At 53.6% G+C, this 109,089-nt stretch overlaps 1 protein-coding gene across 3 annotated transcripts; it reads right to left on the bottom strand.

Moving 5' to 3' along the window:
* Positions 1–39,854: 39,854 nt before the first annotated feature.
* On the bottom strand, positions 39,855–108,681 carry CRISPLD2 (cysteine rich secretory protein LCCL domain containing 2). Of its 3 annotated transcripts, XR_005032429.2 has the most exons (16): positions 108,539–108,681; positions 95,400–95,713; positions 90,643–90,761; positions 88,022–88,154; positions 87,462–87,577; positions 83,623–83,723; positions 78,269–78,412; positions 76,598–76,658; positions 73,830–73,896; positions 73,249–73,379; positions 71,483–71,526; positions 69,605–69,677; positions 58,968–59,043; positions 52,813–52,946; positions 40,792–42,345; positions 39,855–40,700 (listed from the first exon to the last, which is right to left on the bottom strand). XR_005032429.2 is itself a non-coding variant. In XM_036924150.2 (15 exons), exons 2-15 carry the CDS (start codon positions 95,637–95,639, stop codon positions 42,291–42,293), a joined length of 1,494 nt encoding a protein of 497 aa, XP_036780045.2. In that variant the 5' UTR covers positions 95,640–95,713; positions 108,539–108,681; the 3' UTR covers positions 39,855–42,290. The 3 variants fall into 3 exon arrangements, 2 of the variants coding, with proteins under 2 accessions (XP_036780045.2, XP_036780043.2); XM_036924150.2 differs by having other exon boundaries at positions 39,855–42,345; XM_036924148.2 differs by lacking the exons at positions 39,855–40,700; positions 40,792–42,345 and adding an exon at positions 42,381–44,418.
* Positions 108,682–109,089: the final 408 nt, after the last annotated feature.

The raw sequence follows: 109,089 nt of genomic DNA, 5'->3' as shown, positions 1-109,089 counted from the left end.
ACTGTGCCTGTCTTAGGTTGTTCCTCCCTTGAGGAATCTTACCCGTCTCTGGCTAACCAGTCATCTTCCGGGGCCATACAGGGAAATGTGAAGTTAGTAAGTGAGAGGGAAGCCTTATTGTTTGAAAAGGTTAGCTTTTTACTTCTTTGCATATTTATGCCCTGTGGCTTCTATGCCCAGCATTTGTCTTGAGGTATCTTTACCACTTGGAAGAATTATGATACTCGGTAAATTCGATATGAGGCACAAATTCTATTTAAGGGTTGTAATTAGGAAGGAAGAAGAAAGGCTATAGAGGTAGCAGGCGGCAGAAAACATGGGAAGATTGGTTATTTCTTTGACATATCTTCTTGTAGAGTAACTTCAGCATGTATAGGTTTTAAACTACTAATTAAATTGCGCACACACATTAACGTAATAGGAGTATAGTTACATAACCAAAGCATATCTGTAATTACCAGCCATCTCCAGTGAAACCAAGAAAACCAGTTAGGCACCCTAAGCATTTGTGAAAACTTATCTATGATATGGTGGATATTGTCTAACTGAATTTGAATAGCTTGAGAAAAATCAGACAATTTAAAACAACCCATTCCTGGGGACTGTTCACATCCCATATGTTCTTTTAACAGTAGACAGTCTGTAGTTGTAAGATTTTGGAGCACTGCAACTTGCACTTCTCCTAATTCTTGGTTGAGTTCCAACAGTATAGATCCAGTCAAATTTGTTATTTCACTGTATGGGGAATATTTTGTTTTTGTCCACTCGGTTTCCTCCACCACCCCTCTACTGCTTTCCAAACAGAGTTCTGCTTTTCCCAGATGGTTCCACATTTTAGGCAGAACTGGGGACTAGGTAGCAGGAAACAGGACTTAGAGAGTCAGGAGAACTCAGGTGAGGATCCTCCCTTTATGAGGGAACCTAGGTCTTAGAGGCGGCTGCCGAAAAGCAAAACCGGTGGGGACGCTCCGCACTAAAGTGTGGCTGAGGCACGCGGAGGAGGCGAGTTGCAAAAACGAGAGCTGGGTTTGGAGACAAGGTCTGGGGCAAATGCGGGCCTGGAGTCACTGCCGGAGGGGTGAGAAAAGCAGAGAGGAGAGGAGGCAGGATTTTGTGGACTCCTTTCAATGTTTCAAAAAAATGCAAGTCAAAACCCAAATTCCTTCCTATGCCTTTTGGTAGCCTGACTATCCTTTGCGATGCCTGCTCAACAGGGCTGTCTGGAGCCCTGGCTCATGTTAGGGTTACATCCACAAAGCCCAACTCACAAGGAGGAAACAAAACTTCATCCCAGCCTGGAGAGATGGGGGCTGTCATTATACCACGTCAGAGATGCAGAGAGGGAGGCACCAAGAGGTCATGAGAGTTTCCCAAGGTCAGAGAGCCAGCAAGGGGCCAAACCAGGACAAACGCGTGTTCCCCTGACTCCAAATCCCAACCTCTTTTCTCTGCCCAGCTCTGCCCCTGGGGAAAGATCCTATGACACTGAATCGTCCCTTTTTCGAGTTTAATATTTCAGGCCAAATCTGAACCAGACTGACCTCGGTACCACTGGCATGGTTATTGGCAAGAGTCCGTCGTGGGCGGTGATGGGCTAGTGGGCAGGCTGCTCTGGACACAATTCAATGTAAATTCAGGTAACTCAGTAAAACTCTTATTTACCTTTGTGGCCAAAACACACAGGACAATTTAAAGATGTCAGATATGATCATGTTCAGTGTTGGCATGGGTGGGGGACCGGGCACCTCTGGTCTGTTAATGTAAGTTTAAATCTGTACAGCCTTCTGGAGAGCAGCCGGCACTGGTGAGTCAAATGTCTTAAAAATGCAAAGTCTTTGATTCAGCGACTCCACTTCTAGGAACATGGCCCGAGAAGATAATCCTGCGCAATCCAATTATTCTCATTCACACTTTGATGGACTTCAAATCGACGCTCCTCCGTGGTCAGCGGTGCTCACATCTGATTAACTACAGCCGTTGTTCTTCCCTGGACTGATTTTGCTGCCCTCACAATGGAAGAGTGTTTTGGCTATTTAAAAAAATAGCGACTAAGCCTTTTTTATTTCATGGCTTGGCTTCCAGTTCCAAAAGCCACAGATTTTCAATCTTAAGGGGACCTTAGGGATTTCTTCATCCAATGTTTCCCAAAGTGTGTCCCATTGGAAGTTAAAGGGTAGGTGGGAATGAATGCTTTCATGGCTGCACAAGCTTGGGAGAACGGAGCCTGCTTCTCCCTGCAGGACTTCCCAGACCCTTTGCTGTATGGCGTGCATCAGCATCTCTCCCCTGGCACCCAGAGAAGCAAGCAGTGTTTCTGCACATGTTGGGTCACAGTATTCATTTTCTGGGGCCGCTGTAACAAGTACCAAAATCTGGGGGTGTGAGATAGCAGACACCTGTTCTCACAGCTCCGGAGGCCAGAGGTCCGAAGGCCAGGCAGCAAGGGCCAGGCTCCCTCTGAAGGCTCTGGTGGGGGTCTGGGGGGAATTCTTCCCGTCCCTCCTGGCTCCTGGTGGCCCCCAGGTCCCGTGGCTGTGGCTGCATCCCATCTCTGCCTCTGCCTCATGTTTGTCCCCTTGTGTATTTTGCACTGGGTCCAAACTCCCCTCTAACCAGTCACAGGACTGGGGCCACTATCCTCTAGTCTGACCTCATTTAACTTGACCACATCTGTCAAGTCCCTATTTCCCAGAAAGGTCCCATTCACAGGTTCCAGATGGACTCCCAGAACAGTCCCTGTGCCCGAGACACGTCCCACACTCGGCTCGAGGGCCCCACACTCCACCCACACCCCAGCTTTCTGCTCCCCACTGCACACCCTGCAGGACACACCTGCCTCCCTGGCAACATGGGAGTCTGTGACCCTCGGGACTGGCAGCGAGCCGCTCCTCGGCACCCTCTCTGACACATGGGGCTCCTGGGCGCCCTCTGGAGACACGAGACTGCCCCACGCGTGGTCCCACGGGCCTTCGGGCAGCTGGCTGTGCCTGGGTGCTCTACAGAGACACGGGGACGGATGTGCCCGGCCTGACCCCTTCCTGGGACGGGGCTCTGCTGGGGCTGCACAGGGCAAGGGAGGTCACTTGGGTGGGGAGATGCCGGAGGCCCGCGGTGGCTGCGCGTCTCAGGCTGGGCTGACCAGATGGCCTCAGAGAGTCTTGTGGCCACGACCTCAGGCCGGGAGCCGCCTGTCCTGGGCAGACTGTGTTCAGGAGACACAGGCGAGCTGCCCGGGCCTGAGGCACTTGCCGCCCCTACACCGTAGCGGTTACAGAAGCAGGTTACAGAACCACTGCCAACTGTCCTAATTGGAGCTCTGAAGTTTCTGTGGACCTCTCCCTTTTGCCGGGAATTCAAAGGACTTGATCCAACATCTGGGCAAAAAGGAGGCCGGCCTGCTTCCATGGAGTGGCTAGCTGGAATGGCAGCAGCCAGGGCTGCCAATTGCTCAGGAACTGCTTGGGAAGGGTGTAGACTTCAGAGCCTCGGTGTCCCCATCTGTAAAATGGGATGTCACCGACCACACCGCCTCATAGATGGACAGCTTGACCCCAGCAGAGCCCGAAGGGCCTAAGCTGTGAACAAAGGCCGGTCTTAAATCTGGATATGCTCAGTGTTCAGCGCGGAGGGACAGCCGCTGACTTTCTCATTTTCCTCAAAGCGCTGACTTCTGGGAAACGGGGGCCAGCAGGCGGTGGGCTTGTGAGGTCCCAGGGCAGGGCGCCCCCTCTGAGGGTTCCAGGGGAGGGCCCTCTCCTGCCACCCAGCGCCTGGTGTTGCCCGCGACCTTTCGTGTCCTCGGTTGTCGACACGGCTCCAACCTCTGCCTCCATCAACGTGCGGCCTTCTCCCTGTGTGTCTGTGTCCAAATTCTCCTCTTCTTATAAGAACCTCCTGTCTCTGGAATCAGGGCCACCCCACTCCAGCATGACCTCATTTAGCTTGATCACACCTACTAAGACCCTGTTTCCAAATAAGGCCCCATTCACAGGCTTGGGGGTTAGGAGTTGAACATATCCTCTAAAGGAACACAATTCAAGCAGGTAGACAGGGCCGGCATTACGGGGCACCCCCACCCCGCCACATCCTTCCCATGCTGACGGCAAGTGTGAAAGGCCCAGCTTTTTGCTGGGGGGTGGGGGAGACTGCCAGGGACAGCCGGGGACCTCTGGGCTACCCCACCTTCCCTCACAGCTTAGCTTCTGCATATTTCACTTCCAAAGAGCAGCAGCCCAGAGGTCAGCCTGCGGCCCACTGGCAAAGCCAGGCCAGAACACGGAGTTTCAGTGCCAGGCCAGGGCCGGGTCGTGACCTAGGAAGAGCTCACGGTCCCAGTTCCCATCCAGGAAACAGGCCCAGTGGGGAGGGGCCGCGGGAGCAGGACTTCAAGGCGGAGTGAAATCTGCACCTTGCCTCTGGACGGCAGGAGGGCTTGACCTTGATGTGGGCCCCATGTGACCTCCAAGCCACAGGTACAGACGCTGCACCGCCACTAGCCCGGCTAGTCCTCTGCACGTTGGCTCACCAGCTCCCTGGAGGCTGGCGCTGCAGGGGCACTTGAGTGTGGCCAACCCAAACAACACACTGCCAGAGAGGTGCAGCCACCATCCTGAGGTCACACAGCAGTCAGCGGGCTGACAGAGGCCAGGGGCCCTGCCACCCAGTTCTGCCAGTGGGAGCCTCATAGCCCTTTGCCCTGCAAGGTGGCACCTATTGGGAGGATTTTGTCCACATGACCCAGGGTTTTTATAATGACTTTATAGTGGAGTCGGGAGAGAATATCACCCACTTAGCAGCCAGACCTGCTATGCCCGACATCTGGGGAAAGTGCTGAGCCAAGTGACAGTGACCGAACATGGACCACATGCTTCCGCACACACCCACAGGCAGGCCTCACTGCGTGCCCGGGCCGGTCACGTGCCTGTCTTACCTGAGCAGCCAGAGGCTCAGGGCGGCCTGGAGTCAGCCGAGGCCCACTGGGCCTCAGTTTTCTCATCTGTAAACTGGGGTCACAGTGGCCGTGAGGATTAGGGATCCCATCCCAGGGACAGGCACATAGTAAGTGCTTAAGAAAGGCGATGTTTTGATTATCTGATTATCCGACTTCTGCCATAACAAATTCCCACAAACTTAGCAGCTGAAATGGCACACGTGTATCTTCAGTCTAGAGCTCAGAGTTCAGTGTGGGTCTCACTGGGCTAAATCAATGTGCCGGCAGGGCTTGTTCTTTCTGGAGGTGTGGGGGCTGGCCTCCTCCTTGCCCTTTCAGTCTCGCAGTGGCCCCTAGTCTCGCTCGGCCCCTTCCTCTGCTCCGGAGCCACAGCATGGCCCCTCTCCGATCCCTGTGATGAATGGGGCCACCTGCATGACCCAGGATAACCCCCTGCATGTCAAGGTCCTTAGTCACATCTGCAAAGCCCCTTTTGCCACATAAGGTCCCATACAGGCTCTAGGAATTAGGGCAAGGACATCGTTAGGGGGTGTTGTTCTGCTGACCACAGGTAAGCTGAGTCGGATTCCGTAAAGCAAAGGATGCCTGGGCTGGTCCTTGGCAGTTCTGTTTGGAAGAAGAGGATTCCACCAAAACCAGCCCGTTCAGGGACCATTCCCAGCCCTCAGCTGTTTTTGACTCTCTTCAAAGAGGCACTGTCTCGCCAAGGAGACTGGGTCGGGGCTGCCAAACCTTTGCTTCAAAATAAACCCTACTAGAAAATTTCCACGGGACCAGGCCCTTTTCTTCCCCCACCACCGAGACCTGCTTGGAATCCCACGCCAGGCAGAGCCTCTTGTGGAAAGGCCGGCAGCCTTCAAGTTCTCCCAAGGATGGGGTTTTTGCTGTTGTTTGGGTGTTTATTTTTCCCCGTCAGACTAAATAGCACCGGGTGAACTGTTAACGTAGGCAAAGCGAACCTGCTTCAGGACATCGACACCAACTTTGGAAAGGGTATAGTCCTTGTCCCCCAAAGGGCCAAATCTGTTAGACCTTCAGGGGATCCTCCCCACCACTCTGCACACTGACAGGGAGCATGTTTTATGCTGACACTGAGGCAGACACATAAAGCCCGTGTCCTAACACCCGGCGTCTTTGGGCTTTGCTTTGCCTGGAATGTCACTGTTCACAAATAGACTCAGTGTCAGGCGCTTCACACGAAGATTTCAAACAGGTTGACAAGGACAGATGCCATCTTGTGATTCTCCGTTCATGCTGGCCTTCCCACCTCCCTGATGAGGAAGCAGGGGGGCCAGGGGAGGGCACTCGGTCCCCAGCACTCAGCCCAGAAGGGACCCATAAGCCTGAGTTCTGTGAGCCATTATAGCAAATCACTGAACTGAGGGGGTGGTGGGATCCCCCCACTGACAGCCGAGTCACACAAAAGCGTGGGTAACCTGCGGAGCCTCTACTTGTGACTGGCATGTCAAGTGGGGGCGCTCTAGTGGGACTGAGCCCTTAGCCTGTGGCATCTGCTCTAACTCTGGGTAGTTAGAGTCAGAACTGGGATAAACTGGGATGCCCAGAGAACTGGAGAACTGGTTGGCGTAGAAAACTGACTGATTTGGTATCAGAGGAGTTGTGAGTACAAACACCAGATCTTCGCACTATCTGCATTTGCTGATGCATTGATTTGATCGATGTTTAGGAAGTTCATTAAGTCACCTTCGTGCTGGTACCAAAGTGGTGGAGAAAGGCTCTCTGCCTGCCCTTCCCGGAGGTACTGAGGAGGGACGTACGCCCTCCAGGTCGGTGGCTCTCAGGCTGTCACACACAAGGCTCACCGGGAACGTACCGACCAAACAGCAGAGATGCTGGTTCAGCTGGGGTGGGGTGGGGCCATCACGCTGCTCATGGAAGCATGATCTTTCTAACTGAGGTACGCAGCCGGCTGCACAATGGCCCCCAGAGATCACATCCTCATCCCTGGAACCTACAGATGTTACCTGATGTGGCAAAGACTTGTGCACATGTGACTAAGGGCCTTGGGATGAGCAGATGATCCTGGATTATCCGGTGACCCTCCGTGCAATCGCATGTATCCTTGTAAGGGAGGCAGAGGAAAAGGCAGTGTGACCACAGAGGCAGAGGTTGGAGCTATGGGGCCACAAACCAAGGAATGCTAGCAGCCACCAGAGCTGGTAGAGATAAGCAAGCCTCCTTCTGCAGAGCTCCAATCGGAGCCTGGCCTGGCTGACACCTTGACTTCCACTTCTGGGCTCCAGAGCTGAGGGAGAATCAATTTCTGTTCTTTTAGACCACTGAGTTTATGGTCATTTCTCATAGTGGTCCCAGGAAGCTAACACAGGAAATGACTACGTAGTTATACACACACATCTTAGGCACATAGCTTGATGGATTGTTATATACGCATTCACCCATACACACCCTGTAGATGGAGACAGAACATTCCCAGCACGTCAGAAGCTTGCTAGTCAACACCCTCCCCCAGAGATAAGCACTCTCCGGTCTCCTCACGACAGATTAGCTGTGCCTGGTGTAGAGCATCACATCCATGGAATCACACAGCACGTGCTCTCAGGGGGCTTCTTTTGCACAATATCAGTGAGATTCATGTGTGCTGTTGGATTTTTCTTATTGAAGAATATTCAGTTTATCTATTCTCCTGTTGATGGACATCTGAGCTGTTTCCCGGTTACCAGCTATTGTTAATGAAGCTGATAGGATCACTGCCCTACAGTCCTCTGTGGACACACGAGCTCACTTTTGTTAGGCACATACCTGGGAGGGACTTTCAGGGTCTGGACTGGTAATTTTCTGTAGCTTCCCGGGTGATTCAAATGTGTACTCAGGTGTGAGACCCATTTCTCTGAGCCAGTGGTTCTCCATGGTGGGCGATCTGCCCTCCACTCCCACCTCACCCCCAGGGACATTTGGCAAAACCTGGAGACATTTTTAATGATCACAACTCAGAGCAGGGGTTGCTAGTGCTATCGAAAGGATTGGGGTCGGGGCACTGCTAACATCCTACATCGCGCGCCCCCCACCCCACACTTGGGGAAATTACCCAGTCCCAACAGCCAGAAGGCCTGAGGCTGAGAAACTGCGGAAATGCACCACCACACGTGTGGTGACCCACCTGCACGTCAGCTGCAGCTCCAATTGCTGGGCAGCCCCTGCTTGGGCTGGGCGGGCGTGAGGGTCAGGGGCTCGGCCACTCTCCAAGGGCTCTGGAGAGAATGTGAGCCCCTCCTCCGGCTGACCTCGGCTCTGAAGCAGCCTCCTGCTTCGCTGGTGCACAGGCAGGGCTCCTGGCGCTACCCCATGGCGAGCGGTTCCCTCCTCCTGGGTCTGCTGGCTCCAGGCACACAGAAAGCCCCCAGAGCATGGGAACCGCATCTGAGCTGTCGCTGCGGACGTTGCCCAAAGAATGGACGGTCGGGCTTCAAAGCCAGTCCTCCTGTTTGGGGGGCACTTCCAGGCAGTGCTGGAGGGAGACGGGCACTGTGGCTCCAGGGGCTTCCAGCCAGCCCCATCGCGTGGGTCCGCGTGGCTGAGATGAGCTGGCTGCTCCCTGCGCTCCTTTCCTCTTCCCCCTGGGCACGTATTTCCCAAACCCCTTGCAGCTGGATGTGGCCACGTGACTGAATTCTGGCCAATGGGGTGTGGGTGGGAGTCACGTACTCCTCATAAAATCCTCCCCCACCTGTTCCTGCCTGATCTGCCTGCCCCCGGCTGGAGGCAGTGGGCTCCTGGGGGTGGGCCCTAAATTACCTGGTGGAAAAACCAACCACCTGACACCGGCTTTGCACAATTGGGTAGAAAATACTTCAATTGCTTTGTCAGGGAAACGTGGAGATTGCTTGTTACAGCAGCTAGCACAGCCTTAAGGGGCGCACCATGCTTCTGTACACTGGGAATCAGGTTTCAATCTCCCCAGAAGGACTTAAATTGCAGGATGAGCAAGACGGTGCTGGGTGTGCGGCAAATAAACACGCAGCTGCCCAGGAGGCCACGGAACAACCTGTGACTCGGCGCGCAAACGCCGTGGCCTCAGGCAGGCATTTCTCAAGCTGTGTCAGGGCATTGGCGAAATTTGCAACTCTGATGTGCAAAAATGAGAGAATCATTCTTTGCTCTTGTTTTAAAAAAATTATATTTAATACATTAATTCACACACACATGTTTAATATCATATTAGATATTTGGGAATATGGCTGTTCTACTCTCACGCTTCGTGAAACCGCCCATGCACGTCAGGGCTCAGCCATCCTTAGGGTGTGGTGGCAAACTGTCCCTTACGTCGCAGTACTTGCGTGGTGGACTCTGAATCCAGGTATGCACTGATCCCTCCCCAGCTTGGCCTCTGTGATCCTCCGCCAGGGTCACTTGCCCCTTACAGGGGTGACCCTGTACCTACGGGCACGCCAGCCCGCCCCTCAACCATACTCCCCATTCCCCAGTGGGGCCCTCAGAACTTCTCCAGCCCAGCATGTCACGCACGCTGTGGGACTCAGGGCTGTTCTCTCAGGCCTCCTCCTGGGGTGATGGCTGTGGGCTCCGGGCCTCTTGGCCTCCCCATCCGCTCTCGGCACCATAGGGTCCCCCCCCCAGCCGCGTTTCCCTGGTGCCTGGGGGGGGCCGGGGGAGCGCTGGAGGAGAAGCCTGGTGCTCCCTCACCCCTGCCTGCCACATCCCCCTGCTCCTGAGCCGTGTCCCTTCATTCCGGATCGGAGGCAGCTTCCCGCTGAGCCCGGAGTCACTTCCCAAGCCCCGCCTGGCTTCTTGGCTGTCCTCTCCCTGCAGAACCAATTTCCAGCATCCAGTTCCCCCGTGAAGGTCTCGGGGGTGTCCGTTCCCCATAGCGGTGTGGGCCCACGGGGGCTTTTCCGCCACGGAGGAGGCAGGCAAGGCCGTCATGCCGCACCGGGCGGCCCGGCCCTCTGCCGGTTCTTCCTCTCCGTGCGCTCATCCTCCCGCTGCGCCGTCCCCTCTCTGCTTCCTGCCGGGCAGTTCGCCATGACAGGACTCCCTGCCCTGGGAACTCCAGGAACGCAGATCCACGCCGGATAGCCGGGCTTTGAGGACCACCTGGAAAAAAGCCTCAACAAAGTAATTCTGATGCTCAAAGCTGAGTGTCGACCCCTCTCTATTCACTCTCCTCCCCCAAGACAAGAAGCTGCATTTGTGGCCTGGTTGTGACAGCAGCAGGGGTGCCAAGGGGGGGCTCCCCAAAAGACGACTACCTAGCAGTTTCCCTCTCCCTCCCCAAAAGAGGTGAAGTCAGTAGGCCAGCGAGGAACAGAGCATGCTCATGGGAGCACAGTTTCTGCAGACACTGGGGGTTGCTGCTTGGGAAGGAGAGAGACACTGGTAATTGGGCAGGGAAATGGGGACTCGGGGGTGGGAGGGAGACTCGAGGCCCTGGTCCCCCCACTGGCACATACTGGGCACGGAGATTGCTTCCCAAAAATGAAAGAAGAAAACCTCTCCCTTTCCAAAAAGGTCAGTTGGCTCAACTCATCCTGTCTGAAATGAAGAAGAAATTAAGATGACAAAACAGCTGATAAAAGTCTTGCTTGAGGCCACACTCGGTACCCAGGCCATGACTCGCTGAGATCTGTGACAAGCATTTGTAGTTTCAAGCAGGAAGTGGCCACAGGCATGCTAAGAGAGGTCCCAGAGGCAGTCGCCAGACCCCTTCTTCTGCTGGTTGGGGTGTACCTGCCTTACTAATGAGGAGGATTTGAGCTGCAGACATTCCATCCCTGCTCGTTGGCTGGCTGGCTGGCTGGTTGGCTCAATGCTCATGTGCACACATTTAATGTCTGAGACTGAAGGTCCCTCCAGGATGGGTAAGGGAAGGCACCCGGACCCCTCCCCTCCATGCTCAGCATCAAAAGTCAGACACGAATTAAGTGCCCGGTGGAGAAAACACAGGCGGGCCAGACCTTTGGCTGTCTGGGTCTGCTCCCCGCAGCGTTGCCCTGTCCGTCTGTGTCTCCTGGAGAGTGTGGCTTGGTGGCATGCCATCCGGGAGGCTGGCCCCTCTGGGCTGTCCACCGGCAGAGTGGGCTGGAGAGTCTCGGAAGGACTCCACAACCACACGCTGCAAGGACGGCTGAGAACCGAGCCCCAGGGGTCTGCAGGCTGGCGCCGCCCGCGGGCACAGAGGGTGCCGTTCCGCGCACAGCCACCAGAGGGCGCTGCCCAGCACAGCCGCCACTGCCCTTCCTAAGCCTGCAGTGGCTCCCCAGGGCTCAGGATAAAGGCCAGATTCCTGAACCAGCTGTGAGGCTCTGAGTGAGCAGGCCGCTGACCTTCCCAGCCCCGTCTCACTCCCCATACTCTCTGCTCCAGCAAGGACGGCTTTCTCACAGTTCCTGGAAGAGAGACTTCCTGTGGCCACAGGGCTTTGCAAGCGCTCTGCCCGCTTCTCAGAAAGCGGTTGTACACACCCTCCAGCCGGACAACTCCTAGTCATCCTTTGGTGTCATTTCTCCGTCAGCCCAGCCCCAGAGGGGGCCCTCCGAGGCTGCCTGCGTCCTGCACTTCTCTGGCGTCAGACTCTTCCCAGGGGGTGGGGGCTGGTGGGCAGCTGGACTCGGCACAAAGTCCCACTGTTCTGGAGGGTTCCTTAGCCAAACCTCACCAGCTTGTGCCCAGCGTTCTGACACCCACACAGCTTTGGGCAGCCCCTGTCCTGAAGCAGCCGGTCCTGGGGGACAACCTGAGGACATGGTCCCCCTGGGCTCACCTTGTATCAGCCCCCTGAAGGTGAGGAAAGTGGGTCAGGTCCCATCACTTACAGCACATGCGACCCGTCACCTGCTCCTCACATAGAAACACGTCAAGCACATGTGCACAGACACGAACAGACACACAGGCACACGTGCATGGACATTCCAGCGCCCAGCATAGTGCCTGGCACACGGTCTGTACTCAGCAAATATCTATTTCGTAAATGAATAAATCATTAAATGAATAAGTTACTAAATCAGTCATGTTCTCACTGTGCCAGGTGCTGGTGCAAAACCCCAAAACATGCAGTGTCTTAGGTCAGAGCCTGCAAAAGCCCAGCCCTGAGGTGAGGGTTCGTGGGCAACAATACGGAGGTGCTCCCGGGAAAGCAGGCCTGGGAGGGGGAGGCAGGGCAGGGGGTGTGCCAGCCAGGGTATGATTTCAGGCCCCACCCCAGCCTCAGCCTGTCCAACACTTTCTGTCATGTGCATGATGACTATGTGACAGTGGCATATGCAAAAATGCTTTGGGAGGAAAAAGCATCTTAACTTTGCCCTGAGTATGGAAGGTGAAGGGAGAGGGGGTTACCTGGCTGCCTCTGCTGGCATCAGGCAAGAGCCCTAGAGCCTCAGGTTCCCTCTCTATCCATAAGTGGTGACCCAGAGGCCTGGGGTGCACCCCAAGGGGACGAGAGTGAGCATGAACCGCCACACCTTATCATCAGTCTGCACCTGGCACCTGAGGCTGCCATGGTCCGCAGCTGTTTTCTGCGTGGTTTGGGGCCTGTCCCCAGTGTGAAATTAACCACATTCCTTTCTGACCAAGGTGAGGTGGCATTAACGTATGACTGAGACTGAGTGCCAGGCTCTGGCCAAGCCCATGGGCTAAGCCCAGATCTGCTGGTCCCACCTGGGAGCCGCCCTGCACCTCGGCTGCTCCACTTCTAGTTAATGAGAGGTGAGCCGCGGGGCTCCGGCAGGAAGTGGCTGACAGATGGCAGGTGGGCCAAAGACAGTCAAAAATGGGTCAGAGCAGGGGGTCATTTAAACACGCTTCAGGATGGACGCCAGAGCTGGCCCAGCCCCACCACAGCCGAGCAAGCACTAGGCAGGAAGCCTGCACTGGGCTTTTCTGGGCTGGACAATGTCTTTTTAAGTGGAAATGTCGATCGGCTTTGAGAAGAAGACTCCGTCCTTGGAGAGAGGCCCAGTCCTTCCCTGGCCTGCAGCCTGGGGCTGAGCCCGGACTGACCAAAAATGGAGACGGGCTCAGACGTGGCAGAGAGACGGGGGGAGGGGGCCTTGAGGAGCCCCCAGGGGCGGAGGAGCTGCGGCCTAGGAGGGCGGGACATTCGAGATTCCTTCCTTCCTTCCTCCCCCCACTTCCCTCTCTTCCTGTTTTTTTTTCTTTTGCCAAATATTTACTAAATGCCTACTATGTCCTAGATATTCTGCTAGACGCTGGGGATCTGGCAGTGAATAAAAAGAACAAAAAATTCCTGCCTTTGCAGAGCTCACATTTTAGATGGAGGGATGGACAATACAACAAATAAGTAAGAATGAGTTTTCAGAAAGTTGTATAGGGGACCAAAAAGGAAAAGCAGCATGTGAGGCGAGCGGTGGGGCTGCGGAACTCTTAGCCAGAGTAGCCAGGGGAAGGCGGGCGTTCCAGGCAGAGGGCACAGCAGGTGCAAAGGCCCTGGGGCAGCAGTGTGCCTGGGCTGTTTGAGGAACAGTCAGAAGGCTCAAGCTTGCCCAATTCCAGTCTCTGTTCGGGCACAGACACCTCCTCTTTGTCCCACTTACTTCCAGCCTGGCTCGCTCTCCGGTCTGAGGCCGGGTCCCCAACACCCATGTCACGTGTGGGGTCTGCCCTTGCAGGTCACAGCCTAGTCCAGACGCTGAACCTAGTGGCTCGTGGGCTCCCTGGGACCAGATAGCTTGTCTGGTGCAGCCAGCACTGAATGTTTTTTTTAATTTTAATTGGTAACTTTCAACTTGGATAAATTTCAAATTCACAGAAAAGTTGCTAGAATAGTACCTGGACCTCCCATATATTCTTTATGCAGACTCACCAGCTGTTTAGATTGGGCCCTGTTTGCTTCATCCTTCCTGCTCTCTATGTCAAAATGTATGGGTGTATCCACCCTGAGCCATTTGAGGGTAAGTCACAGCCATCAGACCCTTTGACACATAAACACCTTGATTGCTAGGGAAACACCCCAAATGTCCATCGGACAGATGAATGGATAGAGAAGATGTACAGACACACAGTGGAATATTGCTCAGCCTTAAAGAAGACGGAAATCCTGCATTTGCTGCGGCCTTGATGAACATCATGCTAAGGGAAATAAGCCAGACACTGCGTGATCCCACTTAGACGATGACTCCGGAACAGTCAAACCCACAGAAGCAGAAAACAGCGAAAGGGTGCATAGCTTCAGTCACGCGAGACGCGGACGTTCCAGAGAGGGACTGCCGAGCCTGAGGACGTTAGTGGTTTTTTTTTGTAAACGAATTAAAAAGCTCATTAGCCCTAGAACAAAACTGATTCCTCAGAATCGATTCTGGTGAAGTTCCCTTCTAACAGTAAGCTTACAGAAAATTTCTCTCACGAGCAGAAAATCACTATGCTTCCGGGCCAAGATGTGTTGGATTTCTTCCGTCTGCTGATCACAGACAGATGAATGTAGCTGAATCTGGATGAATGGATGAATGAGCATATTTGCCCCGAATGTGCGACATAAATACAGAAATAATAACCGCAGACTCTCCCAATGCGGGAAAAGGGCCACCTTGGAGCCTAGACCAGTCCTCCGGGTAGAATCGCGGCGTCCCGCACACCTGCTGAGGTCCTGCGCCTCAGCTCCCCGTCCCACGGCTGGCTTTCTCCCCTGCCCCGGGTGGGCCCGCGGTGCCGGGAGGGCCCTCTGGGGAGGCCGTGTTGGGCCGCCAGGGCTCAGACCACACATGCTGGAGGGTGGCAGGGTCCAAAGTGGACGACTGGAAGTTTGGAAGTTGTTCGTGTTCAGCCTGATCACCTGGTTGAGCTCATGTCTGCTGTTTTCTCCAATGGAACTCTATTCTTCTCCCCTTAGTAAATAATAAATAATTTGTGGGGAAGTATTTTGAGACTATAAATAATCTGTTCCTCCAGCAATCACCCCTGGCAAGTTTTCAGCATCCACTGATGATCTAACTTTATCATTCTTAATACATTTGTTAGTTGGCAGATGCAGAGTTGGCAAAGAGGAGCTGCTTTCTGGGCGCCCTCTCTTGTCCTTCACTTGTTTATTTATTCTTTCCTTTCTTTCTCTCAGTATGGTGCGGCTGTTCCCTCCATAAAAGGACCATTCTAGCGGCTGTGGGGAGAAGGGACGGGGGGTGTATCAGTCAGCTATTGCTGTGTAATGAGTCACTCCAGCACATGTTTGTAAGTATTTATTATCTCTCATGTGGACCAGGTATTTGGGGACAGCTCAGCAGGGTGGTTCTGGTTTGGGGGTTCAGGATGCGGCCCCTGTTTGGTCATGAGAGGGAAGGAAAAGCGCTGACACATGCTACAACGTGGATGGACCTTGAGAGACTCGGGCCAAGTGAAAGAAGCCGGATATAAGAGGCACATTTGTGACCCCATTACTATGAAATGCCCAGAATAGAAAAATCCACAGAGGCAGAAAGTAGGTGGCGGTTGCCAGGAGCCGGGAGCAGATGGAAATAGGGACCAGCTGCATAATGGGTCTGGGGTGACAGACATGTTCTGGAACCAGAGGTGATGGTCACAAACAAGGCCAGTGTGCTGAACACCATGCCAAGCTGGGGAGACCAGATGGAGCTGTGCAGGGGACAGAGAATGGGCATGGGGGGCCGGACAGCAGTGGTACCCCTACATGGTGGGGGACAGGGGGCGAGGAGAGCAGAGAGAGGCCCCAGTCTTTGGAGGATGGGTGGGGTGGACAGTGGGGCTCCAGGGCATTGGGAGCCCAAGGTGTCTGGAGGAAGAGCGATGCGCTGTCTCTGTGTGGGGTTTATGGGGCCTGGGGGGCCCCAGTGGGGTTGCCCACATGAGCATCTTCCACCAAGTGAGTCAGAGGGAGGAGGTGCTGAACGTCTATCTGGAAACACACGAGCCATCCATGCCGTCATCTGAAACCAGCCCTCCAGCCCCTTCCGTGCGGCCGGTGCCTTAGCTGAGCCTGGGGGCAGACCAGTGAAGGTGTCTGCGCAGGATGGGGCCGCGCGGGACCTGGGGCTCTCATGGGTCTCAGAGGGGCTGCGTTCATGTCAAAGGCATGCCCTGGGGTCCTCTGCGCTTGGTCAGACCGCAGGGCAACCTCCCTCGAGTTTACCTCTGTCCACTGCTCTTTGGGGCAGAATCCAGCCTCTGGGGCATTGGACAGGGACCAGTCCTCACCCTGCACAGGGGACAGAGATGGCCCGGAAGACGCCCAGGAGTCAGAGCACTGGGGATCCAGCTGGGTGACATTTTAGTCAACGCTGAGCCCCTGGGGTGTCACCAGCAGGAGCAATACTCACACCGTATGAACCCGAGCCTGCAGTGAGGAAGGCAGGCACGTGGACAATGGCACCACTGCACGTCTGGGTTTTGTCACAGGGCGATGAACTTGGGCTCAGCTCAGAAGGACTGGGAGACAGGCTGGCTGTGCCACTCACCAGCAGTTCAACTTGGCATCCGGTTGCCTGACCTGTCAGCGCCTTGATTCCCCTCTGCGCGGTGGAATAGCAGCGCCCACCTGCCAGCGCCATGATGGTGCGGGTCGTCGATGATTAATGATACCGTCTCCCGTTAGTGCCCGGGACCCTGGCCGAGCTTTGTCTGCGGCTCCTCCCGAAATCGTGTGAGGGAATGGCAATTCTCTCCATTTTATCAGGGGAAGAAATGGTCCAGTTCAGGGGTAATTAGAGGTGGGTCACATCGACCAGATTTCAAAACTCTTTTGCTTTTCTTTATTTTGTGCGTGCGTCGCTTCTCAGCTACCTAGGTAACTGCCTTCCAGAGATAGGTTTTAGAAGGGTCCCTTCTTGAAGCAGGCACGGGCTGGGACGTCAGAGCGAAGCCCCAGCTGCAAGGCCCCTCACTGCACGGAGCAGCGGGTTTGGGTCCTGGGGTGGAGCCGGTGGTCACGGGCTAAGACCTCCCTGCTCGGCTCCAGCATCTCGTCAGGGTCACAGGAAAGACACCAAGGAGGAAAGGGGGCTGGCAGAGCGGGTTGCCGAGGGAGAGCGGAGTGCCTGCGTGCCAGCCGGGCAGGGATAGGACACCCAGCAGCCAGCTCCTGGGTTGGCAAGGGCCGCGGGTGAGTGTGTCAGGGAGCCAGGGCGGTCTGTGTCCGGGGGCCAGACTGTCATGGAGGGACTGGCCAGTCCCTGAGACGCACTGGGATGGAATGGGGGTGGTCAATACCCAGGTCTTCCATCCTGGCTTTCGCTGGGCCTTCCTCCAGCCAAACCCAACTGGGCCAAGTGGACAGCTGGTCCCCACAGGTGGCCCAGGGTGCCAAGGGCAGGGGCAGATCTGGATGGACAAGCCCCGCATCCTCAAAGGCCAGCAGCACCTGAGGGCCCCAAAGGAAGGGCCTCGTCAGGAGCCATGGGGACGGCCGCGTGGACAGCAGGGTGGGCGCTCCCTGGCCTCCTCATGTGCACAACCTCACAAGGGGAGGCGGGGAACCTCACCCTGCTGTTTATAAACCTCAGAAAGCCAAACAAACAGTCCCTCTTAGAGGCCAGGCCCGGATTTGCCATGGACATCTGGAAAATGTTACCCTATTTCCCAATCTCTGCTGGCTGCCCTCGGCGGACACAGGGTGACGGGGGGGCTCTGAGCATGTGGACGACTTCCCTGCAGGCCGAGCTGACCGGGGCTGGGACACCTTCGGAATGTCACATCGGATGGTCAGAGGGACAGCTGAGCGGCAGCTCTCACTTGGTTCCTGTCTGTGAGGCCAGACACAAGGAGCGCAGGCAGTGTGTTCTGGAACCTTCAGCGTGGCCCACGAGGCCTCATCCCAGGCGTCCTCACCACACCCCAGCTTGCTTCAGTTCCTAACACGCCCCAAGCCCCTTCCCACCGAGAGGCCGTCCCTGGGGGCACCGCCTTTATCTGGAATGCTCGTCCAGCCCCCGGCCCCTCAAGCCCCCCTCAAGGCCCAGAGCCCCCGCCTCTTTCAGATCTCATAGAAACATTCCTGTCTTCTCAAACTGGGTCTGAGTCCCTGATCGAATACCTAGTCACGGGGTCTGTCCCTGCCGTCAGCCCGCGGTGGGCAGGGCCAGGCCTGTGGCCGACCTCTGTGCCTTGTGCGCAGCAGCAGCTCAGGCAAGAACTTGCCGCCTAAATGCACGGATCGTTGCCAACTCCTAATAAAGTGTTTTTCTCGGCTGCTTGTGTCTTCCCTGTTATCAATGCGCTCAGAATTCCTAACTTTTCTTCAAAGAAGGACATTTTTTTGGATGTTTTGAAGGAAAAGAAGGTAGAAACAGGTGGATGCTCCTGTCCAAGCAACTGTGAATGTCGCCGTGGAACATTGTTCTCAGCTCTTCAGCCGCTCTTAGGGCTTCAGGGGTGCGCGCGCTGGGGTGGGCGTGGGCCGGGCCGGGGGTGCTGGAGTCCTGCATCATTCCGAGAACTCCTAGGTGAACGAACCTCAGCTGAGGCCCCGGGTTCCTGGCCGCGTCCTGGGAACTGCGGCACAGGATTCCGTCTGCCTAAGTTTTTTTTTCTTCAAGACAGCAGGGGATTGAAAGTGACACATGCACCTAAATGCAGATTCCCGGGCACAGCCCATTCAGGAGGTCTGGGTGGGGACCCCCAACAGAGGGGCTTGGAGAAGCTCAGGCTGAAGGGATGGCCTGTGACCACTCTATGAGGGGGCCCCCAAATCTGGAGCCCTGGGGAGGGAAACCCCAACAAACTGCCACACATACGACAACACGCCTCCCCTTGGTGACTGTGCCTGGATGAAGATGATTGGGAGTCGGGGTGGCCCTGTAACATTTAGGTGAGCGGGAGGCTTTGACTCAGCCTCTTGGGAAATCAAGTCTGGGAAATCTGAGCAAGGAAAGAGAAGCTGAGACAAACAAACATGGAATAAAGAGGGAAAACATGTTCTTCAAAAGGCTGGAACCAATTTGGGGGTAAACAAGGCTGCCCGCAGAGATTCATGACAGCTTTTCAAGTGTTATTCTATATAATTTATTTCTTGCAAACACATTTGACAGCTATTGCGTAAATGGTTCCCAGTTATTCTGGAAAGGCATCTTCTGCATTTTGGGGAGGTCCTACCAGAACCCAACTAAATCAAAAACAGCAACTGGTTTTGATTTGGGAAAACAAAACCCACAAGAAGACAGAAGAGTTAAATAAATGCTGATTTCAAATCTTCTACACTCCGCAGTGAGTCAGCCTGGGCACCTGTGTCCCTTGGAGACATGCTGTGTGTCCTTGGGCAAATCACTTAACCTTTCTGAGTCCCTTTTTCTCATCTATAAACCGGGGACAGTAGTTGGACCACCTGACAGGGAGGTAGTGGACAGAAACTGGGATTGGGTGTGGCGCATCGTAAACACTTACAAATGGAAGCAGGTACTATTCTCCTGAAAGAGAAACATTAAAGCGTAAAGGACCCTTCCCCCGTGCTCTGTGTTCATCCTGCAGGGGCTCCAAAGAGAACTGATAATCCCCCAAATCGAGTTTTTGACATGGAAGCGACTCACTTCAGAGGAAACAAGTGAGGTTGAGAAAAGATAAGAGATTCGTCGGTCTCAGGGCTCACAGTCCACTAAAGGCAAAGTTGTCTTTTGAATCAAGAAGCTTCTTTTCATCTGAAAGAAAATGGGACTCTCCTTTAGGAAAGAGTGGTTTGCAAACCTCACAATCAAGTCTTTCTTCAACGGCCATGACAAAAAACAATCTTCATTGAGCCACTTCTGTGAAGCTCGTTGGAGACAACCAGAACTTTCCATGGGCTGATGTTTAGGTGGATTAGAGGCAGGTGTTGGGAAAGGGGTTTCTGGGGAGCTTGACAGAGTTAGGGTGGAGCGGTTCTCCCTGCAGCGGCCGGTGCGCAGGGCCTAGGCCGCTTGGAGCAAGGCTTAGGTTCTGCCCTGAGTGTGGGGAGGCAGCGGCCGTGGGCAGGGCCGCTCTCGGCCTCCGGGGGCCCATTTACGCTGCTGAGGGCAGCTGTGCTCCAGCAGCCGCCATTCTGCAGGAGGGCCCCTGGCCTTGGCCTGGGGTAGCCGGGTCCACCAGGCTGGCCTGTCCGCCGGCTTGGCAAAGGCCCCTGCAGGTTGGAGCGCAGGAAGGCCGCTTCCCTGGTAAGTCCATCAGCATGTCTGGGCACCCCTGGCGATAGGATGAGAGCGTGCCGGGCCTGGAGGCCAAGAAAGCGAGTTGAGGTCAGCGTCAGGAGAGCCGAGGGAAGGAGAGAAGGAACAAGGGCGGGCGGGCAGCAGGCCCGGGTCAGCCCCTGGGCCCCACACCAAGCCCGGCCGGGCAGGCAGGCCCGAGGCAGCACAGGGACCCTGACCGGGCCTCGGGGAGCCTGGCCTGGGCAGGGAGCTGCCTCCTGGCGGTGACCCAGGCTGCTGCCTGAGGACACAGGCCACCCAGCCCAGCTCTGAGCTTGGCCGCCTCCTGCTGGGGAGGGGCAGATGAAAGGCTAGAGGTGGGGGGCAGCCATGGCAGAGCAGGTGGCGAGACCTAAGTGTCCAGGGGGGGCATCACGTGGCTCCGGCTTCTTAGCTGTGACTCATGCTCTGACTTAAGGCCAGGCTCAGCACAGGCCCACAGGGACCTCAAGACAGGGGCACCCCCAAATTCCAGGGAAGTTCCCCACAAAACGAGGGCAGCTCAAAGGGAAGGCTTAGTCACCCCACAATATTCATGAGCCCCTCTACCTTTTGTTTTAGGTTGGATCCTCCAGACACAGAGCCTAAGACAAGGATTTGGTTGGAGTAGTTTGTGGAGGAAGCGCTCAGGAGGCAGGAGGGAGTAGGGAGGGGAGGCGGGGCGGGAGAGCAGGGGTGGCCTGTGGAGGACGGTGGAGGCCTTTGGGGTCACCAGCACTGTGAGGACCGGGGCAGCCTCTCAGACACAGGTGTCTACGTGTCTGGTCAGCGTACTCCAAGCTGCTATGACCAAGTGGCCCCCGAAGGCACCGGCTTAAACGAGATACACATTGTTTCTCTCTCTGTCCAGAGGAAGGGGGTCTGGAGCTCTAGGGGGGCTCCGCCAGCTCCAGCACGTGGTTTTCATCTCTGGACCCAAACCGATTGCTGCGGCTCCTGCCATCATGTCGACGTGCCAAACAGTGGAAAGGAGGCAAAGGCAAAAGGAGCCCGTGCTCAATCTTTTCAAGGGCACAGTCCAGCCACCGCACATACCACCTCTGCTCACACGCCGGTCTCCCCAGTTACGTGGTCGTTCCTAGCTGGGAAGGACACTGGTGACCCCTATAGGAAATTATTATATGAAAACACTTAAGTCAAAATTATATGAATAATGTTCCAACACTTTTAGGCAGGGGCTGCCCACCCCAATAATACAAGTACAGAGTGGGTGGCAGGTGGGATAATGGCCCCCAAAGCGTCCATGTTCCGATCCCCAGATCCCGTGGGCATGTAGCCTTAGATGACGGACGTGAGAGGCGATTACATTAAGGGCCTCGAGGTGGGAGATTATTTCAGATAATCCCATCGGCCCGAAGTGGTCACTTGTCCTTATGAGAGGGGGGCAGGGGGTCAAGAAGGAGATGTGAGAGCGGAAGCAGAGGTCAGATGGTGCACAACGAGGATGTGGCTTCTAGAAATGGAGAAAGCAGAGGAAACGGGCCCCCCAGGGCCTCTAGAAAGAACACAGCCCCGCCCACACCTTGATTTAGCCTGTGAGATGCTCTCTGGGCCTTATAATATGTTTATGCATCTTTAAGCTGTGAAGTGTGTGACCATCTGCTACAGCAGCCGCAGGACGCTGATACACTGTGCTGAGGAATAAAAAACCCCATTTGGCCAGCCGGGTCCTTCTACTATGACGGCCAGTTCCCCGTGCCCTGGGCTCTTTGGTGCTCCCGCAGGCCCCACTCTGCCTTCAGTGATCTTAAAAAACCCCCTTTCAGAGCCACCTCCGCCCGGTAGGGCCTTGGCCCCCTGCGGTCAGCTGCTGCCAGCCGCGTGCCACCTGGGTGAGTTCTGCGGCCCCACGGCACTTAGCACGGTGCAGTCCTCAGAGAGACATACTCACTCTTTGCCTCGCAAGCAGCAAGGAGCTTCAGAGGGCGTGGAGAGGCCCTAGCCCGTCAGCCATCACAGCAGTGCTCCACACACCCTTTCCTCTTCCCTCTGCTCTCTGACCAGATGGTCTCAGCTGTGTCAGAGCAGCCTGGACCCCCACAGCCACCGCCCTCCATGCCAGGCTCCATCCCGCTCTCCCAACGTCCCCCAGCTCTCCCAGCTGCAGGGCCCCCTGCTCTCATCCTGGCCACCACATCCGAGAGCCCCCAGCCCCCAGTCCCACCCACAGCTCCTCCCCCATCACAGACGGACGCTCGGTACTCACATCTCCAAAAATGCAGTTTTCTCGCTCTCTGACTCTTCCTTGAGGATCTCTAATGCATTTTGCAAATAAACAACCTTTTTACAAATAAGTACCATTAATCGAGGACCCCTTACGTGTCAGGCACTGTGCCCACCAGGTACCAATCCACATGACCTTTGGACACCACAACTGTCCTGCCTCCTCATAGTGTTATTATGCACCCCCTCTCCTGTCTTGGGGGAGAAAGTGTGTGGGGTTTCCCAAGGTCACCTTGCCAGGGGACAGAGGAGCCAGGGCTTGAACCCGTTCCGGCAGCAGTTTCTAGATAGTTCCATTGCCTGTTGTGGGCTGTCGCAGGAGCTGGCTGCCAAGAGCCACGTCCTCTCGCTGGCCTGAACAGCTTGTCCACATTTGCTTCCAGAAGGGTGGTCCTCTGGGTCTCCTAGGTCCACATCCCTCTTTCCCTGGTGGGGGAGAGAGACGGCGCTGGCGCGGTGGGTCTGAGGCTGGGCGGGGACGCCAGGGGCTCCTCTCACCCTGGCCACTGCCGGCTCCAGGGCCAGGAGTGCTGGCTCAGCCTGAGCCCGTGGGACAGGCTCTTCTCGGCCTAAGGGCACCGGACCTCTCGCCCTGGTCAGGCCTGAGTGCTCGGCATCCTTTCAAGGAGCTGCGCTATCCCAGGGAGGGGCTGTGGACAGCACTGCGTCTCAGCTGGCGGCTCTCTCCCCCAGTCTTGGAAACCCCGGGAGGAGAAAGGGGAGCAGCTGGCCTTCAGCCAGGGTCCTCTGAGCCTCAGCTTCTCATCTATAAAATGCAGCAATAGTCTTTCCTGCCTCTGGTGCCCGGTGAAGACCAAATGAAATAATGGGAGAGAAAGAATTTTGGAAATGCACTCCCTCCATTAAACGCCTATGTAGAGAGCTGGCAACACGGCAGGTGTAGGGGTGCACGGGCGGGCGTGTAGAGGGGATCTCAAGGCAAACACGGCCCTTAGGGAGCTGTCGGTGTGGCCTAGAAGCAAACAGGCCACCAGACTGTCAAACGTGAGCCCAGGAGCCCTAGAGTGCCTGGGCATTCTGGAAGGTTCTTGGGCCAGGGCAGAGGGGAGCTGCAGCCGGAAGAACGAGAGGGCAGTTAGCTGACTGCGGAGAGGGAGCAGTTGTGGGCCGGGAGGTGATGCCGGCTCGTCCCTGAGCCTGACTCTCACCTGGGCACGCTTTCTCACTGGGCTCTTCACACTCCCAATGGGGGTCCGCGGCCCTGGAGGAGTGGCCTGCCCCTGGGCGCACGGCCGGACCTGCTGGGGTCCATGCGAGGGCCCCAGGGTGCAGAGGAGCTGGAGAAGTGGCTGGCTGACGACGAGTCTGTACAAGTGGGCAGGGCACAGGCTGTGGGACTTGAGGGCCACCCCGGGCCTGAAGGCCATGGGATACGACAGGGAGTCGCGGAGGGTCTGAGCAGGGGGCACAGAACCCTTTGGCCCCGTGGGAACCCCGCATGCCAGGCGCCCCTCCGACCCCCCCGTGACTCTCCTGCCCCGGGGGCAGACGGGGGGCTTTCTCTGGCGGGCTGTGGGGCTGCCTCCCAGCCGTGACCGCCGGCGCCGCTCCTGCACAAACATCTGGGGCAGGGCGGGGGCGTTTCCTCCCGGAGATAAGGCCTGGGCGGGCCTCCCTGGCGGCAGCCTTCGAGAGCAGCTGTGGCCTGGAAGCTCGGCTCCCTGGGCCTGGAGATGCTGGAATTTTCCTGATGATAAGTTAGCCTCCAGCCCCTGAAAATCCTCGGGGCTTTAGCCCACCTCAGCGTCTGCTTTGCTTACAGACAAAATCCAACTAGGATGCCTGCAGCTTCTAAAAAATACGCACAGAGCCTTCTCAATTGACAGTGGATTGAACTCAATACCTTTTCCAGCCTTTTTTCTTGGGCACCAATTGGGGAAAATTTTAAATGTTCATAGGTTGCCCTGTTTCCCCCCCCCCATTAACAATAAAAATAGCTTTAGGGCATCTCATGGGGAAAACAGGACTATTTTTTTAACAGCTCTTTTGGGGTCTGATTCACGCACCACGCGATTCACCAGTCTGAAGAGTCTGAAGTGTGTGCAACTCAATGGCATTTCGGGTCTTCCAGGTCATGCTGCCTCCAACACTACCATCCATCTTAGAACGTATCTTCATCCCTCAAGAAACCCTGTACCCTTAGGCATCAACACCGCCCGGCAACCACGGACACACTTCTTGTCCCTGTGGGTCTGCCTGTTCTGACATGTCATTTCTGTGGAATTACACGCTCTGGGGCTCCCTCCCTCAGCATAATGCTCTCCAGGCTCATCCGCGTTGCAGCTGGTGTCGGTACCCCGCTCCTTTCTCTCTCCCGGGTACCATTCCTTTGTACGGATGGACCACAGTTTGCTCATCTGTCCATCATTTGATGGACATTTGGGTGGTGCCCATTTTTGGCGACGGTAGATCCTGCTGTGTGAGCCTCCAGGGCCAGGTTTTGGTGAGCACCGGCTCCGGTTCCCTGGCGGTGCCGGTACAGGTAGACCTGCTGGGTCATACGGTGACTCTGTTCAACCTTCTGAGGAACAGTCAGACCAAGACAGATTTTTACCACTTACAGGACCCGTGAATTCAGAAAATTCGCGAACACTGGCTGAGTGTTTACTCTGGGCCGGGAATGATCTCATTTCACCCCCACGACCAGTTTGTCTGCTCGGTGCTATTATTGTCCCCACTGTGCAGGGCAGGAAGCTGTCCTTAGAAGGGTGGCCCAGATCCTAAGTGTGGAGCAGGGATTTGAATCCAGGCAGTGGGTTCCCCTCCTTTCTGATGCCTCCAGATGGGCAGCCTCTATTCTAGCATCTGGAAAAGGTCCTGGGGCTTCTTTTTAGTCACAGAAGTGCTCATTTTGGAGAAATGGTAACCCTACGAGCACTTTCTAATTCCTCCTCCTGGAAATCAGTTTGGGCTGGGTCACGACACTGTGTGACCATGTGCTCACCCATCTGCACCCTCCCCACCTACCTGCCTGCACAGGGAGAGGCTCACAGTACTGGCCCCTGCCCCAGACCCACCGCCCTCTAGCACACCGCACCGCACGGCACCACGCTGTTCCTCCCTTTCTTCCTCAGAGCACCGTGGACACGTGTCTGTGAAGAAATTGGTGTCCCCATCTTGCCTGATTCACTGAGAGCAGTGGCTCTGGGAGCTCAGCTGCACAGGAATCCGTGGAGGGTTTGGGAAAACCTGAATTGCCAGGCCCTCCGCCAGGGATCCAGAGGCTGTCAGTCTGGGATGGGGCAGGAGAACTGCCTTTCCAAGAAAGTCGCAGGTAAGCGAGGGGACCCCACTTTGAGGCATCAAGAAGTCTGCAGTTTTGGGGCTGGTCCCTAGGATCCTCTCTGGGTAACGTGGAAAGCGCTTCAGTCCCCTTGCGCAAAACTGGGTCTGAGCAACTGGGTCCCCGCCTCGCTTGGTCCTCACCGGGAGCCGCCTGGCGGTCCACGGAGACCGCGCGGAGGGAGCGCGCATGCAGGTGGAGGGAGGAAGAGGGGCTCCTAGACGGGGTGCGGAGGGCTTCTACACCTTACCCAGAGATGAACTCAGACCCCTCAATTAGTATTTATGAATTGATCCCTGGTGCTCTGCTGCCCCCTGGTGGTGGGCAATTCGGCGGCACCACCACCTATGGGAGGGGCCCCTTGATTGCTGACCTGACCGGAAACGGAGGCCAGGCTCCTTGCACACGCTCTTTCTTGGGAAATGACCTGCTGTCGGTCATTTGTACCTTAGTAAAAGTAAGTTCAAGTTCTTGATTCTCTTCTCCACGGGAGATTTTCACTTGAATCCCGAAGCTCCCTGCTGAAGCGCAGGAAAGTTGTGGCCTTGGCTTTAAATTTCATGCACCGAGGAGGAAGAGGGGTGGGTTCTTCCGAGACCTTGGGGAGTGATCGCCTCCCCTGAGCTTGGAATGTGGGAGAAACTGGCTGGAGCCTGCTGCCCGGCCCTGGGCTCCCCTGCCTGCCTGCCTGTACGTCCGCTTGGCATCTGCCCTGTGAGACGCGGACCTTGCCTCTGAGCGCCCACCCTGTGCCCGGCTTCACTGCCATATCCCCCTGTGCGTGAGCAGCAGCCCTCCAAGTCCACGGACCGCTGTCCGCTTGGTCCGCTGCCTTCCCGGCTGTAGCGCAAGCCCACCCGCTTAGAAGAGGGGCCAGGGCCACAGCCTGAAGCTCCGTCCTCGGGGCGGAGTGGGGCTCAGCTCCCTCCCCTGTCTCTTTGCTTAGAGGCCAGTTCACGAGAGTGTGTGAATATCAAATATGTAGTGGACTGAATGTGGCCGTAAAAAGATGATGTCCAGGTCCTAATACCTGACGCTGTGCACGTGGCCCGGTTTGGAAATAGGGTCTTTGTAGATGTGATTAAGTTAAGGACCTCAAGATGGCATCACGGTAGGTCATCTGGGCGGCCTCTGAATCCAAGGACATGGGTCCTGTAAGAGACAGAGGAGGAGGGGACGCACGCGGAGGGAGAGGCCGTGCGAAGACAGGCAGAGGCAGAGGGAAGCAGCCGCAAGCCAAGGAATGCAGGAGCCCTCTGGGGCTGGCAGAGGCAGGAAGGAGCCTCCCCTAGAGCCCTTAGAGGCCGCTGGCCTCCGGACGGTAGGAGAACGTGCTTCTATTGTTTTAAGCCAGGCAGTTGGTGGTTATTTGTTACGGCAGCCACAGGAAACTAACATGTATCACTACATCTATATATCTATCTGTACGTATACAGAGATAAAACAGATATCCTCCCTTGGGTGTATTGCATTTGCCATATAAAATAAGACTATACCATCTGTCTCAATGTTTCTCAAAGTTTGGTCTGAGGAATAGCTGCCTGGGACTTTGTCGGAAATAAGGATCCAGGGCCCACTGCCAGACCTACGGGATTGTGGCCCCGAGTGGGCACCCTAACAGCCTCCCAGGTGATCGTGATGGGCTTGGAGGTCTGGGAAGCCGGGGGTCCCTGGACATGCCTGGAGGATGACTTGAGGGCAGGTGGGGGGGGATTCATGCCATGGGAGGGGCCGGGACCGTGTCCAGGCAGAACAGGAGGGACGGAGCAGGCTGCTCGGGCTGGGAGGGGGGTGCCAACGTGCCTTCCTCGAGGCCGGTTTGTGCTGAGGGCCCAGATGTTTGGGGTCACGGGGACCCAGCCCCGCCCCTGGGTGCAGCTGTTCTCGGGAAGAGCCAGGAGCACAAAGACTGTTGTTGGCTGACTCAGCGCCCTTGGCCTTCCCTGTGCTTCAGCAGCTGCTCCGTGTCGGCCGCCCCGGGAATTCCAGGCCCCAGGAATGCAGCGTGGCCAGGGCTCACATCCTGGGAGCAGCTGGTGGGCTGGGCCACAGGGCCATCTGGAAGTGGCCGGGCCTCAAGGAACACTTATGTAACTGGGTCGGGGGGAAGTTGGACGATGGATTAGCTCGGACGCCGAGGACAAACAGTGTTCCACACTCTGGGGTGGGGTGGGGGTGGGGTGGCACCTCCAGGCCAGGACTGACTACAAGGACCTTTTATTCCTTAAGCCCCTCATCCCCGGGCGCTCTACATTGTCAGGGACAGAGGAGCAGGGGAGGGGAGTTTGAGCTCTGTGAGGGCTCAGCATAGGCCTCAGCACACAGATACTTGTTGAATGAATGCGTGCTGTCACTACTAATTACTGTTACTGCTCTGATCACTGTTCTATTATCACTACCCCACAGCACCACCGTCATTACTGCTGCTGTTCCTGCAGCTGGCCCTTGAACAGCATAGGTCTGAACTGTGCAGGTCCGCCTAAATGCAGATTTCCAATAAGTATATTGGAAAATTTGGGGGAGATTTGCAACAATTTGAAAAACTCACAGATGAGCCATGTAGCCTAGAAATATTGAAAATATTAAGAAAAGTTAGGTATGTCATGAATGCATAAAATGTAAGTAGATACTAATCTAGTTGATCATTTACTACCATAAAATCAACAGTAGGTTATAAGTAGTGAAGTTTTGGGGAATCAAAAGTTATACATGGATTTTCAACTACACAGGGGTTGGCACCCCTGACTCCCAAGTTGTTCAAGGGTCAACTGTACTGTTAGAATAACCCTATCACTGCCACTACTATTATTATTTTGTCCGGGCAGAAGTTTGTCCTTCAGGTTTCTTCCAGGAAGGACAATCACCTGTCATGCCTGCTGGCTGAGTTCTGGGCTACTGGAACGAGAACTCAGTGAAGAGTCCTACGCTTTGCAGACCAGGACCCCAAAGGGGTCAGAGTCTTCCGCACCCCCAGTCCTGCTGAACCCGCTGAGGTAGAGGGAGGCCCTTCAGAATTTATTGTCTAGAGGCTGCAGAGGCCCCGTGCGCCATCCCCTCCCAATGTTTTGGGAGTGGCGTGGTTTTGCTCGCTGGTATGTGGCTGTGTTTTTCCCTAGATGCTTCCCAAATGTCAGGGTACCAGTGCATCATGCCCAGCCTCACAGGCTCACGTGTTAAAAGGATCCTAGCCAATCTTTTGTCCTTCCCAAGCAAACAGACAGGATTTATGGTGGAGGTTTCTTCAAAGTGGTTCTCCCTGCCCACGTGCTATCCTCTCGGGGCCAGAAATGGAGTAACACAGAGCATCTCTCCTGGCTTTTGGAGCTAGGGAAGGGAGCACCCCCTATTTTTTGAAAGCCTAAGGGCTGCAGGAAAATGTCAGCCACATCAAGCTGTGGCTGGCTTTGCACATTTCTTTGGGAGAACGGGAGGACATGTAACATTTAAGCTAAAAAAATGAATTTATGATGAACTTTTAGAATTCAGAGCATACTCTGCAAGCTCGGATTTAATAACTGGAACGAAGCTCTTCCCCAGAGAGGCTCCCAGGGGCGAGGCTGCGTCTGGCTGGCAAATCCTAGTGGAAATGGGCGAGGCTGACACCGAGGGCCGTCGAGTCCCAGCGCCTGGAGCTCCCTCTCCCTGCTCTGACCAGCCAGAGTTATTCCCTGGAAAACACTGAAAAACTACCTCCATTAGAGGCATGGATTTGATCAGACATACGTATGTATTCATGTGTGATTTTCCCTAACTGTAGCGTCAGTGCATGTTCATTAATGAAATTTGGGAAATAGAGAAAAGTAAAAAGAAGAAAATCCCCTGTTCAGTGAGAACCTCTTTTCATCTTCAGTGAATTTTCTTTCAGTCTTTTATCTGTACAGTTTAAAGGAAAATAATGTTGTATTGTAGGTGACATTTTGTACTTTATTAATTTGCAATAACATAGATTTTTTTCTTTATCCCGCCGTCCCCAGCCTAGCGTTGCCTGGAGTGACAGTCAGCACCATTGGCCAGTTTCATGGAGCCACACATTCCACAGGAGGCTCTGACCCTGCCTGCACCCGCTCCACAAAGCCTGTGCACCCCCACGTCCTATCCATGTAGCTGCCTTAGTAGTTCTCAATTCCCCCACTTCTCTCCATCCCCATATCCACCACCCCAAGCTGCCTCTGGCTCAGGGCAGAGGGAAGTGCTTGGGAAATAATTAGCTGGAGGCCTCTCATAAGGCTGGGCGATGACCTCCAACCTGGCTTCCATTTTCCACCCTGTCACCAGAATACTCTTTCAAAATGCCAGTCTGATCACATCATCCCCAGATGACAGTTTCAATGGCTGTAGCCCATTGCTCCTCGGATAAAGACCAGATTCCTCCTCCAGGAAGCCTTCCTGGCCGCACACTCGAAAGCCCCACTTCATGGCACCACACGCCTCTGACTGCCGTTCTCGCAGGTGATTGTGGGCCCACCGTCTGCCTGCCCGGAATCACGGCGCCTCCGGGAACCACTCTATCCCTGCACTCCACCAAGAGTGACAACACATCTGTGGGCGGAATGAACGAGTACACTCTCGTGGCCGTGCAAAGCCAGTGTCAGAGCAGCGTCACAGCCCGGCTGCGGAGCATCGCTGTTCCTGATCCTCGCCTCCCTGTCGGGATTCAGGCACCTCCACGCACCCACCGCACGAAGGCGTCGGTCATCCTGAGTGCTGAGGATGGCGTGACCCCTCCGGTTCTGTTATCAGGGAGATAGACATGGTTCATAGTCTAAAGAATTCCTGGGGAAATAGCTCAGCAGACAGCAGCGGTCCCCTGGGAATGCTGCCGGGCTGTCTGCACTCCTTGCCCGCAGCTGTCACGTGACCACACCGTTACCACCGCCACCGTCAGGGAGTAAGCCTCCTGGGGCCGTTTTGCAGGCAGCCATTCCAGGTAAGCTGAGGCCCCCGGGCCAGGCCAAACGAAGAAGAAGACACCGCTGGGACTACCCCGGGGCCAGCCTTGAAACTCCCTCCCCTTGACAATATTTTGGGGTTGGGTCGCCAGGCCCCCGAAGCCCACGCAGGGATCACAGAGGCAGAGGCCACCAGGACATGTGCAGAGTCTAAGGACACTGAAGGCCGGGACGCACGGGCTTTCCTGCTGCAACCTGTGTCCTTTTGGTTATAATAACAATCCTCCTCTTACTAAGTGGCAGGTGGTGGGGTTTGTTACTCTTGCTTTGGCGAAGCAACAAGAGGAAAAACAAACCCACATAGTCTGGGAGGAAAGGAGTTGGCCAAATAGTGAGCCTTGGGCCTAGTTCCTTAGCATCTGGGCTGCAAATGGGGAGAATGATGATGTATTTTAGCTCGCAGTGACTGCCACTCTGATTAGCATTGCCATGGTCATTACAACGCTCGTCAAGCCTCGAGCCAAAGCTTTGGGCACCACTAATATCTGTTTCAGAGACAAGAAGATGGAGGTTTAAGACTCAAGATCACAGGGCTTAAAAGTGGCAGAGTTGGGCCTGACTCCTGCCCAGATTCCTTACCTGCAGGTTAACACCTGTGTGCCCCCACGCTCCCCAGGGCATCCAAGCAGCTCAGGAACACAGAGACGCTCAGAGGGCAGGTTTAGGGGTGACCCTTGGCCCGGTTTCCCCATAGGCACTAGGGGGTTCCTGTCTCTTTGGACATGTCACCCCTCTTCCTGATGGAAGCGGTGGCAACATCCCAGTGTGGACCCCAGGGTCGCCATCCTAGCCACAGACAACAGGGCAGCTTAATTATCCACCTGGGGCCTCAATTCCCGCCCACAAAATTGGCCAATAGTATTTAACTCACAGGTTTGCTGAAAAACAGTTTGCCCCCTTCTGAGCTTTTCTTCTCCTCCTTCAGGTCTTGTCATAAACTATTTCCACCTGGAGGCCTTCCCGACGCCCACCCACCCCAGGCCGCCAGGCTCCCTTAGGCCCTCCTCACCCTCAGAACGCCCTGTCCTGTGTCTGAGAGCGGGGCCGGGTCTGCCTCTAGGACGAGGAACCAACCACCTCGTCAGCCCCGTGCCTCCTGTTGTGGGCGCTTCGTCATGACTGGAGCCAGGAGGAGGAGGCCAGGCCGTCTGGGGCACCCATGGTCTCTGAGCAGTGGGCCGCCCACCTGAGCAGGATGACCTGCGGCAGGCAGACTGAGAGGACACAGGTGTGTCTCACGGCTGGGGAACGTCCACAGCCTGAGACGTGCCGGGCTGCACATGCAATGTCACGGTTTGGGGCTACTTGCACGTACCGTGCACCCTCCACCCACATTCACTGGCCCTTTGCTTTATCATTTGCCCCATTTGCTTTATTGTGTGAGTGTGTGTGCCGTCTGGGAGTCAACTGCGGACGTCAGTCTCTTTATTCCCAAATACTTCGGTGTATTTCCTAAGAAGAGGACTGTCTCTGATTTAACTCCAGTGCCACGATGGGAGTCAGGAAGTAACCATCTCATGGGGACATGCCAGGTTGGAGCACGAGACACGGGTAGCAGACTGCCATGCGTCACCCGCCACCCGCTGGCCCACAGCCCATTCCAACCTGCTGGGTCATCCCGGCCGTGTGCCCTCTAGACACTCTGGCTCCCTGGGCCCAGGACTCAGGCACGTGCGGCCAGTCCACTCCCTCCTGTCCCCTCCAATTTGTAAATTAATCAATTAGCCCCAGCCTGTCCTTATCTTTCTTGACTTGCTGTTTTTGAAGAGTGTGCTTCTGGTTTCAACCCATGTGCTGGGGAAGTGATGCTGAGCCCTGTTTGGAGAATTTATGTTATGAAACTGATGCTCCCACGCCCAGTCAGTGCATCCTGTCACATGGTCCTGATACGTGGCTGAGACACACTCCAGGTCAGGGGCTCCTGTACAGGAGGCAGGCCTAGCGGCTCAGAGTGTGCACTCTGACCCTACCACAGGCTCGAACCCTGGTTCTGTTCCTTCCAGGCTGTGTGACCTTGGGCAAGTCTCTTACCCTCTCTGTGCCTTAGTTTCCATCTCTGTGAAATGGAGCTAATAATGGCACCCACCACATGAGGATTAATGAGTTAATATTTGTAAAGAGCTGAGAACAGCAGTGCACCTAACCCAGGACATTTGGGGACTCTGGTAGCTATCTGTTTTCAACCCCACGGCCTCAGAGGTACAGCTTGCTTCACACTAATTCTGGGCATAGCAGCTCCGTTGCATGAGACATATTCATACTTCTCATCCCCTCCCTTTCCCCTGGGCTCTCGAGTTACTCCTATGCACACACATGCACAGGCACACACACACACCCCAGACCACAGGACCACGTTCATGCACACGTTCATCCAGGGTTAGTCAGGCAACCTTGTGTTTATTTATTCATACATTCATCAAAGTACATTGGTATTAGCACACATCCTTGCTCAGCTATTTTTATGACTATTCACGTCCTATTGCGATATTAGCAAACACATTTGCAAGCCTTTGTTATAATCCGTTAGCATTAGTAAACAGTCCACATGCTGTTTCAAGCGCCTTACACACACAGTACCTCATCAAATCTTCGTAACCACTATGAAACACGTGCTGTTCTTGTCCCCTTGTACTGATAAAGAAAGGAAAGCACAGCTCAGAGAGGTTAAGAAACTTGCCCGAGGTCACACAGCCAGAAGGGATGCACTGGGGCTCTAACCTGTGGGCTCCTGACTTGTCAGTCATTCTCCGGTCTGGTGGTGCTGGGGATAAAAATGGCCCTGGGCACAGGGAGGGCTGAGGACACAGCATGAGGACCTGGGGGGTGACGTCCTTGGAAGACAGCAGTGCAGAGATTTCTGTGGCCACACTTCTGGGGTGAAGCCCAGCTCAGCTCCGAGACAGGGGCTCAGAGACGGAGCTCTACCCACTGACTGCACCCGGCAGGTCGGGGTGGGGCCGGCACACGGCGCAGGCTTTCAGTTCTGGCCGTGCAGGCAGCGGCTGTGTGTCCCTGGGGAGCCCCACGTTCACAAAGGGCAGCTGCGTCTAGGGGAGGCCTTGGCCACATGACCTTGGCCAAGTGAGTTGACTCAAGCCTCAGTTTCCTCATCTGACAAGTGGGCTTCATTGTCCTTTATGGGTGGTTGTGAAGACAAGAACTGATGTCCCAGCAGGCTCAGCTCCATGAAGAGAAGCAGACAGGCCTGGGTTTGGACATCACATATGTCGGTTGCCTCCCCAAAGTGAGCAGGGGGCAGCCCTGGGAAAGAACAGAGGGTGGAGGTGGTATGGTTCGAATTAAGCTGTTTATGTGGTCCCTGTCCAGTGACCAATGGAGAAGTGGCAGGCAAGTGTGGTTTCAACTTTCCACCTGGGATCAGACATCCCGTGGCTCTGCCAGCCTCCCCTGGGAGGGGCAGGTCGTCCCAGTGGCCTCGGGAGCCCGGGAAGGTGGTTCTTGACCGTCATGCCTGCTCCAGGCCTGGCCTGCTCGGGTCAGCTGGGGGAAGAGGAGGTGCTCACAGACCCAGCCTAGGGCCTCTCTGCGACAGTCCCCCCGCCCTTGCATACTTGCACCCAAGCACCCCTGTGTGACAAGGCCATGTCTGTGTCCATCAGCAAATGCTTCCGCCTCAGACACCCGTTTGGCCAGAGCAGACTGTTTCCAGGCCAACCCCAGCGGGGAGGCAGATGGAAGGGCCGGCCGGCTTCTGGTCTCGACTCTCAGAGCCCCACAGAATGCACAGGCAGGCCAGTGATAGCTCCAGCAGGAGGGAGGCCCAGCCGGGGGGCAGCTGAGGGGCCAGGCTGGCTGGCGGTGGGACCCACAGCCAGGGACCTGGGCAGGTGCTCAGCCACCCTGGGCCTGTTTCCGCATCAGTGGGGAGGCCACCCCTGCCTCGGGGGCCTGTGGTGAGGAGCAGCATGAGAATGGGCGGCCCCACGCACTGCCAGGCCACACGCCCAGGTGTGCAAGATAAGGTGCAGCTTCATTTTTTCTATGATGAACCTTGACCTCAGTTCTCGAGCTTGGTACAATAAAACTGGTCAATCAGGTTTCCTTGTTGCTTCAAATTCGAATCAGTTCCTTCACGGGGCCCTCCATCCCCCCTTCTCCTTTGAGAATGGAGGGCAGAGTCCCCCTTTCCTTGACTGGGACCCTCCCCAGGCTCCAGCTTCCCTGAGTGGAAGCTTGGGTCCCTCCCCGGCCTGGCGCTGTCCGCCCTGCCCACCAGCTCTCTGCCCGCAGGGCAGCTCCCTGGGCCTGCAGCCCCTCCTTCTCCTCCTGGCGCCCCCCCGGGCTGGGCCCCTCCCTTCTCAGCAGCCTGGGCGCCCTGCGCCCTCCGCTGGCTCTCCTTCCTCTGATGCCGCCTGGCTCCTCCCTCACGCTCTGCAGACATCACCCCCTAGGGCACCTCACCTCACCTCCCCGGCCACCCCGCATAGAAGGCCAAGGACCCCGTGTCTGGCGGCCGCTGCCCTCCCCTGGCATCCTTTTCGTGTGAGCCCCTCTCACCGCCTGGCCCACCGTGTGTGTGCCTGGCCTTAGGCTTCTGCCCTCCCCGCAGCAGGTGAGGCTGGGCGGAGTGGGGGGCCCACCACTCTACCCACTTCTGCTATGTCTTCGTGAGATTTGTCTTTGGAGACATGAGCATCCCATCCTTCGACCTATTTTCTCTGGCAGAGAGTTTTATGTCTATTTAGATACTATCTCCACTAAAAGGGCTCCTTGGAGAAATGGTATTTCCAGGACCTCAGCTAGGAAGGTACAAGATGAGCCGGGAACATCCGGTGCCAGAACGCGGTGCCAGAACGCGGTGCCAGAACCGGGGCTGTGTCCCGAGCACAGGGAAGCCAGCTGGAAGGGGCTCCCACGGCCGAATCTGGGACGGCTTGGGCACCAAAGTAAAATAAAACAAAGGACAGCAAGACGAATATGATAAATAGAAAAATGATAGAAAAGCCCTGTAATCCACAGCATACCAGAACTACTGAGCCTGGACCAATATGTGTGTGTGTGTATATATGTAATATATATAAGTAATATAAAATATATAAAGTATGCATAAATATATAACATTTATAAAATATAAAATATAACGTGTGTATATGTGAGTAAACAAGTGAACAGGGACAAAGGGGAACCTTTTCCTTATAATCAATAAACGTGGAAGGCATAGTGTAGTTTAAAAGTGCCCATTTGCCAGTCATCATAAAATACTTAACTCAGACAAGAATCATCAATAGAGGCTGAAACGAGTGAGTGAAGGTTTTACAGGGACTAGGATATTTGCTTAGTCTCAACATCTCTCTCCACAAGAGAATGATTTAGTACAAGAAAACACAGGAACTTCCTCGTGGGGAAAGCTGGCGGACACCACCTGAACCAAGTGATCGAAGTCACATCGGCCACAGGGCAAACAGCTGTGTTCCCCCTGCTACAGTGCACAGAGGACACAGCGTCACTTCCGTCAGACCCCCGCCCCAAATATGTAACCCGAATCTCATATGAAGAAACGCTGGACAAACTCAATGTGAGGGACAGTCTACGACAGATTGGGCCGGTAATCTTTAAAGAATGCTAACATCGTAAAAGAAAAAGCGAGGAATTTGTCCAGACACAAGGGCCTTAAAGCGACTGTCTGCGGAATCTGAGCGAAGGGCCCGCAGAAGCTCTTGTGACCAGCCTTGCAACTTTTCCGCAAGTCTGAAATTATGTTTAAAAACAAACAAAAAAGTCTGTCTAGAAACTCAAGAACTAAAAATGACCCCTTCCCTGAGGTAGAAGTCAGAGCAGCAGGGAGACCAGGAGGCCCAGGGCAGGGTTTTAGAGAGAAAAAAATCCTCGGAATGCACGATACGTTTATTAAAATAATGACATTAGCAGCAGAAACAACTGACACCCATACGGCCTGTGTAATGTGCCAGGTTCCCAAATGCTTTCAAAAAACGATGTTAACTTGTCTGAGCCTCATAACAGCTGTGCAAAGTGCTGCTGTCGTAGTCCCCATTTTATGCATGAGGGCCCGAGGCACATTTCAAGGTCTCCCAGATCATCCATGGCAGGGGCTGGATTTGAACCCAGACCCGCTGGCTACGGGTCCTGCCCCTCGGAAGTTCATATATGAAGATTTCAAAGCTTCAAAACATGAGGGACTAAAAAGGAAAAATGGGAAAGTACACAGACTAGCAACAGAAGTCACACCGCTCACCAATTCCCAGAGCACCACCCCATGGAGAAGAGCTGTGAAGGGCTTGAGCAGAGACCCCGGAGGGTGCACGGCAATGGATCCCCAAGCCCCGCGCCCAGGCGGGTAAGGGGTCATGTGGACCATCAGCCGCCAGGCTGGGCCTGCAGGACAGGCGTCAACCTGAGGGACTGGGTGGAACAGCACCCCTCCCCCCGCCAGATTCAAGTCCTCCTGGAACCTCGGAACGGGGCTTTGTTTTGAACTAGGGTCTTGACAAATACAAAATAAATTAAAAAGTGAGAAATTTCACTGGGAATTAGAATATTGGAAAAAGACATTTGGACATCCTAGAATTGAAAAATACAATATCCGAAATTAAAGGGCCAGAGTCAGCTTGCAACTGGGCTTCCGCCCTTCCCCGCTGTCCCTCGTCCTTCCCAGGATGGTCAAGCGGTCACCTTTCAGCCACTCGGACAGATGCCACAAGGAGGATGGCAGAGCGGGAAGTGGGAAGGACCCGGGCACTGGGATTCTGTGGGGTGGGGGTGTGGATCGAATGAGGTCGCGCTGGAGGTGTGCGTAGCGTCCGGGGCACACACAGCCCCACGGACGGCTGCTCCACGGCCTGGCAACAGAGAGCGAATGCCAGTGGGTGCAGGTCCCCGGCAGACAGATTTCCACCCAGGACCAGGCGGACGTTAAGGCCCGATTCGGGCTCCCAGCGGAGGCCTGCCTCTCCCTCTCTGCCCCGCCCAAAGGGCCCTGGGGATGCAGGGAAAGGGGGACACGGGGCAAAGGATTCCTGGGTCCTCAGCGCGTGGCAACTCCATTCTGAAAAAGAAAAATAACTGACCTCGGCAGCTACGTCAGCGGCCCTGACATCAGCACATTTTGGTTGGTTGATTTTGTGTGGCTGGTTATCCACCTTCCTTCCGATTTTTCACACCAAACCAAAACTTGCCCTACTGGGGCTTAACAAATCTTTTAGACCCTTAAAACACAGCAAATGATGTGCCAAAGGCGAACTGCGCGAAGACCTCGTGGCATTTGTTTGGCCCTTTCATCCTGGCAGAACTGGAAGCCTTCCTCCGAGAACCTCCCGGAACCTCCCGGATGGCACTCAGGTGGCACCTGACTTCTCTGGGACAAGCCCTCACCAGTTCCCCCCGTCAGTGCCTGGCCTGGCTCTGAGGTGGGCCAGAGGCCTCCCGATGTGCCCCGGCTGTCCCCGCGCTGGGCAGGAACAGGCCGCTGGTCAGCGAGGAGGCTCCCAGCTCACCTGCTGTCTCCCCCTTTCACCAAGAGCGGCCATGGTCCCCAGGGTGTCTCCTTTCCCCACAACAGTCACCAGCCTAGGCCCACCGGCCCTCCTGCCCGACTCAAGAAGATGGCAAAGGGATTCGCCTGAGCCGAGTGCCTCCTCTGCGCTGGGGACCGGCCGGGCACCAAGCTGATGTCACCTCCTTTAGGAAGCACACACCTCTTACAAGGACTTGTTAACTCAGTCACACTTGTCAAATATAATTCAGGTGCTCTCTGAGTTTTTGCCCAAGTGTCCGTTAGGAATGCCTTTGGCTTCATGTAACAGGGGCCCGACCACAGTGGTAGGTAGGAGTCCCGGGATAAGTGCTTGAGAAGTCCCCTCAACATGCGGGGATGGCGAGAGGCCTGGTGGCTGTCCTGACCGCAGGCGGGGGGTGAGGGGTTTGCAGTGATGTCACCAGGGGTTCTGACATCACCGAGCCGCTGCCTGGAGTCACTCGCCTCCAGCTGCTCACCTGAGATACCCGGATGTCTTTAGGGTGGTGATACTCCAATGGGGACAAGCCCCGGAATCACCCAGAGGGCTTGTGGACACACAGGTGCTGGCCCTGCCCAGGAGGTTCCGACTCAGCAGGTCTGGGCTGAATTATTAATGCATCGCAGGGCCATTAGGTGGGGCATCTGTTATCTGCAGCCAAAATATATCCCAACCAGTGCAGTGGCTACCACTACTTGAGCCCTCCCTGTGAGCACTTTTGAGCTCACTGGATTCAGTCTTCACCCTGCTGCGTGGCTGTTGTGATAAATTTCCACCTCATAAATGAGCAGCCTGAGGCCCAGAGAGGCAGAGTGACTTGTCTGAGGTCCCAGAGCTGGGGAGAGGAGGAGGCAGTCTGGGGACTCCAGGGTCCACACTCTCTGCCCCTGCACCTGCTTGTCAAAGGGTCTGTCCAAGGGTCTCACTGCTGGGCTCCACCTGCAAATCTGTGCCCATCACCAGCTCCTGCAGATCTGTGCCTTGACTCGGATGAATTCTGCAGGAGCAGCGCAGGCTCTCCCTTCCTGCCACCCCAACTCCCACTGCCACAACTTTTACACGTTTGGGGACGAGGGGTTGGGGCACATGACTGTGGAGTCCTGGGATATAAGACGGTCCTGATGCAAGAGGAAGAGGGGTGCCGAGGCAGGCTGCTGATTCTGAGGGAGGAGGGCTGGGAGGGGAGGCCCCCCAAGACCCTGGGGGAGCTGCTGCTGGGGGCACATCTATGGACTCCACAGTGCATTTGTCAGAAACCAGTGCCTTGTGACCACCGGTCATCATGTCCAAGCCCCGTGATTTTTGCAACCCAGCTGCACAATTCCTTACATACTCTTCTTATATCAACGTTTTAAAAGCTGAAATATATTTACTAACCAGAAAAGCTATCCCTGCCATCAAGGAAAAAACAAGCTCTTGTTGTGTAGGGGGGCTGAGGAAGCAGAGATAAACATCAGCCAAGCACATTGGAACCCACGGAACACGCCTGCAATGTGACACAAAGGGGCTGGTGCCTGGGAAGGTCACTGTCATGGGCTGGATTCTGTCCCCCTCCCCAGATTCCTGTGTTGAAGTGCTAACTTCCGCACTGACTGTATTTGGAGATGGGGCCTTTAAGGAGGTAACTAAGATGAACCGAGGTCCTAGGGGTGGATGGTGCTTACAAGACGAGGAAGAGACACTGGGGACACAGCAATTTCCAGCCGATGTGCACTGATCCTGGTAGAAGTGGCATAAACAAAAGAGCTAAGAGCCAGGAGGTTCTAAATGTTCCATTTTACAAGCTGTTAGGATTTGTCTGTAAAATGATACATTGCAGAAACGTTTTAGAAATCAAACCGGTTTTATTGAAACAATAGCAACGTGGTCCCTGTTGATGCAAAGCACACACACAAAATTTACAATAAACTTTTGTACACGGGAAGTAGTAAAATACAACATTTTTCATAGAAAAAAGCACACACGTAAGCTGCGGGCTGAGTGAGCCTACAGACAATATGAAAAATCAGAACACGGTGGGGCAAAGGTCTGAAGGAAACAGAAACGTGTCATTTTGGGGGCAGGAGGCCCAGGAACACTGTTGGCCTGATGTGTCATGTTTTTCTGGGTTAAGGACCAATGACACAACCACCCCTTGAACACACACAATTAGAGGTGGTCTCCCACTGAGGGCTTTTTATACTTCGCAACCTTGGTTCCATTTTCGGAAGAAAAAACTGTTCCAGTTTCAAAATGTTTTTGAGGATAAAAAAGACAGCAAGCTCTGGTTCTGAGTGAGGACTTTCTGTCCCATTAGACGGGCCGGTTAATGAGGGATTCAGGAACCTGGCTTCTTTATTTTAAAAAGATGGAACGGACACAAACTGGCAGTTCCAGATTCTCCCTCAAGGGACAATTCAAAAGGAAACCCACCGGGCTACCCCTGGACTGTCACTGATCCTAAAACCTAAATGTGCTGTTTCCCTGGAACCACAGCCTCCAAGGCTGGCGACACAGCAAAAGTCCCATGAAACCCAGGTCCGGCAGCACGACACCTCGAGTCCAGAGGTTTCCAAGTCTGCAGATCTGGCTGTAACCAGACACGACACCCGACAGGCTGACCAAATCCTTTCGCTCTGTCATTTGGGGTTGAAGAGTCAGAGCCTACGAATCACGGCGAGCTCACCCCACCTGAGGAAACAGGGCAGGCGGCTCCTTGCAGCTCCATCAGGCTGGCGTTTCCTCACTTTTACAAACCCTCGAAGGCAGGGCAGCGATTTACCTTCGGCTTCTGCATTAATTAGAGGGTCTCAGCAACAGGCTGCCACCTGATTCCCCAGGTAGAGGACCTCGTCCAGACTTACTTTCTTTCTTCCTTTTTTTTTTTTACTTTCTCCTGGTTCCTCTGCCTCCAGAACATTCTGATGGAGAGGGAAATCGAATGCGAAATGGGCATTCACAAAAGTGACCTATGGGCCAGCCTGGTGGTGGAGGGGTGGGATTTTACTTTCTGCACAGAAATGCTATTTACAAAAGGGTATTTCATTTCACTGTGGGTGTTTGGCCTGGGCTGACGATGAGCTTTTATAAAGCGATGGAAGCCAGAGAGCACCGTGCTCCTCGGAGCCCACGGAACATTTGGCAAGAAATGTTCATTAAAACAGGAAGAGAAATCCTGCCTGAACATTGCCGTCTCTTGTTATCACGCCGCAGGACGGTTTCATGACCACACATGGTTCCTCTTGCCATCAGCTGCCAACGTAGGCAAGGAATGTCCTAAGGAATCCATTCCTCTCATTGCTAGAAAATAGGTCACCCGATGGAGGGTGAGCCTACGCATTTGTCATTTGAAAAAGCAGCAAGAAAACAGCCCTTCTTGGCCGTCCTTAGGCATCTCAGAGGAGCCGAAAGAGACTAGGAGTTAAAAAAAAAAAAAAAGTGGGCTTCAAACAGAATCGCCTGCAAAACAAAGCCTCTGGTGCGAGATGGGGTGCAGGAATAAGTCCGGGCTGGGCCGTGAGCCACAGTGGGGAGCCGGTAAAGAAAGGGTCCTGGTTCATTCGTCCTCAACGAGACCAAAGGTCATGGCAGCACACAGACAGGCCACGTGGATGCAGGGAGGGACAAAGACAAGATAAATCTCTGGAGTTCCTGCTGAACTCGGAATAAACCAGCACTGCTGTGAAGAGAGCCAGCCTGCATGTGGCAGGTGCCAGCAGGGGCAGGTGCCAGGGCAGAGCCCAGGTCTCACACCTCCCACCCCCTTGTTCCGGCCCATTTGTCTGACCAGCAAACATTAAACCTATGTTTCTTCACTGATAGGGACGGACTGCGTTTTTTAAAACTTTTAAATAACTACCTTCTTCTCCATTCCTGAAACTCACCCTTTGCGTGCTCAAGTGCCCCTCCCCTTGCCCCCGAATGGCTCCTGGCGTGAGCTCCCAGCCCCTGCTCTCTGCAGGTTTGGAATCCTCTCTCCACCCACAGAAGAGCGCACGGCAAGGGACATCTCAGGACGCTGTGCAAGGAGAGTGCCCGGAAGGAGACCCGCCAGGTGTCAGCAGGATGGGCCACCAGCTGTCCGGCCAGGATCCTGAGGATGCTGCTTCTCCGTGGTGCGGAGATGAGACCGAGGCAGGAAGGGTGGGACACTGAACACCATTCAAAGGAAGTTTCCTGCCTCTCCATATCCCCCGCCCACCCCCCAAATGATAAAATAAAAATAAAAAGCAAAACCCAAAGCCCTCTTGAAGATGCCCCCTTCTGCCTGGCGCTGGACATTCACTGCCTGACGGCAAAGATCCGGAAGGCCTTTCCATCTCGAGGGGTCCTCAAGCTGAAAGAGAAGGGAGAGGACATGTTACAGAAAGATCTGGAGGGCCTTCTACAGGGACTCGTGCTGAGAAGGGAGAGCCGAGCGCCCCCCCGTGTCCCACGGGCTGGGGGACATTTCCCTGAAGCTGATGCAAACAGAGCCAGCCCCAGCCACGAACAGCTGGCAAATTCCACTCTCCCTGCAAAGGGGCCTGGTTCTGAATCTAGGTCAGGGGTGTTATTTTCTTTTAACTCCAGGATTTACTGGCCCCAGTCTGTCTGAATTGATCTCATCCTCCAAGACTTCTGCCTGGTTTCTGCAACCACCTGTCAAACCAAATGCCAGCCGTCTGTCCGACTGATGAACAGGATGACATTATAACTATAATGCATGTGCCACTGTCACTACAATGGGGTGGATTTTGTGCCCAGCACTGTGTGAAGCACCTTGCATACGCCTTTTTAACCTCCTTCCTCGGGAAGTGCAATAGTATCCCTATTTTGCAGGTCAGGAAATGAGGGCAACAAGAAGTTAACTGACTTACCCATGGCCATACAGCTAGTAAAAACTACCCTCTTAAGATAGGAGTTAAATCCTTAAGCTGACTAAAAGCTTTTCAGAACAGCTTTAGGGAGGCATAACATGCCATAAAATTCACCCTTTTTAAGTGTACAATTCAGTGATTTTTATAGGGTTTTGCAATCATGTCCACAGCCCAGTTTTAGATCATCACATCACCCCAAAAGATCTTTCAGGTCCATTTATAATAAATTCCCCCTGCTTTCTGCCACGCCCTGGCAACTTCTGTCTCTACAGATTTGTCTCTTCTGGACATTTTTGTCTCAGTGGGATCATATAATATTTGGCCTTTGGGATTGGCTTCTTTCACTGAGTGTCAGGCTCTCAAGGTTCATTCATGCTGGAGTATGAATCAGTACTTCTTTCCTTTTTATTGCCAAACAAAATTCCATTATAGGGACAGCCTGCATTTTATTTATCCATTCCTCAGCTGATGGACACTGAATTCTTTCCACTCGGGGCTGTTGTGAATAATGCTGCTATGAGCATTGTGTACAAGTGTCTGTGTGGACACACACAGATTCTTGTGGGTACAGGCCTGGGAGCAGAACTGCCAGGTTGAATGTTCAATGTATGTTCAGCTTTTTAAAAAAACTGCCAAGCTGTTTTCCTCAGTGGCTGCACCACTGTACGTTCCCACCAGCAGTGCCCCAGGGGCTTCTGGTTTTTCCACCTCCTCGTGGACACTCGTGATTGTCTTAAACAGCTTTCTGTGCATAACGGGCCTCCTCATTGCTTTTCATTCAACTGCACACTATTCCATTGGGTTAACTGGGTCCCTGTTCTTTGATATTCAGTGAATTCAAATCCTTTGCTTTTGCAAGCAATGGTATGGAGAGCAACCTTGTCTTCCAAGGAGTGGAATCTGGGAGCCAAGGAAACACACATTTGTGATTTGGACAGCGTATCAAATTGCCCTTCCGAGAGCCTGTGCCAACGGACGACGCCATCGACAGTGCACGAGGCAGTCCGTTGAACACGTGTGCTTGCCAGTAGAGCAGTATTCTGGCTTTTGGTTCTCAGCCAATCAAAAGTAAGGAACGGCATCCAGTTACAGTTTTAATTTGCATTTACTTATTATGGATGAGTCTGAGCACAAGATTAACAGCCCAGCCATGAGTTAGGCACGATTTCCTGTAAAGTGCCGCTGCAGACAAGAGGGCCCCAGACTAGAAATCGTGGAACTAGGTGAATGGCCCTCACCCTCTCAGACCGCTGAGGGTCAGCAACCCCAGGAGGCAGGCTGCATGGGATTCCTGCTCACCACCTTCCCCCGCAGCAGCTCCATGCTTTTGGCTACCCTGGGATTGAACCTCTGAGATGTGTATCAGATGGGAGTGCTTAGCGACATGGAGCTGTGATGAGAAGCCGGGTCCAGACGCAGCAAAATGCCAGCCGCTGGCGGCCTCCCCACAGGGCCATGGGGCGGGGAGCCTGGCTCTGCAGGGCCTGGGGCTGACCCAGCTGCCCTCCTGGTCTCTGGGAAGCTCATGTTCCAGGGCTCTCCTCAGGCTTCTGGGAGAAGATGCAAGATTTCTCTGGATTCTCTGCCCAAATAAATAGTCTCGGAGAACTGCCCTGAGCCACAGGGCTATTCCATGGGGTGGGCAAACCATGCTGGGGAAAAATACCAGGGTTTTTGTCTCTGACTTATTACTGGAAATTCTATGGGGCAGCAGGTTCTCCCAGTCAGGGGGCCCCAAGCAACTCAGGGACCAGGGGCCTGTTCGGGCTTTCATCCAGGCAGGAACCCCAAGGATGGCTTGCCCTGGAGGCAACCCCTGGGTGGCTCACCCAGACTTACCATCACCCCCATCGAGCAGCCCAGCCACCTGGGAGGCGTGAGCGCACCCGCTGAGTGGGGTGTGTATTTCCTAACACATCAAGCGGTGCACTGAGGACATCAGGGGTGCCGTTGCGACACCCAGTGTTGACCCCGTCCACTGCCCCAGGCAGACAATTCCTCTCGGTTGGGGTGCCCAAAAAAGCCTTTGGGGAGGGCCCCATTTGTTCATGCCTCAAACATTTTCTACGCTCTAGTTCTGCTAAGATGACAGCAGTGCACATCTGATGAAAAACGAGTGTGATTTGACCGATTATAAAATAACCCTTCTGCCCTTCTTTTCTAAATCTTGTCCTCTGGTTTTCTTTTTGGATTAGTTTGTAATTCACACACAAACATGAAGAGAGTGTAAACTGGCACAGCATTTCTGAGCATTTTTCATAAAAGGTAGTGAACAGTTTTCATAACAATTATTTAAAGACTCCTCAACCAGTTCTGAATAAATTCCTGAGCTCAGCAACGGGCCTGTCATTCAAACCGTGCTTGCTGAGCACCTACAACGTGCCGGGTGGGCACTGGGTTTGGTGCTGGGGACATGGGGTCAACGAAACTGATGGGGTTCTTGCCTTTGTGGAGCTTACCTTCTGGGTGTGGGAGATAAACACTGACTGTGCCTAAGAAATAACTTCAGAGAGAGATGGCCTGGGAGGAAGACCGCCAGGGCTGACGGGGTTGGGCGGGATCGGGGAGGAGGAGCGCGGCTGTGAGGCAATGGCAGGGGAGTGCGTCCTCAGGGGGGTGGCGGTGTGTGCAGGCCTGAATGACAGGGGGACCCAGCCACAGGAGAAGATAGGAGCCGGGGGTTCCAGGTCAGAGAGCAGCAGGGACAAAAGCCCAGAGGTGAGAATGGCCTTGCTGTGTTTGAGGAACAGAGGGCCAGCGCGAGGTGCCGTGCTGAGGGGCAGGGTGCCAGGAGGGCGGAGGAGCAGGTGGGGTCACAGGTCACATCAGGGTGACCTCGCGTGGTAAGGGGAACGGAGTTTATTCTTATCGCAGTGGGAAGCCATTGGGGGCAGCATTTAAACAGGAGAGAGACACACTGAGCGTTACAGGAGATCGAATGTGGCCGTTCTGCTAAAAGGAAGTGACCCAAAGCAGCGGTCAGGAAAGGCCCACGGGCTTGTGCAAAGATGTTCTTTGCCATGTTGCTTATTACAGTAAGAAAAAAAGGAAGCAAACCGGATGTCCGCCAGCAGGGTAAAGAAACAGCAGTGTGTCTGCACAGTGGCATCGTGTGTAGACATTGAAATGATACAGACAGGCTGATGCTTTTTTGGTAAAAGACAAAAACAGACCACCAAGAAATCAGGTGTTTGTGTGTAAACAGAAAAAAATCTGGAAGGAAACATACCAGAATGTTTACACTGGTTGTTTCTGGACAGGGGATTTTCAATGATAGCACTTTCTTAAGATTATTTTCAGAATTTCATGAAGTTTCTGTAATCTTATTTTAAAGGAGAAAAAGGGAGGGAAGGAGCAAGGCAGAGAGAGAAAGAAAGAGAGAGAGACAAAAGTCAAGACAAAAATATTCCTCTAGAACTGGGAAAGAACCTGAACTGGCCCAGGAAGCTTCTGGAAGTTCCCTTCCGCTGACTCAGCTCCTGAGGAACGCTCATCTGTTGGAGCTGAGCTGTGACGGTCCTCTGAGAAACGCCCAGTGGAGTGTCACCAACTCAGCCCTGGACGCTGATTCCTGGCCCTCCGGCGGCCGCTCCCCCGCCCTGGGCGCTACCTCTCACCTCTGTGCAGCGGCTCAGCCCAACACGCGCGCCCCACGCGACAGGGGCTGCCCATGTCCTTTATGTCATCCACCCTGCCCACTCCTCGCAGCCGCCCCATGAGCCCTTCAGGCTCTTCTCGCTCACAGAAGGGCACTAGGACCCTCAGGGGTGACGCGATCTGCCTAAATCCAACACCTGTTCCAGGTGCAGCGGGGATGTGGACCCAGGTCTGTTGAGGCTCCGGGACCCTTTCCTAACCATTCTCTTGAACAGACGGGCTGGGGCTCCGCCATCCCTGAGGATGACACTGGCCAGCCCCAGATGCCGGAGCCCCTGGGGAGGCAGGAGGTGGACGTCCAGGGGGCTGTGCCCTGCAGGACTGCCCCTGCCGGTGAAGATTACTCAGGGGCGTGGAATGCCATCTGGTACCACACGACACAGACTGGAGTCAAGACAGAGGACAGCTGGCAGTTCTAGAAGCAGGGTGACCTGGCCTGGGAGGAACCGAGGACCTGCCCACAAGTTGGCAGCTCACCCCCCGGGGTCATGGAACCCAGTGCTAAAAGGACAGCAGAAGAGGAACACTTGTGTTCTGCTGGCTTTTGAAATACACAACTTTTTAATTAAGAAAAATCATTTATCTGTATGCACGTACATGTTTGTGTATATGTATGTATGTGCTATATGCATGTGTGTGTGTGTTTTTTTTTAGGATTTTCAGTTTTTTTAGGATTCCAAACCCTGTTCTCCCAGAGTCTCACCCATCTACTGATCTTTCAGGAAAATTCAAGAGTCAGACAGACACAGCTTCAGGTCTTGTCTGCAGCACCTTGGGCTGGTTAATCCACTTCCCAAGGCGTCAGTTTTCCACATCTGTAAAACAGGGTTCATAGAAGTGCCCACTCCACAGGGACATTGTAAAAAGCAGCTGTGCGCATCCAGGGGACGCCTCGGCTCAGGGCCGTGCGCCCACGGGGTGAACTCCGTCATTCCTCCTGGGCTTAGACCTCATCCCCCTTCGGGAAGACGCGGGTGTGTCTGGCACACACCGGGTGCACACGCAGTGATGATAGAATTACTCCCACGAAAGGAGTAATTCATGAAATACACATCACTGCATCATAGTTCATGAAATATAAAATATTTTTTAGGGGAAAAAGTTTCAGTATAGTGTGTATAGGACGATCTCCATTTTTATTTTTATATATCGGGGGAAAGGTCTGGAAAAGCTTTAAATAAGCAATGAGCAGAGTAAGGGGGTGCCTATGGGGGACTCTTGCTTTCTGCTCCCTAGACTTACTATTTAAATATTAAGTTATATATTTCTTCTCTAACAAATATTTTTAAAGTTAGAAACAAGTGTCCCTTAGCACTGTAAGGCTCACCCAGCGCCTTCTGGGAAGGGCCTGTACCCCAAGCGCAGTGACTTGTCTGAAATAAGGAGTCAACAGGGTGGATGCTGGGTTCAAGTCCCAGCTCTGCTCCTTGTTAGCTGGGTGGCTTTGGGCAAGTCACTTAACCTCTCTGTGCCTCCTTAGCCTTACTGGTAAAATGGGGGTAACTGCTGCCCCCGCCTCATGTTGCTGTCGAGAGATTAGATGAGCTAACATGCGTTCAGATCTGAGAACACTGGGCAATGGGTGGAGGGAGGGAAAGCCACTCGTCTGCGCTGCAAAGGGAGCCCAGCACATGGCCAGCCTCGGTGCGGCCCGGCTTGGGGGAGAGTGCAGAGCTCATTAGACCCAGAGGTACTAGCTCAGCACCTTCTGCGTCCTAGAGTTTCTCGACACATGGAGAGATTTTCAGACCCCCGGCCCTGGGGACGCCCACGGCTGGGCTGTCCAGTGTGCCTGCAGTGTGGCTCATCCAAACTGAGATGGGCTTTATGTGTAAAATACACACCGAGATCTTATGGAGAAAAAAAAGGAATGCAAATTTTTTATCAATAATTTTCCTATTGATACTTATTTGATGTACTGGGTTAAACAAAAATTTATTTAAAATTTTCCCTTCTGTTTCTTTTTCCTGTGGCTATGAGAAACTTTAAAATCCTCTATGTGTCTGCTGGACATGCCACAGTGGACGGGAGCCCCAGAGCCCAGGAAGACTTGTCTCTTCTGTCCCTGCTGTGGCCCCAGCCCCCTGGGGCAGTGCCCAGCACACAGCCGCTGTCCCATAAGTGCTTATTGACTCAATCTGCTATTCTGATGGAAGTCCACCCACATATATACCATCTACCTCTAGATATAGGTTATGTTTGTTAAAACCAAGTGGCAAGAATGTTACCTATCATTACTCCAATCTCCTTGTGAAATCTGTCCCAAAAAATGGTCGTGGTCTAAGGAAAAAGCCTGAATCAATATTTCTTCAGATGCCCAGCTGCTTCCTGAGAATATGTGGACAAACCCCAGTTCCCAACATCACAAGTTGCTCTGGACACCGTCTCCTTCCTCTGCCAGCCTTCAGGGGCACGTGGCTGAGAGAGAAGGCACCTGTCCTCTTACGTTACCCCAGTTCTGCCCTGTCATCTTCCAAAACTTTCAGGAAATCCTCTTCTAAAACAAGACCACTGCCAAACCAAAGCCACTTTGAAGCGGAACCAACTTCTGGCCCGAGTGCTGAGAATTCTGTTCAGGAGGATTTTGTTTGTTTGATTGAAGGATTTCCTAAATTTAGAGGAGTGTGCTGTGAATGGATCACGATATGTCCAGCCACTTCTCCCTGGGGACCGACTGTGACCACTCTAGGGTCCCAGCAGCCACTGGAGACAGAGCTACCCTCCAGCCCCAGGCTTGGTTCCCACAGTCCCTAATGGGAACAGGCTCCAGAGAGGTTTCCCAGCCCCAGTCTCTGTGAATCGGGCTGCTGAGGTCCCACCTAACCAAGGAGAGGATGGGGGTATGGCTGCGCCTCGTCTCTGCTGGAGCCACGTCACTGAGGAGGCGCCTCCAGACAGTTAGATGGGGTCCTGCCTGTTGGGCTGAGCTCCTGCACCTATTTTCGTACAGGGTCGCCCTGTGCCCTGCTACTGAAGTTTTTCTGCATCGTCTGCCCCCCACTGGACGACGGGTCCGTGAGGGCACAGATGTGGCTGTTCCCTGGGGGGTCTGTGCTGAGGGTCTCACTGAGGGTGTAACTCTGATGGGTAAGTGCATGTTGGAAGGATGGGTGTGAGGATGCCAGAACAATTCCTGTACGATGCCCTCTCCCTCGTCCTGCAGACGGTCTTCCCAGGCTGCTGCTTAGGGCTGAGCCACCTGACCCCATGTGAAAAGAACCACAGTGTCTCGGGGTTTGCAACACACCTTAGAACTTACGTCATAGAAACGAGGGCCACCAGGTTTACAGGCCACTTGCTATGAACTGCAGGTTAAGAGCTCTGCAGGAGGGACCATGGCTTGGGGAGACCGCCTGCCCAAGGACACCCAGCTGGCAAACCATGGAACAGGGTCCCTAACGCCAGTGGACCCAAGTGCTGCCTGGCCTGGCCTCTTCCCTCTGTACGTGCAAGTGGACTCCCTCCTCTCAGTGCCTGCGGTGCCCAGCACCGGTCCTGGCAGGCTGCCAATGTGTTCTAAATGAGTGACCGTCACCAAGTATCAGGATCATGCACGGCGCTGACTGTGGGTGCCAGGACACGGTCACCGCCACCCCACCCTCACAGTAACAGCTGTCGCCCTCTGCGTGCACCAGGACCCCGCAGGGCATGTGCCCACAGACTGCCGAGCCCAGTCCCAGAGTGTCTCAGTCAGCAGGCTGGGGGTGGGCCCGAGAACTTGCTCTCCTAGCCAGCTCCGGGTGTGTCTGCACACTGCTGGGCCGGGGGGACCCACTGAGACCCACTCCTGCCTAGCAGCCCCCCAGGGGGTCGGTGCTGTCATTCCCCCTTTACAGGCTGGGAAACTGAGTCACAGAACTTTGAGGAACTCATTCAAGTATCCTCCCAGATTCCATGCCTGCAGGCCTGGGAGAAAGAATCCAGGAAGGAAGGGAAGCAGGGTCTGAACCCTGCAGGGGCTGTGGAAACTGAAGCTCTCTGCACAGTGCAGTGGGCGTCAGCCACTCTCAGGCCAGGGAGAGGATGCCTGGGAGGCACTTATAATGACAGCAGCAACTCGGGTGGGTCCCTCTGGACCAGAGAAAGGACGATGGGCCTGGCCTCCCCAGCACATGCGGGTGGGGGCTGATAGTAGGGAAAAAAGCCACCTTGGGGACCCCCTCTGGTTCCCTGGCCCACCTGTGGGGGCCGCCCAATCAGTCCCTGTCATAGCCCTCAGGGAGCTGCTGAAACGCTCCCAGGGAGAGACAGGCAGAGAGCCAAGCCGGCTACTGCACTTCTCACAAAACCGTTTGCTCTTGAAGGGGTACGAAGTGCTCAGCAGATGGGTGTCCTGGGATTTCTTTCCCGCCTGGCCAGGAAATTCCACCTAATCAAGCTGCTTCATTTCCCTCCCATTAGATCAGTGGAATTTCCCTTCATTAAGCTTTTCCCACACAAAGGCTGCACACGTGGAAGGAGAAACTGCAGAACTTATTAACCCCAGCGGCCCGGGCTGGTGGCAGTGTTACCGCGCAGAGCCCCTGGGAAGTCGGGCACGGGACTCCGGGTCACCTGACAGTACACATCTTCAGGACAGCACCATGAGGCTCCAAAGGTCCCCCAGGAGGATGCGAGGGCCGGGCTGGAGGCCAAGCCCAAGAAGTCGTGAAAACTTAAGCTTCAAGGGGCCCGGGACACGTTACAATCCTGACTTACACCCCTTGTCTAAAGAGGACCCCAAACGCAGCATTCCCCTCTGTTATGGGCTCAGCTGGGTCCTCCTCCACGGCCCTATGTTGAAGTCCTAACCCTCAGCCCCTCAGAATGCAACTGTGCAAGGCGGGGGGGGCCTTGAAGGAGGTGATTCGGTCCACATGAGGTCATTAGGGTGGGGCCTGCTCCTGTCACTGGGGTCCTTCCGAGGGGAGGTCAGGACACAGACCCGTACAGAGGGATGACCATGAGGACACGGGAGAGGGCGGCATCCACACGCCACGGAGAGAGGCTGGGGGGGAGCCAGGCCCGTCAACACCTCGGCCTCGGACTTGAGGCCCCCAGGGCTGTGAGAGGGCGCCTGGTTTAAGCCCCAAGCCTGTGGCACTTTGTGACAACAGCCCCAGAAAGGACTACATGCCCCAAGTGGGATCTGCCCTGGAATGTGTGATGATCGTTCCCATTTCACAGATAAAAGAACTGAGGCCTGGGAAGGGCTGGTGCTTTGTTTGAGCTCAGAGCGCTCAAGAGGAACCCCCAGGCCTGGGTCTCTGGGCTCCAGGGCCTGCGACTTGCTTCCATGGACAATAGAGACGCAGGGGAGGGTGAGCAGCATGTGCCAGAACCTGGACTGGCACCCTGAAACAGCGCTGCGCCCTTTCTAAAGAACATTCTGGAGAGGCGTACCCACAGCATTAGAAGCCTGCACAGTCTTTGACCCAGAAATGCCTCTTCCAGGGGTTTAAGGATACAATCGTGACACGTGCAGACGTGCCCTAGTAAGGCTGTTCCTCACGGCGACAGCCGCCCCCAAGGTGCAAAGAGCTTAAATGACCAAGTGGGACGGGAGGTGTGCTGCGCTCATCGGGGCGCCCTAGGCAGCAGGGACACGTGGGAGTAGATTCTAGGAGCCACCTCTAAGATCTAGTAAGTGAAAGTACAGAGTATTACATATAACCCTCACTTCCTGAGCGCTTATTTCTGTCAGGCACTAGACAGGCATTGCGATGAATCCCCCCAACAGCTCTTCGAGGGAGAGGTCATTATTTTTCCCATGTCACAGATGAGAAAAATGAGGTCCAAGGAAATGGGGTGGCTTGCTCAGGGCCACAAAGCTGGTAAGCAGCAGAGCCTAGTCTGTAGGCCTCTAGATTCTTTGCTGTTTCATGAGCAACAAAATGGAACTATATGACGATGTAGCTACACATAACCATTACGTAACCATAATTTGAACCCATTTGTTTCGTGGGGGAGAAAACGCAGGCTCACACACACAGGAAAAGGCCAGAGGGAGTCACACCAGAAATCTAACAGCAACGCCCCCAGCTAACGCCTTACGGATGATTGCTTTTCTCTGGGCTTATCTGGTGTTTCTAAATTTTCTACAAAAACATGCAGTCATAGAAAACGTTCTCACTTTGAAAAAAGAAAGGAATAGAGAACAACAGGCTTGTCTTCTGTGTTCTGGTAGGAATTGATGCAAGCTTCCCCGGGTTTTATTTCATAGGGCCACGTCTTTGGCTCTCCTCCCAGGCCCCCCAGGGTCCGCCCTTGGCTGCATGGGCGTCAAGAGTCAGAGGTCACATCCCTACCTTTCAGATTGAACTCCGTTCCTGAGTGAGCCCACATAGGTCTTCTTTTTCTCGACGGGCATCACGTCCACGTAGCCCCCACTCTCGCTCCTGAGGACGCCTGCGTGCACGGCTGTCTTGCAGATGCTGGACGTCTGAAAGCACAGGAGGGACCATGGTCAGTGGCAAGGCAGTCGGGCTGCCAGGTGAAGTAAAGGGCTGGCCATCGGTGGCCTAGTGGGTGGGGTGCCGGCCCCCCTGCCCTTAGGAAATAACCACTGTGATTCCTCTGTGGTCTCTCCAGAAGGACCTGGCATCCATCATCCATTTATTTTGTTCAGTTGTTCAGCAATATTTTCTGAGCGCCAGGCACTGTACTAGATGCAGGGGAGTTCAGCGGGGAGCAGGGCACTGCCTTCATGGAGTCGAGGGAGGCAGACCAGTAAATAAATACACAAACAACTGCAGCTAAGAATATAAAAACAGGTCATGAGACAAAATGACCAGCTAGCGGGGGCTCTTTCAGAACAGTTAACCAGGGAAGATGGCTAATGATGTAACATTTGAGCTTGGATCTAAATGACAAAAAGAACCAGCCAGAGCTGTGGGAATATCTGTGAACAGGGCATCCCAGGCAGGGGGCAGCGCATGCAAAGGCCCTGGGGTAGGAGGGAACTCTTTGTGTCCAAGGAGCAGAAAGAGGGCCAGGGTGGCTGGGACATGGTGAGTCAGGCGGGGTGTGGCGGGGGAGGCCGGACCAGGCTGTGGAGACCACAGTGGGCATCAGGTTTCTGCTAGGGCTCAGGGAGCTGCTGGGTTTCAAGCAGGGTCAGGATGTGCTGTCTTCTAGAGCTGTCAAGAAGTACAGTTCCTGGGTCATAAAGCCCTCAAATTACATTTTCATTAGGTTCTTATCTAGTAGAAAAATGGTCTTCAGGATGGAGTGTCTGAGAGTAATTAGCATTTCTTAAAATTGGGGGAATTCATTCAAAGGTGGGGGTGCCAGACCTTGCTAAGGCTACAGGCTCCTGGCCTCCCCCTGACCTGCCGATTCCGGGTCTTCCAGAGAAGGGCCAGGCGATTCTGATGCACGCTCCGGGTTAAGCACTGGGTAGGTGACATTCCTGCCACCTCTATAACCCTGTCATCTGGTCTGTGCCAGAATCCAACACTGGCCTTGACAGTGGGTCTCAATCAGTCTGCAACTCAGAGCCCCCTGCAGCATCGGGACATGAGGACTGTGCCCAGGGCCCCCTCGCCTCCCAGCCCCACCAGATTCGGCTCTTCTGAGGTGAAGCCAAGACTTGGCATTTTAAACATGTGTCCGGTGACTCTCGGGTGCAGCCAGGCCTGTAGTCACAGCTGACCTAATCCGTCCGTGGGATGAATGGCGTCCTTCACAGTAAGCAGAGCGGACATTCACTCGGGGCTGATTCAATGCCAGGCCCTGGGCTGACTGCCTCTTGCGTGTTATCTGATCCCATCTTCCGAGACAGGTAACTAGTGGGACTCCCATTTCGCAGGCCAGCAATCCTGGGTTTAAGCTCAGCAAGACCCAGTAACTTCGCCAAGGCCATGCGGACAGTGAAGGGCTTAGCAGAGATTCCGAGTGAGGTCTGGCTGAGTGTATTGTCTGTACTTCTGTGGCCAGGAGAATAAGGCCACAAAGATGTCCACGTCCTGATCCCCAGAACCTGTGAATCTGTGACCTCACATGGCCAGAGGACTCTGCAGAGGTGACGCGATGACGGACTTCAGGAGGGGAGATGGTTCCGGATGATCCAGGGGGCCCAGTGATGGGGCAAAGGGGAGAGCACTTTCCGGGTCAAGCAGGGCACCTGTGAGAGCGGGCGGCACAGCCCGTGACTCCCCTTGCTGCCCCGTCCTCTACGCTGTCCCTGGCCGTCTCTGTCTGGAAGATGCACCCTGAGCTGCCCTCTGAATGGGACAAACAACGCATCCAACAGGTTCCTGACACCAGACATGAGCGCATGGATTAAAGAGTGCTCTGAAAACACCGACGTGGACTATCAGCTGGAGCGGGCGAGGGCCACCCTGCACCCACAGTGCGTCAGAGACAGCACCTTCCTTCTCAAGCGGTCGGCCCTGCATACCAGGCCCTTGCAGAGAAGGGCTGGTTTTGCCTAAGAAGAAAAACACCTTACAGCAGAAGCCCCTGGCCCGCCCGCTGCCTGGGAGGTTAACCTCGCTGATATAAAGGTGGGGCGGCTCAGAGCCGCAGCGGACATTCACAGCGAAGACCTGAGAACTGGGTTTCTTGCTTTCCGGGTCTGCTTTACTTAGTAACTGAAGGCTGGCTGCTTTAATCCTGCACTAACGCCTCTTGCCTTCTTCACGAAGCGCCCAGAGGACGGCAGCGCCGCTCAGCCCCAAGTGAGCTCTGGGGTCCGTCAGGCCCCAAAGTTGCGGGCAGAACTCTGGGAGCCTCGAGGGCTGGCGAGGACTTTCCTGGTGTTGGCCCTGAACGCAGGAAAGCCCTCAGTCCCAGGCAAACGGGGACAGACGGTCACCCTGTCTAGACAAGGAAGACTTTCTTTTTTCCTGAAGAAAGGATCCACAGCTTTCCAGGTCTCAAAAGGGTTTGTGTCCCAAAGATTAAGAAGCAATCGATCTGCAGCCATCTCAGAGAAGCAGGGAGACTTTTGCACTGAAATGATCTTTTCACAGTCCCTCTAAATTCCGGTAATGGGGTGAGCTTTGCGAGCACAAACATGCTTATTGTTCTCACAGGCGGGCAGAACTGGCATTTTTCTGCCCCTCCAGGCATCGCTCACTCTGCTGGCGGCGTCACCAGGAGGGAGGCCCCGGGGCTGCTTCCCGCGCGAGTGCCCACAGGGACCCAATCCCTCTGGTGTCCCAAACCCGCCGCCCCCACAGGCCTGACTAAGCGCTGCTAAGAGGCTCTGCGCTTTGCTTCTGCGCCCAGTGACGTCCTCCGCCTCCCGTCCCCGAGGAATCCCTGATACCAGGGGCACATTAGCTTTCCGTGACGACATCAAGCTGTGAGCCAGATCTTTCTCAAGCCGTAGTTGCAGCTGGCATCTGTTATCAAGACACACACCTTCAGGCGCTGATTCCGGCAGACCCTCCCTTCCCTCTCTCCCCTGCGGCTCCTCACACCTCTCCCACCAGCTCCCGGTTCCCTTCCAGCAGCGACACAAGTATCTGAAGATGCGTTAACAACGGCTGTCAGCAGAGATCTGGCCTGAGAGGGGCTGGAGCCCAGTCCCGCCTCCGCCCCTTGTGGGCTGGGTGGCCTCGGATGACCTGTTGTAACTCCCAGAGGCTCTGTTTTCTCAGTATAAGGTGGGGATCACCATAGTAGCTTTGGGAGGCATTTACCAAGGCAGGCCCTGTTCTGAGTGTATATTATATATATTATAATATTTATATATCTAATACTACGTATTGTATAATATGTGTATTATAGTAGTAACATCCTGAGTTGATACGATAATCTCCCAGTGACCCTACAAGCTGTATTCTTCTTCTTCTTATCCCCTCTTAACAGAGGGGCAGGCCGATTCAGGGAGATTAAATGACTTGCCCCAAATCACTGGGCTGCAAACAGCAGAGCCAGGACTGCCACCCAGAGCCAGCAAGCTGCACCCTATTCTACATGGGACAATACGAGCCTGGAAGGGCGAGCGTGACGATTACACAAGGTCAAGGGATGGGCGCAGGCTGGCAACCGGAGCTGCTCAACAGATGCCAGTTACGAAGACAGACAGCATGACTGTCATAACCTGTCACTGTGGAGAAGCTCAGGGGACTGTCATCTCTAACTCAGCGGTCCTCAAAGTGCTGCTCCAGACCAGCAGCTTCAGCAAATACAGATTCTCTGGCTCCACCCCAGACCCACTGAGTCAGAAATGCTGGGGACGGAGCCCAGAAGCCTGCTTGAACAAGCCCTTCGGAGGATTCTGATGTGTGTACAAGTGTGAGAATTCATCCAACCACCCAGGGAGACGGGGAGGGGGACAGATAGCAGACAGAGGTTCAAGTGGGGAGAAGGCCTGCCCACCACCCCATAACTGGGGCTTAAACTCCCACCCTCTGACCCAGACTTTGCTCTTCGGGCCACACCCTGATGCTTCTCCTGCCCTCAGCTCGCCGCAAGGCGAGGGGGCTGCCAAGTAATGCGCTCCGGGTGAGCAGGCAGGAACTGTGGAGCCGTTGGGCCCTCTGAAGATGTGGAGACACCTCTCCCAAAATAAATCTCTTAGCTAAACAGACATTTTCCAAAAGGCATCATCATTTCCCAGAACACAGAGTGACCTAGAAACCGAGGCCAGAAAAGAACCTCTGAAATGTGGAGAGCTTCCCTCCTTACTGCTTACCTCTTCCCTCCCTGTCTCCTCCTCACTTTTTCACTTTCTTCCTTCCTCCTTTTGTTTCCCAAGTAGCTGTTTAAGCATTGACAACCATAGTATTTTCATTTATTTATCCTTTCAACATTCATAGAACAATTATTGTGTATTAAGCCCTGTCATGAGCACTGTGGTTCTAAAAGCTCGAAACCCTAGAGAACAAGGTAGCTGAAGACTAGGTACAGGTTTGCACCCACATGCCTGCTCACATCAGTGTAATTGTGAGCACAGGTACATTCAAGAAAGGCAGAACAGAGTAGGGAAAAAACATAGTCTAAGCGAGACACACCCTCATGGCATCTCACCTTTGCCATGTACCACTGTGTGATTTGGGGCAGGTTATTCTGAGCCTCAATTTCCTTCTCTGTAAGATGGGGATAACAATACCTAGAGATGGTGTTTTTTAAAGAACCTAAAACATAATCAAAGGTAGCTTTATGTTATTACTAAATTTTCATCAAGTTCTCCTTGTATTTCTAACCTTTTTGTTTTTACTTTATATGTTTAGCGGCTGTGTTGTTTGGTGCATACAGATTTGATTTTCATATCTTCATAAAGAGTACCTTTTGAGCCATTGCATAATGAATTACATTGTATATTTACCACTCTGAATATTTAGCTTTAAATTCTACTTTATCAGACAGCAATATTGCCACTCCTGCTTTATTTGTTTTTTTGCATTTGGTTGGAATCACTTGGCCCCTTTATTTTTAAATCATTTTAAAATCAAAATCTTTGTCTTTTAATAGCAGACTCTGGCTCAAACATTTTAGTGTAATAATTGATATACATTATTTTACTCCATCATTAAACTTTTAGAACTCAATTTTGGCTGAACAGCTTTTGAGAAGAAAAGACTCCTTTAAAGAAGAAAGAATAAACATGGGGAAAAAAGATCAGCCATGAAGGTTGCTTAGATTTTGCACAACTCAGGAATCTAGAACAAATGACTGTAGACGGAGGCAAGGGTGGGGGTGGGTTGGGGGAGAACCATAAAAATGAAGATGAGAAAAGGCTGAGTAAAAATATTAGCAGACTTAAACATGGAGGGATGCCGCTCTAAACATGGAAGTTTAGATCTAGAAGTTTTCCCAGACTAGAATATCTCAGCTGGCTCATTTTACAGAGGGGTAAGCGACTTAGCAAGAAGGTCACACAGCCTGTTGGGCAGAGTTGTGACCACATTCACATCTTCTGGGTCACCATGCACTTAACTGGAGGGAAGAGATTATGTTTGGGGGATTCACTTTTTAAAAATCAGGCTAATGCTTCCCTGCTAAAGTTAGGGGGGAGATATGAAGAACAGACTCCAGTATAATAAGACTGGTTATTAACAAGCAGTACATCTGTGTAACTTGTGTTTTCTTCTGTGTGCTTTTAGCTAAGTGAGCACATAGCCAAGGAGTACAGTGAGTAGAGAGAACCAGCATCTATAGGCGCATCAGCAGAGCTGGAAGATCATTAAGTCCCTGGGGAGTCTAGACCCTGAAAGCCTTCACATTCAGCATGCATGTCAATGGAGCAGCAGAAGCCAATGAACCAAACCATGACAATGTTTGTGTGAGAGGAGGTGCACCTGCATCTGTGTTCATAAGCATATTAGGTGGACTAATATCTCTGTAAATTGGGAAACTAGGGCAATGGTGACAGAAGTGGGTGTTCTAAATTTAGCTAGAGGCACAGGAATGAGAGATCCTGGGTTTCTGGTGTCCAGACCTTGGAACGTGGTTTCTGAGGTCTTAACATGCTTTGAGAGGTGGTCACTGAAAATTCCAGCATACTCACGTCTGCATAGATGTTGGTTCCAAACACCGGAGCCCAGTAGGATGGCTCATCTTTGCAGTGCGCTGGACAATGAACTCTGGAGAACAAGAAGCATTTGTGTGATGGTCACAATCAGCAGAAACCAAAACTTCCTGAGAAGCAGTGGCCCTCTATCTGAAGTTCAGATTTTAAGTTCTTAGGTGGAAGGAAACTACCATACCATTTACTCTCTAAGAAAAAATTACACCACACCCACCCTAGCAGTGGTAAAGGTACTTTTTCTCCTCTTAAACAGTGCATATAGAATTAAAATACTCCATCTAAAAAGACACACACAAACTAGGTTTAAAGGGAGTAAATATCTAGGAGAGGTGAGTATAGGATTGTAAGAGGTCACACCTCCCATTCTTGGGTGTTGGCCGGTTCATACTGTGGGTACATTATGGAGATTATAATCAATAGGCTTTTTAAAGGCCACTTCCCTGTGTGGGGGGGAGGAAAGGGTGGAGGGCCCTCATTTCAGTGAATCACAGAATATTCCAGGGAGGGGGTGCTGATAACCTGAGGCGGAAGGGGCTAGATCACCGTTGACAGTCACCACATCCTAGTCTTTGGCATGGGGGATAAGGAAAGAGCCTCAAACTGGAAGTGGGTGGGCCCTAGGGGGGTTAAGAGATCCGCACCAGCAAAAAGTGCGAGCTTTACTTAAGAAAAGGTCTTTCGTTTTTATCTGGAACAGCTCACTTGGCCTGCAGCCCAGGGACCAAGAAACCCAAATGGTGCCAGCAGCAGCCTGGCCCCAAGACAGGCAGGACTCTGAGAGGGAGGAACGCTAGGCAGGCGGACATGGGAGGTGAAACTCTTGTGGGGAGAGGTGCAGGGCAGGACGGAGAGAAAGGGGACGTGGGGTGAGATGTGAAAGAGTTTGGGTAAGAACATTCTTCCTGACTTCTAGAATGGTGGCTCAGAAACCTGTACTTTGGATATTTACACCAGGTCGAGTTTCTCTTTCTTGCTTGTATTTTCTGAAATTAACTCCCTTTTGCTTCTCTTTAATGTTTGGGTTGTTATCTTCCCTTGACGCACGGGAAAGTGGGTCAGTGCGCGGGGGTGGCGGCAGTGGGGAAGCCCCCGGGAATGTGGGCAGCAAAGGGCAGGAGTCAGGGACCCCAGCCAGGCTCTCCCTCGCCACACCCAGCCGGGGCTCGTCCCTGCCCACACCTCAGGGGCTCCACCTATTCGGTTTAAGGTCAGTCTTTCCCTTCGAGAAGCCAGAGGCCTTTAGGCCCAGGCTAAGAGTCCACAGGACGCTACACCGCCTTGCTTCCGAGAGGACCTAAAAGGTACTGCAGAGACAAAGGCTTGCTTTATGCTGTGATGCACCATCCTTCAAAACATCAGCCAATTAAGGTTTAGGCAGACACACGTAAAACCTGCTCCTTAGACACAAACCGTGGCACGTCCACAGCCTGGAAGGCCACACAGCGACACGGAAGAATAAACCACCCATACGCCCAACAGCAATGAATCTCAAAAGCACTATCTATGCACAGTGAAAGAAACCAGGCACAAAAGTCTCCTTTGACATGAAATTCTAGAAAAGGCGAAAGTACAGCGACAGAAAGGAGACTGGTGGTTGGCAGGGCCGCGGAGGGAGGCAGAAGGGGGGCTGACTACAGGAACCTCCTCGGGGGTGGAAACGCCCCTTATCTTGACTGCGGTGGTGGCCGCGTGACTGTGCACATCCGCCAAAACACATCGAATTGTCCACTTTACAGCGGGTGGGTTTTATTGTGTGCAAACTAGGCCTCAAAAAAGCTGGGCTTTAATGAGCTAGTTCTAAAGTGATCCGTAGGAAATACAGCAGATGAAGTAAAAGAATCAATGAGAGCTTCCGGGGAAGATGGCGGCGTGAGTAGAGCAGCGGAAATCTCCTCCCAAAACAACATATATCTATGAAAATATAACAAAGACAACCCTTCCTAGAATAAAGACCAGAGGACACAGGACAATATCCAGACCACATCCGGACCTGAGAGAACCCAGCGCCTCGCGAAGGGGGTAAGATACAAGCCCCGGCCCCGCGGGAGCCGAGCGCCCCTCCCCCCAGCTCCCGGCGGGAGAAGAGCAGGCAGAGCGGGAGGGAGACGGAGCCCAGGACTGCCGAGCACCCAGCCCCCGCCATCCGGGACAGAGTGCAGGGCCCTCGATACTGGGAAAACAGGGCAGCAAGAACAGTGAGCAGGCACTGGAGGCTGGGCGACAGAGGACATAAGAAAAGCGTGCGACCATTTTTTTTTTTTTTGCTTTTTTGCTGCTTTGTTTTGGCGAGCGCTTTTTGGAAGTCTTAAAGGGACAGGGACCCCAATATTAGGGAAACAGGGCAGAAAGACCGGTGAGCAGAGGCCTGAGGCTGGCACCGGAGAATAAAGAAAAACGAACGACCACCTTTTTTTTTTTTTTAATTAAAATTTTTTTTTTTTTTTTTATTAAAATTTTTTTTTCTTGTTTTTTTTTGTGGTCGTTGTTTTGTTTTGGCGGGTGCTTTTTGGAAGTCTTAAAGGGGCAGGGCGGGTCACTTAATCCAGAGGTAGGGAATCCGGGATCTCTGGGCACCCTAACCCCTGGGCTGCAGGGAGCAGGGAGGCCCCTTACGGAGATAAATAGCCTCCCAGCAGCTCCTGCTCCAACGCGACTCCACCATTTTGGAGTAGCTGCCCGAGCCAGGCCACGCCCACAGCAACAGCGGAGATTAACTCCATAGCAGCCGGGCAGGAAGCAGAAACCCTGTCTGCGCGCAGCTGCGCAGCACAAGCCACTAGAGGCCGCTGTTCTCCCAGGAGAGGAGGGCCACAAACCAACAAGAAAGGAAGTCCTTCCAGCCGTCACTCGTCCCAGTTCTGCAGACTATTCCTATCACCATGAAAAGGCAAAGCTACAGGCAGACAAAGATCACAGAGACAACACCAGAGAAGGAGACAGACCTAACCAGTCTTCCTGACAAAGAATTCAAAATAAGAATCATAAACATGCTGACAGAGATGCAGAGAAACACACAAGAAAAATGGGATGAAGTCCGGAAAGAGATCACAGATGCCAGAAAGGAGATCGCAGAAATGAAACAAACTCTGGAAGGGTTTATAAGCAGAATGGATAGAATGCAAGAGGCCATTGATGGAATTGAAATCAGAGAACAGGAACGCATAGAAGCTGACATAGAGAGAGACAAAAGGATCTCCAGGAATGAAACAATATTAAGAGAACTGTGTGACCAATCTAAAAGGAGCAATATCCGTATTATAGGGGTCCCAGAAGAAGAAGAGAGAGGCAAAGAGATGGAAAGTATCTTAGAAGAAATAATTGCTGAAAACTTCCCCACACTGGGGGAGGAAGTAATCAAACAGACCACGGAAATACACAGAACCCCCAACAGAAAGGATCCAAGAAGGGCAACACCAAGACACATAATAATTAAAATGGCAAAGATCAAGGACAAGGAAAGAGTGTTAAAGGCAGCTAGAGAGAAAAAGGTCACCTATAAAGGGAAACCCATCAGGCTAACGTCAGATTTCTCAACAGAAACCCTACAGGCCAGAAGAGAATGGCATGATATATTTAATACAATGAAACAGAAGGGCCTTGAACCAAGGATACTGTATCCAGCACGACTATCATTCAAATATGACGGTGGGATTAAACAATTCCCAGACAAACAAAAGCTGAGGGAATTTGCTTTCCACAAACCACCTCTACAGAACATCTTACAGGGACTGCTCTAGATGGGAGCACTCCTAGAAAGAGCACAGCACAAAACACCCAACATATGAAGAATCGAGGAGGAGGAACAAGAAGGGAGAGAAGAAAAGAATCTCCAGACAGTGTATATAACAGCTCAATAAGCGAGCTAAGTTAGGCAGTAAGATACTAAAGAGGCTAACCTTGAACCTTTGGTAACCACGAATTTAAAGCCTGCAATGGCAATAAGTACATATCTTTCAATAGTCACCCTAAATGTTAATGGGTTGAATGCACCAATCAAAAGACACAGAGTAACAGAATGGATAAAAAAGCAAGACCCATCTATATGCTGCTTACAAGAAACTCACCTCAAACCCAAAGACATGTACAGACTAAAAGTCAAGGGATGGAAAAACATATTTCAAGCAAACAACAGTGAGAAGAAAGCAGGGGTTGCAGTACTAATATCAGACAAAATAGACTTCAAAACAAAGAAAGTAACAAGAGATAAAGAAGGACACTACATAATGATAAAGGGCTCAGTCAAACAAGAGGATATAACCATTCTAAATATATATGCACCCAACACAGGAGCACCAGCATATGTGAAACAAATACTAACAGAACTAAAGGGGGATATAGACTGCAATGCATTCATTCTAGGAGACTTCAACACACCACTCACCCCAAAGGATAGATCCACCGGGCAGAAAATAAGTAAGGACACGGAAGCACTGAACAACACAGTAGAGCAGATGGACCTAATAGACATCTATAGAACTCTACATCCAAAAGCAGCGGGATATACATTCTTCTCAAGTGCACATGGAACATTCTCCAGAATAGACCACATACTAGGCCACAAAAAGAGCCTCAGAAAATTCCAAAAGATTGAAATCCTACCAACCAACTTTTCAGACCACAAAGGCATAAAACTAGAAATAAACTGTACAAAGAAAGGAAAGAGGCTCACGAACACATGGAGGCTTAACAACACACTCCTAAATAATCAATGGATCAATGACCAAATCAAAATGGAGATCCAGCAATATATGGAAACAAATGACAACAACAACACTAAGCCCCAACTTCTGTGGGACACAGCAAAAGCAGTCTTAAGAGGAAAGTATATAGCAATCCAAGCATATTTAAAAAAGGAAGAGCAATCCCAAATGAATGGTCTAATGTCACAATTATCGAAATTGGAAAAAGAAGAACAGATGAGGCCTAAGGTCAGCAGAAGGAGGGACATAATAAAGATCAGAGAAGAAATAAATGAAATTGAGAAGAATAAAACAATAGCAAAAATCAATGAAACCAAGAGCTGGTTCTTCGAGAAAATAAACAAAATAGATAAGCCTCTAGCCAGACTTATTAAGAAGAAAAGAGAGTCAACACAAATCAACAGTATCAGAAACGAGAAAGGAAAAATCACGACGGACCCCACAGAAATGCAAAGAATTATTGGAGAATACTATGAAAACCTATATGCTAACAAGCTGGGAAACCTAGGAGAAATGGACAACTTCCTAGAAAAATATAACCTTCCAAGATTGACCCAGGAAGAAACAGAAAATCTAAACAGACCAATTACCAGCAACGAAATTGAAGAGGTAATCAAAAAACTACCAAAGAACAAAACCTCCGGGCCAGATGGATTTACCTCGGAATTTTATGAGACATACAGGGAAGACATAATACCCATTCTCCTTAAAGTTTTCCAAAAAATAGAGGAGGAGGGTATACTCCCAAACTCATTCTATGAAGCTAACATCACCCTAATACCAAAACCAGGCAAAGACCCCACCAAAAAAGAAAACTACAGACCAATATCCCTGATGAACGTAGATGCAAAAATACTCAACAAAATATTAGCAAACCGAATTCAAAAATACATCAAAAGGATCATACACCATGACCAAGTGGGATTCATTCCAGGGATGCAAGGATGGTACAACATTCGAAAGTCCATCAACATCATCCACCACATCAACAAAAAGAAAGACAAAAACCACATGATCATCTCCATAGATGCTGAAAAAGCATTTGACAAAGTTCAACATCCATTCATGTTAAAAACTCTCAGCAAAATGGGAATAGAGGGCAAGTACCTCAACATAATAAAGGCCATCTATGATAAACCCACAGCCAACATTATATTGAACAGCGAGAAGCTGAAAGCATTTCCTCTGAGATCGGGAACTAGACAGGGATGCCCACTCTCTCCACTGTTATTTAACATAGTACTGGAGGTCCTAGCCACGGCAATCAGACAAAATAAAGAAATACAAGGAATCCAGATTGGTAAAGAAGAAGTTAAACTGTCACTATTTGCAGATGACATGATACTGTACATAAAAAACCCTAAAGACTCCACCCCAAAACTACTAGAACTGATATCGGAATACAGCAAAGTTGCAGGATACAAAATCAACACACAGAAATCTGTGGCTTTCCTATATACTAACAATGAACCAACAGAAAGAGAAATCAGGAAAACAACTCCATTCACAATTGCATCAAAAAAAATAAAATACCTAGGAATAAACCTAACCAAAGAAGTGAAAGACTTATACTCTGAAAACTACAAGTCACTCTTAAGAGAAATTAAAGGGGACACTAACAGATGGAATCTCATCCCATGCTCGTGGCTAGGAAGAATTAATATTGTTAAAATGGCCATCCTGCCCAAAGCAATATACAGATTTGATGCAATCCCTATGAAACTACCAGCAACATTCTTCAATGAACTGGAACAAATAATTCAAAAATTCATATGGAAACACCAAAGACCTCGAATAGCCAAAGCAATCCTGAGAAAGAAGAATAAAGTAGGGGGGATCTCACTCCCCAATTTCAAGCTCTACTATAAAGCCATAGTAATCAAGACAATTTGGTACTGGCACAAGAACAGAGCCACAGACCAATGGAACAGACTAGAGAATCCAGACATTAACCCAGACATATATGGTCAATTAATATTTGATAAAGGAGCCATGGACATACAATGGCGAAATGACAGTCTCTTCAACAGGTGGTGCTGGCAAAACTGGACAGCTACATGTAGGAGAATGAAACTGGACCATTGTCTAACCCCATATACAAAAGTAAACTCAAAATGGATCAAAGACCTGAATGTAAGCCATGAAACCATTAAACTCTTGGAAGAAAACATAGGCGAAAACCTCTTAGACATAAACATGAGTGACCTCTTCTTGAACATATCTCCCCGGGCAAGGAAAACAACAGCAAAAATGAGTAAGTGGGACTATATTAAGCTGAAAAGCTTCTGTACAGCAAAAGACACCATCAATAGAACAAGAAGGATCCCTACAGTATGGGAGAATATATTTGAAAATGACACATCCGATAAAGGCTTGACGTCCAGAATATATAAGGAGCTCTCACGCCTCAACAAACAAAAAACAAATAACCCAATTAAAAAATGGGCAGAGGAACTGAACAGACAGTTCTCCAAAAAAGAAATACAGATGGCCAACAGACACATGAAAAGATGCTCCACATCGCTAATTATCAGAGAAATGCAAATTAAAACTACAATGAGGTATCACCTCACACCAGTAAGGATGGCTGCCATCCAAAAGACAAACAACAACAAATGTTGGCGAGGCTGTGGAGAAAGGGGAACCCTCCTACACTGCTGGTGGGAATGTAAGTTAGTTCAACCATTGTGGAAAGCAGTATGGAGGTACATCAAAATGCTCAAAACAGACTTACCATTTGACCCAGGAATTCCACTCCTAGGAATTTACCCTAAGAATGCAGCAATCAAGTTTGAGAAAGACAGATGCACCCCTATGTTTATTGCAGCACTATTTACAATAGCCAAGAATTGGAAGCAACCTAAATGTCCATCAATAGATGAATGGATAAAGAAGATGTGGTACATATACACAATGGAATACTACTCAGCTATAAGAAAAGGGCAAATCCAATCATTTGCAGCAACATGGATGGAGCTGGAGGGTATTATGCTCAGTGAAACAAGCCAAGCGGAGAAAGAGAAATACCAAATGATTTCACTTATCTGTGGAATATAAGAACAAAGGAAAAACTGAAGGAACAAAACAGCAGCAGAATCACAGAACTCAAGAATGGACTAACAGGTACCAAAGGGAAAGGGACTGGGGAGGATGGGTGGGTAGGGAGGGATAAGGGGGGGAGAAGTAGGGGGGTATTAAGATTAACATGCATGGGGGGGTAGGAGAAAAGGGAGGGCTGTACAACACAGAGAAGGCAAGTAGTGATTCTACAACATTTTGCTATGCTGATGGACAGTGACTGTAAAGGGGTTTATAGGGGAGACCTGGTATAGGGGAGAGCCTAGTAAACATAATATTCGTCATGTAAGTGTAGATTAGTGATAGCAAAAAAAAAAAAAAAAAGGGCAGTTCCTGTGTGGTAACCTCCAACGAGTTCTACACAAGGGTATAAAGGGCATATAAAAGTGTAGGCAAAGGGTCTGTTTGTGTTTATACAGAGGATCAAAGCCTAATTGGGCTACCCCGAAAATGAACTAAGATACGATATGAAAAAGAACTTCCAACATCTGCACTCTCTGGAAGACTCATGCCAGAAGATGATCATCAAAAAACCCCAACAAAGATCCACGCACTGCTACAGCTGTAGATGCACTCATCCCACCAGTTCCTGGACCTGCCATGGGAATGAGGAAGGAGATATCTAAGCTGGCCTGTGCATACAGTAAAACAACAAAATTGGACTGGATCTATACTGTTGGAACTCAACCAAGAATTTGGAGAAGTGCAAATTGTAGCGCTCCAAAGTCTTACAACTACAAACTATTTATTGTTAAAAGAACATATGGCATGTGAACAGTCCCCAGGAATGGGTTGTTTTAATTTGTCTGATTTCTCTCAGACTGTTCAAGTTCATTTGGACAATATCCACCATATCATAGATAAGTTTTCACAAATGCCTAAGGTGCCTAACTGGTTTTCTTGGTTTCACTGCAGATGGCTGGTAATTACAGATATGCTTTGGTTATGTAACTATACTCCTATTATGTTAATGTGTGTGTGCAATTTAAGTAGTAGCTTAAAACCTATACATGCTGAAGTTACTCTACAAGAAGATATATCAAAGAAATAATCAATCTTCCCATGTTTTCTTCCGCCTGCTACTTCTATAGCTTTTCTTCTTCCTTCCTAATTACAACCCTTAAATAGAATTCGTGCCTCATATCAAATTTACCGAGTATCATAATTCTTCCAAGTGGTAAAGATACCTCAAGACAAATGCTGGGCATAGAAGCCACAGGGCATAAATATGCAAAGAAGTAAAAAGCTAACTTTTTCAAACAATAAGGCTTCTCTCTCACTTACCAACTTCACATTTCCCTGTATGGCCCCGGAAGATGACTGGTTAGCCAGAGACGGGTAAGATTCCTCAAGGGAGGAACAACCTAAGACAGGCACAGTCGCAGGGGGGCCATCAGGTGAGAAATTGGGGATCAACAGAGGTGAGGCTTAGAACCTCACCCCCCCGTTCTGAGAGAAATCTTCTGCATACGTGGATGTTTTATTGCCCTGGCCTAGCTTGGATTAACACATAGTCTACAGGCACACACCTGATCATCTACATGTGCTCTCTTACAACACTAAACTATGTTTTCTACCTTTATCTTGTATCTACCTACCACTTCAGCAATTTATTAAAAATAATAATAATAAAGAGAGAAATGTGGTATCCACATATAAATCAAGTATAAAAACCAAATGAGTATTCATATTTGAACTGACTGTTTAGAGTTCATAATGCATGAGCAAAACCGAAAGTTTCTGTGATGACTGCCCTTGTACTGTTCACTATGTAACTTATTCATTATGTAAGAATTTGTTCTACATGTAAAAACTTGTTTGTTATGCCTCAGAAGATTGGAGACTGACAAAAATTAGGCTTGGGGTGGAATAATGATTGTGCATTGAGCATTGACTCCCCTATACAGAATTTTATTGTCGTTAACAACCATTTGATCAATAAATATGAGAGATGCCCTCACAAAAAAAAAAAAAAAAAGGACAGACTTCCAATGGTAAAATAAATTAGTAACCGGGATGTAAGGTATAGCATAAGGAATATAGTCAAGATATTGTAACAGCCTGGTAGGGTGATAGCTGGAACCTAGAATTATGTATATAAATGTTCTACCACTGTGTTGTACACTTGAAACTCATGTAATGTAATACTGTGTGTCAACTACCCTTCAATAAAAAATAATAATTAAAAAAAAAAAAAAATAAATAAATAAATAAATAAAAGACATTAAAATATAAAAAAAAAAAAAAAAAAAAAAAGAATCAATGAGCTGATTTGCAGGGGACACGTGCACCCAGCGGCCAGAGTTCCAGGCTGACCTACGGGACCAAGGACGACGAATCTACAGGTGTTTCTGAGGGCGCTCGGAAGGGCTTCGTGGCCAACGAAGCCATTTCTGCAAGGGTGTTGTACCCTCTCCAGGGATTGGAGGCAACACCAAGTGGGGCTATCATCTGCTCAGTTAAGTTCCCAGAGCAGGGGTCCCGGGCCCAGCTACACACTGGGCTCACCCAGAAGCTTCTAAAGATGATGAAACCTTGCTGGGCCCCTCCTACAGATTCAGATTTGGGGGGTCTGGGCAGGGGCCAACAATTTGCTCTTCTGAATGCTGCTCCCATAACGCCTGTGTGAAGCAGAGCTGAGAACCAGTGGTCTTGGGAAAGGTCTAGTGGGTTCCCGACTTTGAGCAGGAAGTGCCCCTGTCCTGGGTGTACACACACAGGGGCCAAGGTGAGGACTCGGGTGTGTTTCGCTGCCATGAGCTAAGCTGACCCCCAGCCCACAGGGTGCCTTCTTCTCTCAGAACTCCTGTTTGCAAAGCAGGTGCTGGAGAGCCTTACCTCGGGCAGTGGGTCCCCGGCTTCTCAAACGGACAGAGCTGTGCCACGGTGGTGTAGCAGTCCAGGTCCTGTACTGGAAGCAGGACACGAGGGGAGAGTGTCAGCTGTGGGCGAGCCTGGGCCTCACTCTACTGCCTGTGAAGTGGGCTGCTGGACACCCAAGTCCCGGGGCCTCACTGGGCCCGGGGGCAGAGCTGGGATGGGCACCCAGCAGGTGCCGAGTCCTGGGGATCCTGGCACCTCACCGAGGGCCACTCAGGAGGTGAGACAAGATCCACTGCCTGAGTATGTTTACGCTCCAGGGCGTTATCACCCTCAGACGTTTCCCTAGGGCCAGTGATACTTTCTGCTTCCTGAGGCTTTTTGACTTTGAAGCCTTTCTCCCATTTTATCACGTGGGAGCCTCAAGCACAGCAGGTACAAATGAGGAAACTGATGTCCAGGAGAGTTGAGAGACCCCCTGAGGCCACACAGGCCGCAGAGGGAGCCCAGGTTTCTGGCTTGCAGGCTAGAATTCTTCTTCAGGTCACATTGGTTTAAAGAGCAAATGTAAGAAAATGGCTCTAAACCTGGCCACCTGCAGTCTCTGACGGCATGTCCTCTGCTAGCCCAGGGCTCAGCAGACTCTTAAAGGGCCAGAGGGTAAATATTTCTGGCTTTGTGGGCCCCATGGTCTACATCGTAACCAGTCAACTGTGCAGTTGTAGCATAAACCAGCCACAGATGATGGGTAAGTGAGCGCACAGCTCTGCCAATAAAACAGAGAGCAGGCAGGATTTGGCCCCGAGGACGGCGGTACACTAATCCCGGGTTCAGCCTATCATCTGGAGGGCCAAACACCTATGCAGCAGTACAGCGAAGGGGATTGGTTTAGTGTATCAAGGGACTGATACACAATGGGATGCCAGGGACATTGTTAAAATCAGGTTGGAGGACTACTTAAAGGCACAGAAGTATCTTCCCCATACCTTACTATTTGAAAAAGAATTAGGTTTCCGGACTTACAGAATTCCATTTGAATTTTTTAAAGTATACACATGTATATGTTACCAAGGTATGCACTCTTAATCATAGAGACAATAAACTGCAAAGGTGTCCACCCAAATGTTCATGGTGGTTATCTCTGACTGGTGGCATTTAGGTCAAGTCTTTGTTTTAATGCTTCTCTGTATTTTTAAATTATCTGGAATAAACAGGCATTAATTTTGTAATAAGGAAAAAAAGCTGCTATGAGTTTTTATAAAGATACCTAGTCAGATATTCTTGCATCCAGGGCAAATGGCAATGATAGGTTTCCCTAAGGAAAGGAGGGGTCAGCAGGCAGGTTCTGGGGAGGGCACTGGGCGGGTGCCCTTGAGTCCCTCCTGAGCCTACCCCCAGTTGGACGACTATACCCCATCTCTCCAACTGTGGTCACAGCGTGCTCCCCCATGGATGCATAGTGAGCACACCTAGCAGCACAGAAGGCCGGGCCAGAGATGGCAAATGTGGGCCATGCGCTTCCCCATGTTCCCCTCTCTTGTCCATGGCAGTCATTCCTCATCTACCAAGCCCTGTTTTCTGCTGAGCTGAGAATGAGATCTCGGAATCCTTCTCAATGAAATGCTCCAGGTAGCATCGATCACTCAGTAGAAACTGACACTCCCTATGTAACCTATTAGCCATCTAGACCCAGGGATTAGTATTTCTGGGACATTCAGCTGAGAACCCCAGGCCTGTTTAGGTATCTAGGGCCAAGGTCAGATGTGTTTTGAAAGCCTTTGCAATGTTAGCAGGCATGATAAACATTGAATTGGTAACGAAGGGGAATGATGTTTTCAGGGAAACCCAAGGTAACCTGTGTATTATGGTCATGTACAAATAGACCAGCCCACTTACCTTTCACCTTTGACACCGTGAATGAGCTGGAAGACTTGTATTTGCTGCAAAAGAAAACATTAGGTAAATGGAAACAGAATTGCTTCCAAAAGTACATGACTGCTCCAGCATTTATGTTATTTATAGCTCAACTTTACATTTTCCTACTTGTTTCCCATCAGCCCAAAAGCCCTTAAAACATCCCAAGTGCCCCAGACCCCCTGGAGAAGCCTGGGGAAGCCTAAGGACCCTTCTCAGAAAAATGATTTTAAAATACATATGACAACTTTAAAATATTAAAAGGAAATCCATGATTAGTAATATCGCTATCAGAGTGTTAGGACACATTTGCATCAGAGTAATAGCTGTGCTTCCTCGTTAATGCATTAAATCAGAACCCAGATTTGGGTCTTCTGGCCGCTGTCCTTTCAGGGTAATGACAGCAGGGACAGTGTTTCACGATGTCAGCAGGAACTGGATTTCTACCAGTGAGAGCCACCGACCCTGCTAATGCTACTGTGATTTGGGGCCGACATTCAGAGCAGAAGGAAATGTATCACTTCAATTCGAGGTTAGTGAAAATAAGGCTTTGATTTGCTTTGTGTGGATGTTCATGGACTCCCTGAATTCTAAAATGTGACGGACCTGCTCTTGATGCAAAGTTGGGCATTGGGAGGGACCAGGGTGGCTCTGGGTCGGGCGTCGCCATGGCCCGTGTTGAGTTCACCCAAATGACAGCTTCACCTTCCTCCTGAAAATCTTCTTTGCTCCCTTGTGGACTTCCGTGCTCTTTTCTGTCCACATAATCCCACAAGTCCGTAGCTAAGACGGAAGAGGGAAGCTTGCAACACCGCCAGAAGAGGAGCCCTGTCGACCGGGCATGACTCAGAGTTTGTGCAATGCTCTGAGTGGCCCCACAACAGTAACAATGGCAGCAGCATTTGCTCGGTGCTTTCCCCGTGGCAGCTCAGAGAGCTGGCAATGCTCAGAGAGCTGCGGCAGGGTCCCCAACACCCCTGCTGGGCCAGGCACTAGGTCCTGGGTGGGGAGGGAGTTCCTGGGCATGGGGAGGAGCATTCCGAAGGCTTGCGGCACTAGCTCTTTCCTAGCCACTGTGGGAGTGTTTCTAGCTTTTAACAGTTAGCACACTGTCACGCTGTGGACTAGCTGGGGACGTCAGCCCTGGGTCCTGCCATGGCCCTCACAAGGGAAGGCTCTGCCTCCCAGAAGAGATGAAAAATTGGCCCCAGGTCACAAAGCAGGGAAGAGGTAAAGCCAGATCTGTGTGATCCCAGAGCCCCCGCTGGGCTCCACACTCCCAGCAACTTCATGCCTCTGAGTCCTCGAAGAGATGCAGGGGCTGCCCTCTGCCGCTCCGCGTGGCCTCCCTGCCAGTCCCCAAAGCACAGAATGGCGAGGGTGGTCTGCCCCATCGCCCACCGTACACCTTACATGCAAAACATGACCTTGTGGGAAAAGTCAGTATCTTTTTAAAATAGAAAGCCTCCTTCTCTAGGAACTAAGAAAAAAGGCTAATGAAGAATCAGCCTACAAACTCAAGGATGGGAGAAAAAGCAGGATGCGGAACAGCCTACTTAAACGCACCCAGGAAAACGCACTGGAATAAATCTGTTAACTCGCCTTGAGGGGCGATTTCTGAGTTAGGGGAGCAAGGCACCTCGATGTTTTTTAATGCTTCTTTATATGTTCAGTAGTTTTCAAAGTTTTGATGGTATTTCCATCATGAGAAAAACAGTTTTAAGGAGACCTGATGGCAGAATAGTTACCTCAAAGACTCCACGCCGTTTCTCTTGGACTTGACGAAAAAGGGGGCCTTCCCGTTCCTGGTGATGTCCACCAGGCCCCCCTCGTTGCCCAGGATCCCGTAGTGGATGGCGGCCCGGCAAATGCTGGAGGACTGGGGAGGAGGGGCAGGCCCGTAAGCACACGTGAAGTCAGCTCTTCCAGCCGTCTTTCTCAAAATACCCACGATGTTTGTTCTCTGCCCACAGAAAGCCAAGCTCACCCCACTTCTGACTTCCCTCTCTTTAGAACATGTCTTTGTTCCTGGGATTGCTTATCTTAAAAAAACTCACCCGAGTTGCTTTCAAAGCAAGAACAGGGACAAATAGCCCTTTCTCCCCATCCAGTGGAGCATATTAATGCTCGGTCGGAAATGCAGACCAACCTTCATGAGAGTCAGCCCACTTCCCAAAGGTGGCTTTGCCCGGATCAGCTCTACGGGCGTGAGGGTGGACTAGGGAGTGGAAAGAAAATCCCCTCACATGAAAACCACCAGCCTTCTTTAAACGCACACGGCAGGAGTCCACACAAGCCGTTTGAAGAAATATTAGTTAGCCACACTTACGCTTTCATAGAAGAGAGTTCCAAAGATCTTCGTCTTGCTGTTCAGGCAGCCTGCTGGGCATTGGTATCTGATGGGAAGAAAGAAAAGCAGTCTCAGAGTAAAACTTGTTAAATCTCATCAGAGTTTATCAAGGTTTTTTGTTTTTTTTTTTTTAATTCAGTAGCTCTATTATTACAAAAAGCAGAGTTTCAGGGATGTAGAATTCACTGCTCCTGAGCAGGTCACCATTTACTCAGGCTGAAGTTTATAGCCACACAAATACAACTCCACAGGTTCAACCCGACGTGTACAGACTTAGGCTTCCCGTGGAAGGCACAGACATGACTAGACAGACAGTTCGCAGTTCAGGGCCCCGAGACCAGCCCTGCAACGACGGCCACTGGAAGGACAGAGCGAAAGGGGGTGCCTGTTCCTAGGTGTCAAGCTGCAGGCATTTTTCATGGAATAAAACTCGGTGATGGTGCTCAGGTCCGTGAACAAGTATGAATCAGTCTTTCCAGAAAGCCTAAACAAGCCATGCCCCTGATTCTTTCCCTTGTAAGCGTGCGTCCCCAGAAGGAAGTCAGGCAGTCAGACCTACATGTTGTTCCCACTGTTGATGATTGGGAAGAACTGGAAATAAGCCATCGGGTGTGGAAGCAACGGCCAAGCAGACGTTTGTGTGACCCCGAGGCGGAGGATCTCACAGCCGCTAGACCTGAAGTTTTTGAGGACTGTTCTTTGACTCTGGGAAAGCCTACGTGGGACAGTGACACACAGGCTGCATGAGCAGCATCAGCCTCCCCAGCGGAGACAGAAGACCCGAAGGACCACAGCAAATCGCGACCGATACAGAAGAGATTCGGGGACCCTTGTGTTTTTCCTTTACACTCTTTTCTTGTATTTTCTTGAATTACTTACAACAAACACCAATACCTTTTAAAGTGAGAACAAAAGTCCAGTCGGTATTACTTTTATAAAAGCACCATGTACACAAAACTGATGCACCAGGGGGTGGGAAGGCTTCCATGCGAGAGACTGGATGGTCGCCCGTCTGCCTTTGGGGTGAGGTAGAGGCTCGACTGGCGGCCTCTAACTGTCTTCATGTGGATGGGCCCCTGCCTTCTCCCTGTTTGGGGAGGGTCCCATCTACCCTGACCTCGGCATTCTTTCAGTGCTGGCTGACAAGGGATGTTCTCCCAACCACGTACTTTTTCCCCTGCGTGCTCAGGTGTGATGTTGTCATAACGAGCTTGCAGGGCAGAAAGGCACGGTCACAAAGGGACAACTCTGCGGTGTCCTGAGGTCCCAGATCTGTGAGTGTGCAAGGTGCATACCCTTTCCAGATGCTGCCTGCTTTCTTCTCCATTTGCCCAGCACAGAGATGTGCAAGCATCCCCGAACACCGTGCGCGGTGCTGGCCATCCCGCCAGCACCATGGCCACGTCCTGCTCATCTCACCGTAAAATTGACGGTTTTACTTTGGCAGTGCTGGCCTATCACCAGCCGCTCTGGGCCTGTCCGCGAGGCCTTGCAGAACCTCAGACTGGGTTGCTCCAAGTCTCCTTCACAACATTCTGGCCAAAGACTAGGGGACGTGTTCTCCTGGCAGACCATAACCCAAATCCCCACGGTATTAAAGAGCATTTACTACCTTCCCTCTTGCATCTGCTTTAAACACTCTGATTCAGCTGTAGGCGAACAGATGCCAGAATCCACAGGAAGACGCATGAGGACCCGCCTCTGGATGCCATGGCTTTCCTACCATGAACCTGAGGTTCTGCGTGAGGCCGCTGCACCTGCTGGCCATTTACCGCGAGGAAGCGCAGCCCGGCCCAAACCAAGCTTGTTCCTCTCGGCAGACGTCCTCCAACATCTGACAGACAATACTGAACAACTCCATCAGCTGGCTGAGGTCATCCAGCTGCGAGGGGACTCGGCAGGCCTTCCACAGGGAGGCCCGCGGAGAAACAGCCCTTCTCAGATTACACAGCCGCCCTGCGGTTCTCGCTGCCCCAGCCCTGATCCTCCCTGCACAGAGCTCTGGGCCACGCTGTGACCCGCTTCACACACACACGTGGGATGGAGCCCCCAGCCGCACAAAAGCACCGGCAAGACCTCCATGTCTGTAGCGCACTTACCACGTGCACATCCGGTGTTCCTACAGCTGGGGAATTCCTTTTGAACCAATAACCCAGGGCCCCTGTAATCTGGGCACCTCCTCCCAGCAGAGACGAAACACATAACTGGAATACATGTCCAGGTAGGAGGAGACCCAGAGCTTGCGCCAACTCTCTAGGTCAAAGGTTATCAAGTGGGAGCACTTTTACCCCCCAAGGAACATTGGGCAATTTCTGGAGACATTTTTGGTCACCACAGCTGGGAGCTGGGGTGCTCCTGGCACCCAGTGGGTGGAGGCCAGAGATGCCAGTTAGCATTCTACAGTACCCAGGACAGAGAATCACCTGCCCTAAATGTCAGTAGTGCCCAGATTGAGAAACCCTGGTCTAGGTTGACAGAAATGGATCATCTCTGCATGCCACGCAGAGGGAAGTGTGGGACGTCCTGGTCAGTCTGGTTTATGACATGAAAAGAACTAAGTTATCTTCCCATTCAACCACCCAGCACAACTTCTGTGCTGAAAGTAGAGGATGCCATTTTTCTGTGAGTTTCTGCCCAGCTCGGTTTGGGTGGCCACCAGCTGAGTGATGGCGACATGACCATAACCCCTAGCAGGTGCTTCAAAGGGCTGGGGGCAGCGGCGAGAGAGGCACGCTGCCAGACCTCACCTGTTGCACGTGGACCCTTTGCACTTGTCCTTCATCTTGGTGTCACACCTGACAACTTGGGCTAGGAGAGAAATGCAGAAATACACGTCACAGCAAGAAGCGGGAAGGTGAGGATGAGTTAGAAGACCCCACTCCCCCACTCTGAGGAACTTTCTGGAACATTCTGGAACCCATGCCATACCGAGAGCAGGGGCATTGCCCAAAGGCTTCAGGCTTCCGTTGTGAAGTTCCAATCCCAGACCTACCACTTCATAGTAGTAGTGTGACCCTCCCCTCTCTGAGGGCCTGTCTCCACGTATATGAATGGTGGGGGTCAGGAGAGCAGGTGCTGTTCCGGAGAGCATTAAATGAGAGACTAGGCGCGGCCTGGGAGGGGAGCCTGGCGCACACTGAGTGCCCCGCAGCCCCTCACGTAACGGAGGGCGGGACCTCAGAGCCTTATCCAGCCAGGGATGTGGGGACCCAGCCAAGACGGTGTGGTCTCCCCTCAAGCCAAGATGACTTTTGCCAAGCTTTCCTTTTTTGTTTATTTTTAGGGACATACCAGAATCTCACAGTAGTGTTATAGTAACAAAATGGTATCTATTATACTGTACTTTTACAATTAATTATTAAAAACAATGGACCTGTTTTGAACTTCTGGACAGACGAGAACACCAGCCTATTTCCTCGTCAAAGAAAGCTGCAGAGTGATTAAACAGCAGAAATCCTGAGGGAGGGACACCCGAAGGCCCAAGAGGCTGGAGAGGCCAGTGGGGCCAGGGAGAGAGCGGCTGAGAGACCGGGAGAGGTTTCTGAGAAAGATGAGCCAGAATCAGCATCAGGGCTGAGGCCAGTTTATGCTGCTTGAGGCTTAGGGGGAACAGAGAGGGCCAAGGGCAGCCAGCCCGTGCGTGCGGGGTGACTGTAAGAACCGCCCCCCCCAGAGCCCCAGACCTGCAGTGAAGGCGCTCCGCCGGGGACAGGGGAGTGCTGAGTTCCAGCCCAGGCAGGTGAGGGTGGACAGGAGAAAGCCCTGGGAGGGGAGGCGCCCGGAAGCCCAGGTGGGGGAAAGCAGGCCCCGGGGGTGAGCATGAACCCGTTCAGCGGCCAGGGACTTCCACTTGCCGCCTGCGGGCTGCTGTTGGACGCGCCTCGCTCTCACAGACAAGGGGATCTCAGCTGACACGGGGTGGCCCCCCTTACTGCAAACAATCTGCCCAACAACCCCCACAGGCATTACTGCCCCCTTTTTATGGATGAGCAGATCAAATCTCAGAGAGCTGAGTGACGGCCGGGTCACCATGGCTAAGGGCAGGAGCCCACTGGAGCCGGCCTCCACCCTGCACGCCCGGCGCTCTCCCTTACGGAGGTTGGTGCTTCCAGAAGGAACCCATTTCAGCCCAGACCCCCTTTGAAAGGACAAGGTCTTACCTTAAAATACCTGCCCAGAGGCGAAAATGCCACCCAAGCACAGCTCCTATAATGCTTGCTTTTGAAATGACTTAAAAATATCATTTTTAAAAAACGTCTTAAAGTTGTGCTTTTGCAAGCCATGCCCCACCCTGTTCCCTACTGTTTGCTGACTTGGAGACTTTTCAACCCACCATCTCCCCTCCTCCAGCCACCCAGGGAAAAAGGGCTCCCTTTCAGAGGTGTGCAGGGGGCAGGCAGAGGGCGAGGCCGACTCACTCATGTAGTGCACCGTGGGGGCCTTCTTGGGCTTCGGGGGTCTCACCACCCTCGGCTGGACCCAGACGTGTTTCTCTTTGGGCACGGGAGCCGTTTCCACCTCATTCATCTCGTCCGTTTCAGGTTTTTGGTTGTAAGTCTCTTCTTAATAGTGGAGAGGGAGAAAAAGACAACATGCTGGGATTCAACAAAATGCACTTTAGTGGGAGCAGAAAAGCAATTTGGAAACTCGTTTGAGGTTTTCTTTCACAAAGAGTCATTTCAGTGGCAAAGAGAAAGTTACATGGCCAAGCAGCGCTGGCTGGGCAGAATTCTACCAGCCAGGAGGTGGGCACAGGCTCTCTGCTCACTGGTTTGCCTTGTCCCCCGGAGCAGCGGGGCTGACCAGAGGTGAGAGGGCCCAGTGCCCACACCTGGACTGTCACAGCGGCCTCTTGTCCCACCAACCCCTGCACACCACTGTGCCCAAAGAAGTGAGTTCAGGAAGCTGCTGACTCCAAACTGGAGCTGCTCCCCTGCGATCCCTCCAGCCTTCGTTGTTCACTGGGGGCAGGTCTTCCTTGTTACCTGCCCATCACGATGCACGAAGACCCATGCCCACGCTCCTGGGTGCCCTGCCACTCACCACCAGCACATCCTGCTCCCCCTGCACCCCTGTGCATCGAGAGCACCTAACCTACTCATTTCCCTGCTCTGCTCCAAAGTCTGGCTGCCCAATAACACCGGACCTGCCACAGATAACTGGCCAAAGACCCAAGTCCTGGTTACTAAAGAGTGACTCCACTGGGTCCCCATCTCTTCTACATCCAAATATTAATAGTTCTCCGACCATGACCATGACCCCTTTGTTTTAAGACATTTTTTTATAAGCATCAATTTATTTATCTTCCAGTTTTCTTCATGAAAGGCAACTATTAACTGCTCATCAGAATTCCTAATCAGGCCACGAGGACACCAAACTGAATTCCAGCCAAAGGAAAACAACTTTGCTATTTTCATTTGCTTGCATGGCCTTGTCAAAGATGGTCGATGTGTGTCTTGGCTGTGGGACCTGTATTTACCTTTACAGTGTGCACTCCGGTCCCCCAGGGATGTCCACGGAGCAGAGCCGGAAACCCCTGCCTTCTGAGCTCCCCCAGAGGAAAAGACCATAGACGTGTTTGGATCAGAACAATTTCAAGGAGGAGCCAAGAAACACCTGAGCAGGTCTCTTTGTGTCATTCGATGCAAATTCAAGTCCCCTCAGGTGCACATCAGCCCCTGGCCTTATTCCCACTTCTCCTTAAAAGCAGCTCCTCTCCTCTCCAAAGGGTAGTGCGTCTCTACAAAACAAGCATCCACAGGAAGGGCAAATGCGTGGCCCTTCGATGCTTTTCAAGGCTGGGATGCCCTGCGCCTGTTTCACTGGCCAGTTGCCATGGCACAACTGCCACCCCAGGCGAACACCAACCTGGGCAGAGAATGCGGTGTGAGTCGGAGGTGAAGGGCAATCCGAGGCCCAGTCCTGCTGTCGTCAGAGCCCGTGGGCCACCATGTACCACTGCTGGGCAGCATGCTCCCAGCTAGACTGTCCCCCCTGCTGCCCCTACCCCAGCTGCAAGCTCCCCAAAGCCAGGAGCCAGCCTGCTTCATATCCCACTGTAAGCCCAGCTCCCAGCACATAGTACTTGTTCAATAAAATTCACTGAATGAAGTATGACCAAAACCCTTAAAGAATACTGCCCTTGAGTTCTTTTGGAGAAAAACAAAAAACTCCTGAAGAAGTATAAAAAATTCAAGAAGGGAATTCTGAAAGCACTCTTTGCAGCCAAACACTATAGGTGAAATCTTTACGAAGATGCTAGGTTTGCAAATGCCGTTTGGCACCCACAGATTCTCTGGGCTGCCCTTCCTGTCAATGTGGTTATTCACGTTTGCCCTTCGCTGAAAGCCAGGGCTGTCTCTGGAATAAGCCAGGGTTTCTTCCACTGGCCTTTAGGATTTTTATACCTCATAATCACGGCTTTATGCAGCCGAATATAGTTTGGTTGAGCAGTCTAAAGCATTTGAGGGCTCACTATTTAAGAAAATGGGCACAGACAGTCCTCGCCCCAGACACACACATGAAAAGTAGAATGCTTACCCAGAGGACGGGCTGGATCTGAGCACATCCTAATTAAGATCCCCCGGTGGGCCAGCGTGGGCCTGGGGAAATTCCGTGCCTGAGGTCACTGTAAGGTTACTGGGCGCACCGTCCAGCTCTGGACCAGGGGTCTTGGGCTCCGGCTCGTAGCATTGCTACATCAGTCCAGAGTCCCACCTGGTCTATAAGTGGTGACAAAGCTCATAGCTATTGTTTATTGAACATGGACCGAACGACTACCCACTGACTCGGCCCCTCCTGAGCGTGCTTTCAAGTCATCTTCTCACTGCCTGAGGAAGCATGATCGGCTCCATTTCACAGAAGGGAAACCAAGGCTCAGAGAGGCTAAGCGACCTGCCCAAGCTCACACTGCTAGAAAGTGGCTCACCCCACTCTTCCCCAAAGCCCATGACCTTTATCAGCACACAGCGAAAGGCTGGAGGAACAGAGGCTTGTCTTACAGTCGATGCTTGTCCCTGCTCGTCTCCACTGTAGGTCAACGCCTTGCCGGACACCCTCCATCAGTGCCTATTAAGTAGCTTATGCAGATAAGCCACTTGGCAGGAGACTTTCTGCCTGGTTGGCTAAGAAAACTGGAATGCCTGCCAAATGATGTTGGGTGTTTTCCACCAAAAATAAAGAAACAAGTACAGAGGCTTCACTGGGTAGGTAAGCCAGCATCTAAGGTAGCTTTGTGTGCATCTGTTCGTTGAAAAGGACCTTCTGTGAGTATTGGGGGGATGTGTGCTCAGATGCCAAGCAGAACACACCTGCTACATGCCCCTGGAGGCTCCAGAGAGAACCAGCCATTGTAACAGGTGGTCAAGGCTCAGGAGAGTGTTGGTGCAGTAAGAGCACAGAGGCAGAGACACTGGCTGGCTGTGTGGTCAGGGAAGGCTCCCTGAAGGAGGTGTGACACCAGAGCTGTGCTTCCAAGGAGAACGGGTCTGCCAAATGCCTGAGGGGGATGAGGCCCCCAGGCGGGGCGAGCTGCGATTCTCCCAGGTGACGGGGGAGCCCAGGCCAGGTGGTAAGACCAGTCGCATCTCCCCACCCCGCGTCTCCGTGTTCGCAGAGCCCCACGTGTAGGTCGCTGTGCCAGCTGCTCAGTCCCATCTCTCTGCATCCTCCCAGCAAATCTGCTACTGAAGGACTATTCCCATCATAGTGACAGATGGGGAAACTGAGGCTCGAAGAACGCAAGCCAAACACCAAGTTCACAAAGCCACGGTAACAGCAGGGACCGCCCCAACCTGACCACTCCGGCTCATGCACACGGAGCCCACCACAAACCCGCTGCGATGCGATCAGATGTGAGCAGAGACTGGTGAGGGCCCTACAGAGGAGCCCGGTGGGCATCCCTCCCTTACAGTCCCCAGACCATCACTCAGGACCTGCCGGGGGACCTGACCCTTCTGAGGAACATGAGCAAGGGGCCCAACGTGCCTGAGGGTCAACCCCACCCCACAGCAGCCCTCCCAGGACCCCAGGGCTTGGCACATTCCCCCACTTTCAGAAACCAAGGCATGGGGGGACACGGCCCGCCCAGGGTGCCCACGGGGTGTGGCGGGGTGGATATCCCTACAGCAGCTGTTCTGGTCTCTAAATCCCGTGCTTGTCTCAGGAGCCAGGAGTCAGAGGGATAAAGCCAGGCAGGAGGAGCCCGCTCTCAAGGACAATGACGAGGCTCGCCTGAAGGGTGAGCGGGAGAAATCCCAGTGACCAGGCGCTGCAGAGCCGGTCCCGCGTGGCAGGCCCCACCGGCATCCGCGCCTCTGTGCAGGGCTTTCCGTCCCCCAGGCTCATACACGCTGCCCGCTGGCTCCCCAGCTTTGCGCGTGCCGGTCCCCTGCTGGAAACACCTTTCCCTTCTCTCCTTACTAGGCTGTCGTCCCCCTTAGGGCCTCCTGCTCCAGGGAGCCTGCCTGCTTCCACTAGACACTAGCCGAGGCCCCTACCCTGAGCTCTTCCTCAACAAGATGTGTGTCATTCCCTGTGACAGGGAAGGGACACCACTGGACCCCAGTTCCATGAGGGTGGGACCATGACGGTCTGGACCCCACAGCTACTCCAGTCGGTGTCCCCCAGCAACATCCTGGCACACAGCAGGCGCCAGCACCTTCCTACCAAAGGCACGGGCTCTCTTCTTTGAGCCTGAGATAGGTTGCGAACGTGCACACCTCCTGTGCTGGCGGGCAGAGTGATCAGGCGGTTTGAGCAACCCGCTCCAAGCCTGCACCTGGAGGCTCAGCCCCCCAAGACGACTCACGGCCCAGGGCAGCGGCCTGGCTGCTTTGTCAGACGCCCAGATCCTTGCCTCTCCTGTACCCACCCCTCCCCACATGGGCAGAATCAGTAGCGAACACTGGCCAGGGCAACCCTGAGAGGGTCTGGGACCCCCGCCCTGGCCTACCTGTTCCCTCCCCCACAGCCCAGCAGGCTGAGCCCATGTTCCCTCCGGAAGAGGAGGCCCGACGCAGCGGCTGCTCTCTCTGCATGACCAGCCCTCCCGAAAGGCCCTTCTCGACCCTCCCAAAGTCTGTTGATGGAGCCACATGAAAAAAACGCATCTGAATCATGAAAACATGGTCAGCCCCTTGGGCCCACTTGGGCCCCTCCTGGGACAGAGCCTGAGGAAATATTCTAAACTGTGAGAAATGTTTTAGGCACAAAAATTGTGCATTACAGGGGACAGGGGGAACAACATGGCGTGGCTGACGATAAGCAAATGGCGGGAAATGTAATGTCTCTGAAAGCTCACTTTTCCTGAGCTGCAGGGCAAGGGCAGAGGCAGCGCAAAGGGTTACGAGGACTCTGGCAAAGGATGAGCAAGACGCAGCCCAGGGTGGGCGGCCGGTGGGGGACGAGGGGAAGGACAGAGTCTAACAGCCCAGAGGGAACCGCTGCCCAGCTGGGAGCCCGCCTGCGACATCACAGTCTTGTCCTTCGCCTGAAATGTCTCACTTATTTTCTGTTTTACACCAAACTGCGAGCACCATGAGGTCAGGGGTGTGTCTGCATCGACGCTGCATCCGCGTCTGGCTCAGAGTCTGAGGTGCCTGCTGGGGGGACGTCCCAGGGAGTGGGGGCTGAACCCCGAGTCTGCGATGGGGCGGCAGGGGAGGGGCTGAGGCCAGCCGGGGCGCCCTGGACTCCTGCTCAGCTCTCCCACCTTGTGTAACCTGCGCTATGACAGACGACAGGCAGCGGGAACCAGGACGGCATTTCCTACCTCGGTAACACAGGTTGTTCCTGCAGCCACCTCCGTAGCTGGGCGGGCACTCGGAGCAGGGCCGGCCGGTCTTGTAGGGGGCTTCTCCGATCCAGTTCCCCCTGAGGACGGACCAAATACACGTCAGGGGGCCGCTTGGGCACCTGGGAACAGCTCCCCACCCCTCTCCTGGGCCTCTCAGTGGAGGAGGAGGGAGGGTGGCACAGGGGGAAGGGGAGAGGCAGCGGCCCTGGGTCCTTCCTGCACAGCCCAGAGAATTCTAGAAGAACCCCAGCCAGGAGATACAAGTTCACCCCGGCACCTTTGGCCTGTCATGTGCGTGTATGTGCCAACCGCCTCCTGGCCCCACACGTGCCCATCGGCTCCCCTCACACCATTCTGCACAGCCACCCCCAGTCTAGCCCCAACGCCTTTGCACTGGAAAGCTGCTGTGATCCCCCTTTTAAGGCATTTCTCAAATGAGTAAAAGTCAGCATATTCCAGGGGTACCTCATGTTCTCCAAATTCATAGTAGCCCAGGTCACTCCATCCTTCCAGCACCCCAGGAGGGATGTGCTGGAATTCAATGCTTTTTCAGAGGATGAAACTGTGGCTCAGAGAGGCCAAGTGACTTGCCTGAGGTCACACAGGGAGCAAGTGCAGGGGCTGGGATTTAAGCCCAGGCTGTGGGGTTCAGAGCCTTTGACCTCTCTGCCCTCAGGACTGGGGGTCAGAGGCACCATCCACCTCCCTCCGAAGTTCCTGGGGCAGGATGACCAGAGGCCACTCAGGGGGATTTCCCCACGGGCCAGGCAGCACGGGGTGAGCGGAACCCCCAAGTCCTCGCAGCGCCTGGGCCTTGGGCTGCACATGCTGGAGCATGAGCAACCAGGGACCTGTCTCTGATTCCTTCTAGAAACTTCCATCGTGGTTGACCCAGTCATCTGTTTGTTCACTCAGGAAAGAGATTTGCATCCCCACTGCTAGGCCAAGCTTGGCCCCAGCCTCCTCCAGCTTCCCTGAGTTGGACCCCCACCAGCTGCCTGCAGCCCTGAGCCTGTCTCCTGCCCTGTAATGGGGGTGCTGCAGGAGGTTTCCCTGAGAATCCACGGAGTGGACGCCCCGAGACCAGGACCCAGCTGGTGGTGAGCGCTGCACACTCTGTGAGCATTTGCTGAATCAACAGACTCATACAGGAGCCACGGCTTTCCAGGGAGGCAGGGAGGGCCCTGCTGGGCTGGCCGGAAGACAAAGTGCAGAGAGCATGCTCTCTGCCGTCTGATGGCTCCTCACAGTGGAACGGCCATGTGGTGTCAGGCCTGGGAGAGTGGGCAGTGGGCACACTTCTCCAGCCCTCACGCATCACGGGTGATGAAGGGACAGCGTCCTCCTGTGCTACAGACCCCTCTCAGCTGCCTGCCTCTGCTTGGATATCTGGGCTGGCTAGACACTCACGGGGCCTCAGGAAGACTCCCTCAGGGGACCACCACCAGGCACTGCCTCGGATCCCATCCTGCCACTGGGTGAGGCTCAGACCATCTTCAGACTATTTGGACCCCCAGATGGGTTTGTCCCTCTCGCCCTGCCAAGTTTGTCAGCATATCTAGGGTGCAGTATTTCCTCAGGCATAGACCATTCCTCCGTGTCCTGGGAGTAATGACCCTGGGTTAGTATTAAGAGCATGTGGGTTCTATGCCAGGCCCTGTACCCACGGCCTGTGGCCAACCCCTTTACTCCTCTCATGACCCTGTGAAGTGTCCTTCCCTCACACAAAGACCCCCCATCCCCATCCCTGCCCAAAGGATCTGAGCCCAGAACCACCTGCGAGCCCTCTCTGCCCCTGCCCCTGTGCCTGGTGCCAGTGGGGGGCCTTCTTCTTGGCCAGAGGCTCACACTCTTGACAAATGCAGCTGTGGACACCAGAATACTATGCAGCAATGAAAAAGACAGGTCCACCAAACACACACCACCATGGACAGATCCCAGAGACACGGTGCTGAGCGGGAGATGCTGGACATGAGCGGCATCTCTGCCCGGTCCAGTCACATGAGGGTCCAGCTAGGCAGACTGACTGGCAGGGAGAGACATCAGAATGGTGGCCCCTCTGGGGGGCATCCTGGGGCACTGGAAATATCCTTTATCTTGACCTGGTGATAGTTACACAGGTATATACGTACAGTATGGACTGAATATGTGCCCCCCCAAATTCTTATGTTGAAGTCCTAACCCCAGGGTGGGTGCATTTGGAGGCGGGGCCTCTGAGGAGGTAGTTAAGGCTAAGTGAGGTCCTAAGGGTCCTTCAGTGTCCTTACAGGAAGACACCAGCCTGTGTGCCCTCTCCCGCCCTCTCTGTCCGTCCATCTCTCTCCCTCTCTCCCAGCACACCCTGCTGTGTCTCTCTCATGTTCTCTCTCTCTCTCTCTCTCTGTATACACCAAGAAAAGAGCAGGCCAGGACACAGGGAGAAGGCGCAAGCTCGGAAGGGAATCCTCACTGCGAACCGACCCTACCAGACCTTGATCTGGGACTCCCAGCCTGCAGAGCCGAGGGAACATACATGTCTGTGATTTTAGACCCCGGTCTCCGGCGCTTGGCTATGGTGGGACCAAGCAGCCGAATACACGTCTCTACGTGTGAGAACTGATCAGGCTGCCTGCACCCTTAAGATTAGTGTGTTCCACTCTACCTACACTATTTTTTCAAGTAAAGGGTGGGGGCTAAGAATGGAAGAATTGTATTTCTGATAGGACTTCCTGGTGGCTTTTTTATATAAAGAGTCAAATCGAGTTGTTCTCACTCTGTAGCTACCACTCTGCCAGGAACTCCGCCATCGTGGACCGGCTTACTGCCCCTCCACGGGGCCTGCACCCCTTCCAAGCGATGACATAGTCCCCCTGCCCTTACCCCTGTGCGCTGCGGAGACACTGCCCGCACAGGAGGCCTGGCAGTTTATGGAGAGCTATTTCCCTCCCAACCTCAGGGATCCCCCCACCACCACCTCCTCACGGTCACTCCTGACCCAAACTAAATAGATGATGTCATTCTCGCTCCATCCAGTCACGGGGCAAATATGCGTCGGGGCCCACTGTGTGCAGGGACGGTGCTAGGGCGGCAGCCAGCCCAGCGGTCAGTGTGCAGACGACAGGCCACGCACTGGGTGAGCAGAGCGCACATCTGTCTGATGAGCAATGACGGGGCCACGTGGAGTGATAGGTGGCACTCTGCTTGTATCAGGATGTGAAGAGGCCGGGGCTACAACAGAAGGAGTTGGTGTGCTCCTTCAAGGATGGAAGTACAAAGATGCACCGACTAGGCCTAGCATGAAGCCCTGGGCTCCAGAGTGCTATCTGCTGCATATTTGCAGAGGAAAAAAGTCACTCTGGCAGACCATACTGGGGCCAGCCAACAGCTCTTCCTGCCCCTGCTTGCAGGTGGTCCCAGAGGATGCCTTGCAGAGCCAAGCTCACCGGTCAGAACCACCTGGGGAAGTCTTGTTCCCCTTTGTCTGTGACTGGTCTAGTTTTGGCCAATGACATAGGAAGAAAGTAGGCCAGGGCTAAGAAGGCCTGAAGAGCCATTTTCTACCATCCTCGTCCCTTTCTGCTTGGGAAGATGTGATGTTGGTACTCTGCAGCCATCTTGGACCTGTGAGGAGAGGCTAGTACAGCAGGAAGATGGAGAGAGGCTGAGTCCTCGTTGGCACTGCAGAGCTATTAAGCTGACCTGGGTGCACCAACCTCTAGCTGCCTTGTTATGTGAGACAATGAAGAGATTTCACCGTTTCAGCTGGCGTTAGTTGGGGCCTCCCTGGGAGGCAAGCGTGAGCATCCCAACCCATACAGCCCATCTCTCGTCCTTACTTTGGTGAGTAATTGCAGACGAGGTAAACTGCGTTCTCCCAAGCCTCTCCCCAGACGTTCATCCTCGGGCAGGTGTTCACAGCACAGCCGATCCTGTTGGTGGTGGCCCAGACTATCTGAGAAGACAATATCCACGCATCAGAGCTCAAGGGGCAAAGCACACTAGGGCAGTATAATGTGGTCTGACCTGCATCTACAGGGGGCTGGTCACAGGGATCCGTGAGGAGGGCTGAAGGACCGGATTCCTTCCCTAACCCACTGAGATCCATATGTATCACCCCCCCCCACACACACACACACACCCCACAGGCACAATGCCTTAGCAATGTAAAACTGCCACGGGGGTTTCCAGTGCTTACTCCCAGTTTCCATACTTGGGCATGGGTCATGGATGCTCTGCCCCCCAAGTTATAGTTTGAGGAGCACCAAATTAAAGGGAAAAAAATCAAGGCAGTGACAGCACAGAGGTTTTCCAGTCGGGCACGATCCTGCAGGGGCCGTGGGAGTGACTGGGCTTGGGGGTACAGGGCTGCGGTCATGGCCTGAGCCTGCAGGGTTACCTGTGTGTAGTGGGTGCACATGGCCCCGGAGCACCTCTCTGGACACCAGGGGTTGCACTCGCTGGGGTAGGGGTAGGTATAGTCCTTCACCTCGTCGTACCAGGACTGCACGTGGAAGCCGGGGGAGCGATACCTGCCGGGGCAGACCAGCCAGTTACGTCCCAGCCCCGACACACCCAGCAGACGGACTGCAGCCGGGGCACCACGCCCTCAGGGCAGGCAAACAGCCCAGATCCCAGCCAGCGCCAGTAAAAAGTGCCAAATTCAGGAGCTCACCTGGATGTCCCTGGAGTCCGTCCCTCTGGGCTCCAGGAGTGTCCACAGGCGGCCCACATGCCACCTGTGTGTACAGGAAGCTTTTACCTGGCTCCCTAGTGAGTCACTCTTTACATTAACAGTTATGTATTCATTTTCATGTACATTTGGGAAAATATATGCAGCCCATGAACCCCATATCTTGCAGACAGTATTGCTTAAAACAAAACTTGATTTAAGCTTGAGTTCATTTAGGTCAATATAGAGAAAAGTAGTAAGTAAATAATTGAACAGGTGACACACAGATGGGACACCCACCACAGCCCCGGAGGTCTGGAAGTCAGGAAGAAGCTAGCAATGGGGGACGGTGCAGGAGGGTCCATCCCCGCCGCCGGACGAGACGAGAGGCTCCCGTCTCTGCACCATCCATTGTGGCCGGCTCACCGCTCGGCCCCGAGGACTGGGATCCAGGCAGAAAGCAAGGCGCCGGTCCCTTCCTGTATGCAGAGCTCTGCAGTCAGGTGGGCAAAGCCTTCTAAAGCCTCCCATTTAGGGTGTTACCATGTGAGCCCTCACTCGCCCCCAGCAAGGAGAGCCGTCATTGGAGGCCACTGCCCGCCCCATCCCTGTCCGCCAGGCTGGCATCCATTATTTTCTTACGAGGAAGAAAAATAAACTGGAGGCAAATCCCTAGTCGCTGTCACCAGTGTAAACAAAGCGGTTTCAGTGAAGAGAAAAGACAGGAGGAGTGGTGGCCGCTTCTCAGAGTCCTGCGGTGAGCCAGGCAGTTAGAGGTCTTGTAACAATTACTGGCAGATCCCAGAGCGAGTGGTCGCGGTCAGCGATGTGGCCGAGGAAACGGCCTCTGCTCCTGGGGCCAGCTTGGGGATAGAAATGCACTCAGCCACACAGCAACGGAGCTACAGGGTGGCAGGACCCCCAGCACCCTGTCCACACCCCTGGGGCCTCCAGGCTGGGCAGAGGTGGCTGTGGAGTGATCCCCGGCTGCTGCGAGGCACCTTGAGAATAAGGGGCTCCTTGGACAGCAAGGTAGCAACATTCACCAGAGGGGGGAAGTCTTTGTGCCCTTTAACCTGTCAGTCCCACAAGTTACCCTAATGAAATGATTCCAATGAGACAACAACAAAAGAAGACAGCTATGAAATAGAAAAATTGTCTGATACTGCATTAAAAGGGGAGAAAAAGAGTCAATAGCTGTTCTGGCCACAGCTGCAACCACATAAAAATATGCTGGCTTACAGCCAAATGCTACACGGAGGCCCAGAAACATGAAAGGAACTGACCCAGGTCGGTGGAATGATGCACATTTTCCCCTTTTAGACATTTTCTTTTAATGCAAGAGCGATTTTATAAAAAGTGTAATTCACAGGAAAACAACAGCACTGTGCTGATCCACTTTCCCGAAGTCCTCGGGCCCCGGGGCGACACCTGCCCAGGTTTTGACCTAAAGGAAAGTGCAGCTGCTTGTGGACAAGTTAATCTCCAGAGCTTAGGGACCCGGGAAATAGCTGGGTTTCAGGTCAGGCAAACCCTGGCTTCTCTTTCGAAGGGATATTTCAAGTCCAGTCCAGCTTTTTGATGAGCCGGGAAAAATGAACGCAGTCCCTGAGGGCCTGGCTGCCCCTGGGTCAGGACTGGAGGGCTCGTGTGCACAGCACGTTGCCTGGCCCATCAGTACGTCTCAAAGGCTCAAAAGACACCCCCACTTCCTCTGGTGAAACCAGCTCTCAGCCCGGGAGGGGACTTTTAGCCGGGTTAGGTGCTCGGGCACGTGGCCCAGCTGACTTTGGGGAAGGCCAGTGGGTGACATTTAACAGACTATTGTCAGCCACCTCGTGCAAGGGGCCAGAGGCACTGCCAGGCTAGGAGGCCTCAGAGGACCCTTGGCATGAGCGAGGGGAAGGTGAGGGGCACCTGCCCACAAGGTGGAACCTTAAGAATGAGCAGAACCCAACGGGCTGGGATGGAGAAGCACTAATGACCTGCCAGCAGAGAGCAAACATTCCCATTTCCCAGCTTCCCCAGCCAGCTCCTTGCTGGCAGCTGCAACTGGGGTTCAAGAACTGTAAGGGTGAAGGGACGGACAGCCTGAGCTCTGCAAACCAGCCCAGCGATCCACACCTGGTCAGCAACCAGGCTTGGATCGGTTCTGCCCGTTACTTGGAAGCATTGCGGGGCGCTCAGCCAGTTTCCCCAGGTGTAAATGGCTGGGTTGGTCGCTCTCCCTCTGCGGGTGATCAGAGGGCTAAGTGCAGCAAAGGACAGCGAGCACAGAGCCCAGCACACAGTAGGTGCCCAGCAGAGGCGGCCAGTTCTCACGGGAGGGGGACCACGGCGGCTCCTACCTGCCCCAGTGGACGGCCAGGTTCTGCCCGAGGGACACCAGCAGACTGGTGGGCCCGTGCTCCCAGATGCACTCGTGCGCCCACGCGGCCGCCGACCTCTCCAGCTCTTCATCCCAGGTCTGTGGGGGAGAACCAGGCACCGGGAGGTCAGAGGCAGGGATGAAGGTAAGAACCAAATACACAGCCATGCCCCCAGCTCGGGCCCCAGGGGAACCCGAGGGCCCTGTTTCAGCTTCAGCGCTGGGTCCCCTGCATATTTTGGTTGCGTTCCTGACACCGGCAGGCAGTGGCTGGTCAGTGAAGAACCCAGAGGAGCCCGGGTCCAGGGCTGTCTTCGGTCCTGCTCAGCCTCTAGCTCGCAGGGACACTGAGCAAGTCCCTCTTCTCAGCCCCGCTCCCCGCACCTCGGAAGCGGGTGGGGGGGCAGGTGACGGTCGTTCAGGAGGACGGTGGGGACAGCCGCACACAGTGTGAATGTAGTTGATGCCACGAACTGTGTGCTTACAGTGGCTGAGATGGTGAATTTCATGGTCTGTTTATTTTACTGTTATATATTTTAAAAAAGTAGCAGGAAACACCCTCAATTTGCCCAGTGCTGCACCCTCCCACACAGCCCGGCCCGAATCAGGGGCCAGGGGCCAGAGAATCTGCAGCAGGCCTCCCAGCCCATCCCGGCTCCCAGCTGGCCGGGGAACACACACAACCTGGGGAAAGAACACAGAGAACAAAGCACAGGGTCATCCCCCTCCTGCGGAGGGACGGATGCCAAGCGGCCCTCGGTGCCCTCTGCGAGCCAGCTGCCACTCCGCCTCCAGCGTCCCCGGGCGGACACTGGCGCGCGCGGGCAGGTGGGGGTCCCTGGCTCTGGCATGCAGCCTCTGGCGTGCAGCAGGTGCCCACCAGCCAGACAGGGCCCTGCGACCTGCCCGAGAACGCAGGACCTGTTGACCCGGCTGAGGCTCCCCCAGAATATCAGGGAGCCACACATCCCTCTCCTCTCCTCCTGTCCTGCCGGCTCTTTCCAGCCCAGGTCACCAAGACTCCTGAACACCCAGGGGCAAGTCCTGCCCTCGGGAAGATGCCTGTGGGGGCCTCAGTCACACCCCTTGACTCACTGCCCTCCTCCGCTGGTTGGATATTCTGGGCGCCCCCAACTTCAGCACCTATCAAGCCCTGTGCCACCTCTGTCTCTCTTTCTGATCTTTCTCCAGAGCCCAAGCACAGCCTGCAGTGAGGGGCCAGCACCCTGGGGGCCACTCAGCCAATGGAGGGCAGGCTGGGGATAAAGACCCCCAGGTGGGTGATCCCCCTGCGGCTCCCTTTACTCAGCAGATCCCGGCAGATCCAAGCCCCTCTCCCCACCCCGAGACCCCCGCAGCACACCCCAGTGTCGAACTGCCTCCTCCCTGTCTTCCGGACTCATGGATCAGCCCCAAAACAAGCCACTGCATGGAGCTCATCGGTGCATCTCCAAGGAGGGGACCACCCGACCCTGTCCACCGGAAGAGGGGGGCCTTGGGGCGGGGCAGCTAGCGCACATACCGAGATCCCTCCAGAAGCGGCCAGCTAAGGCCCTTCGCAGGGCCCGGGGAGGCAAGCAGTCTGTGCAGGTGTGGGGTCATGTCACAGCTTCTCCAAAGTTCACTATTTATTCTGTGAACTTTTTATTTACTATTTATTCACCATTAACCTGAACCTTGCTGGCGGTTGGTCTGAGTCCCCAGCATTTCCTGCAACTCAGTAGGGAGGGGAGTGGGGAGGGCAAAGGCCGACTTAAGGAATCTCTCGGGGGTAAAGGCTTCTGAAATTCTGGCTGCAGACATGCAGCCTTGACGTCTGGTCTGCAACAGGACTTGGTGAGTGGGAGCCCGGCATTCACGGGCACTCCCCTCCCTGCCTGTGAGGCTGACACCCCCATCTGGGCCCCTCCTCACCTCCCACCCTCCTCTTGGCTCACACAGTAGGGCCTCAAGGCAATGCTCTCCAAACAAAGGGGCGTGGGGCTGGCAGTCTGGGGTTCGGCTGTGTTGTGTGCTGCTCCTGGCCGACTCACACTCTCCTGTCGCCTGCCCTGCCCACGGCAGTATTAAACGTCCTGACTACCGCCCAGAATCACGCATGCATGGGTGCATGGTGCGGTCAGGCTCCCCAGCCCTCTCAGTCCTCCCTGATCTTCCCTGGTCCCCAGCCGCCCCCCACCTCCCCTCAGCCTGTGCTCCCCATCTGGAGGCGTGCCTCCCAGCCGGTCTGGGTCCCGCTGCTGGGACGGCACAGGTAGACACTGCCTGCCCATCAAAGGAGCTACTCAAGGCGGGAAAAGGGAGCGAGCAGGGCACGCAGGGCACCGGTGAGAGTGATAGGCGGGCTCGTGTATGATGCCAGGCTCGGCCCCTTGCTGGCTGTATGACTTTGGACAAGCAGCGTCATTCACCGCGCTGCGCCTGTGCCCCTATCTCTAAACCACCTAATGGCACCTGCTGGAATAGGGTTCAGCTTTGGGGGAAGGTCGAACGACAGCAGACATCGACCACCTCCTTCCCCACCCCACATGAAGTGCAAAGCAGCCCTCAGTAAATGGCATGGGATAGTAAGGAAATTAACTTTTCAAGCACCTTATTCTATGTGCCAGGGCCCTGTACCTCGGAGCCTGCCATCAGCCTCTGAACACCTGCCACTTGCCGGGGAACAGGAGCGCCATTTTCTTTTTTAATTCCCGCAATGAGCCCTTGGGGTAGGCTTTATTTTTCCATTGCTGCAGACAAAAACACCTGGAGGCTAAGAGACGTCAAGTCACCTGCCTGAGGTCACACAGCCCAGAAGTCAGAACTAACAAGCAGCCTTGTCTGGCTTCCACGGGGGTCACCCATTTGCAGGCCGTCACCGACGGCTAGTCCCAGTCCACTAAAATAATTACAGCGACAGTATAGTTAACATTTCCTTGGTCCTTAGCGTGCAGTAGCTCACTGGCTCCTCCAAACAAGGCTGTGAAGGTTTTTTTACTGTCCTCATTGTGCTATGTGGAAACATAAACACAGAGAGGCTAAGTAATCTGCCCAGAGTCATACAGCCAGCAAGGGGCGGCCACCTAAACCCAGGCAGGTCAGCTCCAGCGCCCATCCGCTTATAAAGCCTCAAAATGTGGAGTTTTCAAATCTGCCTTTGGGGTCTGAGACTCCTTCTGGGGACTGTGGCTCAAAGTCCCAGCAGGCAGGGTTGAACAGGAAGCTACGTTTTCAAGACACGCTCAGATCAGTGCTGTTCATCTGGGGAGAAACAGAAGCCACCAGGCTGCGCTGGGCCTCTGACTCCCTGCCCGGTGGCGCCCTCCTTGGAGGGGCCCTGACAGCACCCATGGAGGATTAGCTCCCTGACAGGTGGGCGACTCAGACCTAAGGACACAGATCCTGATAGCAATCCTGAAACGCCACAAAGCAAGCAGGAAAGCACGGCGGGCTCCTTAGGGGCCATCCAGGTGTCTCACTTGCCTGCTGCACAGCTAAGCTCTCTTCCCTTGCGCTGAATGTTCCAGAAAAGCACCGGACAGGTGCAGAGCAGCGAGGGAAGACCAGCATACACCCAGCCTGTTCCCGAGGAGAGGTGGGAGGCAGCCAGGATCCCGAGGGGGGCAGGCTTCAGGCCGAGGCAAAGAGGGCCTTGGGTGGGAAGAGGCACAGGAAGTGGGGTGACCTGTCCGGAGAGAAGTGGAGGGTGTCCTCTCCCCATAAGGCCTGGGGCCGAATCGTCAGGTCCCAGAATGGATGCAGGCAGAGTCTTCACCCAAAGCCTCTAATTCTCTACATTTTTACCCCTACAAAGGTCTGCACAGGCCGCCGACACATTAGTAGTTTGAAAGGGCATCTGCTCTTCCTCCTAAAACAAGCCGTCGCCCCTTCAGGGTAACTGCCTGGACAATTTTCTTGAGGGCAGAAGAGAAATGGCTGTGTAATGAGTTCCCAAGGACAGCCTCGCCCCGGGGCGCTCTGCCCAACTAGGAAGTCCCCCATCTGCCCTACAGTTGATGAGGGCACAGAGAGTGACAGTGAGGGGCTCGCAGGCACGAGGCACAGTCCCGTCCATGAGTGCCACCGACGTCAGAGCACACGGCTCTGAGCAGCGACGGCCACGCCAGAGGAAGCGGAGGGGCAGTCCTGGGAGGACGGGACACGGGCGGGCAGAACCGGACCCCGTGAGCCGAGGCAGGGCTGGGGCCTGGGCTTCGGAGCGCCGATGCTCTTCGGCGACTAAGTGCAGGGTTCCGGCAGACCCACAGGACCCCGTCGTCTCTCCCGGACTCGGCCTCCCATCGCTGCTCTGACAGAGGGGGCTCAGCACGGACACTGAGCTGGCACAGTAACATCGGTGACGCCTCCACCCAGGCGGGAGCGTTTTACGACATCAGGTCATCAGACTGTCAAGGGAACTCCACAAGCTGGGATTGTCAAAGGGGAAGCTGAGCTCACACTGGCTAAGGAGACATCAAGGTCACACAGCTCCGAGGAGGCGGGGCGGGGACTGGACTCACCCGAAGGTCAGCCCAGGAGGGCCCGGAGTGGGGTGCCTGGGTGGGCTGCGGACAGGTGACATGAGGTGCTGGCAGTGAGGCGGCCTCTGCACTGGGAACTCACGCATGCCCTTTGGGCAGGGGTCAAGAGCAGGCACAGGGGACTCTCTCTTGCCAGGGGACCCCACACCTGCCACACACCCACCAAAGGGGGGCAAAGCCCAGGCCCCACCCTCGGTGGGAGCCCTGCGCTCACCATGTACTCCATGTTGGAGGCCGGAGGGTACACCTGGCCCCGAAGTTTGTTGTGAAGCATGAGGATCTCCTCCTTGTCCGACCTGGGGATGGCCCTCCGCACCCGGGAGTGGGGCTCGTCCTGCTGGTATTTGCTGAGCAGCTTCTCCAGGTGCGTGACATTGGGCAGGAAGAAGCCCTGGGTCCCACAGACCAGCAACACCAGCCCCACGGGGACGATGCAGTTTGGGACACAGCGCATGGCTCCACGCCGGCAGCAAGTCCGGGGCGACGGGCAGCCTGGGTCTCTGAGGCAGATGCAAGCACTCGAGAGCTCTGAAAGGAAGCAGAGGGCGGCGGGGGAGGAAGCCGGTCGGTGCCAACCCAGCGACAGCGCTGGCCGGAGCACTGAACAGAGCCGACCCCATTCTCCCACTTTGCAGGTGTGGGAACTGAGGCTCACAGAAGCGAAATGACCCAGCCAGGAAGTGGCGGAGCCGGGACTCAGGCGACCGCAAGCCGCCCGGGCCCCCCACAGGATGTCCTGGGACTGTTTCTCCTGGACTCAACTTCTCTTGCTCATCTTTTCTAATTTTGAGTTGGCATTTCTACCCACTCAGGACTTGGGGCATCTCCTGCCCCCAAAAGAGGCTGATAAAGCCATTACACATCAGCAAGGGAGTCGCCAGGAGCCGACGGCAGTAGCGAACTTCCTGGTCCTTGTGCAGTAAGACTCCGTTTACCATAAGTGGTTGACAGGCATCCCCGGACCCATCACTACTCACGGCCCCTCTCATCTCAGCCCTTCCACCAGGCACCACCCACATCACTGTGATGCGGTCACCCAGAACCCAGCCGGGGACCCAGCTGCCGCTCAGCTGAGCAACATTCACCTGCCCATCGATCCTCGGAGGCAGTGACAGTGGGAGGAGAGGAGGGCCGCCGAGCGGTGCGTGTCCACCCCACTCTCACCCCGAGCTGCCCGGCAGACCACTAGATGACCAATCATGTGGCCTCGCCTGCCGGTTCCAGACTGAGCCTGTTACAGTCGCTGCAGGTGGGGCCCTGAGGCTGGTTCCTGTGGGTAATTAGTGCCTGATGACCTTCTCAGGACCGTGACCTGTTAGGGACCAAAAGCAGCAGCAGAGCCTCGGGGACAGAAGGCGGCGGGCCTCCTGGACCTTCGTAGCCCGGCTTGGAGGGGAACTTCCCGAAGAGCGTCCCTGGAGCCCTGAGCCTGCGCGTGCCGGGCTGGGGGCCGGGGGGGCTCCGGCTCATCGCATCAGCTGGGCTCACGGCCGCACGGCACCAGGCCGACGCCCTCACGTCCACTGCAACAGCCTGGATGGCCCTTCCTCGTCTCTCGGCTTACGGCCCCTTTTCCCAAACAATATGTCTCACCAACCTGCCTTCCCCGGCACGCCTCTTAGGAAAAGCCGTCCCGGCCTTGGAGCACACCTTCTGCCTTTACATGCCAAGGTCCGACTTTGGTTGGGGGAGCTCCTGCCGAGCCTGCGCTCCCCCCAAGAGCCCTCCTGAGCCCCTCCGTGGGCCACTCACTTCATTCCCACCGTTTCCAGTCCTCACGACAACCAGGAGGTCTGTCTGTCCTGACTCCCTTTTACAGATGAGGAAGCCGAGGCTGAGAAATGGCAGGATGAGCCCATGGCCACCCTACTGGTAAGCGGAAGCACCGAGACTGGAACTGGGCAGACACCTTGAGGGCCAGGGTCTCCACATGCTGACCTCGCTCCTTTCTCCCTGGGGGCAGGGGTCCACCTCCACTAAAGGGTCACGCACCACGGTCCTCCTCCTGGTCCAAGACGACAAGGCAGGGCATGAGTAGGGTGCTCGTTTATGCCTCTTGCTTCTGCTTTATTTCCAAGGAAAAGGAGGCCAGTCCCCTGATGACCTCTACTGGGCACCTACTTTGTGCTAGACCCTGGGACATGAAGATGAAGAGGACACTGTCCCTGGCCTCCAGGAGCGCCCACAGCCCCACCCAGTGGGATAGGGCTGACTAACGACAGTGTAGGGAGTGGGGGTCGGGGCTCCAGAATCCCACCTGGGCATGGAGAGTGGCAGCCGGGCCTCGATGCCAGCCGTCCGGAGCCCGGAGAGGCCCAGTCCTCTCACCAAGGCTCCCCTACTCTTCACACACCAGCAACAACCAGGGTCTCCCCAGCCAGGTTGGCTGGAACCGCAGAACGACAGCCAGAGGAGGGCATCCTCAGGGGCAAGATGGAGCAGGGCAGGGAGGGGCAGGCCCAGCAGGCACTCCAGGAGGCAGAGAGTGGGGCCAAGGAGCTATGGGAATGGGTGGCCCCCATCTCTGCTTCTGAGAGTTCCCAGAAGCTCTCCAGGGTCCTGACCCAGCCACTGCTTCAGATAAAAATAACTGCAGGCCAGAGGGGAGGCCTGGCTCTCTTCGGAGTGGGCCAGACGTGCCCTCCTCCCAAGGAGTTCCCTTTGGGGCAGAGCCCCAGGGACAGTGGGGAAGGACTTCTGCGCGCTCACTCGCCTCACTGGGAATCAAACCAGCAATGCAGAACCTCTATGTGCCCCAAGTTCTCTCTCGGGTTAGTCACACCACCATATATGAACATGTTCCAGCTGCAGAAGGCCAGGCTGAGAGAGAGGCCAAAACACACCGATGCTGGATTAAGACTGGAGACGGAGTGAGAGCAGAGGCTGGCGTCACAGAGCGTCCGCTCTGGCATCATGACAACACTCAATTTGCTTCATTTTACACTTAAACAGCTTGAGGGGCAGGGCACCCCCAAAGGCATGAGATGCAAACTGCTTATGTGACTCCACCGTGATTCAACTAGACTAAAACCTGGTTTAAATCGCCAGTGTGCACAACCCAAACAGCCATCAGGTAGGGCATGGGTAAATAAACTGTAGGGTGGAATATTGTATAGCAGGTAAAAGGAAACGAGCCACAGCTCTGTGAGTGGCAGCATAAGTAAATGCAAACACGATGGGCTCAAAAGGCAAGTTTTGGATATTACGCTAATGGTACGACTTGCATAAATTTTAACATAAACCAAATTTTGTATAGTTTATGGCTATGTTGTATATGTACTTAGACACACACACACACACACACACACACACACACATATATATACATACATATACACATCTGTGTGTTTGTGCACTGACTATGGTGTGTGCAGTGTGCATGTGCAGGGTTAGACCGGGGCTGCTATCCCTTTTTGCCCTCCTGATGATCCAGAGGTTGGGGTCAGCTTCAGGAACCTGCCCAAGGTCATGCAACTGGCAGCAGACAAAGGCATCTGCCCCACAGCCCTTTCTTTACTGCCACCCCGCCTTCCGCAGGAGTGGGCTTCCTGCCGGGGAGGGCCCCCCACAGGCAACCCGATCTCACACTGCAGTCCTGCACCCCTTCTCTGTTTCCCAGACGGACTGCTGGGCTCGGCGGAGCTCAGGCACTGGCCTCCAGGGCAGACAGTGCACTGTCGATGAGGAGGCATCTGGGTATTGGCCTAGGGAAGTGAAACCTTTCCTTCGCGGTGACACTTCACCAAAACAAGCCTCCATGACCAGGTTTGGCACCCATCTGACTGCTGACGTGCCTCTGAGTCAGATGTGACAAGCTGATGTCTGACATCGCTGGGTGCTCTCTGATTCTCCCAGGGCCGTGAAGAGCAAACCTCATTCCTAGAGAGGCCGTCCTCGAGGCTCTGCCACCTCTGGCCTCTTACCGGTAGCTTGGAACACGTGCTGCGAGTGGCTGTATGGGACAGCAGAAACGCCCTCTGGACAACGCTGTTCTCCTTTGCCACAGCTGCAGAGCTAATAAGAGTACAAATAAGATAATGGCACCAGTGTCCCAGAAGAACATATCAGACATCGGGCCACCAGGGAGGGGGAAGGGAGACCAACGAAGCTGTCAAGTCCCAGGGCAACAGCGAAACCCAAGCCTGGCAAGGGCAGGTCAGATTCCTGCAGTGCTGCCCAGAGCTTTTGGATGCGTGTGGACTCTGCCAGGCAGGTAGCTGTTTTCAACTCCATTTTACTGAAAAACTGAGTCCAGGAGACACTGCCTGGTATTTGTGAGGTTGTGTGGCTAGTCTGGGGCAGAATCAAGCTTTCCGGGAACTTAGGAACTTTCAACACGGTGCCACTGCAATCTCAGCTCCAAAACCACGCCTCCATCCTGACAGGCTCTGTGGACATTCGGGGACTCAGCAGACCCTCATGTTCCCAGTGGAGAGAAAGGGAACTCGGCTTAAGTTCGATGCGTCATCTCACCCGGGCCACCGCCTGTGTTTAGGAAAGTCTGCCAGAAAGACGAATCTCAGGACGAAGCCTGTCATCCGTCCGCTCCAAGGCTGTGCCAGGCTCTCTGCTTCTGCACATGCTGTCCCCACAGCTCACTGCGTGACCCCAAGCTGCCCCCTCCCTGGGCCCAGGCTGGGCAGATTCATTCCTGCTCTTCAGTTAACCCCGGGTTCACTGCGTAATCACACCCCAGACCTGCAGGCTTATTCACCACTGAATCGCCAATGTCTGCCGAGTTGGTATTCCATAAATATTTACGGCATGATGTACAGATTTCTTCCTCCCCCCAGTGAGATCAGAAGAGCCGTGTAAGGATGTTGCAAGATGCCAGCTCCTTTGCTCCAGACTGTAGCACGGGCTCTGGGAACAGAGAGTGGGTTGGTTCCTGACACCATCCCCCAGCTGTGTGGCCTTTGACATGCATGCAGCTTCTCTGGGCCCCAGTTTCCATGTCTATAAGCAGAGGGGAATTAAGGGACTTGTCAGACATGAGCGATTCAGTGGTGAACAAGCCTAGAGGTCTGTGGGTGCACCTGAGCTCCAGGAGGCTTCCAGAGGCAGCGACCCTTCACCTGGGTCTTCCCTGATGAACAAGGATCAACCTGCCTGGCCTGGCCAGGGAGGGGGCAGGCTGTGGTCATGGCTGAGCTGTGGGATGAGGAATGAATGAGATCATGAACGTGAGTACTCAGCGTTAGGTTTTATAAATGCTGCTGTTGCAGAACGCACCGCAGACGCAGTGTTTAAGGGCCGGCATGACTAACGGGGAATGCCGAGAACAGGACTGCTCTCTGTCCGCCACATTACTTCAAAGCCCCACCTCTGCCTTGAGACAAAATCTAATGTTTAAAAATCCTATTAAATGTCTAATGCTTGCGAGGCAGGAAATAAACCTCCCCTGAATTTGAAACACACTTTACTCAGTATGTGCCTGGAGCTATGGCCACTTTTTCCCAGCTTTCTCGGGAAGATGGTTCCAAGATGTCATGAACCAGGTCTGGAGCATTAATGTTGACCATCTGGCCAGGAACCACCTGTACAAATGTACTTGGTCATTCCACTGATGACAATGACCCCATTCAGATGCCACTGCTGCCATGAAGCTTGACCTCCCTCCAGGGCTCAGTCTTAGCTGAGTTAACAGGTCTGTGAGCACCCTAGAACTCCCCACCCTGTGTTGTGTCTGCTCCTACTATTTGCGTCTCCAGCTAGACCACCAATTACCTCAAGGCTGGAACCGTGGTGTGCCGGCTGCTCAGAAAAGCAAAAAGCAAAGTGCCCTGATTTATAGTATTTGCCAGTCCCCTTAGTACAAATATCCCCAACTTCGAGCCACCAGCGTGAGGTCACTGGCCATAGCGTTTCTGGCAGAGACTGGCAATCATGCACCATTCTGCGGTCTTCCCACCACGTGGATGGGATGGACACCAGCAGCCTCCAGAGCAGAGATGACAGCCAAGTGCAGGTAAGCATTAGGGCAGGTTAAGTTTTCAGTATTTGTTACCTGTTTTAAATGACTTACTTAACTGTAAGTTTATAGAACGTTTCATGATGGTTGTGTTGAACTGGCTCACAACCCTTCTGAAAACATAACTGAACTTAATGAGCCGGCTCCAGCACACCACGGGCTGGCACAGAGGCTTGTTTAACTTTATTCCCCAGTGAGCATTAACCACACAAACAGAGTGGTGAGTGCAGACGAAGCAGCAGACGCTGTCCTGGCCCCCCCATTCCCAGCAGCTCAGATTTCATCCTCTCCACTGACTGATGGGGCCCTGCGATTCTCAGGCTTATCTTACAGATGAGGAAACTGAGGCTTAAAACAGAGAAGCACCGTGCTCACGGTCATTGGGAACGCCTGAGGACAGCAGTGTGTCTGCCACACTCCGACCGTTTGCCTATCCTGGCTCGGCCGTGCGGCAGCTTTCCAAAGCCCCGGGGCAGCCCTCACATGGGCCCCATGTCCGCCGGCCTCGTTCAGTGAGGCACCCGTGTGCGACAGAGCTGACCCCGAGGGCCGGGCAGTGCCCCCAGACTCTGCTCTTCCTCAGAAGCACAAAGGAGAACTCAAAATGTGAGCCCGGCCAAGGGCAGACCGGAGTCCCACCCACAAACCACTCAGAAATGCCAGGAATGAAGTGGCGGCAGAGAGGAGGGCGGACGGACACTCGGCGTGTCTCAGGCAGGTCCCAGGCCTGGGCAGAACCTCCAGGGAAGAGCGTCTGGGTTAGTACCAGACACCCCGCAGGGGTGGGGGTTCCCCGCCTGCCCTGACCCAGCCAGTTTCTGTAAACCCTCTGTGGAAGTAGAGCTGGACGGAGGAGGATACAGGCCCTGTCCTTCCCTTGCAGGCTGCCCAGGGCTGGAGGAGGGAGAGGGTGAAGATTACAAAAACAGTGGCTGTAAAGAGCCCGGCGGCAGAGCCAGGCGATTTGAGGCCTGCTCCCTTCCCTTCAACTCCCGGGTGAACTCAGGCATTCCAGATCATTTCTGCTCCAGGCTACAGGGCAGACAGAACCTGGACCAGCCTTCTGCCAGAAATGCATGATTCACAGGTATTGGGTGGTGTTTGCAAGGATGAGGCATGGACCCTGGTTCTGAACCCAGCTCGAAGACACATGAGTCAAGAAATCGAAAGCACCAGGCTATGGAATTTCCACACTGCTTTGTGGATGGCAATTCCCAGGTGGCCAAGGAGCCCTCAGGATATGAGAGTGAATGAGACAGGCTGCCCTGGGGAATGGGACCAGGGAAGAGACATCACAGCAATAGATAAACACAAAAGGTGGACAGCGAGTGCCCACTGGGATCTCAAGGGAACGGAACTCCAGGCAGCAGGAACCACAAGCACGAAAGCTCAGAGGTGGTCACTGTTTCTGCAGGACTAGGGACAGCGCGAGGCTGGTAGAGCGGGGAAAATGGGGTCAGAGGTGGACAGGCCAGATGGCTAGGGGCCTTGAAAGCCACAAGGAGTGATTTCACCCTAAATGCAAAGAGGAGTGTCAGTGTGCGTGGGAGCCGATGGCGATAGGTCTGGTGTATGCTTTGGAATCCTGTCAGCGTGCAACGTGCAGGAGCACACAGCAGCCAGATTCCCGTGATTAAACATGCATCATCTGCTTATCTAAAGTTCAAACCCAGGCAAAACCAAGCTCTGCCATTAAAAGTCTGGAAACGGTTATGCTTCGGGGTGGGGCCAGAGGAGGGCCTGGGGAGCCAGTCGGGGGGAACCACCACGTGCCTTCTGTGACAACTGCCAACCAGGCAACGCGTGGGAATGCTTTGCTCTCTAGTACATTAAACGTTAATACCAAGTTGTTTAAAACAGCAGAAACCGCTCTGGCTTCCTTTGCAGAAAGCAGCCGAGAAGCCTGGCTGGCCGTGAGGAGGCCAGTCTGAATCTGCAGGAGGCAAGGGCCTCAAGGCTGAGACAAGGCTGGGGCCCGGCCCAGGGCAGCCCTTCAAAGTGAAGCCCAGACAAGGCCCTGAGGCTGGCGGGGGCCTCCACTTGGACCAGACGGGGCTCTCCCAGACAGGGCCCAGTTCATCCCAAGGCTGAGAGGGCACTTTGTCCACTGAGGCCAAAGCTGAAAACATCTTCTTCGGTCCCAGTGAAGACTTGCAGATCCCCAGGAATAAACAGAGTTTTCAGCAGGCCCGGTGCTTCCCCCGGTGAGAACAGACTGGCTGTGTCGACAGGCAGGTTGGGGCAGGAGGCAGAGGATTCACACTCACACTCACTCACACACACACACACACACACTCACACACACTCACACACACACTTGAAATGCTGTTGTGGAAACAACTCATTCTTTCAGAGGGCGTGTTTAGGGCTCCCAAATAGAAGTAGCTCACAAGCTCCTGGACACAGGGCTCTGAAAATGCCCCAAGGAAGACGGAGAATCCTCACGTCACTTGCGCAGGCCCCAGAGCAGTGAGTGCCAACAAACTGGGCGTTCTCCCAGAAGCAAGGCCGTGAAAACTCCAGCAGCTCGTGCTCAGGGGACCACTCGACCCTGGATGGCGGTGGCCCAGGTGGGCTCCCAAGCACTCCCTCCCTTCGTGCCATGTGACTCCTCTGGTCCCCCCAGGCCCTGTGGGCAGAACCTCCCCGCAGCTCCACAGCCACTCCCGCCAGCCAGCTGCCCCTGCCCCATCTTCGTGCCAGGGCTCCAGGGCGGTCTTCAGCAGCCTTCCATGGCAGCGGGTCTCCCATCTAAGCCTGCCCCAGAAAGTGCTGGAAGCCGCATTTAAACACAGTTTGCCTGCCCCACCCTTAGCTGGGCCTGAGAATCTGCATTTCTAACGAGTTACACACCCCCACAACATTGAGAACTGATGCTCCAGATTATAATAAATTTCCTCAAATCTCAAGTCTCCTCACATCCCTCATTAATCCAGCAATTCCCACCTCCAACCTCGGTGCACATCTTCCCAAGCTTTTCCCACCTTCCTACCATCTGTACTAACACATATTTTGTATTTTCATTTAGGCTGCCCAGCACTGGGGGAGGGGGGGTTCAAAAAAATTTACTTGTAAAAGGTAACTTTCTGTCCCCACCATTGGCAGAGAACCTGACCACTTCTGCCTTGAATGCCAGGCAGGAGCAAAATGTAACACAATGGAGACGCGACCAGGGCAGGACCTCCCAGCTGCGCACTGACGCCAGCCAAAACGCTCTGTTGTAAAGAGCGCTCTCTCTCTGTTGTGAAGGGGCTTCAGGGCTGGGGGGAGGCCATGGGGACAGAGGGCGCCGCCTGAGACGTCTGCCTCGCCATAGCAGGACGACAGAGTTGAAAGAGCAGCTCCTGGACCTGGGGTCTTTGCTGCTGGATCTGTGCACATGCTCAGTCACCTTGGGGACCAGCAGACATGGGCTCCCCACATTTTGGGGGACACTGCTCATTGCGGAGTGACCTGTTCTCAAGTGCAAATGCCACCTCAAAGCTTGTGGCAGGAAACCCTACTTCAGCCCAGCTCACCCACCTGCAGTGCAAACCCGAGCTGCCCTGCAGACAGATGCTTAGACTCCTGCCACACCAAACTTCCTGCCATTCTCCAAGGGTGCCAGTCCCCTCCCTACCTCCAGGCCTTTGCACACACATGGCCCCTCAGCTTAATGCACTCTCACCAACTCCCCACCCACCCACCATCACCTTCTCCTGCCGGAGAACCTGCCTCTTTGCTCAAGAAGGGCGTCTCAGTCTCTTTTTGGGTCAGTCTCAGCTGGATGCCAGCTCCTGAGCCTAGAGAGATCGAGTGGGTTTTTTCCAATCCAGAAGAACTCTGAGGTAGGCTCAGTTCCAGGCCCACTTGACAGCAAGCTAAATGGGAGCTCTATTCTCTTTCCTTCTGGGATATTGCCATTCTGCACTCACAATGGGACACAGTCCAGAAGTTTGGATTGAAACTGTGGGATTTCATAATTTGTAATTTTTTTAAATGACAGTTCAGGAGTTGCCTAATCCTCTTTAGGACTATTCCTTTTCCCCTGAATCTGTGGTTTTTGCCTAAGCTGACACAGCACTTGAGACAATCAGAGAAGACAAATCTTGCTCTGGCTGGATCATGAGAAACTGTCCGTCCTCACAGCCTTGAAAGGGGGTTGTCTGTTGGCTAGTACCCGCAAGCGCACAGCCTGAGACGTAAAGCAGGGCTTCTCCAAGGAACATTGCAGACAGGGTTCCCTGCCAGTTGCTGTTGTGACCCTGAGGAAATGGCAACACCTCCCACAAGGCACCCAGAGGCTGGACTTCCCTGTGCCTGCGAGATGGCCTTCATCTGTCGTGGAATGAGACGGCCTGAGTCGATGCTTCGTCAGTAAGGAAGCCAAAAAGAGGAGAGCCTGGGTTCCTCAACCCATTTAACATAAAGTCACCAAGGGACCTGGCAATGCCACCCCTGGGTATAGACCCAAACCAACTAAAAGTGTTCAAACAAAAATGTGCACACAAAGGTTGACAGCATTACTACAATACACGAGAGCATAAAAGGTGGGAACAGCCCAAACTTTCATCAGTGCAAGAATGGATAAATGAAATGATGATGGAATATTACTCAGCCATGAAAAGCAGTGAAGCTCTGGCACATGCCACAACATGGGTGAACCTTGAAAACATCATGCTAGGTGAAAGAAGCCACAAACTGCATGATTCCATGCAGGGAAACTTCCAGCATAAGCAAGTCCATTGGGAGAGATGGCAGAGTAATAGTTGCCTGGGGCTGGGGGAAGAGAAGGGGGATCACTGCTAATGATGGTGAGGGGGTGTCCTTCTGGGATGATGGAAATGTTCTGGAACTAGACAGTGGTAATGGCCACACAAAATTGCAAACATACTAAATGTCACTGACTTGTACACTTTAAAGTGGTAAATTTTATATTTATGTATATCTTATCACAATAAAAGTTTTTTTTCAAGGAAAACAAAGAAAAAAGGGCATGGCTGGTCCTACCAACCCCCACCCAGACCTGTCTGAGCCGCTGGGCTACAGAGCAGAGCGGGCTCCACTTCGGACTTTATAAGAGGCTCTGGACCCCCATCCTGTGAAGGTCTGAGCATCCATTTAGCTTCATGAACCGAAGATGAGACGATGCCTATGTTGTGTTTTCCTTTCTTGACAAACCATCAGCCTCTTTGAGCAATGCTGGGTTTATAACATCTGGGACTAATCAAAAACCAGTGAGTTTGCAAAAAACAAAAAAAGCCTCCTAGGTCGGGAGCAAGTAGACACAGAGGCACCTCCGATACATAGTAAATCACGCTGGTGACAGAGAAAATAAATGTTCCTGCTCCTGCAAGGCCACAGGGGTCAGCATTCAGGGGTCCGGCCTCTAAAAGCCAGTTTTCAAATGCAACCTACAAAAAGCCAGATTTCCAACGTGGGGTCTTTGGGAAGGGGCGAGTATGGGCACTTCCAGAGGCCTCATGTTCTTCTGCTGAGACTCCTGGCCTCCCCCACCAAGCCAGCTCTGCTCTCTGGTCTGGAGGCAGGACTCTGAGAGCCAGCAGTGACCCACGCCCAGTGTGTGCCCACCTCACAAAAGAGTCGGATCACCCATGTAACCTTGGGCACGTCTGGCCATGGTAAGTGTATCCTACTGGTAGTAAATGTCAGCTATTGGTATGATTATAAATGTCATTACTATTCCTACTCTTAGATCTTAAGAGAATATAAAAAAATCAACATCACCCCCTTCATTCTCCTGCTAGGGTGCATCGTGGGAGACTTGGGGCTTGGGCTCAATTCTGCTGACAGCTGTTTCACCTGGAGCCCCTCTCCAGGCAAAGCAACACCTTGTGTGAAGGTCAGGTGCAGAGGTGGAGCTAGTGGTTGGGCAGAGAAGTGTCTTTAAGGAGGCAGGAGGCAGCAGTTAGGAGTGTAGGGTCTGCAACCAAGCAGATGTGACAGTGCAGTGGCACACCAGCCAGGGGGCCTTGCGTGTGCATGTCACCTCTTTGAGCCTGAGTGTTTTACTCTGTGAAATGGGCATCAAGAGTCCTATCACCCAGGTGTTGCAAAGATGATAATGCAGGTAAAGGGCACGGCATGGGGCTTCACACCTGCCACACCAGCACTCCAGCCCCCACACCTTCTGCTCCTTCTCCTGTGTGGGAACCGCCGGGTCAGAGGAGGAAGCACAAAATCAGTTCCACAAAACCCACAGAAACCCTAGGAGATGCCCCCTTGGTCTATCTGGGAGGTGGCACGGCCCTCCTCTTGTTCCGTAGGGACTGGTCACTCACTGGTCAGACCCTAGACCCCGGATGCCCGCTGACAAAGGCAAGCTCAACCTATTCCACCAGAACAAGGGGCCCAAATGCTCAAGGTGGAAACAGAAACCCACCGTGGTCGCAAGGCAAGCTGGGCATTGCACAGGCTCCCAGATGCTTCTCTCAGCCAGAACAGCAGCTCACCTTTTGACTAAAAGATGTCCAATTCAAGCTGGACTTCAATGAGCAGGTATCAGCTAAGCCCCTTCCGGCTTGTCAACCCAGCACTTTGGTGAGGGAGGCTCTGGGTCTACACTGCAGGAGGGGCTGACCATGGCTCTGTCCACCTAGGGCAGCCAGTCTCCCCAGGACTGCAGAGCCAAGCCCTCAGCTCCCAGCACTACTCTTCCCCACAGGAGTATATGCAGATACCCGCTCTGGCTGTAGACGCAGGACTGGTGTTCCCGAACTTGCAGGAACTCAGACATGCCCCGTACTTGGACACATCAATCTGGAGCTTTGGAGGCAGGCAGAGCTGGGTTCCAGTCCCAGCTCCAGCTCCGCCTGGACAGCTCAATTCACCTCTCTGACCCTCAGTATCTTCATCTGAAATACGGGAAGAGGAAGGCTACCTTGCAGGTTGTAGCAAATGAAATCATAAAGGGGCGTGGCCCTGTAAACTGCTGAGCAGATTGCATACACCGTTAGGATCAACCGGGGCATCCACACGTGGGTAGACATATTCAAATTCCTGCCACGTCTGTGCCATCAGCTTCCCATTTATTGACGCCCACTGTGTACACAGGAACGCAACAGATGCTAGCTAATCTCACAAAGTCGGCTCAAGTACAGAGCCTCAAGGGGTTCGGACCTGCCGTCGGACTGGCTCTGAGTCCCGGCTCCCTCGCTTCCTAGCTGTGAGATCTCGGGCAAACGACTTGTCCTCGCTGAGACTCGGTTTCCTCATCTGTGAAAGGGCACGGCGCTGGGTACGGCGCTGAGCCCGGTTCTGGGATGCCGTTAGCGCCCAGCATAGTGCCCGCGCACAGTGAGCCAAGAGATGGCATTGCTCAGCTTCCTTCAGCTCCTCCGGTCGCCGCTTGCAGAGAGGAGAGGAAACTGGGTCACACTTACCTCCGCAGAACTCCAAGCACCACCTCTCCGGCGTCTCCTGCGTCGTGCAGCAGCGGCAGCGGGGGCACAGCAGGCACAGAGGGCGGGGCTCGGGACTCCCGGGCCGCCGAGGGATGCACTGGAGCCTGGCGCCCGGCGCGCCGCCTCTTATAGGCTGCCCGGGCCCCGGGGGCCACGCCCCACGGTGCTGATTGGGCTGCGTCACCACGTCTCCCCCCCTCCTCTATCGCCACGCCCCGCGAGCCTCCGGGACACCCGGCGGCGCCAGCGCTGGGTCTAGGGGCCGCCGATCAGGGCGGACCACCCGCGTGCTAAGATCCCGGCTTGAGAAGAGAACACTCTTGTTTCCTCACCGTGACCATAAAACTACTGTTTCCACTGAGCGCTTCCCATGCGCCCGCGAGGTGCCAAGCACTTTCCACCGGGGATTTGCCAACTTCCCAAATCCCAACTCTCTCTGCAGCTCAGCTGGAAAATGGGAACAGGGAGGCGACCTCCGGGATCCTAGCAAATAAAATCGGCAGGGGCGGGGGCTCCCGTCGCGCAGAATA

The sequence above is a fragment of the Manis pentadactyla genome, chromosome 15 (genome assembly GCF_030020395.1).
Source record: "Manis pentadactyla isolate mManPen7 chromosome 15, mManPen7.hap1, whole genome shotgun sequence".
Taxonomy (NCBI): Eukaryota; Metazoa; Chordata; class Mammalia; order Pholidota; family Manidae; genus Manis; species Manis pentadactyla.
This window is presented reverse-complemented; position numbering and strand designations above follow the sequence as displayed.

What these genes read in the sequence shown, in the direction of transcription:
- CRISPLD2 (XM_036924148.2), bottom strand. Translation starts at nt 95,639, where the DNA reads ATGCGCTGTGTCCCAAACTGCATCGTCCCCGTGGGGCTGGTGTTGCTG. An exon ending in TGTGCACCCACTACACACAG is followed by an intron (nt 87,578 to 88,021) that starts GTAACCCTGCAG and finishes TTGTCTTCTCAG; the next exon opens with ATAGTCTGGGCCACCACCAA. An exon ending in GAACTCTCTTCTATGAAAGC is followed by an intron (nt 73,380 to 73,829) that starts GTAAGTGTGGCT and finishes CCTCCTCCCCAG; the next exon opens with TCCTCCAGCATTTGCCGGGC.